The sequence below is a fragment of the Myotis nattereri genome (assembly GCF_964212035.1).
Source record: "Myotis nattereri genome assembly, chromosome: 16".
Lineage (NCBI taxonomy): Eukaryota > Metazoa > Chordata > Mammalia > Chiroptera > Vespertilionidae > Myotis > Myotis nattereri.
In genome coordinates, this window is record NC_138091.1 from 40,161,855 (window position 1) to 40,304,764 (window position 142,910).

Genomic DNA, 142,910 nt, shown 5'->3' on the forward strand with positions numbered 1-142,910 from the left:
TCGACCGCCAAAGGGGTCCCAACCCACAGGTTGAGAACCGCTGGGACTTTGCCTTGAGCAAATTCATTTGGAGAGGGCCACTTGCAGCAATGGGGTGGGCTGGGGGGTGTGGGGGGCATCGGGGGCTCAGTTTTGTGAAGTTTGAGGAGCTCCTTGGACATCCAAGTGGAGATGTCAGTTGACAGGGGAAAATGCCTGGAGTTCCAGAGAGAGGTCACAACACACGGGCAACCGCTGACATTCAGGTGGTACTCGGGGCTGGACGAGAGAGGGGGACCAACATGGATGGTGGAACGAAGGAAGGGAGTAGCAGAGGCAGAGGCGCAGGGAGGAGGGAAACCGGGCAAGGGGCAGAAGAAGATGCTTGCAGGTGGCAGAGGGTAGTCGCAATGCCCCCGGTGTTGTCCACCACGAGAAACGTGCACCGAGAGCTGGGCCTGCTCCTCCCAGAGGAGCCTTTGTGTAGGGCAAGCATGTCAAACCCAAAGGCTAACTCAGGCCAAATAAACGAGGCATGTGGCCTGCGGGCCCTGAGTTTGACAGGCTTGGTGTAGGGGGATAATGAAGATGCTTAGCAACTGATGAGACTGGCCAATCAGAGCAGACACGGGCCTTCGCACCAGATGCCAGGTCCCTGAGACCCTCGGCTGGGCCAGACATGCACTCTTCGGTGTCTGAACTGTGAAAACGTCCAGGAGGTCCTGGGAAAGGGCAGGCCGTCGGGCAGCAGACGGCACGCGGGGGCTAGAGGCTGTGGCTGAGGCCCCAGCAGCTCACTATTGTCACCGCCGGTCCTAGCACAACCCGCCAGACCACAGCCCTGCCTCTGCTGTTCGCCGTGATCAGCTGCTTCCAGGACCGTGTTGTGAAGAGCCTGTCCTTGAGCACCTGCCTTAGAACAGCCTCTGGGATCTTTTTAAAAACCCAGGGCAGTGAATCCCACCGAGACCGTGCAAATAAGACGTGGTGGCAAAGAACCCAGAATCTGCCTCTGACAGGCTCTCCAGGTGCGAGCGCACCTGAGACTCTGAGACCCCCACGTAGGAGGAAAATCCTATGGGATCGAAGGACTTTTCGGAATTTGATGGTGGGCGCACTCCCAGTGTCTGGCTGGGCACCCCCGTCTGTGGGATGGGGATAAGAGGGTAGGAGACTGGTGTTTGGGTTCACTTACCAGTGGTTCTCAACCTTCTGGTCCTTTAAATACAGTTCCTCATGTTGTGACCCAACCATAAAATTATTTTCGTTGCTACTTCATAATTGTAGTGTTGCTACTGTTACGAATCATAATGTAAATATCTGATATGCAGGATGGTCTTAGGCGGCCCCTGTGAAAGGGTCGTTCGACCGCCAAAGAGGTCGCGACCCACAGGTTGAGAACCACTGACTTAGACTGAATCAGAACTTCACATTTTCAACGCGTCTTCCATCCAAACAGACGGTCTCAGGTTCACTAATCCCCTTGACCGCGTGGGTTTTAGCTGGATCTGCACTTCTTTATCAGTTCGCCAGACATTTTCATCTCGTGCGGAGGTCCTCCTGCAGTCCTACTTCAAAGTGGCCCAGCCAAGGAGGCCGGAGAGAGTTTCAGGGAGTGTTTACAGATGCCTTATCTCGGACGGAGAGGGAAGGGAGCGTGGGGGCGGGGTGGGAGGGTGTCGGGTGAAGGAGCATGCTCCTCCGAAGCAGTTCAGAGCCAGCCTAATCTGCAGAGGCGATCAAACAGTAAGTAGCTTAAAAGATCTCTCCTACAAAGAGGGAAATGAAGTTTTCTGGCGTGTCAGTCACCTAGGATCTAGTCTGGTGTTTCCTAATACATAGAACCATCCTTCCCGGGATGCTAATTACAGGATTCAGGAACCAGATGTGCGAGGGGGTGCAAACACACACACACACACACACACACACACACATCGTCCGTGTGTGTGAGTGTTCATGTAGGTGAGAATGAAATAACACACACACATACACACATACACACATGCACACACACACATTGTCCCATGTGTGTGGGTGTTCATGTAGGTGAGAATGAAATAACACACACACATACACACATACACACATGCACACACACACATTGTCCCATGTGTGTGGGTGTTCATGTAGGTGAGAATGAAATAACACAGACACACACATGCACACACACACATCGTCCCGTGTGTGGGTGTTCATGTAGGTGAGAATGAAATAACACACACACACACACACACACACACACATCGTCCCATGTGTGTGGGTGTTCATGTAGGTGAGAATGAAATAACACACACACACACACACACACACATGCACACGTGCACATTGTCCTATGTGTGTGGGTCTTCATGTAGGTGAGAATGAAATAACACACACACACATGCACACATGCACACACGCACATTGTCCCATGTGTGTGTGTGTTCATGTAGGTGAGAATGAAGTAACACACACACACACATCGTCCTGTGTATGTGGGTGTTCATGTAGGTGAGAATGAAGTAACACACACACGCACGCACGCACACACACATCGTCCCATGGGTGGGTGTTCATGTAGGTGAGAATAAAATGCCTTCCCACCGACGGCACTGGAGGGGACATGGTCACCTTGGAAGCCATTCCCTCTCTCTCTGAGTTGGACTGGGGTTGGGACATGGGGCAGGGGACTGGCTTTTACCAAGTCCCCCTCTAAGACTTAGTCCTTGGATGGCCTGACATGAGGGAGGACAAACATCTCCTCCTCATTCACCTGGGGAAGATGCTGTTCTTCCCCACGCTTCTCCTCAGAGGGGAACCTTGAATGTGTCTGAGACCCAGAAAGGCCAGCCGGAAGTCCAGCAGGTCAGAGTCAGCAGGTCAGAGGTCAGCTTAGAGGCACAGAGAAGACCCCGCGAGGCGTGTTCAGTGTCGGTCCCCGTCACCCCCAGCGGTGAGCGTGGCTCGGGACGCAGCCTTCACATCTGGTCTTCTCCTTGGCCGACGTGAGGCCCAGGATGCTGCAAGAAACCCGGCTTGGAACTTGGCCTAATGGGCTTGGTCCTGGTTCAGAGCACAGTGGGCCACACAAACCACCGCCACTGCGCTGGGGCGGGGAGGGGGCCGTGTTTGGCTGAAGCGTGGGCTGCTTCCTCCGCAGGGAGCGCAGCTAATCGTGGTTAAGTATAGGCTTGCTGTGCTGGGGGGACCGTCCCTGCCACCCTTGATTTCCCACACCAGGGCTTGGCTTTCCCACGTCGGCCACTAAGCACCAGGGGGTTCCCTCCCAGGCCCGAGGGGGTCCTCCTTCCCAGGGAAGCCAGGCTGCAGCCCACATGGGGGCGGGTGGGGGTGGGTTCTCCTCGCTGCTCACCGAATTCTGTGGGTCTAAACCTAGTGCACGGTCCGGTGTCCCAGAGTCCCCAGCCTTTTCTTCTTGGTGCTTGTTTCCTGGTGGATGTGCTTTTGGAGGATGAATCGCCCCAGGGTCTCTGGGTTCAGAGAAGGCTTGGGCTGCGGTCAAGTGCTGTTGGGAGCTGGGGCCTTGGAGGGTCTGTGAGCTCCTAGCACCTTGGGAGCTTCCTGAGAGGCAGGTTAGGGGGGGGCAAGCAGCAGGGACCCCCACAGGCAGCAGCCAGCATGGGCTGGGTGCTGGCTGGGCCCCCGTCTCTCCCCAAACTCCTTTCTCTCTCTCCCTTCCTCTTCTCTTCTCTTCTCTTCTCTTCTCTTCTCTTCTCTTCTCTTCTCTTCTCTTCCCTTCCCTTCCCTCCCCTCCCCTCCCCTCCCCTCCCCTCCCCTCCCCTCCCCTTCCCTTCCCTTCCCTTCCCTTCTCTTCCTTCCCTTCCCTCCCCTCCCCTTCCCTTCCCCTCCCTTCCCTTCCCTTCCATTCCCTTCCCCTCCCCTCCCCTCCCCTCCCCTCTCCTTCCCTTCCCTTCCCTTCCCTTCCCTTCCCTTCTCTTCCTTCCCTTCCCTTCCCTCCCCTCCCCTCCCCTCCCCTCCCCTCCCCTTCCCTTCTCTTCTCTCTCTTTCTCTCTCTCTCCCCTGGAAGTTGCCTAGCCATGTTGGGCCTGAGTTTCCCCTGTGTGAAGTGGGGGTGTGATAGCGCCTACCTCAGAGGCTGTCTGAGGATGAGACCGGAGCTGACGTGTGTATGTGTGGAGGGCTTAGAAGGGTGCCCGGCACGCGGTAAGTTCTACACGACTGTCAGCTGTCATTTTCTGCCCCTGGGACCGTGGGCCTGTGTGAGGGGTTTCATCACCTTCCACACCGGCTCAGGGGCCCGAGTCAGGGCTGATCAGGGCCGTCTCACTCTGAGACGGGCACCTTTGAGGGTTTGTCTGTCCAGAGGTCCTTGACTCTGGGGTCCATGCTGACCCCTCTGGACGCGCCTGTAACGGCCTTATCATCAGGTTACATGCAGGTAGGATGCGTCCCATCCCCGCTGGCTTTGCAGGGTCTGCCCATCCTCTGCGCCAGCCGCCTCCGGCGTCGCCAAAGCGGCAGCACCGGGCTGGGCGTTCCCCGGTTAATCTCCCAGAAGCCGGCGGCTCCAGAATCTCCTCCCAGCACAGGTGACCTGGCCTCCTCCCTGTTACTCCTGACAGGTCTCCCGGCTTCCACACACCCCCCGCACCCCCACCCCCCACCCCCACCAGCAGCCAGAGCACCTGCTGAGAGCATTCAGAGGAGCCCTCCCAAGTCACCTCATCCGAAGGGCCCTCCCCTGCCACATCCTCCTCTCTTTACTCTGAATTCAACACCCTCTGCACCGACCTCATCTACACGGTAAACGCCTCCTCACCTGACACGCCCCGTGTCCCCAGGGCCCAGGACAGGACAGGCACGTGCTGGCATATGTACATGTATTTCATTTTGTTCTGTTTTGGTTAATCCTCACCTGAGGATATTTTTCCATTGATTTTTAGAGAGAGTGGAAGGGAGGGGGAGAGACACAGAGAAAGAAACATCCATGTGAGAGAGACATCGATTGGTTGCCTCCCACAAGCACCCCGACCAGGGCCCGGGATCAAGCCCGCAACCCAGGTACATGCCCTTGACCAGAACGGAACCTGGGACCCGTCATCCTCGGGCCAACGCTCTATCTACCGAGCCAAACCAGCTAGGGCTGTACATGTACATCATTTAATCGTGGGATAAAACGCTGGCCCTGGAGCTCCCGCGATGGGATGGGGCACCAGCCTGTCTCAGGTGGTTTGAGGCAGGAGGTCTGGAAGCACTGGGCCTCGGGCCCGCGCTCAGTACGTGGTAACTGCTCGGTGGTCCCAATCGCTGTCGTTTTCAAGGGGGTAGGGAGGCAGATGGTCCGAACACATACCTTCAACCCCCTCCCCCCACAAATGCCAGTGATCATTCCCCTAGCCCAGCCGTGGGCAAACTACGGCCCGCGGGCCGGATCCGACCCGTTTGAAATGAATGAAACTATTGAAAAAAAGACCGTACCCTTTTATGTAATGATGTTTACTTTGAATTTATATTAGTTCACACAAACACTCCATCCATGCTTTTGTTCCGGCCCTCCGGTCCAGTTTAAGAACCCATTGTGGCCCTCGAGTCAACAAGTTTGCCCACCCCTGCCCTAGCCTCTACAGACCTTCACAAGGTCTGAATTAACCCTTTGTGTGCCATAAGCATCTGGAGGCATAAGCAGCGGACCTTCCCCACACGCCACGCGTGTCTATAACAAAAAGCGTTTTTCCCTAAGTGGCAGCCCCGACCAACTTTAAAATAATTTTTTGTGAGAATTTTCAGCTGAAAATATTCAACAACACCCGAACTGTGAGTAATATATTTATTTTTATAATATTCATTGAAAATTGATTTTTTAAAAATTAAATTCAAAATATCGTGGTGTGTGGGCATGGGTGGTTCCCGTTTTGGACGTGTGGCAGTTACCTGGTTAAACAGAAACATTGTCCTGGAAGGGGTAGCGCCTGTTTGCTCACATCCACCTCCATCGGAGGGAGTTTGCAGGGCAAGTGCACACAAGCTTGTTGAAGAGTGAGAGAGGGACAGGACGTCCACCTCACAGATGGACCAGCTCACAAGGTCAGACACCTGCACTCCCCAGGGACATCCGAGGAAGCCCAGGTCCCTTGGTGGGCAGGTGGCAGGGCGAGACTCGAACCTGGGCCTCTGGCGCACAGCCCGGTGCCTCCTGCTGCAGGGCCTGGGCAGTTGGAGAGCAACAGGAGGAGACTGGGGACAGGGCAGGGCCAGAGGGGCCAGGCCAGAGGCTGTGCGGGCAGTGGAGCAGAGTTCAAGATGGAGAGCATCCATGTTCCAGTCTTGACCGTGGCCCACAGCTATCGCTGCCCCTGGCCGGAGAGACCCCGCTGCCCCGGTGGGCCCCCTTGGTCCACTCCCAGGGCCCGGCCTCCCAGGTGCACCTGTGGGGCCACCAAGGTCAGCCCCCGTCGCAGGTTAAATGGCCCGGCTTGGCTGGGAGTGGCTCCCGGCTCCCGGCTCCCGGCTCCCAGGCTAATCATTTTCATCACCTGCCGCCCATGTGATCTCCAGGATTAAAGAGCTCAGTGTGAAACCGCTTTGAACTGTGTGGAGGAGAGGGTTCCAGGACAGGACGAGAGGTGGGAACAATCAGAACGATGGCCGATGGCCCGAAGGGATAAAGCGCCACTTCTGGGTGCTTCTCTGGACGCCCATCCCCTACATTCCGCCCAGGCCGCTCTGCACTCAGCCCGAAGCTCTCCCCTCCCCTCCGCAGACATACAGACTGAGCGGTGTGGCCCCTCCACGGCCCCCATCACACGGGAATTCCTTTGGACTAAGCAGGTCGGGTTCCGTCGCCTTGTCTGTGACTTGGGGGCAGTCAGAGAACCCCCCTACTGCTCACTGAGCGAGCGCAGAGGGCCGGGGGCTCCGCTGTAAGAGGAAGCAGACAAATAAGACGGCCCCGAGCCTTTGCTACGGAGAGGCAGGTATGGTCCATTCCACTGGGCGGACGCGGCCCTGGGTTCTTTCCACTGGTCGTGAACCAGCCGGGAAGGCACTGGGGTGTTTGCCCTGCGGTCTGCAGACCGAGGCTCCCAGGAGAGAAGAGCCGCTAACAACATGGCCAGACCGGAACGAACGACTCTTCTTAGACACTTGTTTCTCTGTCTTGTCCTCTCGGTGCCTTAGGAATAGGAGGGGACAGTGAAGGGAAAGTCCGGAGCACCTGCTTGAGTTTTCTTCAAATCAGTTACAGGTTGGCACTCAACAGTCTCCTCTGGGTGATAGTAAGATGAGAGAGAGAGAGAGAGAGAGAGAGAGAGAGAGAGAGAGAGAGATAGAGAGAGAGAGAGAGAGAAGGGGGGGCAGGAAGGGAGGGAGGGAAAGAGAAAAAGGAAGAGAGAGAGAGAGAGAGAGAGAGAGAGAGAGAGAGAGAGAGAGAGACTGGGCTGGAGGAGCATTCCGGCCAAGCAGGCGGTGGAGTGTCGGTGGGACGGGCTTATTCCCGATTCTGGAAAGTGTGATGACTCCTGCTGGAACTCTCTCTTCAGAAGTCCAAAGTGGTTGGATTGCAAATGACAAGAAGTCGGGGCTGGGAGAGAGGTGTTGAGGTGTTTCTCCGGTGGATTCATAAAAGCCTCCAAAAGAAAATGCTTCAAAGCTTAAGGGCTCGCTGATGACTCAGATGGATTTTTATACCTACACCAAAGCCAGAGGCAAAAGCAGACCATGCCTCGTTACCCGAAAACACGTCTTCCCCAGAATTCCTCCAAAACGCCGTCGTCTTTTAGCATTCCAGTGGGGGTGGGCGTTCTGGAGAGAGCGCACAGGAGACAGGCAGCAAGAAGAGGGAGCATCGAAGGAGAAGAAAATCATTTTTTAAAATTCCCTTTTCAAGGGGCATCCCTTGTCATTAAAACTGTGAGGCAACTTTACTGGGACATCCAAGTCCTTTAACCTTCCAAGCAGGAGATTGTCATCGTACCTCTGTCCCTGTTCTCGCTCCCATAAATTCATATATATAAATGTCTAGACAGTTTTTCCTTCCCACTCCTGGGCCATTTGGGAATAGGCTGCAGACGTCATCATGCTGTTCCTTCTAGCATGCATGTCCCAGGAACAAGGACATTCTCTTACAGAACCACAGTAAATGGATCAAATTTAGGAACTCTCCACTAAGTGCATGCTTCTCTCTAATCTACGGCCCATATGCCAATTTCATCAATGATCCCCATAACAACGTCTTTTCTTCTGGTTCACTATCCACCAGCGGTTCTCAACCTGTGGGTCGCGACCCCTTTGGCGGTCGAAGGACCCTTTCACAGGGGTCGCCTAAGACCATCCTGCATATCAGATATTTACATTATGATTCATAACAGTAGCAACATGACAGTTATGAAGTAGCCACGAAAATAATTTTATGGTTGGGTCACAACATGAGGAACTGTATTTAAAGGGCCAGAACGTTGAAAACCACTGCCCTAGAATCACTGAAAGCAAGCATGGCTCTTAGGTCTTAATTGAACCCCATCAATGTCCATACTGTTTTGTGTGTATATTTCCCACTTGCTTTCAGAAAGGATTTTGAGCCGCATATATAAAAATAAAAGCACAGATATTTAGTAAGATGACACTGAAATTTAAAATACCAGGTGAGAGAAGTGAAACAGAGGGAACAGGAGAGAAGGGAAGGGAACTAAAGCCAGGGACGAGATTGCTTCCCAGCAGACATCCCACGAAGTCCTTCACGCTTGTTGCTAGAGGTGACCCTGCTTTTGCCTTGAGCTTCCTCGTGGCCAAAGCAAAAAAGGAAACAAGATCAAATCCGCATGCCAGCAGCATGGTCCCAGGTGGGGGTTTCTGTCTTCTAAGGTAGCTTTTCTTGCTTGTTTTTTCACGTTAATGTCCATAGTTCATGACAGTGGTACATACTCCCTAGCCAGCTTCTTCTCCAAACTCACGCCTCTCTGCGCTCTGGGGTGAAGGGCGGCAGAAGCTGGGAGAAGCCTTGGCGACCCTAGTGACCCTCCCCGTGTCGCTCCTGCGGTACCCTAGTTCCTGCTTTCATGGCACCGTCACCATGGGTCGTTTTCTGTGAATCGGTTGAAATGAACAGTGGTTCACGTACTCTGTGCGCGGATTGCACGCTTGCTTCTCTCCTGCTGGAGCCTAAGCTCCTGGAGGGCAGGGGACCCCTCTCTTCTGGGCCCCGGGTGTGCCTGTGAGGCCTAGGACAATCCCCAGCAGCCAGGCGTGCCCCAAAGCCTTCGTGGGATAAATGAGTGTCCCCGGGCCCTGCCTTTCCCCCTCCACCCCGTGGCATGCCCCTCCTTTCTCCCCTGTGAACTCTGCAAATTCTGAAGGAGCCAGAACCGTTTCTCTGCTTGCACGGGGCATCCAAACTCTCCGAGGACAGCCAGGCAGCTGGTGGACACTCGATCGCACTTGCTGACAGATGGACATTGGGACAGGCCAAGCTGGGGCTGGGATGGAGGCCGGCGTTGGCTGGGGAGGTGAGGACACTCGCCTCCCCCTCTGTTCGCTGCAGCTGCACAAAAGAGCCATCTGGGCCCCACCCGGCGGGAGGGGGGCCCGGCGGCGCCAGCGTTCCCTGTGAACCAGCGCTGGGCAGCCTCTGCCGCTGCCTCCCTCCTCCCCCGCGGAGCTCAGAGCCTCGGCAGGCGGGCGCCACGTGGCATTAGGGCTCCGGCCCCCACCAGATGCCGGGCTCCCGAGGGCACGCCGCCACCCACACCGCCCTCTGGCACCATAGGGGTCCTTGGGGAGCAGCTGGCTTGGCCGCGGGTGCCTGCTCTCTGTCTGCGGCCACCTCCCCTCGTCCCGGCCTCCTCACACCTCCATCTCCCTTCCCCCCACCCCGCACATGAGGCAGGCCCTGGTTCCTCGCTCGGGATTCAGTCAGAGCCTCCCACACATCTTTTATTAATATTAATTCTTTAAAAAAAATATTTTTTTCAGTGCTATTTACCATCTGTTTTTTCCCTTGGCTGAAAATAATTGGAGACGAAACTCCTGCCGCTCAGGGTCCCCCGCGTCGTCGTCTCAGAAGGAACAATGGGGACAGACAATGACTGCGTTTTTCCCCAGCAAACAGGCTGCAGTGCACTCGCCTCGCCGGTTGCAGACGCTGCACGGAGTCAGATGGGTCCCGCATCCCAGTGTTGCTCGTCCTCTGCCTGCTCAGGGCCCCGTGCCTCTTGGGTGCAGAGCACCTCTTCCAGGGGGTCCTTTGGTTTCTCTCAGCCCGGGTCACTGACTTCCCTCCGTCCTAACAGCCTCTGGCATGTGTGATGTCCCACTCAAGTTTGCACCATCTGCAAATATAAATAGCCTGGTCTTGCTTCCATTAGAGGCCCGTGAATGGAATATTCCGAACCGACGGCCATGAGGCCTGGGCCACCAGGATGGGCTCCTGCTCAGAGAAAGGAAGGGATGGCTGTGTGGTTTCCGTCGTCTGCGGAGCCAGAGCGTTGGGCTCCCTGGCAGATGGGCCCTGGGCCTCCGTAGACCCCTGCAGAATCACGAGCTCATATGTCACCGTTGAAGGGACCTCACAGAGGGCCACTTAGCAGATAAAACGCTGAACACAAATGGGTCAACCTCACTGAAGCAGGAGACCTGAGGGCTGATTCCCCTCAGCGAGCACACTTTCTAGGTGGGGGGAGGCGTCCTGGGGCGTCCCCTCCCCCGGGACAGCAGCCCAGGGATGGGAGTTCCCCAGGGAGTACGGGGAGTTCTGCTGATGTGTTAGTGTGCCCTCATCCTAGTCTAGGTCCTCTGCCCTTGTGCCCACCTGTCAGCACAAAGGGTGCAAAGTTGGCAGCAGAGCGACCCACCATCACCCCAGGGCCAGCATGGGTGGCAGCTGGGTTCCATTTCTTTGTTGTTGTTGTTGTTAATTTTCATGTGAGGACATTTTCCCATTGACTTTTAGAGAGAGAGAAAGGGAGAGGGAGAGACAGAAAGAGAGAAACATCGATGCCTGCAATCCTGCCGACTGAAGGCCGATGCTCTATCCCCTGAGCCAGACTGGCTAGGGCGGGGCTCCGTTCCTTGCAGGCACTCGCTGACTTCCCCTTCTTCCCACCAGAGCCTTTTGGCCTCCTGCTCTAGTCTTTGGAGGTGCCTGTCTTTTCAGGTCCTGAGCTTACCCTTCAGCTCTCTCTCCCAGTCCCTCTCCCACATGAAGACGCCGAGAGAAGACAGCTATCTATGCACCAGGAAGCAGGCCTGGCCAGATCCACCGTGCCCTCCCAGCCAAGCGTGCTATTTGCCCCTGTCCACCAGCATCCTACAGAGGGACCTTAAAATAAAGCAGACAGAAAGCACTTGGTACCCACAGCATGTGCTGCAGCGGGCGGCCAGCATGTCGTGTGGAGACCATGCCCTCAGTGGGCAAAAATTGGAAGACTGAGCTGCTCCTGCCCAGGAACCAGGAACAAGCCCCCCAGCCCCTTCCCGCTCGCTTCCCCATCCAAAAACCAGCTCCCTCCCAGGAAAGCCAGATCCTGGCTATCTTTGGGTGCCCCAGGAGCCCCCAGCACCGTGGGCTGCTCGCTCCTGCAAGCCCCATCTCCCACATGGGCCTGGGGAGCCTGAGCTGGAACTCAACCCTCTATTTCTATTTATCCAGGGGGACTGGTTCCCTGCACTTAAGTGGAGGCTTAATTCCGAAAGCCTGACGACACCCCACATTCTCCCTGGCAGGACGCTAGCCAGCGTGCTCTTCTTTGATCTGCAAGGACGTCACTCAAGTTCACGATGGGCTGGATTTGTGTTCCATGCTCCGATGCATCCGTGATCCCTCGGAGGAGCCAGGTGAGCTCTGCACACTTGCATTTTAAGAGCACCTTCCAGGCCCTCCCGCCCCGTTTGTTTTGTAGTCAACATGGCCATCCTGTCCCACGTGGAACTTGGCTATTAAAAGTCTCTGCGAATCCATAATGTGTTTGCTCAGAGTTCTGGAGGCTAGAAGTCAAGATGGAGGTGGTGGCAGGGTTGATTTCTTCTGAGGCCGCCAGTAAATGGTCATCTCCCTGGGCCCTCACATGGTTTTCCTTCTGCCAGTGTCTGTCCTGATCTCCCTCTTCTATGGGTGCCAGGCATGTTGGATTAGGGCCCACCCTAAGGACCTCATTTTACCTTCATTACCTCTTTTTTTTTTCAGACCCTATCTCCAAATGCAGTCACAATCTGAGGTCCTGGGGTTTAGGACTTGCCCATATGAATTTGGAGGGGACACAATTCAGTCTGTAATACCAGCTGCAGTCAACAGGGCCATCCTGTCCCACGTGTAACTTGGCTATTAAAACTCTTCGAAAATCCATAATATGGGGCAGAAAGACATGCTTATTGAGATATGGCACCAAAACTCAGCTTGTGCCCTAGCTGGTTTGGCCCAGTGGATAGAGCGTCAGCCTGTGGACTGAAGGGCCCTAGGTTTGATTCTAGTCAAGGGCACATGCCCCCGTTGTGGGCTCGATCCCCAGTAGGGGGCATGCAGGAGGCAGCTGATCAATGATTCTCTCATCGCTGATGTTTCTATTTCTCTCTCTCCCTTCCTTTCTGAAATCAATGAACTATATGCATATATGAAACACATCTTGTATCGGTCAAGGTCTGACCTCCAGGTGAGCGTTAGGGGGATGCGGTTGTCACACTGTATGAGAGGTGTTGTTGAATCTGAACCTGGAGACAGCTCGGTACCTTCAGTCAATCACCCACAAGTTTCATGCTGTGCAGCGTGAGATGAGGGTGCTCTTGTGAAGGGCACTGGAAAGAACAGGGGCTGTTGGAAACCATCTGAAACAGCATTCGGCCCGCTGCCTGAGTTCGAATCCCACGTCCACCGCTCACTGGTGCAATGAACTCAGGTGAGTTAGGTGGCGTCTCTGCTGGGCCTCGTCTGAAGGCGTGGACCATCGCAGGACAGTATGGCGATGGAGTGAGATAACCATGCGAAGCTCTTACCAGAAATTCTGGAGCCTAATAGGTGCGCATCCCTCTGAGCTGTTGGCCGTACTTCCGGTTGTCCTTCCAGATGAAAGCTGTGGACGGAACCAAAGTCAGGGCCAGCGTGGGTCTCTGTGGCTCATTTCTGGAGTTGGCTTTTTCCGACTCTCCCCAGCTTCCTCCAGGCGAAATAGCTCCAATTCCTTTAACCTTGCTTCCCAGAGCCTGGTTTCCACGGCTTTGATCACGTCTGTGGCTCCTGCCTGGACACCCTCCAGCCTCTCCGCGCCCTTTCGGGAGGGTGACACCGGCTGGACTCCGCAGCCTAATGAGGCGCTGACTAACGCGGGACCGAGAGGGGGCATGGCTGGGGGCCGGGGCATGTCCCGGGCCTTTTATGTGTGTGGAATCCAGTCGGCTTTGAAGATGGCAAGGCGCTCTGTTGACTTGGACCAGATGCCCTGGACGGGCTTGTGAGAGATGGTTCAGATTTCAAATATTCTATTTGATTGTCCCCATAAACCAGTAAAATGTCCCAGCCGTTCTAACGTTTCTGCTTCCCCACTGCAGCCCCCGAGAGCCCCTCAGCCATGGATGACACCAAAATGCAACACCCCACCCCCACCCCCGCCCCCTCTCCACCCCACCCCCCCCCGGCAGGGAACAGATGACGTCCTGATGTGGCGAGGTCATAGGATGGCAGCCCTAGAGTGGGAAGGTTGTCCCGATTTCACATGCCCTTCCCTTCTGTGAGCCAGGCGTTGTACGTCATGCCAGACCACTCTGTTAGGCCTTCGCATTCAGAAAATAACGATCACGCGGACAATCTCGCTCGTTTGTTCTCGGCCTGTGGACAGCGATCAACACTTGGTCTTTCCCCCCTGAACCTGTGTCTGGTCTCAAACCTTAGCTCAGGGTCAAGCACCCGGTAGGGACTCACCCGTAGTGGGTGACCCAGTGGAAGCTGGTCCTGTCTTCCTCCTAAACAGATGGCGGCTGCTTTTCGCCCTAAATATATCACCTTCTAATTGTACTATTGAATTTCACCCGGTTTTTGTAGGGCCATGTTTTCGATTTGTCACGGTTGTTTTGAATTTTATTCTTGGCTTTCTGAGTGTGAGCCACCCCACCAAACTGAGAGTCGTGTGAGGATTTGAGGAGCCCAACCTCCATCCTTTTGTTTAAGTCATTGGCAAGGGTCAGCCCCGCAGTTCATCCGCAGAGGAGGGGAAAGGAGGGGGTCTTTCCAGGACCCGCCATAGCACTGACTCTGTGATCGGGAATGGCTCTTTTTGTGGCCGGAGAAATGTGTTCACTGCAGAACATTTACGAAGTGCAGATAAGCACAAGAAGGAAATAAAAATGACTCGCAACCCCACCAGGCACATGTAAGTGCTGTCATTCGATGTGGATTCTTCATGTTAAATATATAGACATTCATTGATGTGGGCTAAGTGGCATGCGTTGGACGGTGATGGGCTTATTGATGGGGTGGATCGTGTAGCATGCCCAGAGAGCTAGTTATTCACACTCCATTACTACACAGACACTCCCAAATATAAAGTTTTATATATAATGTACACACACACACACACACACACGCACACACGCATAACCCAAGCTCTAGTCCACAAATAGTAGCTCTGTGAGATGGTCCAAGAAACAAGACTAGTACTGTGAGCTCTTTTGAGAAACGCTCCTCACTGCGTTGGCCTTGAAAAGATTAACGATGTGCGTCCACACATTAAAGGCTCTGAGAAATCCTACAGTAAAAAAAAATAAAAAAAAATCCTATGTAATTTTTTCTAACTTGACATCCCCCTAATTTTTAAAAAAAATCCTCACCCAAGGATATGTTTTTAGAGAGAGAAGAAGAGAAAGAGAGGGAGAAACATCAATCAGTTGCCTCCCATACATGCCCTGACCAGGGATTGAACCCGCAGCCTCAGTATGTACCCTGACCAGGAATCGAACCTGCAACCTTTTGGTGTATGGGATGATGTTCCAACCAACTGAGCCACCCAGTCAGGGCTTCCTCAAATTTAATTCTCTATAAGATTCTGTTTTTAGAAGCACCTATTACTATTCCTCTGAGAAACATTTGTAGAAATGCTGTTATGGGTTACATCTTAACATTAGGATAAAGAGAAATAACAATTTTTAAAAGCACTTGACTTGAAGTTAGCAGATCAGATCTCTTCTTTGCCTTTAATGAGTGTAAGACCTTGGATAAGTCCTTTCATCTGAGCCTTGATTTAGCAAAATGATCATATTCCCCGTGTAACCTCAACCTGCCATGTTTTTCCCTTACAGTGACGATGAATTAAAATTAAATTGGTCTAGGGCCATGGTCGGCAAACTGCGGCTCGTGAGCCACATGCGGCTCTTTGGCCCCTTGAGTGTGGCTCTTCCACAAAATACCACATGCGGGCACACACATACAGTGCAATTGAAACTTCGTGGCCCATGCACAGAAGTCAGTATTTTGTGGAAGAGCCACACTCAAGGGGCCAAGGAGCCGCATGTGGCTCACGAGCCGCGGTTTGCCGAGCCGCAGTTTGCTGACTGCTGGTCTAGGATAATGTGTCCTTCACAACATTATTTGGTGGTTTCCTCCTGTCTCACAGTAATAGCCATCATATACATTTTTAATATATTTTTTATTGATTTCAGAGAGGAAGGCAGAGAAAGAGATAGAAACGTCAATGATGAGAGAGAATCATTGAGTGGCTGCCCCCTGCACACCCCACACTGGGGATCAAGCCCACAACCCAGGCATGTGCCCTGACTGGGAATCGAACCGTGACCTCCAGGTTCATAGGTCGGCACAACCACTGAGCCACACCGGCCGGGCGCCATCATATATTTAGCATGTTACACAGGTTAACTCACTGGATCCTTGCAGCATCCTCATGGTGGGTAGCAGGAACTGAAGGGGTTAAATTCACTTGCTCTACAGTCTCATAGCCAGTGAGAGAGTTGGGATTCGAACCCCAGGACCCCTGCTCTTAGTCACTAAGCTGCACCCGCCCCCCGCCCCCCGTGTGCCCCCAGATGGTTCTAGCATCTTCCCAGGAAAGGTTCGGCTGCTGGTCCCTGGCTCCAGGACTCATTCGCTCTCTTTTTCTTCTTCAGAAGTGAGCAGTCACTCACCAGTTCCCACCCTCAGCTCCCTGGTCCTGTGAGACCAGTCTCACAGTTCCACCTGCCCCACCCAGATGAAGGAATGAACCTTCCTTCATCCCGGTGGGATCCACTCCCTGTACGGCCGAAGGGAAGGGGGCATTCCTGCCCACCGCCCCATTTGACTGGCTTCCTCCTCCTGCCTTTAATGGGAGTGGGGCGGGGGGTAGGTGGTGGAGGGGCCATTCAGGTGTGCAGCAGCCGCTCCTGCCTGCCTGCTCTTCTTAGAGAGAAATGGCCAAGATGCAATGAGTGCTTACTCCGTGGCAGGCACAGTTCATGTGGGCAGTCATCTCAACAACCCCACAAGGCATGAGATCCTTCATTTACAGATGAATCCTTGGAGACACAGAGAGGTTGAGTTCTTTGCCAAAAGCCTCACAGCTTGTAAGAGTCAGAGCTGGGATGCAAACCCAGACCCAGTCCTTTCCCATGGGGCTGTGCACTTCCTCCTCTGGAGTACTGCCTCCTCCCTCCCGCAGGGCCCCTTTCCCTCCCGCACCCCCCCTGCCCCCCCACCTTCCTTGTGCTGAGGGTACAAGATGCACCCCAAGCTCCTCCTCCACTCTGCACACACCTGCTCTCGCTCTCCAGCCTCTCTGTCCTTCGCTTTCTCTTCCCTCCCAGATTGCTCTCAGACCCTACAATGCCCCTCCTGCCTCCTCCCAAGAAGTCAGAGCCTGGGCAACCCCAGAGCATCCCTGGGCCAGGTGGGTGATGCAACCTGGGCAGAGAAGGGGGGAGCGGGGAGGCCTTTCCTGCCGCTGGTTTCTGGTGCTGCAAGCAGCCAGGGGGATGCGAACCGTGTGTAGCAGAGACACCTACTGGCTGCTCGGAGCACAAGGCCCGGGGAAACCCTGGCTCCTCCCTGGAGGGCCAGGTGGACAGGGCATGTGGCAGGGTTTCCCGTCTGTGCTCCCGCTCGGGCCAGGCAGGACTGGTTTTTGAGAGGACCTGGGAGGACTCTTGTCACTCTCTCTCGTCCTGCTCGGAGGGTAAAAGTCAAAGAGGAGGGACAACTTTTATTGCAAAGCATCAGCCCCTTCGTGTGGCTGCTCCCAGCGTGGCGTGGCTCTCAGGAAGGTGACGGGCAGAGCCATTTATAGGCAAATGAACAGCGGGTGGCTTTTCTGTGCACACGGACGGAAAGTGACAGCTCCCGCAGGTGGATGGGATGCGAGCGTGTTATTCAGACAGGGTCACCCCTTGGCAGGCTGTCCTCCCTTTGAGTCGGGGTTTACAACCCCTTCTCCCCGCTCGGCACCATTTGATGCAAGAAATGGAGCCACCATTCCGGTTAATTGCCATCATTTGCCAGTTCAAATATTGACCTGTAAGGTGGCTGGAGAAGACAGGATCGCCACAGCCCAGGCAAGCACCAACCTAAAAGGACGCCCTCAGACCTTCTGCCAAAGAAAGGGCTGCCCTGCCAGCAGCGCCCTCCTCACCCTCGTCCCCCTCAGAGGACAGCAGAGCTGGGCGGATTCCACACAGATACGGGGACAGTTGTGCGAGGTGTACCCAGATATCTCCAAGGTTTTATCCTGCCTGACCGCCCTCCCCCCCACCATTTGATTTGTTCTTCTGAATGGGGTCCTCATTCCCCACTGAATCAATTCACAAACGTTTATGAATACCCAGAGTGCTTTGTGCCAGTGTCGGGGTTTTAGGAATAGCAAGAGGCTTAAATATGATCAGCCTCTATCTTCACTGTGAGAGGGCGAGCCCTTATTTTAAAATAACGTTCTAGCTGTTCTGCTGAGTATATTCATATCAGGCAAGACCCGGGAATTTACAGACTCTGTGAGCAGAGACCTCAGCACATGAGAAGCCGAGGAGTGATACGGTCAGCTGAGAGCAGTCCGACACCCAAGTCTCCTCCAGACAAGCAGGTGATGGCTCCCGATTACTCGGTGCAGACAAGTTCTGATGATCAGAAAGTGACCGTGGAGAGTGTAAGCTCGGAAGGCTTCTCTGAGGAGGAGGAGGAAGGATTTAAAAGGGTCTTAAAGGGTGAAATAAGGAGGGGAGATTGCCAAGGACAGGGGCCATGCACAGGAATAGTTGGTTGGAACAGGAAGGAAATCCTGTGACAACAAGGCCCCCCAAAGTGGATTGTGCTAGTTTGCAACGGGCTTCAAAGACCCAACTCAGGCATCTGGGCTTCCTCTGGTGGTCATGATGCAGATATTTAACGTCCCTAAATGGGCATCAAGAGGATCCGAGCAGTGCATTTGGAAGGCTGCAGAAGGAAGAGATGAGAGTCGGGAATGAGGGCTAAGAAACTGATGGAAAGGGCCCAGGTATCACAAACGGACGAACCACGTGACTGCTTGGCACAAAATGCAGGTGCCCATGAGGCGAGGGGGCCCCTTGTGACCCACTGGTATAGACGAGCGGGCTCATTTTGTCTTTCCTGGACCCTCTGAGAGGGTGAAGTTTCAAGCATGGGGTGCTTTTAAAGGGGATGGACCCGAGGGTGGTTTGGGTACTTGGACACAGGAATGGGGTCGGGGTAAGACAGACACCTAGCACACTAACTTCACCATGTCGCCTAAAGGGCTGGATGCAAGCAGGGACAAGCTAACCCAGCGCTGTCCTCTGAAAATATAATTCAAGATGCATATATGATCCTAAGTTTTTGAGCAATCATGTTGAAAAAAAGTTAAAAGAAGCAGGTGAAACTGGTGTTCTATTTGCACTGGTCCCATCTATCTAGAATATTACCATTCTGACGTGTAATCAATGTTTTAAAATTGTCACCGAGATACTTTATCTTCTTGTGTTGTGTTTGGACTAACGCTTGGAAACCTGGTGTGTACCTGACACTCAGAGCGCCTCTCAGCTTGGACCAGTCTCCTTCCAAGTGCTCAAGAGCCACGGGTGGCTAACTGTACTAGACAGCGCTGTACCGAGTTCTAGACAATCGCTCCTCAACCGAGGGTGATTTTTGTTCCCCAGGGACATCTGGGAACATTTGGGGGCAATTTGGGTTGTTACAACTAGAGGTAGAGACCAGGATGCGGCTAAACATTCTAGAACGCACAGTTCAGCCCCCACAACAAAGAATGATCTGGCCCCATGTATTGAGAGAAGCGAGACAGAGCTCCACCCGACGCTGGGAGCAGATGGGCACTCCGTGCCACCCTGTCCCGGTGATGCCACTGCAGACACTCCCGCTGGAACTCGGGCCTCGCCTCAGACAGGGCGGACTTCCAGGCGCCAGTGTCTGAACTTCCTGGTGCTTTGTGATACGGCCTTGGACTACACCCTGAGCCACTCAGATAAGCCAGATTCCGTTTGTCATGATTACAGTCTTGCAATTACCCTCACTCCACCCCACCCAAAGCTCACATTGCGGTTGCTATATCGTGCGCCCGCTCAGGACAACGGTGCAATGGACAGTCATGTAAACAGCAGCCCCTACAGGTGTGCAGTGCACAACCTATGCAATTGTGCCCGGCAGCTCCGCTCCCAGAGGCCACGGGACCGCGGCTCATCATCACAGCAGCCTCTGATGGTTCTCTTTTGGGCCGTTCCCCTGTTTAGAAGCTACAAAGAAGTAGAGCAATCGGTGATCATCCACATAATAGAGAAGACTCTCAATGCGGGGGTCAGAACCAGGAATTGAAAGTGGCACTGAACTTCCATCCAGGGTTCCTGCTCTTGAGACAGGTCTTTTTATAAGGACAGCCTTTCCCTGCTCTTCTCCTTCCTTCCCTTCCTATAAATATTTACTGTTGTGCCAAGTTGTGCGTTCATGAGGGTGTTGGACTCGGTCTTGAGCAGATAAGGGCAACAGCTAGTTGCACCACAGCTCTGCAGGAAATCAAGATAAACTCAGAGCAGACTGTTTTCAGTAGAACCAGCTCAGTTGATATTAACAGGTGATATGTTAATAAGGGCAATTAACATATCATCAAAAAAGAAAGGCAATCCTGAGTTAAAGCAAGAGTACCCATTGCATTCTGGTTCTGAGTACACGCTCTGGAGCCAGGCTTCTCTGCTTGCTCACTGTGCCTTAGACAAGTTGCTGAAGTGCTCTGTGCCTCAGTTTCCCTGTTTGTCAAATGGCATAATAACAATACCTACCTCAGAGGGTTGGAGTGGGATTTTATCAAGTTAATATATGTAAAATAGCTTAGAACCATGTTTACCCTAGAGCAGTGATGGCGAACCTATGACACGCACGTCAGTGGTGACACGAGAACTCATTTTTTTGGTTGATTTTTCTTTGTTAAATGGCATTTAAATATATAAAATAAATATCAAAAATATAAGTCTTTGTTTTACTATGGTTGCAAATATCAAAAAATTTCTATATGTGACACGGCACCAGAGTTAAGTTAGGGTTTTTCAAAATGCTGACATGCCGAGCTCAAAAGGTTCGCCATCACTGCCCTAGAGTAAGTGTTCAATAAACATTAGCTTATAAGGTACACAGGGGTTTTTTTTCATTGCAGACTATTTCAAGTCTTTGACACACTTATGAGTGCCGTGACTCTTGAAAGGGGGAACAGGTAAAGATTATTTCCTAATCTTCTTTGACCCCCTGTTTTCAACTGGGCCCTCTATTTCTTTTTTTTTCTTCTACTTTTTTTAAAAGAATGGATTATTATTATAATTATTTTAAATATTTTTAATTGATTTTTAAAGAAGGAGAGAGAGGGAGAGGGAGAGGAAGAGGGAGAGGGAGAGGGAGAGGGAGAGGGAGAGGGAGAGAGAAACATCAATGTGAGAGTGAAACTTCAATCAGCTGCCTCCCACACACCCTCCACCAGGAATCAAACTGCAACCCAGACATGTGCCCTGACCGGGAATAGAACGAGCAACCCTTTGGTGCACAGTGCACAGGACAACACCCAACCAACAGAGCCACACAGGCCACGGCTCAGCTGGGCCCTCTACAAAGCAAAGTCTGAAACAAAGATGAAAGTGCCGACTTTCTTTGCGAGGGGCAAGCCCAGGACAGTGAGGATGAAGGAAGGGGAGAGAGACCAGTAAAGCAGCCTGCAGCAGCCACACCATTCTGGCCACTGCTTTACCATGAGGTTGCTCAGCAGGGCTGCTTGCTGCACACACAGGATTTCTCCAGAATGGCCGCAAAGGAGGAAGTGCACACCAGAGTAGTCCCCCAAAGACAGAAAGAGGGAGAATTTATCTGCCCAGTTCCCTCCAAGTCCCATTGGTCAAACTTCCCTCCAAGAGCACCTGATTTCACCAGTAGTGTCATGTGGCCCCTCGGCATCTACTCCAGATTCCATACCTGGTGGCATGAGTTTCCATCCAAGTCTAGAGGAGGAGTGTCTCAGCAACGGTGGGACACCAACCCAAAAGGGGGAAGAAGGAGATGGTCAAGGGGATCTCAGAAGACACACAGTTCATGGCAGGTACATGGAGCCCATTCAGGGGAAACCTTCTTGTGGTAGATTAGATGTCCTGGGAAAGAAGCTCAGACCTGCCTGGAATTGCTCAGAGAGCCAGGCTCCCAAATCCTTGTCCCCCAAGACCCTGCCGTTGGGGTGTTGGGAGGTGGTGGGGAGTAAACAGAAAATGGCTACAATATGAGAAAAAGGTGATGTGTTTTGGGAAGACCTGATGAGGCTTGGCGAGGTCAGAAAGTGATCTGTGATACAGTGATGCTAAAGCAGTGGTCTCAACCCTCCTAATGCCGCAACCCTTTACTACAGTTCCTCATGTTGTGGTGACCCCCAATTTCATTGTTACAAATTGAACATAATTAAAGCATCGTGATTAATCACAAAAACAATATGTGTTTTCCGATGGTCTTAGGTGACCCCTGTGAAAGGGTCATTCAACCCCCAAAGGGGTCGCGACCCACAAGTTGAGAACCGCTGCGCTAAAGGGTCAGTAGGAGGTGGGTGGTCAACAACAGATGGAGCACACCTGGGATAAGGGAGTGGAGAGGCAATGTCCATGACAGGGGAATTGTGTTCCTTAGGGCCACCATAGCAAAGACCCTAAACTGGCAGCTTAAAACAACAGGAATTTACTCTCTCGCAATTCTGGAGGCGGGAGGTCCAAAACCAAGGTGTCGGCAGAGCTGTGCTCCAGAGGAGACTTCCTTGCCTTCTCCTAATTTTTCATGGTGGAGGAGATCCTTGGTGTCTCTTGGTTTGTATCTGCGTCATTCCAAACGCTGCCTCTGTCTTGGCCTCCTCCGATGGGGGTTTCTTCTTAGAAGGACACTAGTTACATTGGACCAAGGGCACATCCTACTCCAATATGGCCTCATCTTAACAACAACCCTGTTTCCAAATGAAGTCACATCTGAGGTTCTGGGAAAGATAGGAGTTTTGGGGAAACACCATCAACCCAGTCCATGGGGAAACAGCATGGCCTGAGAAAAGGAAGAAAAGGCCAGGCCAAAAAATGTGGCCAGAGATGCTGGAGTGACCGCAGTGGTTCTTGAGGTCAGGAGCAGTGAATGGGGGGCCAGAGACACAGCAAGGCAGGACCCCAAGAGCTTCGAAAGCCACCGGCTTATCCTGCGTGTTCTCATCAGAACTGTGCTCTAGAGAGACCCTCAGCCCCCCTGCGTGGAGTGCGGTTGGCAGGGGTCTGAGTTGGATGAGTTAACCTGGGAAGGCGTCAGGATGGATTTGAGATCTGAGCTAGGTCTTGACCAGGCAGTGGATTGGCAGGGAAGGTGGGATGGACAGTCCAGGTGGGCACAAAGGCCTAGAGCCAGGGCCAAGTTGAACATTTCGGGGTGAACTCAGGGATCCAGGGTATGGGCGTCCCATTGTCTGAGCACAGACCCACCCACAGTGGGGAGGTGACTCTGCTGGCCCATACAGTGAACCAATTGCCTCTGAACTTGGACTAGCACGTGCTATGCCACAATCCTCTGGCTTGACTCCAGACATCCCTTAAAGGACTCAGCCCCTCCCAGCGGCTTCTGGAGCTTTTCCTAGAGATGGGTTCTGAGACTAATCTGCTGTTCCCCGTCTTCAGTGGGTGGGGGAAGTCTTTGGTCCCTCCCGCCCTCCACCAACGCACTACTAACCAACTAACCGCAGAGGTGGGGACGCGGCCTCGAGCTGGGCTGGAGAATGCCGGCGTCGGGAACTCTGGAAAAGAATGGCAGCTATGAGAGTGTTCTGCGGACACAATTTAAGATGTGGGTGGCTGGAAGCTGCAGGGGATTTTAGATGAAAAGAGTCTCTGAAGACACGTCTTTGTCAGTGACAGGAGGGTCTCATGCCTCCTGCCAAGAATTCCAGAGGCCAGGACCCTCTTCTGGGATCTGAAGTTGGAGAGTTTCCCATGGAGCCCCCTGATGAGGGAAAATTTCATCTTTACCCATATTTTGTTCCTCAAGAATCCAAAGTTGAGGCAGACCCCAGCTTGGGGCAGTGGAAAACAGGCAGACGCTGAGACTGGCAGACAAGGGTTTGAATTCCATCTCCCTTCTCATGAACTGTGTGGTCTTAGACAACTGACAAGTTCTCCGAGCCTGTTTCTTCACCGATAAAAATAGGTGTATATGAATTGAGGCACTGTGTACAGTGCCTGGCACATGTGGTAGAAGCTCACTGTCATTTTCCTCTTCAAAAGATAGCTAATGGGGCAGGGTTATTTACATGGACCACACTACTAACTGGGACTGACGAGTCAGATTTCCTTCATTCATACATGCATATCACAAATAGTTGTCTGCTGGCCACTGTCATGGATGCTGGGCATCAACAATGAGCAAAATAACGTCCAAGAAGCTTGTGCTCTGGTGGAGGGAGACAGAAGTAAAAAATCAGATAAACAAATATATATATCAATTAATGGTACATGCTGTGGAAAAATAAAGAGGCTAGAAATGCTAGAAAGGGGGACAAATGCGAGCACCAGGGTGGAATTTTGTTTATTTTTTAATGGTGTGGCATTTTAATAGGGACATCAGGGAAGGCCTCAAATCCTATGACCTTTACAGAGAGACCAGAAGCAAGCCAGGCAGAAAGAGCTACCAATGCAAAGACCCTGGGGAGACCCAAGCAACAGCCAAGATTTCAGGGCAGCTGAAACGCAGAGAGCAGAGAGCAAGGGGTTGGAGGTGAGATCCGAAAGAACTGTGCCCATACCATGGAAGGTCTTGTCAAGCTCAGCAAGGACTTGGGGTTCGATTCACCGTGAGTTGGAAGCCTTCTTATCAACCATATTTTTTCATAGCTAATATTAATAGGGCTCTTAACTACGCCAGGCACGGAGCTAAGCACTTTACAGACATTTAACTCTTCTAAGAGCCTCACAAGGTGTGCACCTTCACGACCCCCTTTTGACAGATGAGTGAACTCAGGAGCGAAAAGCCTCAGTTGACTTCCCAGGACTCAGCCTAGAAGTCCCGGACTCTCAATCCGCCTTTCACCGTGGGCGACCTCTCCCACAGCACCTACAAGTCTCAGCTTGTCTCACTGTTATCACAAGAAGCAGCGCACATCATGACCCATGTGAAGACAGACGCACAGAAGGAGGTGATGTGTCTCTGCCTCAATGAATGCCAAGCATTGCCAGCAACCACCAGGGCCTTGGAGAGAGACATGGAACAGATTTTCCCTCTGAGCCTCCAAAGGAACCTGCGCTGCCAACACTTTGATTTTGGTCTTCTGGCCTCCGGAGCCATAGGAAGAATAAATTCCTGTTTTTCATTAGCCACTGAGTTTCTGGTAATTTGTTATGGCGGCCCTAGGGAACTAATACAGATTTGCAGAGTAGTGGAATGAGCTCTGAATTGGAATCAATCAGACAACCTGAATCAGAGCCCTAACTCTTCCTCTTCTAGACATATAACCTCTCACTTCTTTGCTTTCACCCAGGCCTCGGTGGCTTCCTCTGTAGAATGGGTACATGGCAGCCTGGCTTCCAGGGTTATAGTGGGAATAAATGAGACCTGAAACTATGCAGGTAAAGAAAGCATCTGGCAGAGTTGGTGGAGGTCCTACATCATAGGGGGGGTGGGCTTGGATGGATGAGATGATGAGCTGGAATCCTAGGGCTCAGGATAGCACTCAAAGCAGCTTAGAAGCAGAAACTGCTGGACATTTGCTTCCAAATGCTCCAAAGTGTTGTTGGCAAACTGGCTTCTCCCTGACATCACCTCCTGGAGTCCAGGTCCTGGGCCAGACCGAAGTAACCATTTGGAGAATGAGTCAAGCAGCCCTGGCACTAGGATATTCAGTCATTACTTCCTGCCAGGAGTCTGGGTGTGTGTGTGGGAGGGAGCCCTGTGTCAAGGGGAGTCTTAGGGCTTCAAAGCCAAAGAAAAGGCAATTAAGTTTATGGTGGAATTAGTCAGGAAACTGTAAACCTAGGGCATTGCCACTGTACAGTAGGTCCTTTTAGCACCATCTCACAACCTACTGAGCAGTCTGGGCTCTGGTTCTAACAAAGTTGTCTCTTAAAAATAAATTTAGAGTCTAGACGAGGTTACCATGACCTCCTTGCCGCCTGTAGGTCTTCATATGTCACCAGGGTGGGAAACGTGCCAAGTGATAAACCAAGATATTCTAAGTCCCAGAGCCCCAACCCTAACCCTACCCCACTCTGGATCTGGCTTCCGTGAAGCCCGTTCCATTGGAGAAACACGGGAAGGGAACTAGAGGTGCTGCATTGCACAGACCATCACGCTGGGCCGGGCAGGAGAGTGAGTTGGCCTCCCTGGAAGGATTGGACTCCTCCCAGTCCTCACAGTCTTAATTGGTAAAAGCAAGTTTAAGCAACCAAAGTGTTGCCTTCTGGCCATGAACCACAAATAAACAATATCATTTCGTGATGATGAAGAGATCATTTAATCAAGAGGACATAACAATCCTGAACATTTATGCTCCTAATAACCGAGCTTCAAAATACATAAAGCAAAATCGGAAGGAATGTCAAGGAGAAAATTACAAATTGACAAATTATAGTGATGGTTGCAGATCCTAATATTCTTCTCTCTATAATAAATCATGTAAACAGAAAATCAGCAAAGATATAGTAGACTTGGGCAACACTAGCCACCAACTTGACCTAATTAACTGGAAATAACCCAAATGCACCTCAACAGAGAATGAATAAACAGATTGTGATAAATGCATACAGGGAAATACTATCTGCAACAAAAAAGAATGACTCACTTAATGACATAGACAAATCTCAAAATAATTATGCATAGTAAAAGAAGTGAGCCAAAAAAGGAGTGTCTATGACAGCAGTTCTCAACCTGTGGGCCGCGACCCCTTTGGTGGTCGAACGACCCTTTCACAGGGGTCGCCTAAGACCATCCTGCATATCAGATATTTACATTACGATTCATAACAGTAGCAACATTACAGTTATGAAGTAGCATCGAAAATAATTTTATGGTTGGGTCACAACATGAGGAACTGTATTTAAAGGGCCAGAAGGTTGAGAACCACTGGTCTATGATATGAATCCATTTATATAAAACTCTAGAAAAGGCAAACTAATCTAAAATGACAGAAAGCAGATAAGTGGTCACTCAGGGAGAAGTGGGGAGGAGGGGGAGGGAGTGATTAACAAGAAACATGAGAAAACATTAGGAGAGTTATGTTCCCTCTCTTGGTTGTAGTGATGGGTTCGTGGGCTTATACATATGTCAAAATTCACCAACTTATACACTTTATGTGTAGCTTATTATATGCCAATTAAACCTTAATAACGTGTGTGTCTTTTAATGTCTTAAGGCTCTCCAGAAGGCAGAGGAGAAAGTCTCCACTTAGAAATCTTGTTTTCGAAGTTGCATCCTTTGCCTGGTACCCAGGTTCACATGCTCTGCTAATCCTAGATATTGACCAAAGGCATCTGACACACGGCTCAACATTCTGGTTGGGAGAGAGCATCTGGAAGACCCCAAGTGTCCCAGGTAAAATCCCCTCTAAGAAGGGAAAATGAGCATTGGTACTTGGGAAGCAACCGGAAAGATGTCACTGTGGTAGAGTGACATAGAGTTCTTGTTTGGGCCAGCGCTGGGCTTCAGGTACTCCTCGCATCTGGAGTTGCAACATCCAATTCCCCACCTTTCTCTCTCTTTCCGGGTCTTCAGAGGGACTGGGCACCTCCTGGGGAGCACTTCTTGTTCACAATCGTCATGTAGTCACAGCAGACATATCGGGCAAATGTTGGGTGGTGGTGCCGGCAAGGACTTTGGTCATTCCATAGAGAATCAGTCGTGTTGGGAGGAGTTGGGCCAGAGGGTGTCAGACTCAGCCACAGGACCTGAAGGCCAGGGCTGGCGGTAGTTCTGGCCAGAGCATGGCAGCTGGATCTTGGCCCTGTTGCACGGGTGAGCCCTGGGGAAGAGAGCAGGTTTTTTTATGTGAAATGAATCATCCCATTGACACCGAAGCCTGTGCTCTTAATAATATACCCCATTGAGCCGCAGACCAGGGTTCTACAAACCACTGGCCACAGACCAAATCTAACCTACCATCTGTTTTTATAAATAAAGTTTTATTGGAACACAAACACCCCCATTCGTTTACGTTTGGTCCATGGCAGCCATAGGACTAACATCCGAGTTGAGTGGTGTGATTGTGACAGAGACCCTGTAGCCCAAAAAGCCTGAAATATTTACTATCTGGCCAGTCAGGAAACCTTTGCCAACCCGGGCCCTGCATGTCAGGCCTTATGAGGCTGTGAATGATCTGTTTGACTAGTAGGTAATTTCAGACATTTTATTCAAAAGAAATAGAGATAGATGAATGGATAAATGAGATATAATATATACATTTCATCAAATAAACATAATGGAATATTATTCAGCCTTAATAATCCAGCCTTCATACGCATCCCGACTTAATTGAGAATCCGAGGAGAAGACTTAACCCAGGCAAAAGCACGCGATGATGGTTGGATATGTCCTCGACCTCCAAGGGGTCACGTCTGTTTTCACAGGTGCTGCAGTGGGTCAAGCACAGGCTACGTCATTGCTCAGAGAGCTTCTGACCTTTGTGACCTTTGGCAAAACGCTTCATTGATCCGAGCTTGTTGCGTGGTGTGTAAACGGGCTACTGATACCTGCAGGGGCACCATGACAGCTGAGTGAAGGAGGTACAAGGCACCTGGGTGCTCTCCCGGGCTAGACCCTAGGTCACGGTCATCCAGAGTCGGCTCCCCTCCGCATGTCTCAGCCAACCTGCGGGCTCTAGGCAGGAAGTGGCTCCCCCAGGGCTTCTCCAAAGACTGACCACCCACACCTCAGAAGGGAGGGGGTTCTCTACGGTGAGGGTGGTCCGAGGGAGGTTATCACGCACCTGCTCGGGACACCGGAGAGGCCAGCCTCTGTGTCAGCCCGCTGCATCCTGTGCCCACGGGCCTGTCGAGTGTTGAATGAAGCTCTCGCAAGAAATCCCACTGTTCGGCCGACTTATAAGTACCACGGAGCTGGGCGGGCGCAGCAGGGGCAGCACTGATTATTGTGACAAGCCCATCGGAGGGCTGAGTCGTGGAGTCTTTTGTCAAGACGGGGAGGAGGAATAACAGAGCTACAGAACCAGGGGAGAGCGTGACCCACAAACAGGACTTCTGAGGCAAGAGACACCCTCCTGTGGCCCCACACGGGACTGCGCCTGTCACAGCTTCTCCGGGGCTCCCTGTCTGGGGGTGTTTGGAAAGGGACACTCACCATTGTGGGGGGTCAGCCCTAGAAAGAGCACAGTCAGCCAGATTCTTGTAGGGGTCACGTGATGTTGCCCTCAGACAGAATCTAGACCTGGGGGCGTGGCTGTGATCAGATTTCCTTCCTTTGGAGCTGGGAACAGGGTGTGTGGTGGGTGAGAGATGGAGGAAAGATGACTTGGCCGATGCTTTTGTGATCAGAAACGCAGACACCTGGGTCTTCTTAGGAAAGCACATGCTGACCCGCTTAACCAAAACAGAAGCTGAAACCCCGAAATGAAAACAATAATGTTTCTTTGGGGATTTTTGAAATTAATAGACGGTAAAAGCAAAAGATAAAATAAAGCAGACGGCCCTGGGTTAAGTCTTCTCCTCTGATTCTCAATCAAGTCAGGACACGTATGAAAGAACAGCCACTGTTCTCCTCTTTCTGAATGCGGTTGAATCATCAAATGACACTTTGTTGAAAATATTAAAACCTAGAGGTCAGGCCAACCCCAGCTTGAAGGCGAGGAGACATTCTTTGGTCTCCGCACAAGGGCATATTTGGAATTGCAAATGCAAATTCTTTGGAGACCGACTTGCCTTCCTGGCCGGCGAGTACAGACAGTACATTTGAAAGCGGGTCTCGCTTTAATTTTTGACAAGTGTTCGGAAGAGACACTCTTCGCAGCTTGAGAGAGAAGGAGAATGAAAACCAGCTTGCAGGTCAGAGTGTGCGGAGGGAGGGCGAAGGCGGGTGGCTCCGGAAGGGACCATCTGACTCAGTTTCTGCCTCTGCTGAAGGCTCTGTCTGATGTTGGGGGGGGGGGGAGGGGGCGGGGGGAGGCAGGGGGTTCCAGGGGAAGCCCAGTGCCATCATGGCAGCCAGTGCCATGGTACAGGTACCTCGGAACCTGGCAAGCAGGCTGACGTTTTCCAGGGGAGGAGAGGAAGCAGCAGAGGCTTGGGTTCCTGGAGACTCGTCGTATTTACCTGGTTTCCAGCGCTTTGTCGGTTTGGGAAATTCACCCAGCCCTGAGCCTCATGGTCCAGCTGAATTCTTGTAGGGCTTGGGGGAAGTTACCCTCAGACAAAACCTAGACCTGAGGGACTTGGCTGTGAGCAGATTCCCTTCCTGTTAGAGCTTGGGTGAGGGCACCTGGGGTGCAGTCCGCCTCTTCACCCAGCCTTCCTCTACCCACGCGCTCTCTCGAGGATAAACACTGGGCTCACACCGCCCTGGGGAAGTCAGGAGAAGGAAAGGCAAGGCGGGAACATTGACTGGGTATCACCAGGGGCCTGGACTTGGCATTGAGGCTTCCCAGCAACCTGGAGACGAGGAATGACCTTGGCACATTTATCTAAAATCAACTACTAATACACATCAGTGACGTGTGTGGGTTTATTTCTGGACTCTTGGTTCTATTCCACGGGCCCCTCGGTTTATCCTTAGGCCTGGATCACGCCATCTTGGCTTCGCAGTACATTTTGAAATCAAAAGGGTGTGAGTCCTCCAACTTCGTTCTCCTTTCTCAAGATGGTGTTGGCTATTCCAGGCCCCTTGTATTTTCCTATGAACTTTAGGTTCAGCTTGTCAATTCCTGCAAGAAAGGCCAGATGGAATTTTGGCCCCATGGCCTTGTATCTCTGAAAAGGGAAAGGAAGAAAAGCTGAGGGCAGGGAAGGGAACCTTCTTCGCACAGTGATGCTGGGAACAGACATTGTCCATCCACCAGACTTACCCGCCAGACTAATGGTCTTACACAGGCCAATAGAACTGATAACGCTGGGACTGATGGTGACGGCTGGATGACCCAGGGTTTCTTTCCAAGCCATCCCAGTGGGGAAGCGTTTTGCTTATCCATTTGCCTATCCAGTATTCCATGGTCACTCACAAATGAACTGACTTCCCTCAAATGTAAGCTACCACACAAAGATTGGCAAAATACACGATTTCAATTTGGGGTTTAGCATCCCACCTTGAAATTAAATGGTATATCTCCTAAGAGTTTTAACCAAAGTCACTGAAATTTGGCCAAGGCTATAGAGGCTTTGCTTGTGTCAGATTAGATCACTATTAATGACTTAAAGCAACAGTTCATTATATGTGACACTCACTGGTGTGGGCCTCCGTCTCCTCATCTGTAAACAGACATTTCCTCAGCGCTGTTCCCTGCCCCCAGCTTCTTTGAAAGACCCCAGTTCCCTGGCTGCTGGTAACACAGTCTCATAATAGAGGCCCACCCCTTGGTAACGACTGAGGCCCAGAGATGCCGGCTGGCCGCCATGCTCTCTGCCCGAGAGAGAGGAGCAGCCCCCACAGGGAAGAGCAGGGCGGGGAGGCAGCGTGAGAGTCTGTGAGCAAAGCCCTTGGGCCGCTCACCTGAGGTCCTCAGAGCTGCCCAAGGTCTTTCAAATCATTACAGTGAGGGGAGGATGGGTATCCAGACTCCTCGCTGTTGGACATCCCCAGGGTGCACCGTGGCTACACCTGCAGGCTCCCAGGGCTGGGCACCAACAGCGTCCAACCCCTGACCTCACGGCCACCTTTACCATGTGGGGTGGGAAACCAGGGCCCACATCCTCAGCCCCACCCTCAAACCAAATCTTATCCCATGTTGCCTTGACAACGCTGCAATCGTCATGACACCAAAGGGGTGGCCGCCAAATCTAGAAGCCTCTGGATCATGAATCCTTCCAGGCTTTAAATTTGTCTTCATCTCTCCTTTTATTTTTTAATGTAAAAAATGAATGCCAAAATGCAGGCATCTTGTATCTCATGTGTAACCTGTATCTTTAGTGCAGGAAGTGGGCCTCCGATCCCTTCCTTGCTCTGTCTCCCCTCCTGTCTTTCCCACTCCTTTCTCCTTTGAGCCAGGTGGGGTCAGCCTGGCCCAGGCCCCTCCTCTGCGGCCTCTGGCTCAAGGCAACCTGCAGAGCAGCGAGGGCCGGACTCCATTCCCCGCCACCCCCTGGGCAGTGCCTTGGCAGAGATTTGAAACGTTTCTATTTAAATGACATTTGAACAAATGAGAAGGGGCTCGGTTGTACGTCAATCACATTGCCTGGGACCCAGTTGGGAGCCGGGTCCCCGTGGACAGTACGCAGTGGAGTTCTCTCTGTTTTCGGATTCGAATTGCTTTGTTCTCGGTCCAGGAAGGGGGAGGGAGGGGGATGCATTTGGCCTAAAATGAAACATTTCCCTTTTAAGTCAAAAACTCGAACATGGCTTGAAGGAGAGAGTTTAAGCTCCATAATCCCCGGTCCTGAGCAGAGCAGTAACAAGCCTGCAATTTCCTTTTTGGAGGAGAGAAGTCAGAGAAAGCTACTGGGCAGAGCAGGCTGGCGCCCTCAGGGCCACGGCTCAGAGGTCACCTGCAAGGCAGCGGGTCTGCCTCCTTTCTGGGTCCATGCAGATATACTCTGTGGTTCCATTGGCCGGGTTGGGGAGGGCGGGGGGAGTGGGGGAAGCTCCCAGGGGCAGCCTTTCTGTGGCTCCCAAATCTTTTTCCACTTTCCGTGTCTGTGTGGGTCCCACTCACTGTGCCCATCACCACGCCAGCTGCGTCTGGTTCCACACTGGCCCACCTGCTGCCCCATCGCTTGCATGTTCTGCCCGCCATCTCTCTTCTCTCCTCACCCACCAGCCAACCAGCCATCCTCAAATGATGAAGTCACAGGGGAGTGAGGTGGGATTCAGGTCTTTGCACAAATCGCTCACGTTCCCCAAGTTTGGGTTTTCTTATCCCAGACATGAAAAAAACTGTACCATTTCACACTCTACGTTATCATCCATTTTGAAAATTGTTTGAATCATCGTCAAGTAATAGCACTTAGGGACCCAGTACCTAAGCTAGAGTTTCCATTTTCCTGATGAGAAAACAGGGCCTCTGGCTGAGCCCCAGCCTCCAGGCATGGAAATGTCTTGCTAATTTGACCTTGACCGAGTGCTTCCAGCCCTCACTCTCAAAAGGCCTTGTGCCAGTTATTTAAACTCAGTCTATACTTGTTTAACTAATGGGCAAACAGAGAGATGGGTAAGTGCATAGATGAATGAATGGATGAAACTCTCTCAGACTAACAAAAGTTTTCTATCCTGCCCAGGATTTGATATCACAGTGAAAATTGCACCAGCAACCGGTGTCAGAAGCACAGCAGAGCCAACCCAGCGTGTCCTATCTTTCAAGTCTTGGCCATCGCCCGTTTCTTTCGGGCCCAGACTTGCCTCTGATTTGTCTACTCTGGAGACGGAGGAGCCGCTTTACGGGGTGAGTTCACATCCTTGGAGCCTTGAATCCTTTCTCCAAGGAGAACATTGCAAACTTCAGATTCCGTGTATCCATGTTAATATTTATGTAGGAAGCTCACTGGGTTCATCAGGACATTTTTTGGCTGCAAGTGCCAGAAACTCAACTCAACCTGGCTGAACCCCAGAGGAAATGGGTTGGTGTCTCATCAACAAAACCTCCAGAGGTGCATTTGTCTCTGCGTGTCACTGAGGCCAGGTGTGCGAACCTTCTTCTCTCTTCGTCTTTCAGCTTGACTTTCCTCAGTTTTGGCTTCATTCTTAGGCAGGTCTTAGACATGGAGCCTTAAAAAATATGCTACACCCAAGGAGCTCCACGCTTGCACTGACACTCCCGTCCTTGGAGCCAGTGATCAGTGTAAAAAGTAGGACTCCCCAGTCGTTCTAGCTAAGGTCCCATGGCTGACTCTGATAGGCCGGGCTTAGGTCAGGTGACCATTCCTAAACCAATCACTGTGACCAGAAAAGTAGAATAAATATTCTCATTGGTCAAGCCAGGATTATAGTGGTGGCTGACTGAGAGTGGGGAAAATGAAGAGGGGAGGTTCTGTATTCAGACGGAGAGATATGGAGGACACACAAAAAATGCCCCCTGGCCACTCCACTGACTTGCCTGTTCTGCCTCAGGCTGCAGCTCTAGTTTCTCCACTTTTCTATAGGACACATTTATCTTCATAAGAGCATGGGACTTGTGAAGGGTTCTGGGGACCACGGTGAAGGACTGTGGGGGATTGCATCTTCCAAAGATGGCTGCAATAACACCATCTTTCCCACATGCTCCTCTAACCCGGGCACCCCCCCTCCCCTTGAACCTGGGGCCTGGTGGCTGCCTGTCCAACAGAGTATGTCAGGGGTGACGCTATGTGACATCTAAGGTTAAGTCACAACAATGGCATGTATTTCTGCCTTGTACTTTAGGGATGTTCATGCTTAGAATGCGACCACCATACCGTGAGGAAGCCCAAGCAGCCCGTGGAAAGGCCCTTATGGGCAGAAACTGAGGCCTGCAGATTCAACTGAGGCTTAGCCCCCAGACAAGAGCCAAAGGGGTGAGCCATTTTGAAAGGGAGCCCCTTCAGCCCCCAGTTGTGTGACCCCAGCTGAGGCCACATGGAGCAGATGAGCTGTCCCCACCAAGCCCTGCCCAAATTGCAGGTTCATGAGCAAAGTAGATGATTCCATTGTTTTAAGGCGCTAAGTCCTGGCATGGCTTGATCGACAGCAGTAGCTGACCTATAGGAAGCCAACTCTTCTGGGAAGAAGTGTCACATGGATAACCATAGTGTAATATGAACTAGGTGTGGCCACCAGGGAGGAACCTAGCAAGGCCCTGTGACCAAAGTCCTCTCCCTGCCCCACACCAGGGCCCAGCAAACATTTGTTTACTAAACCTTTTCATCTCCCTGTGAAGTGTCTTACTTCCCTTTGAGGTCCCAGATCCCTGCCTTCTCCTCCTCATCCCATATGACGTACATCCCTCATTTTGCCTCACTGTCTTTGGAATTCTCATGCTTATGTAAATTGCCCAAATCTGTCCTATGTCATTTTAATTATATGACCAACCATAAGAACCAAGAGGGGGAGGGGGAAATTTTCTCCTCCCCCGCAGAGCCCTCGCATGTTCCTGCTTTTCCAAAAATAACTTATCATAAGTCCAGTCCTTCTTATACCCTCCTGGCTACTCGGGAGGGGGGGGGGGGGGTGGGTGGAATCTTGAAGGCACCTGGATAGCTGTAATGTTTTGTTTTCTCAGTGTTGTTCCCTGCCCCCAACTTCTTTAAGACCCCAGTTCCCTGGCTGCTGATAACACAGTCTAATCATAGAAGCCCACCCCATGGTGAGGACTGTGGCCCAGAGCTCCTGGCAACCATGCTCTCTGCCCGAGAAGGGGGTGCTGCCCCCCAGGGAGGAGAGGAGATGGGAGGCAGAGCGAGAGTCTGTGAGCAAAGTCCTTGGCCTCTGATCTGAGGTCCTCAAAGCTGCCCAGGGTCTTTCAAATCAAGGCCCACCACACACCCTCCAAAATAGAAACTCCAGGCCCTGGCAGTGAGGGAGAGCCCTCTCTGGGTGGGGATGTACTTGGTGCAACCACTTTGTCGCTACAAAGCAGAGCCTACAGATACTCTACGACTGAGCAATCCCGTGCCTACTAGTGGGTATAAGCCCCGGAGAAATGCATACATGTGTTCACCAAGCAGCATGGAAAATATCAGAACACCCAATGCCCATCAGCTGTATATACTGACATGTGCTAAATACAGTCATCCCATGGATACTGCACATTGATGAGCACGAACAAACTTCGTGTAAACATCATGGATAAATCCTATAAGTGCACCGTGTGATCCATTTGTATAAGGTTCAGAAAGTTCCATCTTCATCACGTTCAAAAACAGGAAAACTAGACTCGGGTGGGGGAAGTCAGGGCGGTGGGTGTTGGTGTTATGAAGGGAGAATAACCAGAAGGGGGCACGAGGGGGCACTTCTCCCCGAAGTGGGGAGCAGGCTCCCTGGGCGCACTGTGATCTCTGTGTGAAAATCCGCCACGCCGCCCCCGTTCGCCGCGTGAGCCGATCTATTTATGTCAAACTTCAACAAAAATGTGCCTTTAAAAAACTGCCTCGTTCAGAAATTACACTGAGCAGATCCACGTTGGCGGGATCCACGTGGCTTTGTCTTTTAATAACAGCTCGATTCTTTCAGAAATGAATCTTTTGTTGTTGCATCAATAATAGTTCGTCACGGCCATTTTCCCTTCACCCCGTACGGACAGCTGTGCCTTCAGGCCCCTGCTGGCCAGCCCTTTGTGGGGACGCTTCTGCTTCTTGGCAAAGCCAGCTCTGCTCAGCACCTGTGCTCGCTTAGAATCGCACATCCGCCCCATCAGGTGCTCTGGCTAATTTTGTGTTTAGCAGAAAAGGTTCCCCTGACAGACGAGGGAGAGATGGAAAGGGCACAGGGCGTGGCGTCACATGGAACTGGGCCATCAACACATTTCTGCCACCAGAGCTCAGATACTTAACTTCCCTGAGCCTCAACTTCCTTATCTGTCAAATGGGATCGGGGCAGTGCCTACCCCAGAGGGCAGCTGGGAGGAGTGCGTGGGATAGTATGAAGCGGCCAGCCCAGTGTCCGGCATATTGAACTTCCTTAGTAAACAAATGTAAGCCACTACTGTTGTTGGAGAAGGAAAAGAAACAACCTTTGGGGGGTTTTAATTGCAAAATTAGTGAGTGTTCTATTGCAAAAAAACATGCGAAGCGCAGGAAAGCATCCAGAAGGGAATAGAACTCACTGGGCGATAACCGGCCTCCGTTCCAGGCGGGCAGGAAATGGGCCTTTACTTCTTCCTGCTCAGCTTGCTTTCTGTTGTGAGCCCGCATCCACTGCAGCAGGCACTCCATCTCGTCTCAGCAGTTGAGTCCCGCCTTTTTCTGGGGTTGGGGGAGAGGGAGAAATAGGGGGAGGACAGAAGGATGGGGAAGAAGGATGTGGGGAAGGGTGGGGAGAAGGGGGAGGAGGGGAGGAGGAGGACAAGGGGACCTGGGCCATGGATCTGGGCATCTTCTAAATGGTTTGCTGCCCATTGCCTCTCCCTCCCATCTGCAGGCCCTTTGTTCAGTGCCCCTGCCTTGTGGGCCCCCTGAGCATGGGGGCAAGCCAGGGTGTGCCCCCAGATCCCCCCATCACAGGATCCTCCCCACACAGCAACCCCCCCCCCCAACCCCGCGCGCACACACTCACACACAGCATCTGGGGTCAAAGGCTCCTCAGGAACTGGCCTCACTTCCCTGGGCTCTGGGAGCCTCTGAAGCATCCGCCATGTCCGCACAGCCCTGGGCAGCCTTAGCCCAGTGACGGGCAGACTCAGGGGGTTTTCTCTCCAGCATCTAAGCTCTCAGCCTTGTCCCTCTCCCCACCTTTCCAACACACCACCGCCCCTCCGCCTGCCCTGTCCACCCCAGAGGATCGTTTTCTGGGGCGGGGCTGGGGGGAAGTGTACCCCCCAGCCTTTTGTTGTCTCAGCCCCGAGACCTTTCTGCTTCTTAAGCCCCAAACCACGACGCCTTTCCTCTCCCAGTGCTTCCTGGCCCGTCCCTTCCCGGAGGCAACAAGCTCCAAAGAGCAGAACTTGAGTACAGAGCTCGCGGGTCAGGAGGAGGCTCCGCAAAGGCTAAAAGGAAATGCGGATACAAACATGTCCCTTGATAGTTTAAAGATACTGTCTCCGCATGCACACACTCACCCCCCAACCAACACGCTACAGCTTCGGGGCCCAATTCTTCCTCTTAGAGATGCATTATGGGCCCCTCCCGTATCATTACATCTTTTTTGACCACATGCCATGTCATTGGATGGAGGTTCTGGCATTGACCTTGTGTACCCGGTGTTGGAGAAATAGGTTATTTCCAAGTCCTTAATATTGTAAATAATATTACAATGAACCTCCCACAGGCGTGCCACTCTCTAGCTGTGGGTTCAAAGACAAGGGCAAAAACGTCTCCAAGCCTCACTTTCTTGGCTTGCCTAGAAACGTTGGCAATACCTCCCAGAATCATTGAAGGAATTAAATGAGACAATACTTGCAAAGTGCTCAGCAAATGCCTGCTCAGGAAAGGATGCTAAAGATGATTGTCATGGTGATAATCACCACACGACTTCTTACAAATCCATGTTTTCCCCACAATAAACACCTAAAAGCGAAACTGCTGGGTTAAATGATACGTATATGTTCTAAAGTCTTTGATAAATGATTTGATTTACCCTCCACCTCCCTGCCAGAGCCCCCTCCCCGGGCTGCGGCGTCTGTCTCCCACCTGTTGTGCCTGCAAAGGGCGCTCAGCTGCACCGCTAGTTGGAGAATTGTCCTTGGTCGGTGGGAGCCACCCTCCTGGGAAATGCCTAGAACAGTGGTCGGCAAACTGCAGCTGACGAGCCACATGCAGCTCTGTGGCCCCTTGAGTGTGGCTCTTCCACAAAATACCACGTGTGGGTGCGCATGTACAGTGCGATTGAAACTTCGTGGCCCATGCACAGAAGTCAGTATTTTTTGGAAGAGCCACGCTCAAGGGGCCAAAGAGCCGCATGTGTCTCACGAGCCGCAGTTTGCCGACCACTGGCCTAGAATGTGAGCTTGTCCCTCAGGGCAGCCACAGCCAATGGCTGACAGACACGGGGCATAAAGGTGCGACCACCCGCGGTGTCACTCAGGCTCCATGGCTGTCCTTGGGATCGGGCTGAGAGCAGACCTCAGCTGAGCCACACCTTGACTGGGCTTCTTCCCCTCTCCCTTCACTTCCTCGAAGGTTTTCTCCTAAGAGCCTCCCTCAGTAAGTAAGTCACTTGCAGGAGAATCCATCCCAGTAACAGTGTGTGGGAGTGGCCAGGTGGGCGGTCTCAGGTGCTTTATGCCATGTGGCTCTTTAAAACTACCCAACAACAGAGTTTGGCAGGATGGGGATGTGTGCTGGTGGAATGGGGTTCCCCATCCTGGAACACCCCTGCTCCAAATGGTTGTGTTTCCCCAAACACGTGCACAAGGCGCCCTCAGCCAGCAAAGCCAGCAGAGTCTCAGAGGCAAAGTAGGAGCAGACAAGCCAGGCAATGACACACAAGGCAGGCAATGACACACAAGGCAGGCAATGACACACAAGCCAGGCAATGACACACAAGCCAGCGTTAGGAGAGGAAGATGCACTGCTTTACTGCCCTTCACGAAGACAGGCCGGGGAAGCCAGAAAACGGGACCAGAGGACCAGGAGTGTGAGAGGGGCAGGCAGGCTGGGAGTGAACACGAAGGTGGTTGAGACAAAGTTCAGAATGGGCCAAGGCGAAAGGTGAACCGTCTGACCCAGTTCACGTACATCCGTTTAACAAGGGCATTCATTGATAAGCAAACAGTCTGTAGTAGAAAAAAATGATAATAAACCTGGTACTGTCTTTAGGTTAATAAGCCAATATCTTTCATCTCTCTCTCTCTCTCTCTCTCTCTCTCTCTCTCTCTCTCTCTCTCCTTCTCCCTCTCCTTCTCTCTCTCCCTCTCTCTCTGACTGAAGTGCCCATTCTGGGCAGCCTTCTGCTCCATCCACACTGGTAATAGTGACAAGACTTTGATGTCCTCCTCATTCAACAGAATGTTGTTTAGTTCAAAGTGAAGAACAGAAGCCATTCTTTGCTTTTAAATTATGAGCTCCCTAAGTCTTCTGTAATGATATAGTTTGACTGAAGTGTGCAGTTTATTAACTACATAAAGACGACATTATCAGAGCGGAGAAAGGGCGCTGCGAGTTCTGCCTTTCAGCCTAGCAGCAGGGTTCTCGAGACTTTGATCTCAATCAATGTTAAATGTCTTTGTGAGAGCGAGAGACAGCTGAAATTATCTTTGGCGTGGCGGCAGCATCAATTATTCAAGCCCTTTTCCTTATGAATTAAAGTGTTCTTCAACTTCTACCCCACTTGTGGGTCTGGGTGTGTTCTTTTTTTTTTTTCCTTTTATTGTGTTTTTCCAGTTATTCCAGGAAAGGCACTTGGAAGGAATCTCCCAGCCTTCGCTCATCGTACTCCAGCTGACCTTTGAAAATCTACATCCACTCTTCCTCCTCCTCCTCCTTCCTAATTGCTCTCCCCACCCTCCCTCCCAGCCCTGGCCTTCTCGGAGGCGACCCCAAGGACTATGCAGAGAAAAGGGGGACATTGTTCCTATTTGGCTTCATGCCAGGGTGGTCAGCAGAGGCCAGTGAAGTGGCCCTTTGACAAGAAGTGTTGGTCTGAAACGTGATGACATGGAGGCGTCCGCGGGCTGTTAGAACCCCTCCCTGCTGACCTCAGCTGCTCCCCGTGCCTCCCAAGGAAGAGCTCCACTATCCAGCTGCCCTTGTGACCAAGACCCAGTTCTCCTTAATACACACGCACACTTTCCAGGACCGGGATTTTCAAACTGCAGGCTGAGACCCGCGAGTGGGTCATCAAGCCAACGTCATGGATCATGTCCAGCAGAGAGAAGAGAAAAGAAAATGTCAGAATGTGTTTGGTAGATCAAGTATTCTTTCTTGAAACTTTTGTTTCAGATACGAGTGCAGAGTCACTAGATGTTATCACGAGTCTCTGCCCCAAAAGAGACCCTGAGACAAGGATGTGGGGGTAAGTAGCTTATTTAAGGGGTCGTTCTAGAAAGAACTGTGAAGTAGTGGGGGGCATGAGATAGGAAGGGAGGAAAGCCAATGGAGTATGGTAATGGCTACGATGAGCCACCGCAGCTCAGCCCCTCGGGGACACTCCGAGAAACCCTGTGGAACGTACTTCAGAGTTCCCCACCAACCGTGAAGGAGCTGGAACGTTGGTCCACAAATTCCCAACCTCCATTAGTCGGGGTCTCACCTGGCATTAGGTCCCTGGCACTGCTAGGATGCCCTGCACATAGACCAAGTATACCCCCATGGCCAGAGCGGAGGCAGTAGGCTCTGCCAAGAGATGACCATGATTAGACAGTCATGGCAGTGGGGGTTGAAGAACATGTACTTTTTACATCGTTATACCCATTGCAGGTGAGACAGGTGCTCACATATCCTGCTGAGAGCGTTCTTCTGACAGACAAATGATCAACAGGCATTAGGAGCCTTAACATGTCTCCTCCCATTGACCACACAACCCTAGGTCTAGGAACTCTTTGTAAGAAGCACCTAGAAAAGTGAAAAATTAGAAATAGCCCATATATCCAACAAAAGGGGATGAAATAAATTATGCTGTGGCCCTACAATTGAATATGATCCCAGTATTTTAAATGATGTTGAATATTTATTGTTATGAAAAAATTGACAAGACCAATTAAGTAGGAAGAGGGGGGAAGGCAATTATTAAACTGGATGAAGGGTATATGGGAACACTGTACTATGTGGGAAACTTGTCTATTAATCTAAAACTCAAATTTAAAAAAAGTTTACCTAAATATCTTGAAAAGCAAATATTTAGAGTACTATCTAATTTCTATTGGACACACACATCTAGAAGAATATGCCTGAAGGTGACTCACAGTGGTTGTCTCTGTGTGGGGGGATTAGAGCGCTTTTATCTTCTACTTCTTACTTATCTGTATTTTCTATTTTTCTACAATGAATATGCATTACTTTTGTAATAAAAAATAGATAAAATTTATCTTAAATCATCTTAAATGTACCGTAAATATTCTTTTAAGACAAGCTTAGCAAAGAGGGAAAGAAGAGAGACTAGAGGCTAGAAGAAAATAGTGTCAAGGGGTGGTTTAACATTTTATTTTCATCTGATCCTGGTTATAAAATAATATTCTGGTTATGTAGAAAATCTGAACATTATAAAAATGTATAAAACGTATAATAATCACACATAATCTTGCTTCTCAGAGATGACCACTTCGTAGCAGACACTGGTTCCATGGAACCATTTCACCACTTCTGGAGTTCCGCCTCTGGGTTCAGTGTGGTTTTGCTTCTAACCCTCAGCAGAAGGTCTACTCTCAGGTAACTGGAGCTGTTTTGCTCAAATGTGCAGGGAGGCGGACATGGCTGGGCAGATTATATGTGAAGGAGTACATGGTGCTGTGAGATGTGACTTGCATTCCAGAGTTCCCCTGTAAGAGGAGACTGAAGCTACTCTCCATTATACTGAGGGCACATCCCTAAATGGCCTTTTCCCTTTTCCCTGCCCTGCTTCCCCCAATTCCTGAGCTGGGTTCTCTTGGAAGCACTGTCATAATAAATCACTTGCACGTGAATCCTCATCTCAGGGTCTGCTTTTAGGATACCCTCCTACAGTGCTGCTGTTGATGCTTTAATGTATCTCCTTCCATTCTTTTTTCTATACATTTGTTGTATGACTCTAACACATTGTACTTGATGAAATATCTGGCTCTGTTATTCCCAGAAGCCAGTGTTGAGAGAACCATGATTGGCCACATGACTCATGGCGTCCATGGGTTAAAAAAATATTATGGCTGGAGAGAAGCAGAGGTATTTTCTGGCATTGAGTGCAGAGGAAAATCTCTCCTCTGGATTAGAAGAGAACCACCCCCTCAACAACTTCCTACAATGATCATAGTTAACAAATTCCACAAGCTGATGGCAAAGAACCAAAGTAGTGTGGTTGAGAGAAAGGGCTCTCTGATGCTTTGATAAAATCCAAGGATTAAATTCAATGTGTGTAATCAGGGATTGCACAAGAACAGGCCTACAGGGACAGGGTGAGTAATATAAAGAAGGTACCATGTAAAAAAAAAGGTACTGAATTTTGAGTTACTGTCTTTTACCTAACCCTCTTACTAAATTCTTAATTAATTTAAATAATTGTAGGTGATTCTTTTGAGTTTTTCATATTCACAATCCTATTAGCTACAAATGATATTTTTCTCCTTTTCCAATTTCTATCTCAACTCTTGCTCCATTGTTTAAAAAAGCGTAAAATTATAAAGAGAATAGTAAAAAATAGTTATAATAAATATAAAACATCATGATATTGATATAGAGACCACAGAAAGATCTAGTAAATTTTTTGAGAAAGTGTTACATATGCAACAAATATAACTTAAGGGAAATATAATTCTATATATCTTTATTATAATAGATGTGTTGACATTTATTTATTTGCATGTCTGTCTTCCTATGGAGACACTCCATTCTTCAACAGAGGAGGTAGTTTCTTATATATCTGGTGTTCAATCACTGTTATGATATTTGGATAAATGAGCTTATGCCCTGGCTAAAAAATTTCCCTGAAATGTATAATGTATATTCTTTTTCATACAACAAATAGCTTTCTGCTCCCCAAATAGTTTTCTCTCTCTCTTTCTCTCATTCTCTCTCTTTCTGTCTTTCTTTTCTGCTCCTTTGGAATCCTTATGACCTACTTTGTTACATTCCAGACCAAGCACTATTTTCTCATCCTTGACCTTCACTCTCTTGCACTCAAATGGTTCCCCAAGTCCTGTTGATTTTACCACCTACACATCCCTCAAATCTCTCTGTTCCTCTCCTTCGTCATCACCACCTCCTTGGTTCATCTAACCCACTTTCCACATTGCTACTAAAGAGAACATTCAACCATACAAATTGTATTATGTCCTTCCTGATTTGAAATCTTTTTATGGCTTCCCGCTATTTTTGTAGAAAAATCTCATCTTTAGAATGGTGCTCATAATCTGCCTCACCCCTCTAGCTTTATCCCTGGTCTTTCCATCCCTCACACCAGTGTCCGGCCATATGAATGTCTTGCAGCATCCTGAAAAGATCAGAAGAGCTGCACTAGCCAGTTTTGCTCAGTGGATAGAGCATTGGATCAAAGAGTCCCAGGTTCGATTCCAGTCAAGGACATGTACCTCACATGCAGGAGGCAACCAATCAGTGTGTTTCTCTCACATTGATATTTCTCTCTGTCTTTCCTCTCTCTTCTACTCTCTCTGAAAATCAATGGAAAAATATCCTCGGGTGAGGATTTAAAAAAAAAAAAAAAAAGAAAGATCAGAAGAGCTAAAGATCAAAAGTGCTGATTGTGAGTTACTTAATTTTTAATTAACGAAATGGGAAAACATCTGAACAGTAAATAAACTCCCTTTCTTAATTCCTTTTACACTTGGAATATGTGGATGCAATGGAAGAATAAAAGAGCCTTTAGTGGAACAACAAAGTTTATGAACCAATGAGATACAAAGGAAACATATATGATCACAAATATGTATGAGGGAAGGGAAAATAATATTATTACTTGTGTGCCCCTGATCACACACAATGGATGGAGGGGGTAGAGCGACATGTGGAAGAAAAAATTGTGTAACGATAAAGCCTACTTTTCTGCATACAACATAGGAATAACATGACCAAGGAATTTCAACTCTGTCTTGGAAAAAAAGGAGAATGGGTTGAAACTCACCAAAAGTGAGACTTATGAGGTCAAATAATGTAGCGTAAGCCTATCGGGCGAATGCACTGAAGGACATGTAAGTTAGGAGCGGGGCTGAGGCATTTCCCCATGAAAACTGTGACATGGAGCGGCCACACAGCTGACCACCTCCCTGGGTGCCCTCAACAGAAACTCATGTTCTCCAGCCACCGGTGGGTCCTCAACGCTGCTGGGCATCCCTCGGCATTCCTCCGGCCACGGTCACTTCCTCTCTCCCCCAGAACTCGCTTTTCTACCCTCTTGCCCTCTCTCTTCTTTCCCTCTGCTCAGTCCCTCACTACCTTCAGCTATTCCCAGGCCATCACTATCTCCATTACGTCTCTGAGGGTGTCCACAAACACTACGTCACCACTCCTGTCTCCTCTCCCAGGGACCCATTCAGCATCGTCAAACTCAGCATCCTGCGTTTATCTCGCCCGAGCCTTCCCCCACCTGGTTTCCGGCCCCATCAAATGGCGGCTCCTTTCCCCTGACGTCACGGCCTATGTCTGTTCAACCCCTCTGGCTGTTTTGTTCTTTCCTCTCCAGTCTCATTGCCAGCACCCCAGTGCGGTCCCCTTACCGGTCCGTCCTATGAAGATTTCACAAACTTACTGTTGCTTCGCTGCCCAGTCCATCCCAAACTCTGCCCCCAGGTTTATTTTTCTCAAGTGTGACTTCGATCCGCTAGTGCCAGGCTCGAAACCCTCCCTGGCTCCCCACTGCCTATCACACTAAGTCTGTTCTCCTCAGCTCAGCTCTGGGGTCAACCTGTCAAGGACTTTATTTCCTACTATCCCTTTAATAAACTGGACTTCTCGTGGTTCTTGGCTGCAACCCTCTCTTTCCTGTCTGTCCTCTGTCTCCATCCGTTGTCCTGTGGTTTCCTCCAACTGGGGTGCTTCCTGTTTCCCCTCCGTCATGTAAGGTTCAACCTGAACTCATCTGTGAAACCCCGATGGCGCCAGTGGGGTGATTCTTCCCCCCTCGGAAACGCTACTCTCTTGCTGACATTCCGTTTCGTGTCATTTTAATGCTTTAGAGCCCTGAAAACTCAGAAAGTCCTTGAGGGCAGGGGCCATGCAACCCGTTCTGGCATCCCCGGCACCAGCCACACAGTCAGTCCTCAGAATGAGTGTTAAAAAAAATCCTTACATTATTAACGTTGCGGAGACTCGCTGAGCCAGGCCACCTCTATTGACAAACCGCTCTCTTCCTTCGCTCTGCTACTATCACACACAAACCCACTCACCTGCTCTTTCCTCTTAAGTCAAGCAGAGCAGATGCAGCCCTCATTACAGACCCCGCTGACGGCTCTTTCTCCAGACCCAGGTCTCTTGCCCTGAGGGTGCCAAGCCAACTCCCCCAGACGAGGATCTCAGTCTCAGGGCTTAGCCGACTTCTGAGGGCCTCCTTCTCTGTCTTCCTGTCATCAACTTTCCACTTCTGGTTCAATCCCCAGGCCCGGGAGCAAAGCCAAAGCTTGACCCCAAGGCAGTGGCCCCTCAGAACCAGCTCAAGAGCAAAAGAAACCCTGACTTCCCCGAGATCAAAGCTCTGTGCAGCCGGATCACCCGTGGCCTAATGCCACGCTGCTATGGCAACATGAATTTTAAGCAGACATCTGCAGAACCTGCCTCCTCTGTGCCGGCAACCCCGGAGCCAGCCTCTCTGGGGTGGGAAACCCCACAGTGAGGATCCAGGATGCGCCTGAGGGACCTGAGTTGTTTTCTGGGGTCACCCTGTAGCTGACTGACATCCTGAGACCTGATACGGGGAAGCGGGGGAATGGATCACACTCTGTTCCCAGAGAGAGAAGGCATTGCCGGGGAAGACGTGTGGGCACCAGCAGCCTCAAGGGCAGAATCCAACAAGAAAGCTGAAAACGGTTCCTCATTTCTCTCCCCTGCAGAACCCAGGCTCTTCTGTATCTTTTGCATCCATGCAAAGATGATTGACGTAGTACCCAATCCTAGGGATGTCATCATCTCTTGGGGGGATAAATCGTACATTGAAACAACACAAATTAGTGTATTGAATTGTGTTGTGTTGTAACTGAGATCGTAATGAAGTTTCCCTCCCTTCCTGTGAAGCTGTGCACCAGGACCACTGCTGATGGCGGCACCAAACAAACACCCAAAGCCCAGCCGGGGCTGGGATGCCCCACAGGAGACAGGCAGGGAGGCACATGGCCCAGGGTCTCTGTGATCGTCCCCCCTGTCCTGTCCTCCCAGGCTTAGGACTGTGCAAGGGGACAGGAGCCCTGGCATACCTGGCCTCATGCCCATGGACTCTAGAAGAAGGTGCTTGACTCCAGGTGGTCTCACTGAGTAAATATCAGTACGGACTGTGTGACATTGTCAGTATCGGTTCTGGGTGTGTGTAAGGAGAGGTTGCCCTCATACAGTTTCATTGTCAGAAACCTAGACTTCTCACAAGGCAATTGGGCAGGTGGACTGGTCTATAAAGTGTGCACACTTTTTAACCCAGCAATCCCTCTTTTTTGTTTCTGTCCCAGGAGGTACTTGTAGAGATGCACACAGAATATACCAGGGTGTTCAATACAACATTGTTTGTTTTCATAAAAAATTGGAAACAACTTAATATTCAAAGCATGATACAAGCGTAATGTATGAGTTTCCTGTGGCTGCCATAACAAAGTGCCACACACTAAAACAATAGAAATGTATTCTCTCGCTGTACCAGGGGCCAGAAGTCCAAAATCAAGGTGTCAGTAAGGCCACGCTCCCTCTGAAAGTTCTAGGGGAGGCTCCTTCCTTGCCTCTTTTAGCTCCTGGTAGCCCCGGCAATTCCCAGCATTCCTTGGCTTGTAGCAGCATCGCTCCAGTCTCTGTCCTCATCATCATATGGTCTTCTTTCCTCGGTGTACTTCTTTCTTTCTTTTTTTTAATCCTCACCAGGGATATTTTTCCATTAATTTTGTTAGAAGGAGTGGAAGAGAGATTGGTTGCCTCCTGCATGAGCCCCAACCAGGGCCCAGTCTGGGGAGAAGCCTGCAAGCCAGGTACGTGCCCTTGACTGGAATCGAACCCAGGACCCTTCAGTCCTCAGGCCGACACTCGATCTGCTGAGCCAAACCAGCTAGGGCTCCTCTCTGTGTTTCTGTGTGTTCTCTCCTCCTAGAGGATTTTCGTCACTAGATTTAGGGACCATCCTAATCTGTTACAACTAGTATTTCAGAAAAAAAAAAAATACTAGAAAGAATTTTTTTAACGACGCTAGAAATTTCAGATCAATAACTACTCTGAAGTCATTGACTTTTCACCCTATTTCAAAAAAAAAAATAACACGAGAGATTCATGAGAGATATAAAAGTGAAATAATGAAAGGGCCACCAGTGCAAAACATCAACCTCAATTTACAAAGTGATGTTGCTGTATCATCAGGAGATTTTTATCTTCATAGACGTTGCATCTTCAAAACCCCAGACCCCAAGCTGGGTGTGGTGCTTATCTGAGGTTCTGTACAAAGATGAGGCTGCAGACAGGCCTCCGCCCTTTAGAACTTCCCATCGTGGAAAATTATTGAGATGAGAGTAATACGCCCCCAAATAAAATTCAATAAGCGTGACACAGTGACAGGGGCCTGCACTCCGGCCGTCCAGAAACTTGGCTGAAAATCCCCGGAGTGCCATGTTGCTTCGATGCTTCAATGTCTCTTTGCCTTGAGGCCAAAGGAGAATGCGGGGACATGGAGGAGTCGCACAGAGAAGGACCGGGGCTGGGGACTCTGCCAGGAAAGCCGAGAACGCTGTACTCTGGGTCTCCCTGACACCCGATGAACAGCACCCACAGCAGGAGCCAAGGACGTGTCCAGGCACTTGGGCCCTCCTGGGAGCGAGCCTCGCTGTGCTCTCAAAATGGGCAGCCCTGCTTCCCTGCTGGCTGAGATACGTTTGCTTTGTCCTTGTCCCCTGGGCCTCCAGGAACTGAATCCCAGATGTTTGCTGTCGGCTCCGTACAGAGGTGGACGTCGTCTTCACGCTGTGCCTTCTGGATAGTACCTCGCCCTGTTCTTTTGCATGTCATGGAAGGTACGTGTGCTGAGATTAATTTCATAGGGTTCTGGCCTCCCTACCACACACTCCTCAGCACACACAGCCACAATCTGGGACCAGCAAGACTTTCTCAGACCCCCCAGACACATACTCCATGCACACACATGTCAGGATTATAACGTGTGGCCCTGGGTGCCTGCATATACACGTGTGCACACACGCAGGCATGCTCACACACCTCCATGCACGTGGGCAGACTCCCTCCCCTCGTTGGACATGGCAGATGCTGACACACCAGCACCTAAACCCAACCCAGCTGCCCCTGATATACGCCTCCCCCTCACAGGGGCCTTTGAGCACCCTCTTGCTACTTCCTGAGAAGAGAATGAGCTGCCCCTCCCTCGGTCCGTCATAGGGCCATACACAGGTCCCTCCCATCAGCAGAAAAGCTTGTTTCCTGACCCCATTTGTTACCCTTATATGTCACCCCACTGTGGGCCCTCTGGGTGCCCCAGCCCCCCAGCTTCTCCAGCTCAACAAGGAGCTGGCACATCCCTCAGGCCAAGGAGTGAAGGATGAAGTTTATGGGTTTCCAGTCCTAGGAGTTAGAGCTTGACCCAAAGAGAGGACCCAAAAGGGAGGAATTCTATTGGCTGTGGTATGCAGGGGAAGGAGGAGTTTTCTTTCCGAGGGAGTTTTTCTGCAAAGTCCCACCCTCGCCCTCAGCCATCAGGAACAGAGAGCATCGGCCCCTCGGCCCCATGGGGCTCAGCAGCCAGGAGGACCCTGCCGGGGCCCCGCAGCCAAGGTCATTGCCAGGAGCCCGAGGCCCAGCGAGAGGCTCCTCTCTCCCAAGATCCCCACCTCGCCCAGCTTCAGGGGCTCTGGGGCTGAGGACAGGGGACAACGCTCACAGTCCCTCCCACGGCTGCCACTGCCCCCTGACCCCCCCAACACAGAGGAGAGCACCTGTCTCTAAGTCCCTCTTCCTTCTTCTCCGGCACAGGCTCTGCATCTTTAAGGGGAAATCCCAGCCACCTCCCTTTGGGGATGCGTGAGCCTCGGACTCCCTCTTCTGGTGAAGCACAAGGAGGAGCCGGTGCCCAGAGCGGAGGGCCGGGTCTCGGAGGCCGAGGTGAGCAGAAGTCCCATGTCCCCTCCCTGTCCCAGCTCACCTGGGCACCCAGGGACCTCGGAGTACTTGGCCAGTACAGACTCTAAAAATCCTTCTTCTCTTTCCTGGCAACTGACCCAGGGACAGCACGGTCTCCTCTCGGGCTCAACAACGTCACAGCCTCACGAGGACCACCCAGGGTCCCCTCCCACAGCCGCCTTAGGACTCCCGGAGACACTGCTCTGCTGGTAGGTTTTCACCGGGAGGAACGTGAGCACATCCCTGACACTGACCAGCGTGATGGGCTCTGAAAACAGGCTGTGTTCTGTCTCCATTTCCGCGGTGGCCCCAAAGGCTGAGAATACAACAGTAGCGACAAGCGCTTGCCGAGGTTCCAATGACGTGCTCACCACGTGGGCGGGAGTAGCCCAGGCCGTGGGAAAGGCTGCAAAAAAAATAAATAAATCCTGGTCCTCTGTCCACCTCCTGAGACTCTGACATGACTGGCCTGGGTGTGTCCTGGACTCGGGGCCTTTCCAGGTTCCCCAAAGGAGAATCATCAGACTAGTGACTAGGGGGCTTCCTCAGACACTCCACACACATGCTCCATGCACACACATGCCAGGGTGTAATGTGGGGCCCTGGGTGCCTGCATATACACATGTGGAGAAACGAGATTAAAATATACCAGTCCTACCCTAGCCAGTTTGGCTCAGTGGATAGCGTGTCGGCCTAGGACCTGAGGGTCCCAGGTTCGATTCCAATCAAGGGCAGGTACCTTGGCTGCAGGCTCCTCCCCGGCCTGCGCCCTGGTCGGGGCTCGTACAGGAGGCAACCAATCAATGTGTTTCTCATACATCGATGTTTCTCTCTGTCTTTCCCTCTCTCTTCCACTCTCTCTTAAAAAAAAAAAAAATCAATGGAAAAATATGCTCGGGTGAGGATTAGCAACAACAACAAAAGAAACTGGGCCCTGGATTCCCTCCCCTCCCCGGAATCCACTCGCCCCGATGCTCCTGGCCTTTGGACAATGAGGTAACAGAGGCAGAAACTCCTTCGTGTTGGAACTTCCTTCCCTCTGGGGTCTCTTTGTCACTGCACTTTAGCCTGGGCCTCAGCTGGCCCAACCAGTGACTCCTTCAGGCTCTGGCCATTGCTACTGAGACCCACATGGGCCCGGCTTCTCTTTAGGATCCTGCAGCGTAGGAGCAGAGCCCTGCCACCCTCTGTGCAGGTTCGGGGCTGAGCTCCTCCTTCTTCCCGGACACTGTTGCTGGTCGACGAAGGGTATGGATTGCTTTCCTTCCATCTCATTTCAGAGCAGCTTCGCAAAAAGGCATCACGTTCACTGGCCCCCGCGCCTTCCAAGAAGGACCCGGCCTATGTCACTTATTCTGGGAGAAAAGTTCCTGACACCAAGGTGAGTGGCCTTTTGTGAGCCCACGGGAGTGGGTTCTGTAGAATCTAAACCTCCAAGCCTGTGTTTCCTGCAGGGTCGGCGAGCCCAGGCTTTGGCCAGGCACCGACCCGCCACTCATACTTAGAAGGGCGCCAACAGGTGGCTCAGTGGCCCCAGTATTTATGGGCTAAAGGAGGTCAGTTGTCGAGGTTAAAAGCAAATGTGGGGCCCTTATCTGCTAATTGAATTCCGATGAGGTGGAGGATGAAGGGGGGGGAGGGGCATAATGAGTGGTTGGGCAAACCCCTTGAACTTCTTTTTCTCAGGATGACGTCCCATGCGTCCTTCAGGAAACGTTTTACTCGCCCTGCAACCCTTCATCTCAACCCACTGTCCAGTCCAAACCGGATCCCAGCAGGACCCCTCGGGCAATGCCGCAGGGCTGTGGCCAGAAACAGGTGACACCAGGCACCTGCTCAGCATCGCAGGGCAGGGCGTGGCCTATCGTTTATCTCAGGGTTCTGGGCAGGGGCCCCCGATATCAGACCAGGTAACCTTTTGTCGTGGAGGGATAGGGGCCGTCCTGCGCACGCTAGGGTGTTCACAGCATCCCTGGCCGCTACCCACTCGATGCAGGTAGCTCCCCAGCCAGTCCTGACAACAGAGGCTGTCTCCAGGCACGGCTCAGTGTCCCCCAGAGGCAATGTTGTCCCCCGGCGGAGAACCACTGCTCTAGATGAGTTCCATGCAGCAACAGTCTCTGCTGCATCCCCGGGGCCTAGCACAGTGCCTGCCACACAGCAGGGGCTTGATGAAGACTTGTGGCGTGAATGTCTGGAGGAGAGCTGGGAGGGGCACACGAGGCCCGGCCCTGCAGGGGGCCCACTGGATGGGTACAGCAGGCACGAGTGCGCGCTCAGACCTGCTGCTCAGGGCCGGGCTTCCCACAGGTGCTCCCAGCCAATGGCCTTGCCTGGTGAGGGCGCTAACGCAGAGGACAAGACACAGGACACCTCCGACAGTGGCTCTGGCTGAGGGACACCCCAACAGCCTGGCCAAAACCTCCTTGGAACCGGGCTTCCATCAGAGACTCTCCCCGCCCACTTCTCCCGCCCCAGAGGTCAGCCCAGCGTCACGGTCCGAAGGCCCTCGCTGCTTCGCCAGCTCCTACTCCTATTCTTCCCAGGTGTTTCCCCAACAGAGCCCTTGCCCACCTAACCCCGCCTTGGCATCTGCTTCTTGGTGGGTCTGGGCAGCACACCTGGCATTCTAGAAGGCCGCCTTTCCCCAGCCCCCTTCCTGGGGGGTGCCACACTCTAGGGCCTCTCCCTGGCAAGCTCCATGGCTAAAGCATCACGCACAAGCCACTTGATAGCTCATAAATAACCAAGAAAACCTGACACACACTAACGTTTCACTCCCAGAGACTCTTACACGTTAACCTTTTATCGGTTTTAAGGCAGCAAGTAAAGTCGTTTTATCCACATGCCAAAGGGGGGAAGGTCAGAGGGTGGGAGGGAATTGGCCACTGGAGCCCAGACAAAGCACGCTTCCCCCAAGTCCACGCCGTCTCGTCTCTCGGCCCCCAAGTATGATCTAATGCACTGAGGTTCGAGAGCGTGTCCGCTTGCCTCACCCAGCAGAGCCTGCCGGGAGCACCTGCCGGCCCAGGCCCCTGGCTCGGCCAGCTCTGCCCTAGGCCAGGCTCTCCCAGGGGCAGATGACCTCCTTCTTGATGGCCTGGTCGCCCGAGGCTCCGGGCCCCGCGTCCTCCGCGCCCATCAGGTAGGTGCCACGCTCCACAGGCACATCCATTTTGATCTGGAAAAAGCTACAGACACAAGAGGAAAGCAAGTATGGGGAGTGCAGGGGGAACACCAAATGGAAAGAATCAGTAGACATGCACACCCAGAGACATATGTGTATACACACACACATGCACACACAGAGACATATGCACATATACTAGTATACACACATGCACACACCCAGAGATATGTACACACATATGCACACACAGCCATATGCACATATATGCACACACCCACATATATGTGTGCATATCCACACGCCCACAGGCATGTGTGCACACATACACACATGCACATACCCACAGGCATATGCACACATACACACATGCACACACCCAGAGATATGTACACACATATGCACACACAGCCATATGCACACACCCACATATACGTGTGCATATCCACATGCCCACAGGCATGTGTGCACACATACACACATGCACATACCCACAGGCATATGCACACATGCACGTATGTGCACACCCACAGACATATGCACGCCATACACACATGCACATGCCCACAGACACATGCACACAAATGCACATGTGTACCAACAGACATGTGCTCACATACCCACACACGTGCATACACACGCATAGCACCCCCCCCACTGGTTCTCACTTTGTCACTCTCCTGGATTTCAGCCGTGGCAGCTGCTGACCCACATCCCCTAGGGGCTGCACCTTCCCATGGGACACAGGGGGGCACTTGGGCGAGAGCCTGGCAAAGACGGGGGAGGCCAGACAGCCTCGTCTCAGAAAACTGCTGAAGGACACAGCCATGCGGGCCTTGAGAGGGGCCCTGGGCGGGGGCCGGGGCCAGGGGCAGTCGGCGGAGGCCTCGCTGGTGTCTGCATTGGAGGGTCCTGGGCCGGCACTGGACCCACCGGCCTCGCCCTTCTGCTCCGAGCCTTCCACGGCTACCGTGATGGGCGAGGGGCAGACGGTGCTGCTGGGCCTCCGCATGAAGCGGCCTGGCGAGGGGAAGGGCTTCCTGGGGGAGCGGCAGGAGGAGGCGAAGGGGCTGGAAGGAGAGGGGGGCACGCAAGTCCCCGTGTACACGGCCAGGTGGGGGCTGGGAGCAGTGTGCTGGCCAGGCTGCAGGGAAGGAAAGAGAGCTCAGAGTGAGTTGGGTGGCTGGTCGATGGGCACAGGGGCTGCCCCCTGCTCACTCAGCCCCTGCCCCTGCCCAAAGCACAGGTCTGGAGTGGCTTCACCTGGGAAGTTGGGAAGGGCCCCCAAAGCCACCTGTGATGCTGGCACAGACACAGGCCCTCTGCCAAGCCCTGTCCCAAGCCCTGGCCATGGTCCCCAGACGTGGGCACTGCATCCCAAGGCACAGACTGGTCATCCTCCAGGCCTGGGATGCTGGGTGTGGCCGGGTGAATTTCCAACCCCCCCTCAGGCCCAGTCCCCCAGTGAGCAATGCTTACTTAGTACCTGCCACACGCCGTCATCCCTTCTCTATCCTTGGTTCCCACCCTCAGGGCTGGAGGCATCGGAAACATTTTACTAGAGTGACAGAGGGGGCAGGAGAAGCCCCAGCTGGTGCCTGGCTGACTCTTCCAGGCCTGAGACCACCCACGCTGACCTGAACCCCTACCTGTGTCCACAGACACACCTGGGGGATGGATGGCCTGGACCCAGCACCTCCCCGTGCCTCCTGCGGGCAGAGCAGGTGGTTGGGGGGAAAGGCTGTGTGTGGGACCTGGACAAGCCGGGAGGAGGAGGCAGGCAATACGGGGCGGGGAGGCTACTCATTGGAGAAGTGCCTCAACCTCCCTGGTAGCACGGGGGGGGGGGGGGGGGGGGGGTCAGGCGTGCTTCAGCCAAAGGAGCCTGAGAGAGTCTGAGCTGGAAAATTAAAATCGGAAAGTCCAGGGAGGCTCCCCTCTGTCCCCTCTTCCCTTCCCAGCGTCATGGCGGGGTTTGCTGTGTCCCCTCCTGAAAGGACCTGAGGAGGCGCTGATGCATGTCGCATGTCGCCGTCCCGTTGCCTGTGGGGTTTGGAGAGGACATGGGGTCCTGGAGAGTGAACTAAAACACCAAACCCACGAAGTAAGCCTCGTTAGGAGAAATGAAGACATCAAAGTGCTCTTCCGCTCTCAACTAACTGACTGAGGACACCCCACCTGGTCCATTCACTTGAACCCTACTTACTCAGAATTAGTGATAACCTCCTGTTATAATCCCCACTTTACAGGTAAAAATACTGAGGCTGGTGGAGATGATGCAACTTGACCAAGATCACACAGCTTATGATAGGAGGAGCCCCTCCCTAAACTCCCCCCCCCATTCTGTGCCCTCTCCCCCACCTCACTCCTTCCCCAGCTCCTCCTCTTTTCCAGGATGAAGGACAGTACAGGTAAGGAAGGTGGCCACTGTCCTGCTTCACTTCCTGGCCTGAGAAGGTCCTTCCTTCTGGGCCAATAGCCATTCGCCCAAATGGCCCTGGACACTCTAAGCAGGATGCCTTTCCTACCCCCACCTCCATGGCCTTGGCCACTCCTCCCCCAGAGGCCTGGGGCTTGCACTTGGAGACCCAGCCCTTCCAGCCCACGCCACGCCCTCCATTGGTGTGAAGCAGCAAAGCAGTGGCATGCAAGGCACATGGCGAAGAAATGAGACACGACAGAGACGCAGTGAAGGTGAGCTTGGCTTGGTTTGGTTTTGTGCTGCTGTTTTATTATGCAAGGGAACCCAGAGAAGTGGGGGAAGGAGCATGAAATGGGCAGGTGCGTTGGCATGAGGACACAATCACAGGATCGAAATGAAAGGCAAAGCAGATGGTGCAAGAGGAGCGATTCATTTTCCATCCAGAAACTGGGTGAGAATTCCAATGAGACCTGTGCCACCTGAACTCCTACTTCCTGGGAGCAGGCAGGTGAGGAGAGGGCTGCATTCAGGTTGAGCACGCAGTGTGCACCATCACCCCCTCCAGTCCCTTCTCACTCGCCCTTTCCTCACTGTCCCCAAAAGCCAATGCATAACGTTGGCCCCAGGAAGGAAAAGCCACATGGGTGAGCACCTCCTCTCATCCTCAGCCCAGCACATTCCTTCGCATTTGGACCTTTACTTCGCCATGGAGCTCAGGGCCAAAGGACTGACTGACCAGTCACTATACGATTGCTAGCCAGTCCTCTCACAGGAGCTACAGGCAGAGGACAGGACACCAACACCCTAATCCCCTCCCCTTAAATACGTCCTCATGGTCCCTAGAGAGCTGGGAGGCCTACCCCGCAAGACTTTGAGAAGAAAAGTAAGATGGTTTGGGTATCCCTCAGGAAATGCCCTACATATTAAAAAATAACAAATCGCTGTATTGGACAACACTGGCAGGTATAAGAACGCACATGCTTACTCTAAGACCATGAAGATACTAGGGATGGTGAGGAGGATGGTGATGATGATGATGAGGTGATGATAGTGATGGTGAGGATGATCATGATGGGACTGCTGCTGCTGCTGGTGATGATGAGGATGCTGGTGATGATGATGCAGGTGATGGTGAGGATGCTGGTGATGGTAGTAGGGATGATAGTAAGGATGGTGATGATGGTGGCGATGCTGATGGTTATAATTGTTGTGCTGATAACATCAGCAGCTAGCATTTATTGAGCACTTATTACATGCCAGGCATTGTCCTAAGCACCCTACTGATATTTTCTTGTCTCTGGCCCACCCACCCTCAGTAATTGTAAGAACTAGCTCAACAGACATGTCTTAGCAGGGCCTTTCCAGGCAGGTGTAACAGAGGTGTGCAGTGACAAGCATCTATAGGAAAACCCTACCACTGGTCTCTTGGCAGGATCTCCAACTGCTTTAGAAGCGACGTCTAAATTGGAGAGATAAGATGGGATGGGGCGCTTCGCTAAGCTATTTGAAACAAATGTGCCTGAAAGAGCTCTGCCTGGGCTGAGTAGGGGACGGAGAGGCCTTCTCTTTAATTTTTCAAAGCAAATGGTGGAACACAAATCAGCCTGTATTCTCTATGGTTCTCACTACCAGGACCGCCTATGGTGAGATAGGTGGTCACACAGCAACTGAGTCAGGTGACCTCCCCCCCCCCCCCCGACTGCCCCTTGGTTGTCGGGGTGAGAGAGCTAAGCTCGCGTTGCCGTGGTACTGGGAAGCCCACCATGAAGGAGATCAGAGAAATATGGGCTGGACCTGTGTACCCCACGGCCCCACTGATCGGGGATAAACTCTTCTAGACTCTGACCCTGCCTTCGCTTGCCTCTCCCACGCGCCTGCCCCCGCCACCCCCAGCAATGGCAGGTTTATTTAGGAGGCAGCTCTCTTTTGAGTTGGCTCCTACGGTCCAGCTTGCTCAGGACCTGGGTGATGTCCACCGTGTTGGCTGCTTCCCGAGCTTTGGCTTCCTCCTCCAGCTGCCTCAGGATGACGGGGCTCGGGCTGGAGCGCAGGTGACGCCGCATAAATGGGAGGCTGGAGCTGGAAGGAGGGACAGCGCTGGTGGTTAGCAGAAAGCCACAGGCTTGCCCAACAATGGCCTCTCCACGCCTGGCCTGGAGGTGGGGCTGGGAGGCCAGAACTGGACTTGTTCCTCATGCTCCTGGAGAACTTCAGGTGGGGCTCTCAGAGGTGTGTCCGACCTCAGCTCTTTTCCCTTAGAGCCTGGGACCAGAATGGGTCCCAACTGCCATCCAATTTTAGGCTAGGCACAAGAGAGCCTGCCTTGATGGTGACAATTAGACACACCTACAATCTTTAGAAATCAACCTGTCATCTTAACTTCCGTCAGGCTCTTCCTGAAGGAGGGAGCGAGGAGGGTTTGGGTTCTTGCCTCAAGGGAGAGTTGGAGCATTTGTTTTCAAAAGCCAAGGCTCTGGGAAGGAGAAGAGCTGGGCTGGTTAAGAGGTCAGTGGGCCGAGAAAGGGGAGAGGGGCCTGAAGAGGGCTGGGGAGCTGTTGGCCTCATGCACGTGCACCCAGGGAGTCAGAACCTCCCACAGAGGTTAAACGTGGGTTCCTGGGACCAAACTCTCTTGACCATGGCCTTGGAAGAAGCCAGGACAACGCTCTGACTCATACGGAGGAGAGAGAGCAGCTAAGCCACCCACAGGCTCGGAAACAAGCATTTAGCCTCAAGGGTAGACTGAAAACCTAGGACGTCCCCAAATCTCTGGACTACAGGAGCCTGTAGAACTCTATCTGCCCTAGGGAGAAAGAGGGCTCCGCAACAGGAAGGCATGCCTGATAGTGAATCTCCCACCAGCCCTGCCAAGGGAAAGCTCGATGTAACTTGCTCTAGAAAAATTAAGTTTTACACATCGTCTTATTCCTGCAAATCATGGAACGAACTCACACCCGCCATAATCCCACACAGTCACAGGCGGAGCTTCAATGTCACCAAAGCATTCCCATGCGTGTTCCCACCCACAGCAGCAGTAACAGCATCGCCCGGCTCCAACACAGCACCTCGCGCTGTCCCTGGGGCCTGATGCCAACGCAGCCCTCCTGGCACCCGGCACCCAGGAGATCCCGCTGACTTCTCAGCCTGCCCCAGCTCACAGAGCCTCTGGAGAGAGCCCTGCGAGACTGCCCTCCTTCCCCACTACTTCCTGCAGGACTTGCGGAGCGATTATGGTCCTTTCTTGTGGCTTAACGGAGAAGCTTTCAAATCCCCAGGGACCCTGAACTCCCTTCCTTCCCTGGGAAACCGAGAAGAATGGCACCACAGAGACCTCCTTTCTCTCCTTTTCATAACAGCGCCATTATCCTCAAGAATGAAACCGGGTTGGGCTTTTTTTTAAAGCTCCTTTGATAAAGGCTCCGGTCCAACCACCGTTCTTTTGAATTGACTGGAGATGCTGGATAGGAGCCCAGCGTGGGCTGAGCTGGCAAGCGGGAACATTTACTAATGCGGCGGGGACAGGTCATGCATCGGCGCTAGAAACACCTCCGCCAAAGTCCTGCGTCTTTGGTTACTCTTTAGAATCTTCCATCCCCATCGATCGGAGATTTTCAACAGGTGAGCTGCAAGAATGTTTAAAACATGCAATGCTGGACTATCTAGTCAGGGGCACTGACCTCTTTTCCCTAAGGTTGTCAAGTAAAAAAATAACAATAGCCAACACAGCAATAGCTGTCCGGTGTGAATGCCCTGTCTTGAGCCATAAATATATAGGTCATATAACAGAGTTGCAATATATATATATATATACACACACACACATACATATATGTATGTATGTATGTATGTATGTATTTCAGAGAGGAATGGAGTGGGAGAAAGAGAGAGAAACCTCAATGATGAGAGAGAGTCATTGATTGGCTGCCTCCTGCACGCCCCAAACCAGGGATCGAGCCCACAGCCTGGGTATGTGCCCTGACCGGGAATCCAACTGTGACCTCCTGGCTCATAGGTCGATGCTCAACCACTGAGCCATGCTGGCCAAGCACAGAGCTGCATCTTATTGGTCATGTTGCATAATCAAGTTGTATCTGACTGGTTAATTCTTGGTACCACAAATCCTTATATACAAGTAGAGGCACCTGATCACCTGATTTTTTTAAGTAATTTTGGAGCAAAAAGGGTAGGTGATTACTATTATTATTTTTTTGTAAGTCAATCAAAATAATAACTTTTTTGTCAAGTCAATAAAAAATATATTTTTGGTGTGCTGCAGAAATTTAGTAATTAGTTTATGTGTGCCATGAGATGACAAAGGTCAAAAATTGCTGCCATAGAGGTTCCTTTTTGCCAAAAGGAGAGCTCAAACTGCCCCCTCAGAACATGATTTCGTGCTTCGTGCCAGGGCTCTGCCAGCTGAGATGATCTGCATCTCCAGTGAGGAAGGGGTGGGGGAAGGTGCTGACTGACAGACACTGAAAGGGTCCCCAAGAATACTTGGAACGTCACTGTTCATCTCCCCTAACCAACCATTTCTCTTGTGGTATATTCTGCTGTTCTCTATAAGGTCTTAGGACATTACAAGGATACAAAGATGTGGCTAAATGAATCCCCATACATTAGGAAGGTGGAGAAGTGTCGCAACTAAAAAACTGGCCCTTGCCAGTTTGACTCAGTGGATAGAGCATCAGCCTGCAGACTGAAGGGTCCCAGGTTCATTTCCGGTCATGGGCACATGCCCAGGTTGTGGGGCATACAAGAGGCAGCCAATCAATGATTCTCTCACATCATGTATGTTTCTATCTCTCTCTCCTTCTCCCTTCCTCTCTGAAATCAATTATATATATTAAAAAACCAATGAGTTACAAAAAATAAAAACAAAATTGTTTTAGTTTAAAAAACACCAATGAGTTGCTTCTATCCTATATAATAAAAGCCTAATATGCAAAGTGTCCCCTCAGGCGGCTGTTCGATTGGGAGTTCGACCACTCGCTATGACATACGCTGACCACCAGGGGGCGGTACAAAACATGGCAGGTGTCAGCAACGCAGCACTGGCAGTGGGCCGATGGGCCCTGATGTGAGCAGGACCATGGCAGGATGGTGGAGCAGGTGAGTGGGAGGTGCCAGGCTAAGGCAGGGTGTCAGGTGGGGCTGCTGGCTGCAAGGCTCAGGGCGCGAGCTGGGGCTGCGAGGCTGGGGGCATGAGCTGGGGCCCGATCTCCTTAGGCCACCCCAAGGAACCCCACCCATGCACGAATTCGTGCACCGGCCCTCTAGTTTGTGATAAGTATAACTATAAGTCTGATAAGATTCTTTCAAACCAGCACAAGGGGAAGAAAACTCATTGGCAGTAATGACGAAGGAAATCTTGCTAGGATGATTTCAGGGCATTCTGAGGGCAATGAGGCAATCATACCTGGATACATACTTCCCAGTCCCCAATATTTCCATCAAACGAACATCTCTCAACCATGGCCACTGGGCTGGAAGAGACCCTCGATTCTCTGTCAACAAGAACAGCAGGCAACCGGCAACCACAGGCCATTCCACTTGCCTTCTCTTGGTGGTTTCCTGAGGTTCAATAGCTTTGGCCAGCATTTCCTTATAGATGGGAGATTTCAAATAGCGAGCATAAGAATCCTAGAGGGAACGAGAGAAAAACAGTAGTTACGAAAGGGAACGTGTCAAATCAAATGAACACGCTTGCCATTTTCAAGCCCTCCCTCGGCAATTAGATGGCGCGGTTAAGAGCATGTGTCTCCTTGTGTGAAAGGCATTTATGTCCGTGTGTGTCCAAAGCAACGGATCTCAAGTGTGGTCCCGACCAGCAGCCCCCGTGTTCACCTGGCAACGTGCTAGACATGCACCTTTCCAGGCCCACCCCAGACCTACTGAACCAGAAGCTCTGGGGGTGGGATGACCTGAGTCTTCACAAGCCTCCAGCTGATTCGTCTGCACTTGAGGTTAGGTCATCGGAGTCTGTAGCCCCCTCCCAAAACCCACGTCCAGGCTCTTCAGCGAAGCAAGCTTGAGACAAGAGGACCCTGCAGCCAGCCTGCGCCACCCAATACCTTCTTCCGATGGAGATGAGCAGCATGAGCATGGAGCCCACGCCAAAGCCACCAACCTCCCCTTTCTGCCCTGAGTGTGGGTATGAGGGCAAGAGAAAACCAAAGACCCAGGCTCAGACTCCTCCCGTGTGGCTAGTTCCTGGGACCCTTACAGGTTCAGAGCCGTCGCGTCATGAATGCTGGCTACTTCCAAGCACACTCCAAGCCAGTCTAGTCACAGCAAATACGGGGCAAAGCCCACAGCGACCACCAGGGATCGCGGATTCTCGCTATTTGTTGAAGGAGCGCCATTTCAAGGACTGAGTGGTGGCTCCCGGTTGTTCGTATGGAAAACAACATGCAGGTTATGATTATTGCAATCGCTTTATTATCTCTGTGTTTCAAGTACTCACAACTGTAATCTACACTTGCCCACCCCTGTATATATCCTTATGAAGTTACCCAGGACTCTGTTTTGTTCTGGCTAGTAGCTGGCCTCTCTGGCTGTCTCCCTAAATTTTTTTTTAAGAATCAAAATGTATTTTAAGAATCAAAATGTGCTTTTTTAAGAATCAAAATGTATTTTAAATTACACCAAGGAAGACCATCATTAAAGAAATCCCGCTGTAAGTCCTCTCATAAGGGAAGCACAGAAAAACCCGCTAATGAAAAAATGAATGGTGAAAAATGGCTAATCTGGCTTGGTAGAATATTTAAATTGTTCCATATTTTCAAAGCGAAGTAAAACCATTTCTTTCCAATGCAATAAAACAAAGGGCAAAGTAAAAGAAATATAATAAGGGAAACTAATAGAAAAATGATACTCACACAAACCTACATCATGTAACAGAGTTTCTAGAGATACTTTGCCATCGAAGGAATAATTGCTGTATGAGAAGCTGAAGCTACAGAAGGAAGTCTCGTTGGGCGTGGCACCAGGTGGCAACCATACAAAACAACTCCTCAAAGGCTAAGCCTGAGCCCCAAATTCTAATTTCTTAAGAAAGTGATCGAAATAACATTGCAATAACTATGTGTGGTGCCAGGTGGGCACTGGAAATAATGGGGGACACTGTGTAAAGTTCATTATTATCTAACCATTACACTGTGCACCTGAAACCAATACAAAATAATATTGAATATAAACTATAATTGAAAAATAAAATTTAAAAGAACAAAAATACTAAATTTTAATTTTTTAAAAAAATAAAACAGTAATAGATACTATGTAAGTTGCATATCGAAGAAAGGAAAGGAAAAAGGAAATTTTGAAGTGATTGATTTTCTCTCAGGTGCCCATTTCTTTTTTAAACAACGTCCTGCAAACTCCCATGTTCACTTTTTATTAATAACCCAGAAGGCTGTCTGAATTCTCCCGAGGTTTTACCACCATCACACACACGAAACCCGCCCTGTGGTGCATCTGCTCAGGCAGGGCCACCAGGACTGCCGCCACCCACGGGAGGGAGGAAGGGCTCAGCCTTGGGCTCCGAGGGTCGCAGCTTGAATCGGGGCTCCACCTCTGGGGGACCCGAGCAAACTGCTAGGCTCTGGAGAAGCCGTCCCACCTCATGGGTTGTCTTTGATGCAAAGTTCCTTGCTTTGCTGAGCGGACTGCGACTTGTAAGCCCTCAGGCATCTATGGGGGTCCTCCCAGCCAGCGAGCTTCGGGGCTGAAGGGGGTTCCAGCCCAGGGCACAGATGGAAGAGACAGCTTTTAGGGAGACAACGCCCGCAAAGCGGTAGACACATGCCATGTCTCTTGCCCCCCATATCTAAAGAACTCTCCAGGCACCTGGGAAGGAAGGGCTCCCTGCCCCATCCCCACACCCAGCATCATCGGCAAAGACCGACCTTCTTCATGAGCATGTAAATGTGGGTCTGCGCAGCGTCCAGCACGTAGCGGTGGGGGTGCCGCAGCCCCTTGACCGTGATGTCCATGGTTTTGCCATCGATGTTGATCCACCGCCTCGCACCTGGGGCCAGGAATAGCCTGGAGCGAGGAGGGAAATGTTAGCAAAAAGTAGCTAAACCAAGTCAGTTAATAAAAAGTTCACAGCTGCCTGGCCGTGTGGCTCGGTGGTTGAGCGTCGACCTATGAACCAGGAAGGTCACAGTTCGATTCCCAGTCAGGGCACATGCCTGGATTGCGGGCTAAATCCCCAGGGTGGGGCGTGCAGGAGGCAACTGATCAATAATTCTCTCTCATCATTGATGTTTCTATCTCTCTCCCTCTCCCTTCCTCTCTGAAATCAATATATATATGTATTGATTTTTTTTTTCAAATTCACAGCTGCTTGAGCGGGAGGGACGGACGTGACTCAGGTGTCCCGGGTTGGAAGGGGTCCCTTTTTAGGAGACAGGAAGCGTTTGAACAGGTTGCCAAGCAACATTTCCAGAAGCAAGACAACAGCCATGCCAGTATTGGGAACGTGACTGATGACCGTGGTGTCCCAGCGTCTAGGAGAGCGCAGAAGTGGATGGAGCAACCCTAGCCATGAGAGCGAAGAGCCCAGCCTCCAACCTCACGCCTCTGCCTCCTTGTCCCCCAGATTCGGCGGAGCACCTCCCCGCGGTGCCCCAGCGCCTCCGCTCCCCCACGGCCCCATCTACACCTGCCTGGAGCTGGATCCAAATGCTGGGCCAGGAGGCAGCCCGGGTATCCAGCACCCCGGGGTTTGAAGACCTGCACATCCTTGCCAGTGGCCCCGTGAGAACTACATTCGGCCGCACATCCTGAGACCTGCATCCACTGGGATCTGGGAGCTCTCCCGTACCCCCATTCTGACGTGTTGAGGGTTAGGAATACTCATGTGGATACGCTGCACAGGGAAATTTTGGAATTCGGATTGAGATGACGTAAGTGGGGAGCCGGGGAGGAAGGAGGCTGATGTGAAGGGGAGGCAGCCGGCTCCCTTGCAGATTTTTGGAATTAGGAGTGTGCGTGGGTCATAGTGCGCGAGGCAGTCACACACCATTGTCCTGGGGAAGGATGTCACCGGACCTTCCTGCACCGACAGTCCACCCCCCCCCCACCCACCCCCCATCTCTCTTGGGTGCAGGGTGCCTCCCTGTGGGAGGAGGTGGGCAAACATCTGAGGAAGTAGAGGAGCCTCTCTGTAGGAGGCCTCAGCTCCCTCTTCACTGTCCTTCGCGCCTCTGAAAACTGGGATGGTCTGTTCTGCGTCCTTTCGAAGGAAGGTCACAGAGTCTGGAGGGAGACGCGCTCAGAGGCGAAGGCCATCTGGCCTGCCCCCTCGCGGCCGCAGACGGCTGGTTCCAGCCCAGCGCGGTGGCTTTGCTTTGGCAACCACAGCTGAGCTGAGCGTGTGAATAGGAACAAAATGCCCTGGGCCCTCAGAGCCCAAGACAGGTGTCCGCTAAGGCCAGTGCAGGGGGGACTGGCCAGGATGTGACCACAGCGAGACACCAGCACCCAGGCCGGAGGAGGAGGGAGGGTGCAGATGTCGGCAGCTGTGCCCCGTGGCCGTGCTGGTGGTCTCACCGCCCCCTTCCCTCTCCACCTGAAGGGACGCCCTTAGCCGCTGGGGAATTTGGAGGGGAATTCGGAGGAGAGGCAGGCCGGTGGAGGGACAGACTTATCGCTACACTCAGCAAGTGAGGGGAGAGCCGGTAACTGCAACATAAGCATTGTGCCACAGCTGTATCCCAGGCTGGGCTCACCGTCCTGGACACTCGGGGGACCTCCCTTCCCTAAGATGGCCTGAGGAATAGGTTTTCCCACCTCACCTATCTCTCTCTCTCTCTCTCTCTCTCTCTCTCTCTCTCTGGCACGCCTGCGCACACCTGTCTCTCAGGAGCCCTAAGGGGGTTTAGACAAAGCGCTGTAATTGAGCGTGGCTTGCCTCTTTAACTCCTAAGTAAGCACCTTCCCCCAGGATCAGGGGGATCCTGCCACAGTGGCAGTGAGCTATGTATAGCACGGCAGGTGCAGGACTGAGCTGCTGACACCAGGGGTGTGCGATGGGGGAGGGGGGGGGTCCTCCTCAAGGTGGCTAATCCTCACTTGTAAATCTCCTCCGCTTTCTCCTTGACCTTGGACTGATCTCCGTACTTCAGATCCTCGCAGGCTTCCCAGAATCCCAGATTCTCTCCTGCACAGGGAGACAAAAGCCAGACAGGAAACCAGCGGGGAGAAGAAAAGAGAAGAAACGGGTCAGCCAGGATAGATTCGGCTCCCGGCGGTGAACATCTTCCTTCCGCACAAGCCCGGGCGCCTGTGGGGCTGGACAACACAATGAGCAGCCACGCCGACCCCAGGGCCCGGGACCTCCTTAGCCTATGGCTGCTGCGCACGTGTCTTTGACAGGAGCCTGATGGGCGTTGCTATGCTCACAGCTGTGCGTGTCTGCTGTGATCACTGTTCTGTCCCCAAGGACACAAGCTCAGCTCACGCCAGCCCCCAGAGGCTGCCGTGTCCTCTGCCCTGGAAGTTAGTGGCAGCAAATATGCTTGAACAAGGCCACACGTGACTGGGCTGTAAACATGCATTGCTACGTGATAGGGCCCTGTCTACAAAATGTGGTATATCCACGCAATGAAATATTATTCATTCGTGAAAAGGAATGAGGCACTGGAATGTGCTATAACATGGGTGAAGCTTGAAAACACTGTGCTGAGTGAAAGAAGACAAAAGGGCATGTGCTTTATGATTCCGTTTATATGAAATGTCCAAAATAGGCAAATCCAAGATGATAGAAAGCAGGTGAGTGGTTGCCTAGGGCTGGGGGCAGGGAGGACGTGCGGAGCGGAGGAAGGGAGAAGAACAGGACATTTCTAACGGTTTCTCTTAGAGGTGGTGGAAGTGTTCTAGGATTATACACTGGTAATGGGGGCACAACTTGGTGAGTAAACTAAAACCACTGAATTGTACTCTTTAAAAGGCTATGTGGACTATGGCATGTGAGTTATATGCCATGTGAATTTGTGGTATGTGAATTAGATCTCAATTTTATGATTTTTCAATTAAATGAGAAAACTGATGATTCATTTTTGAGGCATGCCATGAGGAGATCACCAGTAGTGCTATTTTGATAATGCAGGGAAATCTTTTCCACAGATTTTTGTTACTAAGTAATGCATGGGCAGGGGAGGCTCGGGGTGTGGTTTGTAACTTTGCCACTAGATGGCACCCTACCCACTCACTGGACAGTTGCTTCTGTGTGGCGCTGAAAGCACTCCTCGTCCCCACACATCTACAGTGGGTTTTCTTATATCATGGCAATTAGGCTGGATCCGAGAGAGGATTTTCAAGAATCCATATGATAATGTAATGTGTTGCATCGAACAGGCTAATGGCATGTCCCTCGAGGTTACAGACAGGTGGGCCTTGGGGAATAAGCTGCTGAATGTTGAGGCTAAAATGTGGTGTTCCCCAGAGCTGGGGACTTTGTAAGGAAGTAAATGAACCCCATACAAATAAATATTTCAGCCCTGGCGGCGTGGCTCAGTTGGTTGGGCATCCTCCCATGAGAAAGGTTGCTGGTTCGATTCCTGGTCAGGGCATATCCACAGGCACATCCCCTGCAGGAGGCATTGGATCAATGTTTCACTCTCCTCTCTCTCTCTCTCTCTCTCTCTCTCTCTCTCTCTCTCTCTCTCTCTCTCTCTCTTCCCCCTCTAAAAAAAAATCAATGAAAGTATTTTTTATAAAAGTAAATGTTTCCGTATAACTGTGGGAGTCAACGGAATGCTCAGCCTGGTGAAATCGGTCCTGACCTGACCTATGACTCCCCAGAGCTTTCTCTGCGCTGTATATTTAAGAAGTTGCAAGTGTCTACCTTGTGAGACATCCAGAGATGGGATCGATCTAGAATGTGGCCGCACCCGTGCCATTAAAATCCGCACCCTCCTGAGCCCCTGATGGAAGCAGCTCTGGAGAGCGGCTATCCATTATGGCCACATATTAGGATCACCTGGGGAGTTTTCAAACCTTGGGAAACTCCACCCCAAATCAATTAAAAAGGAACCTCTGGATGGGACCCAGGCGAGCCGTCTAAACTATCCCCAGGTGACTCGAATGTGCCGCCAGGGTCGAGAAGCGCTGAGCTGAAGGACATCAGGCTGGGAAACAACAAGGGAAAGCTTGCTGTAGGCCTCCCTCCTCGTCCACCTTCCCCAGGAGCTGCACGGAGCGCCAGGCCCACGGGAGCTGGTGACCCCAGGATCAGGGTAAGGAATGGGGCGGCCAGCAGGGAGGGGGAGCTTGAAAATGTGAATAACATTCATGTGAACGAATGAAACTCCCCCCGCCCCCCCCCCCCCAACCGTGAGGCCACTTGGGATCCCTGTGCTAGACCCGACAGGAGTGCTTCTAAACGTTAAATCTTTTTTTTTTTTAATCAAAGACCCACCACTGAATTCTTTCTTGAGAAAGTACTGGAAGCTCTGGCGCCCCTTGGGGTCTCGAATCAATTCACTGAAGTTGATGGCCCACCGTTCCACACGCATCTTGGTTGGGATTTCCACCCTGCAGGGAGGACACGGTATAAATGCCCCGGACATGCCGTGGGAGGGGGGCTGTGCCAGGCGGCGGCCTGGACTGGGGTGAGGGCTTTAGCTCCCTCCATCCGTCCCCGGCCCGGAGCTCCACGCGGTCCCCCCACCCTCACTTCTGCACAAATGTACAACCCAAGCAATCACTTGTTAGGGAAAAGCATCCTCAGACAGGGCCCCTGGCCTCCTAGCAGGACCTGGCAGCCCAGAGGGGAGAAGGACCACCACAGCTCTTAGCCTTCGCGGGAAAGAACAGGAAGGCCTGCGCCAGGGCCTGTGGAGATCGGCCCGCAGGAGGCCGGGCTGCACGCCGGGCCAGGGGGAATTCCCGAACAGCACTGCAAAGGGTGCCATGGCCACTGCCACCCCCTCGATGGCTGTCACCCACCGCACAGCTGGCCCTTTACCATGCTCCTCCTGCCTCAGGCCACACGCCCCCAGTGGACCCCGGTGCCGTCTCCGCACCTCTCCCGGGCTTCCTCTAAGATGCAGGTCCCATTCCGCTCGGTGTTTTAAAAGGTCTCCTTCCCTTCCCTCTCAGGACAACGCTTTTCCTGGCTGGGTGGCCTTGCCCTCTCCTCCCTGGAGAGCCGAATGCCACCCATCCTTGTCCACAAGGAGATGCAGGCCGCCTCTCCTGTCTGATAACTGGGAGACAGGCACAGACTCCAGAAAACCATCCTAATGACCAGAGCCCCCAGTGGGGGAGGGAAGACTCCCCCAGGAGGTGATTCTAGAGTCTTCTCCTCTGCAACTGACACCCCAAACTCAGATGAGTGCCCCCCTTAGCTATCAGCTGCCCAGGGCAGGCTACCTGGGCCAGGTGAAAGGCTCTCCAGCTGTGCCTGCTTACCTGGCTGCATCCAGGCTACCTGTGTCCTCCCCATGCAGGTGTGATGGCCTTGGCATTGGCGTAAGCTTGGTCTTATACTCCTACCAGCCCCCCCTCCCCACTCCTCCACCTCCGCCTTCCCCTCTGACTTGACACTTACGCCCCTGTCTTCTTCCTCTGCTGGCTTACCCTCTCCCCTGCATTACTGCCTTTGCCCCTCTTCCAACAACCAGATCACGCAGGCACAGTGAGCAGCAACAACCATGCAAAATGCACAGCCAGCCCGGCTGGTGTGGCTCAGTGGTTGAGCGTCGACCTATGAACCAGGAAGTCACTGTTTAATTCTCGGTCAAGGCACATGTCCGGGTTGTCGGCTCAATCCCCAGTGGAGGGTGTGTAGGAGGCAGCCAATCCATGATTCGCTTTCATCAATGTTTCTCTCTCTCTCTCCCTCCCCCTCTCTCTCTCTCTCTCTCTCTCCCTCTCCCCCCCCCTTCCTCTCTGATATCAATAAAAATATTTTTTAAATAATAAATTTTAAAAATGAAATGCACAGGCAGAGCTAAGGAGTGGGCAGCATAATCACCCGGGCAGCGTTAGGGCCCTGCCCTCCAGGAACTTAGCCTGACACTAACTAGACACCCAAGACACAAAGCCATAAAGATAATTGTCTTCTTTTCAAAAACAATATGTTGTTCATCGCAGTTCCCATTTGACCAGCAGCTCCACTCCTAGGTATGCATCCACGAGACACGAAAACAGGTTCACACAAAAATCTGAACAGGGATGATCACAGCGGCATTACTCACAATAGCGAAAAGGCGGAGGCAGCCCAAACGTCCATCCACTGCTGAATGGAAAACCAAAACGTGGTCTAGCCTTAGAGTGAATATTATTCAGCCGTAGAAAGGGGCTGAGTACTAATGCGTGCAGGATGCCATCACATCCTGCTAATCACAAAAGACCACATGGAATAGGGTCCCGCGTATGCGAAGTGTCCAGAATCAGCAAACCCACAGAGACAGGAAGCTGTTTAGTGGCTGCCGGGAGCTGGAGGAATATTGGTTGGGGGTGGGGAGAGGAAATAGCCAAAGGGTATGAGAGTGGGGGCTTCTGTTTTGGGTGATGAAAGTGGTTTAAAATTGCTTGTAGTGATGGCTGTACAACTCCATGAATATAGTGAAAGAAAAGGTTGAATTGTACACTTCAAATGGGTGGATGAATTGAATACGTCAAAAAGCTACGTTTAAAAAAACCAACATATCCAATACATACAATTTGGCATTTAAATCCCAGAACTGGGTGTCATCTGTTATCCAAGGATTGCTAGGGAGGCAGCCTGACATGATGGCGTCATTGGACGAAAACTGCTCGCTGTATTTGACGATCCTGCAAAGCAAATGGAAAAGGTTTCCTAGGAGTTCAACACCCAGGAGACTAAATCCATGCTCGGGGTGCCTGGCCAGCCTGGCCTCTTTTTCTTATCGATTTGGTTGCCTACTTATTACTGTCTTCTCGGGGAAACGCTCTAACAGCACTCAGATTAGCAGGCATTTGACGAAAATCTGTCCCCATTCTACTTGTGAAATGAGGTGCTGTCTCCCAACCCAGCCCCTTTTTAATTTCTCTGTAAACAGATTTAATAAAAAAATGCAGGCTCATGACATTGCATCTTGACACGAAACCCTTTGTGTGTCTCAGATAATGTCCTACGAGGGACTGGGTCAGGGTAGCCTGAACGTTCAACAAACCAAACCTAAATTTCCAATGTGTCCTGATTGGATTTTAGATCCGAGGTGAACCATGGACATTTAATAGGACACGGACTCAGTGAGCACAGCCCACCTTTCCCTAGTTAGTTTGAAAGGGTGATGCTAGGAACGCAGGCTATCATGGATCCCGCAGGGTCCAGTCCATGAGCTCTCCCCACCTTCCCACCCACAAAAGAGATGACAGGCTTGTACAGAACCTCACCCACCCTGATTTTGCCGAACCCAAGACGAGACCTGGACACTTGCACCAAGTGGACCACCAGTAACTTAACCCCCCAGAGAGCGCTCTTGTCCTGCAGAGTTCATTAGGATCTTAAGTCAGTCTATGACCTCTCCAGTTTGCCTTAAAGCAAAAGTTCTCTTCTTGCCTATCTGCGGTTCAAACCTCAGCAAGACCAACAAAATAGGAACATACCCTCCAAGGGACACCGAAGACTTCACTGTGGACCTCATTAAGGCCTGTTGGTAATACATGATCTGGAAGAGACACGGTCATTAGAAGATGTCCAACTGCCCCACCCTTGGGTGTCACTACACTAATATTCACAGAGGACCTCCAGAACTAGACACCCTATACCCATCACGGCATCCCATTCCACCCCTCAAGCCAGACACCTCAGTACCCACAGGGTTCAGGCCCACAGTAGATGGGTGATCCCAAACTTCAAATTAGGGGCCTCCTTTACCCATCATGTGTTGGTCTTGGAAGAGGCATCAACTGGGGGGTGTGTGTGGGGGGGGGGAAGTTCTAAGAAGCATTAAGCCAAGCTATGGGGACAGATGGTTAACCAAGCGGCTCTAACCTCAATGGCCAACTATTACCAGGGTTCTGTCTTGGGCCCTGGATACAAAATATGTCAAAATAGGCAATGAGCCACCCTGGGCAAATTCTGAACAGCCTTGTAATCATAGGACCAGGGGCCAGGGTGGGGATGCAGGCCCTTCAGCATTTGATAGGTGCCTCGGACAGTGTCTCCGAACCCAAGTCCAGCATCAGCCCCATTCAGATCTCACAGAAGATGCTTTGCCATTCTGTGCTGTCCATTCATTTGTAAACAGTCCTCTGAACGTTACACGTGGCTTTCATTTCATTGCCAAGTGCAGAGCCTCAAGCCCAAGTACGTGTAATGCGTTGGAGGATTTAAGATCAAACATCCCTGGAACTGGGAGGCGAATTACCTCTTTTTTGACAGCAGTGATTGTTTGTTTCTGTAAAACAAAGAAGCCAGAGCCATTAAACAGATGCCATGAAATCATCACAGTTCAAAGGCCCATTTGGAAAATAAAAACACACTCCCCATGAGAAAACTGTCCTTCTTCTCTTAGAAGACAGAATATCCCCCTCACCACCACCTCCACCCTATGCTAGGCAACTCCTGGAGAATTGGATCAACTAAGAGGCTTGGTGAAGGGAGGGGTAGGATTTACCACTGTGACTTGACCCTGCTCTTGACCCTAAAGCCAAGATGCAGGAAAGACTGAGTTTGGGATTGGTCCCCATCTACTGTCGGGCCTACCCAACCACCTGAAATGGAATGGGGAACCGGTTTAAGCGGCTGTTTCTCCTCTCACAGGACAGAGAGAGCTGAATGAATGGTGAGGCTCGCTCCTGATGCCTTCATAACAGCTTCACCAATGCCACAGTGGGGGACAGGGATCACACTGGGGCCCTGCCGGTGAGGCTCAGTGGTTGAGCGTTAACCTATGAACTAGAAGAACAGGGTTCAATTCCTGGTCAGGGCACATACCTGGGTTGTGGGCTTGATCCCCAGTGTGGGACGTGCAGGAGGCATCCAATCATTCTCACTCATCATGGATGTTTCTATCTCTCTCTCCCTCTCCCTTCCTCTCTGAAATATATATATATATATGTTAAATGGCCAAGGAGGATACTATTTTCCTCAGCCAGTTAATAATAAAATAACCAATGGCCCATGAGCCCACTGACAACGGCTTATGGGCCAGGAGGTTCCCATCTAGGATGGGAACGTCTCTCCTTTCCAATCCTTGCCAGGTTTTATTTTGCTTCATCAGATTGCTTTTATGTACTTGCTTTTCACAGGAAATCCTTTTCCCGGGTGGGGAAGTGGGGCGAGGTATCTCAGGAGGGTAAAGCTCAGGTAGGTCCCTTGTTGGGGCCTCCCACACACCCTGACTTCCTCTTCATAGCCTTTATCACAACTCATGATGTATGTCTGTGTGTGACTCTCTAATATACATATCATCCACTAGGCACCATTAGAAGCAGGACGGCCCTGCCAGTCTTCCCTAGCGTAATATCTGGTGCAGAGTAGATGCTCAATCGATATTAAATATATGATGGCTGCCGTGTGCTGAGGCCTGAAATAAAAATGGAGATGTATTCTAAGCTTGAGAGAACATTTCTCCACTTAAAAAGTTGATCCAAATATTTTGGCAACCACACTGATTCTTTGTTCCCCGTCTGTCTCCACATTAGGCCCTGTTTTAGAAGACACACACTTCAGGGAGGAAAGGACCCTGGGGCCATGGCAGATTTGCATGCAAACCTAATGTAATCAGATTCTCTGTCCGAGTCTGCTGAAATGGATTCAAAATAGTACGGACTGGCCTCTGGCCTCTGCTCAAAGGGGAAGCTGGACTGGTGCCTAACCACCACCACCTAGCAACTAGTGCAAAGCCATTTGCACCTCGTGGAGCCCTGACACCTGTGTAAGGGAGCGAGGTTTTATTATTCCGATATTCAGCTCTGAGACTGGAATAGGTTACACGCAACTTTGTCCACAACTCCTGGTCAGTAAGTGGCCGAGCCAAGATTCGAACCCAGCTCTGCCTTTTGCGAAGCTGAGGAGGAACCCATGAGAAACAGAAAATAGCCTGCTCCTCACTCCGGTCTTCTCCTTGCCCTGACGCTGAGGACGATGCCAAATAGAATGACTCTGTCCAGCCATTTCAAGTAAAATTAAAACAAAGAAGAGAGCTGGAGCCCCAACACCGAGATGGAACACAAACACAGGAAACGCTCTTTCATTCACGCTCGTGGAGGTAAAACAAACTCCTGGCGCTGAGATAAATAAGATCTGGGCACCCGGTGCACAGCATGGTGACGGTAATTAGCGATACTGCAGTCCAGGCCTGGAAGCTGTTGAGAGAGTAGCTCTTAAATGCTATCAACACACACACACAGACAAAATTGTAATTATGCGAGGGGGTAAAGGTAGGTGTTCACGAACCTTATTGTGGTCATGTTTTGCAATATAGACATGTCTCTAATCATCACTTCAACTGACATATGTTACATGTCAATATCTCAGTAGAGCTGGGAGCAGGGGAGATAGTAATGATGGTAAAGGCCTGCGCTCAGCAGCCAGCATCCTAAACACCCTCCTTCAAAGTGCCTGGGACCCAAGATCAAACTTCCTGTCGGCCACCGTGCTGCGGCCACAGGGCTCCTGCGTGGACCATCACAGACAAGTCTGCCTGCTGTTCTCCAGGCTCCACCGGGCCTGTCCTTTCGGGCATGTCTACTCTACCTAGCATTGTCTGACTTTGGCCTCAAATGCTTGTTTCTGGGGCCATTATCTCAGCCTTCAGGGCTCAACATGTTCCATAGGCTAATGCACTTCATTGGCTTTTATTACCCTTTTAGGGCCCTGCCTCGGTGGTGTGGTTCGCTGCCGGGTTTCGGATTCCCGGAATGACCAGCTACCTTCTGGGAATCAGACTGCAGCGAGCTCTCTAATCATAAGATACAGCTGCATCTGGGGCCTCCCCACCTCCACTTGGAGTGGCCACGTGGATTTTAGCATTTATTTCTAGCTTTAAAGACAGCTGCCCATAGGCTCGGCTGCCTCTAGATCAGCGGTTCTCAACCTGTGGGGGTCGCCACCCCTTTGGCGGTGGAACGACCCTTTCACAGGGGTCACCTAAGACCATCCTGCATATCAGATATTTACATGACGATTCATAACAGTAGCAACATGACAGTTATGAAGTAGCAACGAAAATAATTTTATGGTTGGGTCACAACATGAGGAACTATATTTAAAGGGCCAGAAGGTTGAGAACCACTGGTCTAGATTGACACAGGGCATCTCTGTCCTTCTAGGGGTGTGAGGGTGTATGGGGGTGAACGTTCTGGACGCCCCTAAAAGACCAAGAGAAAATCTGATGGGAAGGCGGGTAGGAGAAAGACTGTGGCTGTGGGGCTCAAACCAAGGCCAAAATCCTGGTCCTGCGGTTTATTGGCTACGTGACTCTGGATGCGTTTTTCAGCATTTCAAAGCCTCTGTCATCTCCTTGGCACAAGGAGATAGAAAAGGAAGGGATTAAGTCAGACAACAGACAGGCGACTGTGGCCAGTGACTTAGGGCTCACAGGCTGCTGCTGAGAACACGCGTGCCATGGCTTTGGCCCTACTTACAAGATAAAATACAGGATGCCCTGCAATATTTGGTACACACTACAAAAGTTATTTGTTGTTTACCTGGAATTCAAAAGTAACTGGCCATCCTGCATTTTTATTTGCCAAACCTCATAAACCTATCAAAATTATTACTTAGCCAAAGGCCATAAGAAACATTCATTTTAAATAAAATGAAGTTATTTAAAAATACGCACACACATACTTGTAAGCAATTCGAGGTAAACCACCTCCTGATAAAATAATAACATTTTTGACTCTGGAATTCACGCACAGATCCCCTGCCTTCCCGGAGTCGGCCCTCCGGGGCGGGGGTCATTTCTCTATTCCTCACCCGGGCGACACACTCTGCACGGGGAGATACGCTGTCTAAGGAATCTCCAAATGCCCTGCATTCTTGGGATTCTCGCTTATTATTTTCCGCTTGCGGATTTGCCCAAATAGGGACAGGGCCAGAGCTTATGTACACAGCTCCGCGGCCCACGCCTTGGCCTTGAGCGCCGGATGCGGGATGAGGGCTGCAGACAATAATCCCAGGGCAGCAGGGGTCAGGGCCCTGACCTGCGAGGCCCTCGGGCCACTGTGCCCAGAAGTGCAGGAGCCCAGAACAGGGACAAGCCAGGACCCCGGGATCAGGCAGCCAGGCAGGGATCTGCCAAAACAAGAGGTGAGGGGCGGGCCAGCACAGAGCAAAACACAAGACGGGGAGAGGCCTGCGGAATCAGGGTAGGCAAGCTTTGAGAGCAGGGAATGGAAAGTCAGGAACCAGGAAATTCAGAACTGTGGCGGTGAATGCAAAGCAGAAGAGAGGAGACAGGAGGCAGGCAGCTAGCTATCCTGGGAGACACTCCCCACTCCCACCACCCCCTCCCTCAGGGCAGGTAAACCCCCGAAAACAGGGAACATGGAGTCAAACTGGGGAAATGTTGCAGACAGATAAAACCCAGCAGCAGCCTCTATTTCCCCAACTGCGGATCGGGCACCCGCTGGGGCTGGCTGAGGGGACAGGCAGGAGGGCTCCCGCCTACGTGAGAATTCTTAATTCTTCTTAATTCTCCACAAAGGCCAGAGTGCAGACAGGAGAAAGGGAGCTGGTGCAAGAGAGAGAGAGAGAAAGACAGAGAAGGCGATGGTAAACAAAAGTAAAAGCTGCCCCGTGTCAAACATCAGCAGGCAGACACAGCCCTTTGCCCCGTACGCTCTGACCCAGGCGGCCGGAAATGCCAGCATCCGGCAAGAAATGGGCTTTGAAAGCGGAGAGCGCCCTCTCCTCCGAGCCTGGCCAGGGCGCTGTGCTGTCCACCTCTGCCCTCCCCACCTCCACCACAAGGTTTCCACAGCTGCCAGCTACCCGTAAAATATAAAAACACAAAAAGCACATCTTCCAGCCAGGTTCAGTATTTGCCTTGATGATTCTGTTTCCGTGGCAACCAAGCGACAAGGCCTCAGCAATTATCTGTCATCTGCGAGGGGAACGTGGAAAAGGCCGCCGAAGGCTGACAGTGCCATACATGTACCAAAGGAAGGGTCACTCTGAGTTGTGGACAAGGGACTTAGCCACCCCGCCCAACCCAGTGATACCCTCTGGGGACACGGAGTCTCTCTCCAGATGGACTCCATCCCTGTGCGTCTGCCTAACGCACTGGTTGGAGGTCCCCATGGCCATTGTGAGTTCTGGGTCCCAGCGGGCAAAGGTATACATGTCGCAGCTGCCTCGTGACCTCCTGGTTGCTGCTTCTCTTTCTTTCCCCACTGACTTTCTTCTCTCTCCTGGCTCCCCCGCAGGCCTTAAGGCAATACCAAAGCTTAGAGATGACACACTAGCTAAAGCGGTCACTGACCCCTTGCTGCCCAAAGACCACGTTAGACAGAAATCAAAGAAACCATCTCAAACTAGTTGCACTGGGGTTTAGGCTGGTTTACTGGGATCAGTGGTTCTCATCCACGATAATTTTGTCCCCCAGGGTGCATGGGACAATGTCTGGAAACATCCATGATGGTCAGGCCTGGGAGGTGGGCAGAGAAAGGCACAATGCTCATGGCATCCAGTGGGTAAAGGCCAGGATATGCTAAACATCCTACACTGCACAGGACAGCTCAAAACAGTAGTGCCATGGTTGAGAAACCCTGCCCAGAATGCTCAGTTTCAACAGCTTACGAATTGCATTTCTTTAAATAAGAAACCATCATAGGAAATTGGCCATCCATCATAAATAGTAGTTGTATTGGGAAAAGAGTCCTTTTAAAACAAAAGCTTAGGAGAATCTTTGCAAAGATCCCACCCTATTGAGATGCAAAAAAAAAAAAAAAAGTGTGACATTCCAGGTTCTGTCCAGGATGAGGGTTTAAACCCAAAGTTGACTCAAGGGTTTTAAGCCTGGGGTCTATAAGCCCCAGGGAGTCCGGGAACTGGCTGAAATTGTATGCAAATGTCTGTCTAGGAGTCTTTAGGCAGAATGCTTTCATAACTTTCATCAGATTTTCAAAGGAAGAAGTGATTCCGAAATATCTGTAAGCCAGCCGTCTGGATCCCATTGGCTCCAACCTGCACTCTAGATCTCTTGTCTTTCTTTATGCAGGGCCCTCCCCATGGCCTCCCCGCCCCCAACACTGATGTCACAGAGCCCACCCATAGTCCTCCTCTCTTAGGCACTCTCAAAGGGGAGATATCACTGCCCCAACAGACACAGCTAGACAATAGACAGATGGACATCTTCCCACACTAAGACCCTGACCTAGGCCCTGCCCACCCTACCAGCAGTATGCAGCAGAGACCTACCTGGTTTACCTGAACTTCATTCGGATTGGTCACTCGGTCCAGGCCATAGTCCAGCACGTTGTTCATTCCTGGCTGAATGGAATAAAAATAACATAAGGACCACTGCTGGGAGAGTCTCCAGTTTCTAATTAACTTTGGGTCTTGGCCAAGCTGCCAATTGTGACAGTGAGCTGCGAAGGGCTTGCAGCCTAGCCCACAGGGAGCTACGAGGGTGTGTAAGAAGAGCTTCATAAGTTGTTCCACCACCACAGCATCCCCAGAACCTAACACAGTGGGATGGGGAGATACATGCGTGCACTGATGGATGGGTGGGTGGGTAAGTGGGTGATGGGTAGATGAATGGGTGGGTGGATGGATGGATGGATGGGTAGATAGGTAGGTAGGTGCATGGATGTATGGAGGGAGGGATGGGTCAGTAGGTGGGTAATGGTAGATAGATGTGTGGATGGATGCTCTGGTGAGTATGTGGGTAGATGGGTGGTTGCATGGATGGATGAATAAATGGGTAGGTAGATGGGTGATGGATGGGTGGGTGGGTGGATGGATGAATTGATGTTCAAATAACACTCAACTTCAGCAAGAGCTCACTGAGATTAGCACATGGGACTCCCGACTCCGCTCCAGTGCTCCTTCCCTACCCACAATGCAGAGCTTTAGAGAGTCCAGGCTTCAGCCGGGCACCTCTGGGATCAAATCCTAGTCCTGCCACTTCCTCGCTCCGAGGAAGGTCTTGGAAAGTACTGTCCACACACGCTTCCTTTCTGAGAAATGGAAATGCTCCTCCTTCCTGCCAGGTTCTTGTGAGGACTTAACAAGGTGGAGTGTGAAGCTCTCTCAGCAGAGGGCCGCTATTACTGAGCAAGGGATCGTGTTCCTTCCAAGACTGTGTGTGTAACTAGAGGCCTGGCCCAGAGCTGGGTCTCAATCTTGGTCAGTTCCCTTCTCGATCAGGCCACCCGCTCTCCAGCCAATCTTGCCTGGTCTCTCTCGATTCTCTGAGGCCAGCAGTTCGGGCCTTGCACTCTCCTCTGTGCTGCTTTGGCGCCAGGCACCCATCAAGTTCTCTTGTGATTAACGAGGCTGACTTCACTGGAGCAGAGACGGGAAGCAACTGGGCTTTCTCCCCATCAGATTCAGCCTCATCAACAGGATCAGTCACATTTTTAGCTCAGAAGTATGGTGGCCAAATAAACTTTAGGACGCCCCGTTCAGTTTGCATTTCAGATAAATAGCAAATAGTCTCACTATATCATTTTGCATAAAAATATATTCCATATGTGTTTAGTAGAAGCATACAATAAGTGTCAAAATATTGGGACATACATCATTTGCTGTTTATCTGAAATTCAAGTTTAACTGGGCATAATGGATTTTATTTGCTAAATCTGGCAACTTAGCTCAGCAGGCTACCATGCGGGCAGATGCTGGGCATACCACCTAGGCAGGGAAGAGAAAGAAGTAGGAAGTGGGCGGGAGGAGGACAAGGAAAGGGATGGCCTTCCTCACCCTAGTTGTTGTTACATGTGGACCTCAGTCAACAAATTTAGCAGCTACTTCCTGTGGCTGGCATTGTGCTCAGTCCTGGGGAGCCATGGTGCATGCAACAGGGACCCCTGCCTCCAACATTCCCAGCAGGTCTCAGGAAGAGGCAGCCACTCAGCAATTATTCACACAAATGATGAACTATAGTTATAACAAGTGCTACGAAGGGACAGTACAGAAGTCCAAGCCAGCCTTCAATGGGCCCTAACCCAGCATAGGGGTGTGGGGGGCCTTCAGAATCATAGGGGTGTAGTGCCTTTGCCTACAGTGGGTTCCAGGAATTGCCCCCTCCGTCTGATATAAGAAACCCCAAGCTTAACTGAAGACTTCACACACACACACACACACACACACACTCACACACTCAAACACACACGTATTCTCACACCACTTTACATCTCACACAAATACATCCACTATCACAAGCAGTCGCATTTATACACTCACACATACTCTCTCACACTCAGACCCACTCTGAGGGCACACACCCTCACACTTCCACAGCGCCAGTGCAGTCATCTTGAGTCTTGAATTAGTTCCCCAACTCTTTCCCTTGAACTTGACTCATGCTTTTATATAAAGGTGGCTGCCCGAGGGTTCACTGGTGCACCTGCATAACCATCATCAGCACAGGGCTGCCCAGGCCAGACAGCCTTGGACTCAGAGCTGGAGCCACCCGCGGAGCTCTATTTTTCTGCCAGCCTGTCCAGTGCCAGCCCCTCCTGGCTCTCTTCAGCTCTACAGAAGGGCTGCCCCACTGCCCAGAACCTGCCTCCTCTCAGCCTTTGCATAAGTCTCAGCTGTGCCTATAGAGCTGTGGTCCCATCCCAGCACCCTGCCTTCAAAACTTCCCAGGGGGACTGTCTTTCTGCTTCTGCCAGTTGGGGAAAACCCCAGGCTTCATTCATTCATTCATTCATTCATCAGGTAGCATAAGTTTTTGTTCCCACAATAGTCACCAGAGCCACAGCTGATGTGGTGTCTGGCACGCAAGGAGATGCTTGAACGGAGATAACCTGGAGCTGCCTGTCAGTGCCCAGGAAACAAGGGCAACGGCATCCTGTGGTGACTACCAACTGACACTCCACTAAGCCCCTCCTGTCCCTTCTCTTGCTCTCCTCACTTTCTCTCATCACCACTCTCTTCTCTAACATATCAGTTCAGACCCTTTGGTGCATGGGATGGAAAACAAAGATATATATATATATGCCCAGTGACTGTTACAGCAGAACAACCAGAACGACCGGTCACTATGATGCACACTGACCAACAGGGGGCAGACGCTCAATGCAGGAGCTTCCCCCTGGTGGTCAGTGCACTCCCACAGCGGGAGCACTGCTCAGCCAGAAGCTGGGCTCACAGCTGACGAGTGCAGCCACGGTGGCGGGAGCTTCTCTCGCCTCTGCAGCAGCGCTAAGGAGTGGCAAGCCAAGCAGTAAGGAGCAAGCAGTCAGGTTGTTAGGAGCAAGGGGCCCCGGATTGCAAGAGGGATGTCCGACTGCCGGTTTAGTCCCAGTCCCCCAAGGGGTCCCAGATTGCAAGAGGGTGCAGGCCAGGCTGAGGGACCCCACCAGCACATGAATCCGTGCACCGAGCCTCTTGTAATATATAAAATCCCAAATAGTTTCATAAGCAAAATAAAACCAGGGAAAGAGGCTGAAGCAGGGAGACGAGTTTGGGTGGACAGGCCGGAGACGTCTGCTCAAAACAGATCTTGGCTTGAATGTCACTTCCACCAAGAGGTGTTCCGGGATCCCCGATCTGACTCAGGACCCCGCCTCCCCCAGCTAGCTGCCCAGGCGTTCTGTGCAGGACAGATTCACCCGTGCAAGCTCCCGAACCTCCCTGAGCCTTGCTCTCCCCATCTGGATAATGGGGATGATGCTACTCCCTACTTCGTAGCATCATCCCCGGGCAAATGGGACCATCTGTGCCAAAAGCTTAACACAGGCATGCAGTAGGCATTCGACAACCTCTAGCTCGAGTTGTTTTATGCCCAGGACCTTCATGCTTAGCTGGCACAGAGTCGGGGCCTCATGAAGGTTCCACCGATTAGTGGACAGACCAGTGAACAGGGGAATGAACCGATTCGGTAACTGCAGGCCGTGTCCCACCCACAACAATGGGTCCCCCGTCCGTTCACATGCAGGCTGTTCCACACGCCACCGAGCCAAGTGCTTTGTCTGCCTGGCTGGCTGTTTTCCCAGTGAACTGAGAGTCTGTTTGGGTCTCTGGGAGACAGTCTGACGGAGCTGAGCTCCCGGGCTTCCTGGTTTTGCTCAACTTGAAGGCTGAGACAGACTTCAAACTGGACACGCTCCAAGCAGAACATGGCCCTAACCCCAGTGCTCTTGGGCCCCAAGAGGCTGTGAGTGTCTTAAGAAAGTGGAGGGAGCAGGACCCACAGGCCCTCTGGCCTCATCTTTGACGATCCGGTTTCGACTTCAGGGAGCAGTAAGAGAGAGATTGGGTGTAAAGAGTTTTGTGTCCAGGGAATTCTTTTACAACTGCTCCGCGTGCGTCAAAGCCTTGTTCTGAACTTGGCTCCCGGGACTATCACGGAGGGACCAGGCTCCTGTGAGCCCTGGCAGCCTGGTTGTTAGAGCAGCAGTGCCTGATGCCACGCTCTCATGACCAAGGGGGTTGCAAAAAGGTCTTACATGCACTAAGACATCACGTGACATGGCCCTGGGAGAGCAGAGGATAGGGACTAAGAGAGAAAGGCCGGCAGTCTGTGGGTTCAGATGCTACGGCACGCACTAGCTGTGTGACTCTGGCCGATAAGCAACATCCCTGAGCCTCAGCTTCCTTATTGGCAACAGGGGACTAATAACATTGCTTCCCACACCGGACTGCGAAAATGAAATAAGGCAGCGATTGTAGACTGATGCGTAGGGCAGTGTCCGGCACACTGAAAGTTCTCGACTCAGATCGGTGGTGGTGGTGGTGATAGCGACCATGTCAATCATGGTGATGGTGGTGATGGAGATGGAGACAGTGGGGGCGAGGAGGGAGGTGGTGGAGGTGCGCGAGGTGATGGTGAGAGCAGTCGTCACAGAGACACAGAGGTACCTAAATTTAGGGACCTCTGAATCATACAGTGGAGAGCCACTCAGCCAGCTGCCTGGTGTGGGGCTGAGTGCTACCCCAAGAGAACTGGAAAGAACTTGGATAACCTGTTTTCCATTTTGTTCCCCATAGGCCTCCGGAGCTCAGGGACAGAGCAGAGGAGAGGGACTGGGGCAGATCATGTGCAGGGCCAGCCTGGGTCACTTTGCAAGGGATGCAGTCACATGGGCATCCCCCCCACCACGGAGTCCCGCATGTAATATGGAAGCCATCCCCACCCTGCAGGGACCAGGATCCTCTCGGTCATGGGTGCCACCGGGCACCAGGGCATCTTGCCAAATGCGTGGCTTATCTGCCACTTGCCCTTGTCCTCCCCAAGGCCCCCCCTTTAGGAACAGACGTCTGCATGCAGGCTGGACAACGCTTGGTTCCCTTCTCAGACAGAGAGCTCACTCCTGCGCTTCAGTGCCCTGGGCTCGGTCATCCACCGTCACCCAGCCCCCGGCACCCGTGGTGGGCGGTGGCCAACTGGTTTACCCAGAGGAGGGGTGCTGAAACCAAGCAAAACCAAGCAAGCTTCTTGGAGATCAACCCCAGGGCCTTAACCTGGGCAGCAAGTCATCGGAACCAATGCCCCCAAGATGGGACCCCTGTGGGGTATTTGAGTGTAGAAAGAAAATAAGCCAAACAGCCGAAATCTGATAGGCCTGACGCTCAACAAGGCGGGAGCTTCGGCACCTGGGCTGACCCGGTTTGCTTCCGGGTTCTGGGAATCTGGTTGCCTGGCGAGCAAGAGAACTGAAGGAGGAAGAGGAAGAGCGTTTGTGTGAACTCTCTTCACTTTTCAGAACGCCTTTCCCATCTCCCACCTCCCATGATCCATGCGCAGCACATGGGTCTGACACAGGCGTGAACCGAGGCAGCAGAGCTAGCCCCAGGGGTGATGGTGACAGCCCGCCTCTTTGTGCTGGCGGAGGAGGCCACCATTCCCCAGGGGTGAGCCCTGACAAGTCCCGTCACTTATGCACAGCTTGTCTCTCCGGGGGCCCTTCAAAGCCCCACCGCCAGAGCTGCAATGTGCTCTAAGCAAGGAGGCTCCGCACACTCTTCCTCCGGCCTCCTCCCACCCCAGCCGCGGCAGAGTGTCGGTCCTCCTCAGCATTTTACTTTCATGCTTTGGAGCCTATGTCCTAGTTTCTGCCTCTTAGACTTCTTTCCCAAGGTATCCTGGCCAAAAAAAAGGCCTCATCCCCTTAAAAGACAAACTCATTCTAGTTTAATGAGGTTTAATGGCTTAAGGAATTTCACGTGGTTCAACCACCACCAGATGGGCCACAAGCGGAGCCCATCCAGGTGTGCGTTTCCTCCTCCAGCCACGAGGCACTGGACGCTAACTCAACATTGGGCAGCCCCTGCCGTGCCTCCAGTGCTCCAGCTCCAGAGGGTCCTGGGCTGGCATCAGGGGCGGTGAGTGCAGGGTAGGGATGGGAGGCATCAGGGGCGGTGAGTGCAGGGTGGGGGTAGGAGGCATCAGGGGTGGTGAGTGCAGGGTAGGGATGGGAGGCATCAGGGGCGGTGAGTGCAGGGTGGGGGTGGGAGGCATCAGGGGCGGTGAGTGCAGGGTGGGGGTGGGAGGCATCAGGGGCGGTGAGTGCAGGGTGGGGGTGGGAGGCATCAGGGGCGGTGAGTGCAGGGTGGGGGTGGGAGGCATCAGGGGCGGTGAGTGCAGGGTGGGGGTGGGAGGCATCAGGGGCGGTGAGTGCAGGGTGGGGGTGGGAGGCATCAGGGGCGGTGAGTGCAGGGTGGGGGTGGGAGGCATCAGGGGCGGTGAGTGCAGGGTGGGGGTGGGAGGCATCAGGGGCGGTGAGTGCAGGGTGGGGGTGGGAGGCATCAGGGGTGGTGAGTGCAGGGTGGGGGTGGGAGGCATCAGGGGCGGTGAGTGCAGGGTGGGGGTGGGAGGCATCAGGGGCGGTGAGTACAGGGTGGGGGTGGGAGGCATCAGGGGTGGTGAGTGCAGGGTGGGGGTGGGAGGCATCAGGGGTGGTGAGTGCAGGGTGGGGGTGGGAGGCATCAGGGGTGGTGAGTGCAGGGTGGGGGTGGGAGGCATCAGGGGCGGTGAGTGCAGGGTGGGGGTGGGAGGCATCAGGGGCGGTGAGTACAGGGTGGGGGTGGGAGGCATCAGGGGTGGTGAGTGCAGGGTGGGGGTGGGAGGCATCAGGGGCGGTGAGTACAGGGTGGGGGTGGGAGGCATCAGGGGTGGTGAGTGCAGGGTGGGGGTGGGAGGCATCAGGGGCGGTGAGTGCAGGGTGGGGGTGGGAGGCATCAGGGGTGGTGAGTGCAGGGTGGGGGTGGGAGGCATCAGGGGTGGTGAGTGCAGGGTAGGGGTGGGAGGCAGGGGAAAGATGGTGAAACCAGAGGGGAAATACTCACAGGGCTTCGGTGGACCAGCCAGTACGCCTTCTCCTGGCAGTCCAGGGCATACCTGTCTGCTTTATTCCTTTCCTTCCCGGTCCTGAAAAGCCAAAAGCCATGTTTTTCTCATGTGTGTTTTTCAGGTTATTAATAGTTAAGGTTTTCTTTTGATTACAGTTTGCAGGCGATATGGTTTTGTATTCATTTCAGGTGTACAGCATGGTGGTTAGACAATCATAGACTTTACAAAGTGTTCCCCCTGATATTTCCAGTATCCACCTGGCAACATACATAATTATTATAATACTAGAGGCCTGGTGCACAAAATTCATGCACATTTAGGGTCCCTAGACCTGGCCAGCGATCAGGGCCAATCTGCAGGGCAACTGGCAGTGCAATCAGGGCGTCCCCACCCCCACACTGGCACCTGCCTTGGCTGGCCTGGCGCCACCCACTCGCAGGTTGGGTCCTGTGTGCTGGGGCAGCTCCTGTGTTGAGCGTATGCCCCCTGGTGGTCAGTGCACATCATAGCGACTGGTCATTCCACCAGGTGTTCCGCTGTTCATTCGATTTGCATGTTAGGCTTTTATTATATAGGATTATAGACCGTATTCTCTGTGCTGTACTTTACATCCCCATGACTGTTCTGTTACTACCAATCTGTACTTCTGAATCCCTTCACCTTTTTCCACCCAGTCCCCCTCCCTTCGCCCTGCTGGCAACCACCCATCTGTTCTCTGTATCTATGAGTCTGTTTCTCTTTTGTTTGTTCTTTAGATGCTAACTAGACACTAACTCAGCGTAGCATCCTACCCTCTCTGCCCATCCGTGCTGTCGCAAAGGGTAAGAGTTCATTCTTTCCGAAGCCATGTTGAAGGCCAGGAAGATTCTGTATCTTTTGCTCAGTGACGGACCCCATTCCTGATGAGCCACAGCACTCGCCCAATCTGCCCAGCTAATCCGTGTGCCGTAATGATAATGAAAAACAGCAAATGCTCACGCAACACTGGGCGCTGGGTGCCCTGCTCAATGCTTTCCCCTATCTAGTCACTTAATCCTCCCAGTGACCTTTTCATGGGAGGTTGAATGCCCCACTGGGGGTCCCCCCATCAGCAAGTGGGAGGGGTGGGACTTGAACTGGGATTCAGGTCCCAGACAGAGTCCAGCTCTGCCTGAGATGGTGGTGCTGGGGTGCAATCACCCCCAGGGGCAGATGCAGAGTCCAATCAACTCCACCTTCACCTCTGGGCCAACGTGGGTGGCGCTCGGGGCTGCCATCTGACCGCCTGCCTTCTTCATTTCCCTGCTCTGGTAAACGACGTACGTGGCATCTGGACACGCAGGCAGCCAGCAATGCCAGAGCCCGCCAGGGGGAAATCGCTGGCCTCGGGGCATGTTCGTACCTCCCTGCCTGTCAGTTCCACTCTGTCGCATCAAAGACTGTGTGCCAAGCCAGGGTTTTTCTGAGCCCAACTTATTATTCCAACAGGCTTTTTATTTCCCTCTTATCTCTCGGTCTCCCCTTCCCTTTATGGAGAGGAAATGAGACCGCGCTTTGCTCCTGTAGGAGCCGGCAACGCTCATTATCGCGCCCTGGGCCCCACTCAGCACCATTTCCACGGCGACCTGCGCTCACACTGGGTGACGCTTGTTTTCCCAGGCAGCCTGGGATGACGCACATGCCTTCGACCAGACAGAGTCGGCAGATCTATTTGCCAGCTGACGTCTTGTGAATCACATAACATCCAGACACCCAGATGGGTGGGGAGGGCCGTTCCAGTGGGGTGCTGTGCCAACCTCCTGGGGAAATTACATATAAACAGCGTCGCTCCCACTCTCCCTTGCCAAGCTAACTCGATTTCCTACCAGGTTAATTCCCCCCGCCCCCCATGTCCTCCGGAGCCTGGGCACTGTGACGTGTCCATCATGCTGGTCGGCCTTGTGAACAGTCCATCGCTAATTTACTCCCATGTCCTTTCCGGCTTCGCTCTGCTGCTCTTCTCACAGCAGTTATGGGAAGAGAGACGTAACAAATGGAGCCCAAGGGAGTCCGTAAACGAGGAAGTATTGTAGTTTGTCATATTATGAATGTTTTTCATATTAAGATTTTTCAGCAACAGAATCACATTCATTTATTCATTCATGTAGGTATTGACCTCCCACTATGTTCCAAGCACTGGGAGTACAGTGGTGAACCAAACAGACTGCTATGGCCCTAGCTGGTTTGGCTCAGTGGATAGAGCATCCGCCTGCAGACCGAAGGGTCCCGGGTTCGATTCCGATCGAGGGCACGTGCCTCCGTTGCAGGCTCCTCCCTGGCCCAGGCCCTGGTTGGGGCGTGTGCAGGAGGCAACCAATGGATGTGTTTCTCTCTTCCATGCTCTCTAAAAAAATCAATGGAAAAATATCCTCAGGTGAGGATTAAAAAAAAAAAAAAAGACTGCTATGGACTGAATGTCTGTGTCCCACCCCAGCTCGTGCCAGGCACTTACTTACACTATCCACTCTCCAGGGCTTCCAGCTTCCCGGCTGCAGATTTTGGGACTTAACCCTCCATAACTGTAATTCCTGATCATAAATCTGTGTATTTATACACGATTGGCTCTCTTTTCTTAGAGAACCCTGACTAACCCACCACTACTCTGGTTCCAGGCTGCTTCATGAGAATGGGGTCCCCATCATCCGGCCCCGCCATGCGTCAGCCAGCCTAGAGCTGCCAGGATCTGGACCCAGCCAGGTGAGTGAAGGTGGGCCACCTGGGCTTAATCCACTGGCGTCAGTCCCCCGATATTCCTGATCCCACTCCCACACACAGTAATAGTGTACATCCCCACGGCCCTGACTGGGTAGCTCAGTTGGTTAGAGCATCTTCCCAGTATGCCAAGGTTGGGGGTTCAATCCCTGGTCAGGGCACATACAAGGATCAACTGATGAATGCATAAATGGGAGGAATTACAAGTCAATTTCTCTCTCTCTCTCTCTCTCTCTCTCTCTCTCTCTCTCTCTCTCTCAGAAAAGAAAATATTGTACATCCCCACCCATCCTCCCTTGAAATTGGGCATAACCATGTGACCTGCTTTGGCTAATGAATCGTGAGCAGAAGTGACATGCAGCACCTGTGATCCTCCCAGCCCCTCCCCCCCACTGCTCTGGAAACAGACAAAGCCGGGGCGGGGCTGCTCCTTTAGCATAGGTCCTGGTGGGCACAAAGCATGTAGGGCCCCGGTGACCCACAGAGGTCCTGGGACACAAGCAAGAAGTAAGCCCCGTGGTTTCATGCCCCTGAGATGTGGGGACTGCTTGTTACAATAGCCTAACCTCATCCTGACTGATACACCCTCCCCAGCGTTTACATCTGGCTCTTGTGGACAAGAAGGGCTCTTCAGGACAGCCAGTGTGGCTCAGTGGTTGAGTGTCAACCTATGAACCAGGAGGTTAGGTTCGATTCCTAGTCAGGGCACATGCCCAGGTTGCGGGCTCAGTCTCCGGAAAGAGGTGGGGGGGGAGGAGGGTGCAGTGCAGGAGGCAGCTGAACAGTGATTCTCTCTCATCATTGATGTTTCTATCTCTCTCTCCCTCTTCCTTCCTCTCTGAAATCAATAAAAATATTTTTTTTAAATAAAAATAAGAGAGAGCCCTCCAGAAGGATGTTAGCTCCATTTCTGATGTGAACAGCAGGCAAATGAGAGCAGCAGTGGTGGTGCTAACATGTGAATCTGATTACATACCTCCCCTGCTTCAAAATATTTCCCTGTGGCCCTTTTCGCCATCCTCACTTCTGCCAGTTCCAAGCTTCGCACTCTCCACTTCTGCTATGAGAAACTGTGTCAAGCAGGCATCCCCTGCCTCCAGACTCTGGTCCTGTCTGCCTAGAACACGACGTCTCCCACCTCGCCACTCCATGCAGCATCACCATCCTTCACCTGGATGCCTCCTACCCAGCCTCCAAGTTCAATGTGGTTTCCACAGCTCCTTCTGCAAAGTCCTGCCTGTGGCTCTCGTCCCACTGCAGCATCACAATCTTCCGCCTGGCCCGCCAGACCGTGTCCCTATATCCCCTATGCCTAGCCCAGTGCTTGAACCATAAACGCCCACTAAAGGGTTATTTTACCAAAAGGACACAAGGGAGGGAGGGAGGGAGGGAGGAAGAACAGCCAGGGGGTCACCAGGACCTTTCACTCACCTGTACTGCTCTTTGGCCTGCATAATGACAAAGTCCCACTTGTAGTTGATTTTTTTGTTCAAGAAATCGTAGTTTTCCTAGGGAAGGAAAACACAGTGAGGACACCGGGGCCCGAGACATCTGCCACGTGCAGTGGGCAGAAAGCCCTACGTCGGCGAGGGCACGCCCCTGGCTTGGCAACAACGAGGCCCAGTCAACGGGCCTTCGCCCGGCCTTGCAAGCTGCTCATTCAAGGTGTAGCACCAAATTCTCAAAAAGCCTTTTTAAAAAATATATGTATCTCAAATCTGATCAGGAAGAAGGGAATACAGTGTGGGGAGGAGCATGGAAACTCAGTACTCAACAACAGAGCATCACAAATCCACAAAGATAAGACCTAACATTGGTATGATGCTGGCTCTTCTAAAAAACACGTTTGTAATGCATAAAACACAGCAGCATTGTTGCCGTCTGCCCAGAAATCAAGCCTTTAGAGAAATATGACTCCTCAAGCCTAAAACAAAAGTTTATGCTATTGCTTTCCCATCACAAACGCAAATTCAAACCTGTTCACCAATTAATATGCATTATCATACATATTAATTCATATCATTGTGGGATAGCAAAGGCTTAAATTATAGCGTGAGAAACTGAAGTTCAACATAGGGAGGCATTCACTTCAGGGAGCTGCTTCTAAATATCCTGATGGATAATGGTCAGATGATGGGTAGATGGATGGAAGGATGGATGGAGGGATGGATAGATGAACAATGGCTAGATGGATGATAGATAAATGGATAAAGGATGGATGGATGGATGGGTGGATGATGGCTGTATGGATGATAGATGGATGAATGGATAAAGGATGGATGGATGGATGGATGGATGGATGGATGGATGGATAGATGATGGACAAATGATGGACAAATGATGGATGGATGGATGGATGGATGGATGGATGGATGGATGGATGGATAGATGATGGACAAATGATGGACAAATGATGGATGGATGGATGGATGATGAATGGATGATAGATTGAACGGACGATAGATGGATAGACGATGGATGACGAATGGATGAACGGATGGATGGATGAGGACACATATGAACGTAGCAATGAGGGAAATGGGGGGAAAGAACAACTCAAGACTATATTCCACTCGAGTGTAATAACCTTGACTTGAACGTATCTCTGTACCTTTTCGTGTTCTTCTAAAACCCCTTTCTTCTTGATATTTCGCTTGGTCAGATAGATGGCTGGGGAAGGAAACAATGACATTTCCATCATCCGGTTTCAGAACCACATCTGCAGGCTCTCTGGGCATGAGGCTGCTGTGCTCGGCCCGGTGGAGAGAACACAGCAGACCCACTCTCTTCCTGCAGGAACACTCCCAATACAGGGGTGTACGGATAGAAAGGTCCCGATGACAGCAAGACAAATGCCACCAAAATGCAGCAAGTAAACAAGCAACACGTTAAGCACTAACAAAGGCATGAGGAGAGGCAGTTACCATAGTCTGTATCTTCAGCTGGCCACTGCTGGGTCGGCCAGAAATACGGCGTCTACGAAAGAAACCAAGAAACCTCGCTTAGACAGTGGGCTCCGACCCAGGAAGGCCCCAGCCATGCGGTTTAACAGATAAAACGTCCTTAGCCCCCTCCACTTATTTCCGAAGTCCTGATCTGTGAGGATGTGAAGCCAAGCAGCTATCTCTTCAGATAAGATTAACCCCACATTAATAGCCACGGTCGGGCCAAGACTCACCTGGAATCGGTAGAGGCTGCCATCGGGCTTGAGAATGAGATTCTTGGGGTCCTGCAGGGGGTAAATGTAGCCATACTTGACGATGAAGTTGCCCAAGTTCTGCGCCTCTGGGGAGAAGCAGCAGAAGCATGGAAGTTAAGAGCAGGGGCCAAAGGCAGAAGCTCACTACCCGGCCCCCACACACAGCACCCCAAACTCCAAAGAAGATGCCTCCGTCCCACCAGCACGTCAATCAAAGAGGGAGGACAGCGTTTCCTGGACTTGGCCGTGGGTGAGTATCAGCTGGGGAACGCGCTAATAGGAGGACCCCCCAGCCAATATTTTGTATGAAACAATTCTGTCCCCCAATTGGATTCTGGTTGTTTTATGCATGAAGGCCTTGTCTGTTCAATTAAAATGTCGATTTCTCAGAGCCCCGGGCTAAGCCTCCACGCAGTCTCTGCCCTGCGGAGATTCTCGCGGGCTGCACGCACAGCAAGCCTCGGTCACCCAGGGCCAGACGAGCTCTCACCCAGACTGGAGATCCAGAGCCGCTGGACGAGCCACTGCAGAACATCACTTCCTGCAAAACAGAAATGTCAGGCCGTCATCAGAGCCTCCTCACACGCCCGCTGGCCTCCTCCCTGCTCAGCTGTGATCACATCCCTCTTCTGCTCAAAACTTTCAGGGACTCCCTTCCTCCACCCACCCACCCACCCCCACTGTGTGCAGTCCAGACCCTGCAGCCCGTAATTCAGGGCCATCCATGATCTGGCTCTGGCCTGGTTTCCCGCTTACCCTCCCCTACACACTCTCCATCTTTACCTCTCTTGTGGTCCTTCTTTTCTTACCTCACAATGATTTGTGCATAGACTCAAGTAGAAAGTAAACAGACGAGGTCTTAACACTGAAAATAATCAGACCCAAGGCAAGCTGTCCATGGCGCTCTAGGTGGAGCCTGGACACATGGGCTAAATCAGAGCCAGGGATGGGAAGAAAAATAGGAGTGGGCTGAGCTAGGGGGCTGGTTCTCCTATGCCTCCCAGTTCCCGGGGGGAAACTCTGAGAGAGCCAGAGACTTCGAACCCTCGTGAAGGTACTTTTATCAAAGCAGGAGGATGGGACAGATTTTAGTAACTCTTTGTAGGGTGAGTTACTGCTTTGGACAGTAGAATGTGGGCTCCATTGTTACTCTTGCCCTGAGTCCTGGGAACAGTGCAGAGTGGAGGCTGGTGTGAAAAAACTAGGGGAGGGAGAGAGAGACAGAGTCGCGGGAGAACATGCACCCCTCCCACCCAGCCCCCCAGGATGCAGATGTATCTAAGGGCCGAAGCAAGCCAAGCTCCACCAACAAGTCCAGAACTGCTGCAGGGCCTCAGGGAAGCTGTGTGCCTCCTACTCAACCTGGACTCTTGCCCCATGCACAGCTCATGCTCCTTTTAGGAGGAGGGCAGCACCATCGCAGAAGAAAGACAAGCGGTCCTGGTACCGAACACCCCAATGCAGACGCCATCTTGCAAACATCATAGACCACCCATCCAGCAACCCCAGCCGCTTTATAAAGGCCACGCTGGTCCCCGGCCTGCATGGCAGCCGGCCCGCAAAAGAGGCCACGAAGGAGCATCAGGGTCGGAGACCCCGCTGCCTGTGTCCTGGTGGCTGGACTGTTGCAAAGGAGGCTTCCCTCCTCGGAGATGGCGAAGGGGCACTTCCTTTGGCGCCTCCAGGAAGGGCCCTTATGCTCCACTCCCACACTCTCTGGGCTTAATTGCCTGCCCACAGCATGGCTGAGGCTGGGCCACCTGTAACTCTTCCCTCCCCATCCACACCCTGGGGCACAATAGCCAGCCTTTACCTCTGTCGGTGCCCACGTGCCCACCATTATTGCTTTCACTGGATTCTCCTCTGTTACTCTTAGCTTTATTCGCCCCTGGTTGGCTGGGCAAAAGCAAACTTCATTTAAAATCCGAGGGCTGGCTGTTTTTATTTTATATTTTTAGTGATTTCAGAGAGGAAAGGAGAGGGAGAGAGGGAGAGAGATAGAAACATCAATGGTGAGAGAGAATCATTGAGCAGGTGCCTCTTGCACACCCCCTACTAGAGATCGAGCCTGCAACCCAGGCATGTGCCCTCGACTAGAATCAAACCCGGGACCCTTCAGTCCGCAGGCTAATGCTTTATCCACTGAGCCAAACTGGCTAGGGCAGTGATGGCGAACCTTTTGAGCTCGGCGTGTCAGCGTTTTGAAAAACCCTAACTTAACTCGGGTGCCGTGTCACATATAGAAATTTTTTGATATTTGCAACCATAGTAAAACAAAGACTTATATTTTTTATGTTTATTTGATATATTTAAATGCCATTTAACAAAGAAAAATCAACCAAAAAAATGAGTTCGCGTGTCACCTCTGACACGCGTGTCATAGGTTCGCCATCACTGGGCTAGGGCAAGGGGAGGACTGGCTGTTTTAAACTTTCCACCCCAAGTCTCATTGAATGCTACACAGTTTATGCAGAGCGAGAGAGAAAGACCCAAATAGACAGCAGACAGATTAGTGCTCTCCACCAAGGAGCCAAGGGTTGTCTCATCCACTTGACTGCTTCCTAAAATAAATCAAATGAGATTACAGGCCACTGGCATCTGTACCACGTGGTCTGTGTGGGCTTCTACATCAGCCATCTTCATCCCCAGAAGTCCTGGGTCACCTGCCATCCGAGGAGATGGATGCCAATTACTCAATTAGCGTGATTAGTGCTGATCTGCAGCTGCAAGACAAGGTCTTCCCTGTGTCCTGTTCCAACAGCCGCTGGGGTTCACCAGCAGGAGGAGCAAGGGGAAGCATGGCAGGGGGGCACCTCATCCGGGAACCGGGTGCACCCCGTGTGCGAGGGAGGGGAGCAGTGAGTGCACACTGAGAGGAATAAGAGTGTGGACACTGGAGTCACATCACTGGGCTCAAGTCCAAGCTCGGCCAACGTAGGAGTCGAGTGACATGGGGACCAGTTGCTGGACCTCTTTGCGTCTCCAGGGCCCCCTCTGCGACATGGGGATGATTGCGTCTTTCCCTAAGTGTACAGTGTATATCAACTGACACAGTGTGGGAAACTGTGAGCCATTGCCACTCCTCCAGCGTCCGCTGTGTGCTGGCCACAGGCACGGTACTATCTCCTTTACTAGTAATTCCTGCACTCATTCTCTGAGACAGGAATTGCCACGCCTGCTTCTAGAATGAGACCATTGAGGTTCGGCTACATCGCTAGAAAAGGCACCCAGCGGATTCAATCCCGGGGAGCCTGACTCAATGTCAAGTGCTAGACCAGGGCTGGTTCACTCATTCAATGGGCTTGTATTAGATCTCTCCCCTGCCCCACAGCTCTGCTAAGCACTGGGGTTACCCAGATGAGCAAGAGGAGATTCTGCCCCTTGAGGGCTTCCGAATCCAGTGGAGAATTCAGGCCAAAACCAGTGACAACCAGGGTGGGAGAACTGCCACGGCTGCATCTTAACCGCTGCGGGAGGCCAGAGGCACCCTGGAAAGTCTGCCCTTTGATCCCTGCTGTTTGGGTGCCCAGGCTGCCCGGGTTCCTAGCCTTTCCCGAGTCTGGCTCATCTGTTTCCCTGTCTTAGGTGAGCTGCCCTGTCACATTCCAATCAATTCCTCGTTTGCTCCAACTAGCCAGGGTGGGTCTTCTGTTGCTGGCACTCAGGGAACCCTGAGTGGCACATGGCTGGTGGGGGGAACCCGTCTTCCAGGCCGTCAGACAGGGAATCAGGAGGCTGGTAGCCAGCTTGCCTCTGCAAAGGCGAGGGCACTTGATGAGAAATTAATAGTCAGGTCGTGGGTGGGGCTCGGGGGGCGAGTGAGGGCTCATGGGGAGCTCAGCACAGGGCGAGGCCCCAGCTGGTGCTGCGAGAAGCTGTCTGCTTCTGCAGCCAATATGCCTCCGTAGGAAACATGCCCTCCACTGCAACCCAAAGCATAAAGCATATGCCACACATGTATCAAAATGCATTCTTACTTTGGGGTTCAGCTCTTTCTGTCCATATCCTCAAAGGATGCTCTGCACCCCTTTGTCCCACACCCAGAGAAAGGACACAGGGGCGCCGTCCCCACAGGGTAGTTAGGAAGGGTCTGAATACAAATTAGAAGGTAGGGGAGGGTAGAACAAAGGCCAGTTTTTTTACTGCCAAATAGTTATTTTCTGCTACCTGATTTCATTAGAGCAAACAAGGCAAACAAACAGTCACAGTAAACGTGTGTTTTTTGAAATGACCCCCTGGTGGAATGGCTTCACAAAGCAACCTTTTGAGTCCTTTTCTCCTCCCTTCCGACCCCCTCTGCAGAAGGGGCCTGGGGCCCAGCAGTCAGCGAACGTATTCTGGAAAGGGCTAGAGGGTAAATACTTTCCATTTTGCGGGCTGTGATACCGTCTCTCTGCACAGCTATTTACATGGTCGTATAAAAACAGCCAACGACAATACATAAGTGGGAATGTGGCCGTGTTCCAATAAAACTTTATTCACAAATATAGGCCGCGGGCCAAATGTGACCACGGGCTGTAGTTCACCAGCGCCCCCCCCCACCCCCCCACCCAACCCCCCCACCCCCCCCCACCCCCGGTGTGGTCTGTTCCAGGACAAGACTACATCACAGGACGGGTTACCTGTCATGGCGTGAGGGATGCTGGTGACCAGGATCTTCTGGTTCTGCATTCGGACCCCCGTCTCCGGGCTCTGCATGTCCTTCACTAGCGCTTCAATCTGCAAGGCAGAAGCAAAGAGTGTGGCTAAGGGGAACCGTGTCAGAGGCTGAGTCGGGCTTTCTGCACGGCACGGAGGGGTCAGGGGACACAAAGATGGGCACACGGAGCGAACCACGTGGGTGGCCCTGAGTAAGGCCACCAGAACTACAGGAGCAGCGTGCTCCCGGCACCGTGCCCGCGCTGTGGGCGTGCCCGGGAGACTCGGCCTGACGTGGAGATGCTGCAGAGACTTTCAGGAGAAGACGGGACTTGACAACAAAGGCTTTTCCTGGACAGCAAGCGGGAGGATGAGCACAGGCTCGGGAGGGTGTGAGAGGGACAGAAAGCAGGGGGAGACGAGGCCGGAGGGTCAGGTGGAGGCCCGGTCCCGGGACCTCGAATGCCACGCCCAGCGTGCGGATTTTGTTCTGAGGGGTGGCATGACCCGGCCTGCGTTTTGGAAACGTGGTCTACGGCAGAGGGAGGACACTGGAGCCTGAAGAAGGCTGCCCCCGTGGAGAAAAGCGGGCGATGTCGTCAAAGCTGTCGCTGTAGTCGGGGCAGGACGTGATGGGGCTTCACCGTGACACGTCCACCCCTCGGTCTATTCTCAACTGAGCCGTCAGAGTGAGTCCTTTCATCATTTTAGAACATGTCACCCCTGTGCTCCAAACCCTGCCAGGGCCATGTCACCCAGAGCCAATGGCCAAGATTCCCTCTCCGAAGTCGGGGCAGCTGTGCTCAGCTGGACCTGTCCTTGTGGAGGGTCGCACCTGAACACCAACCTGTCCGCTCCCCGCACTAAAAGAGCTCAGTGGTCTACCTCTTCCCCTCGATTTAACCAACCTGGTGACATCACCCTTATTCTCCTGCTTTTCATAAAATACACTCTCCAGGCATCTGAACACAGCCCTACATTACAAAGTATGGTTTTGTAATCTCTTAGAATCTAATTAATTGTGTGAAAATGCTTTATAAGGCATGATATGTTATACTGCATAAAGATAAATAAGGACAAAGTCATATAAGCATAAAGATAGATGCTTTATAAGGAGACATATGTTGGTGGTTATTGATGGAATCATTTGTAGCGTTTGTACAATTCATGCATCTTTGAAACTTTGCATGCAGGGCTGTGTTCAGATGCCTGGGAGTAAAAGCCTAGCTCTACTCACCAGTTAAACATATTTATTGATTAAGCACATGTTTATTGAGCATGTATTGCATGCCCAGCACTGTGGAGGATACAACAAAGTAAAAGAGATAGTCCCCATCCTCGGAGAGCTGGGAAGACATCTGTAGGAAAATAGAAATTTAAGATAAACACTAGGGACCTGGGTGACTAAAACGCTCTGTTCAAACCCCTGCTCCAAAGTATACGCTGGATAAATTGCTACATCTCACTGAGACTCATTGCTCTGTCAAACAGAGATTGCAAGTGCCTCGCCATCAGAGGAATGACGTGAAGATTAAATGAGATTGATCACGTAAAGCACTTAGCATTGAGCCATGCACAAAGTCAGCATGTGTTACACGGCAAAGGCAGGCTGAATTTTGCATCAAAAAAATAAGGAGGACACTGACTGGAATAAGAACCAGGAAGAAGAGGAGGCTGAGATGATGAAAAAGCAGTGTGCATGGAGAGAGTAGGGTTTCCCTAGACGGGGAGGGAGGCTGTGCTCCAAGAGGCGGGAGGGAGAGGGGAATGACAAGGCCCTGGCTTCTCCACGCAGGAAAGCGAGGACATTGAACTGGGAACCTTTGCAGTCCACTGTTGATGCGAATGCAAAATGAAAACAGTATGGCGGTTCCTCCAGAAATTACCCGGAATTGCCATACCACCCAGCAACCCCGCCTCTGGGTATTTATCAGGAAGAACTGACCTCAGGATCTCGCAGAGCTATGAGCACTCCCATGTTCACTGCAGCATAACTCACTGCGGCCAAGATGCGAAAACAACCTGTGTCCCCTGATGGATGGGCAGATACAGAAAACGTGGCACGTGCACACCATGGAATACTTCTCAGCCTTTTGAAAAAACAGGAATTCTGCCACATGCGACAACCCGGACGAACCTGGGGGACATTTTGCTGAGTGACATAAGCCAGTCACAGAAAGCCTGCATGCTTCCTCTTATGTGAAGTGTCTAACACGCAAAATAAAAGCATGGAGGGAGGGGATTAGGGAGTGGCTAGGAAAAGGGCATAAAGTTTCAGTTAAGCAACCTGGATAGAGTCTAGGGATCTGCTCTACAGTATCGTAAAGGTAACCATACTGTTCGTGCACTAAAAGTTCCCGTATGAAGGGTTCCACCACAATGAAATAAATGTTAAAAACAGCATGAGCGCCCTGCCTGGCTGCTCAGTGGTTAGAGCATCGGCCACTTGGGAATTCAATTCCTTGTCAAGGTACCTCGGACCTCCATTGCAGGTTGAGTCCCCGGCCCTAGTCCAGGTGCATGCGGGAAGCAACCCAACCATGTGTCTCTCTCGGGGCAATGTTTCTCTCTCTCTCTCTCTCCCCCTCCTCCCTTCCTTCTATTCTCTCTAAAAATCAATGGGAAAAAATATCCTCAGGTGAGGATTAAAAAAAGATATAGCATTAGAGCAGTGGTTCTCAACTTTCTGGCCCTTTAAACACAGTTCCTCATGTTGTGACTCAACTATAAAATTCTTTTCGTTGCTACTTCATAACTGTAATGTTGCTACTGTTATGAATTGTCATGTCAATATCTGATATGCAGGATGGTCTTAGGCGACCCCTGTGAAAGGGTCGTTCGACCACCAAAGGGGTCGCGACTCACAGGTTGAGAACCGCTGCATTAAAGAGAGATGAACCCAGCTGCACTGGAGGGGGGAATCGTGCCGAGGAACCCCGATTTGGACAGATTAGACCTGCCCCCTGCCCCTCGGCCAGCCACTCCTGCAGCTGGAAGGCTCCCACCTCCCCAAGGAGGGAAGGGCGTGGGACGAGGTCCTGAGTCACTGCTGAGGGCTGAGCGTCCACTTTCAATCTGTTGCTAAACCAGCATCTTGAGAAACAACCAGGATCAAGGGCATGGTCAAGGTCGCTCTGGGCACAGTGCCAGAGGCTCAGCCAGCGAGCAAGACTGGCCGGGCCCCAGGGGGTGCCTGGGGCTCCTCGTGCAAGACTGACTGTGGGCTGGCTTCCTCGGGAGGACGCTTTCCTGACTCACAGGCTTGTTCTGGGATGGAAACTTCATTTCCGCTCCATCGGAGCCTCGGCCCTTGGTCTGCAATGTCTAGGCCTGGCAGTATCTCAGGCCACTGGGTCAGCAGAGCGGCCACAGCAGGGAGGGGAGCTAAGAGGCGCCCCAGGAAGGTGTGGGGGGCTGGGAGGTGGCCTCACTCCCCCTGGACATGGCCAGGGGACCCAGGAGCCACAGGTTGCAGGAGCCACTCCTTCCAAGTTCTCAACTAACCATGAGCTGTGGGGTCAAATGCCACTTCGAGACGTGCCTGACTCTGTGGCATGAGGGCCTGCCAGGTGAGATCCCACATTTATTTTAAAATGGGTTTTAGATGAAACAGCAGCATTTCGAGGGAACAGAGGGCCCCGATATTGGAGAAGAAGTAGAAACCCGCCCTACAAGTTGGAAACCGGAGTTTCCCTGAGAGAGAAAGTCAGGGAATCTGATCCCTTCTCTTCGCATTAAAAAAAAGTAATAATAAATTAAAACCTAGTTATAAAGAGCTTGAAAATAACCTTCAGAGGAGGAATAATGAGAGCTATTTTTACAGCACAATGCGGGAGTCAGGTTTCTCTCTGGCAGGTGCATCACCCTCCCCAGAAGGGAGGGGGCACACAGGGACCCCGAGAACGTTCTGAGGGTCTCCCAGCCACTCAGCGAGGAAAGGCTAGGACTCCGGCCGGTGGCACCGCCTCTGAGAAACCCTGTTAGGGGTGAACCGCGCCCCCTCCAAACGCATATGTTGAATCCTCACCCCCAGGACCTCGGAATGTGACTCCATTTGGACAGAGGGTCTTTAAGAAGGTGACGGAACCCGGCCGGCGTGGCTCCGTGGTTGAGTGTTGACCTATGAACCAGGAGGTCATGGTTCGGTTCCCGGTCAGGGCACATGCCCGGGTGGCGGGCTCAATCCCAGTGTGGGGCGTGCAGGAAGCAGCCAGTCAACGATTCTCTCTCATCATTGCCATTTCTCTCTCTCCCTCTCCCTTCCTCTCTGAAATCAATAAAAATATATTTTTTAAATAAACGCAGTAACGGAGCTCAAATGAGGCCGTTACTGGGGCTCCAACTCCGTTACGACCGGTGTCCTTTCCAGAAGAGGAAGTTAGGACACAGACGCCCGCAGAGGGAAGACCACGCGAGGACACGGGAGAAAGCAGCCGATGGCGGCCCAGGACAGCGGCCGCACACGAAGCCAACCCCGCCAGCACCACGATCTCCAGCCCTGTGAGCACAAGGTGCCCCTGGTTCCGGCCACCCAGCCGGTGGCACTTGGCCACGGCAGCCCACGCAGGCGAAGGTTTGCTTTGGTCTCTGTGTTGCCAACTTCCGTCCGGCGGGCGGTCCTCTAGGAATGAGGGAGAGGATGGCCATCCCACCCCCAATGTCAGTGCCCACTCCGAACCAGACTCAGCTCCCGGCGCCTCCCGGGAGCCACGCCGCCTTCCCAGGCAACGCGGAAATGCCACAGAACCAGAACCAGGCTGAGCTGGGCCCCGCCTGACCCCATGTTGGGGGCCGGGGTGGAGGGGTGTCGGGCCCACGTTGCTTCTCTCAGATGCCAACGTGCTGTGGTGTGACTGGCGGCGTGACAGGGAACCCCCACATCACGAAGGAGCAGAAATGATGGCTTTGACGGCCGCCGCATCCCACCCTCCACACCCACGCCCGAGCCTCGCATTAAGGACCTGTCACTCATGCGCAAGATCTGTGGGGCTGGAATTTTCCTTTCAGCCAAGGAAGGCTCCCAGGGGGATGATAATCATCAGTACTTTCCTGTACACAGATGGGGACAGCGACCCAGGACCAGGAGGTGATTTTGCAACAAAGCGGAAGGGGCTCCTGCTAATGCGTCTGACCACACGGAGGCCCGCTGACCTCCCGGCCATCTGACCGCCACGTCCGGAAGACCCTCGAAAGCGCCATCCCCGCATCGGGGCTCACAGTCTTTCCCCCAAACCTGCTCTTTACACCCTGGTCAAAAGCCCAAGGCGCGTCCTAGGTGGCCCCGGCCAGTAGTGGCCAACTTCTGTTGACTCTGCTTTTGTGTCTGACGTGTCTCCTCTCTGGCCCCCATCCTGGCTCTCAGGCTCTGCCCACCTGGCATCTGCACTTTGAAATGTATCCTCCAGCTGAGGTGCCACCGACACCTGGGAAGATCACTCTGGGCTGTGGGGCTGGCTGCCTTTGCAGGAATCCTGCCTGTGCCCACAAGATGCCCATAGCATCCCCCTCCCCAGCGGTGACACCCTAAAATGTCTCCAGAGTTCTCAAATGTCCCGGGGGCTTTCACCTTAGCTGTGCGTTCAAATCACTTGAGAAGCTCTATTGAAAAGACCTATGTTGCCCGGCTGGTGTGGCTCAGTTGGTTAGAGCATCATGCCAACATGCCAAGATGGCGGGTTTGATCCCCAGTCAGGGCATATACAAGAATCAACCAATGATTGCATAAACAAGTGGAACAAGTTGATGTTTCTCCCTCTCAAAAAAAAAAAAAAAATCAATTAGCCCAGCTGGGGTGGCTCAGTGGTTGAGGTTTGACCTATGAACCAGGAGGTCATGGTTTGATTCCCAGGTTTCAGGCTTGATCCCTAGTAGGGGGCATGCAGAAGGCAGCCAATCAATGATTCTCTCTCATCATTGATGTTTCTATCCCTCTCCCTCCTTCTCCTTTCCTCTCTGAAATCAATAAAAATACGTTTTTTTAAAAAAGCAATTTAAAAAGCCAATGCTTGGGCTCTACCCGACTTAATTACTTAATTACCTCTTAAGTGAACAGAAACTCTAAGGATGGTAACTTGAGAGCAATATTTCTCCAAGTGCAGCCAGGGTAGAGAAGAACTCATACCCTCTCATCAGAATCATCTTCCTAACCTGTAAACCAACTCATTTTATTCATCTCTGATTTTAACACATCAAACAGCTTCTCCCTGAACACAGAGAGCATCTGACTCCTCAGCACAACATTCGAAGCCCCCAGTTCTGGGCCCTTCTCTCCAGCCTTCCTGTCCGTCAGCCTCCTGCTCACGACGGACCATCCCAACCCCTGGTGAGTCTGCAAACCATCATGCTATTTCACATGTCCATGTTTAATAATGCCACTGTGTTCAGGAATAAATGAGATGGTGTATGTAAGGCCCCCGTTGGGGAATACAACATACTTCATGAACATTCCTTGACTGTTTCTCTGAGAAGTTGATGACAGTTACACACAGGTCCACATGCCTTTAGCCTGGGTCCTTCAGAGGGCTGGACATCTAGTTCAGCAGGTTCATAGCTAGGGATCCCCTGGCACGGGCTCTTGAGACCTGCTCTGCACACCTTGATTCTATCCTTCCTCCTGCTCTCGGGAGCTATGTGACCTGGTGAGGACCTCAGTAACAAGGTGGAGGAGGGTGAGGCTGGGGTGGAGGAAGGGGAGGCTGGGGTGGAGGAGGGTGAGGCTGGGGTGGAGGAAGGGGAGGCTGGGGTGGAGGAGGGTGAGGCTGGGGTGGAGGAAGGGGAGGCTGGGGTGGAGGAGGGTGAGGCTGGGGTGGAAGTGGTGGAGAGTGGGGGGGTGAAGGGGGAGGCTGGGGTGGAAGAGATGAGAGTGCAATGGTTAGGGGAGAGGCTGGCAACCAGACTCCAGTCAGAAGGCCAAGGTAAAGAGCGGAGGCTCTGCTAGACAGCAGCCATGATGGCAAGAACGTCTGAGATTCAGAAGACACGGAGAGCATCTCCAGACCATTCCTCCCCGAGCCTCTGAGCCTGCCTGTCTGGGGGCGGAAGAGGGCAGTCTTGGGGAACCCTGGAGGATGACCATGGCTTTCAGATAGGGGGTTTTGGTGGTCTCCTCTGCTTTCAGGAACAGGTGTCTGCCATATCGGCTCTCGGGGTCCTTTCTGACAACCTTCCACCTATTTTGTGGATGAGCCTCACACCTCCACTACCTGGATACAAGCACAAGCTCCTAGAAGTGGGCGGAGGGGTGTGACCAGCGGTCCAGCACGCCCGGCACTGTCCAGGTTACAGCATTGATCGTCCCAGGCAAATCAGGACAGTTGGGCACTGACTACACCCACGTACTCAGCTCCAGGGGCTCAGGGCTCCACTTGTCACCGAGCATTCGGCTAATTCCACTCAACAAGATAAGCCTCAGATGGTGGACACGGTGCCGTGGAAAGCGGCTGTGGATGGAAGGAAGGGTGGACAAGTGACCTAGGGCCTCAGCCCCTGACGATCGCTTCAGACACTGGTTATCTGAAGAGTTCACAACAAAATGAGCCACTGTTTCCAAACACATCGCCCCAGCAAGACGCATTTTACCTCCCCCACAACCACACAACAGCCTGTGTCTGGCCACCTGGTCTGAGAAAGTCTGTGGCCGAAGAGAAAAGGTTCTGACTTCTGCTGCCAGCACAGAGACCGGAGATAAGCAGATACACATGTTCCAATGGGGGGGTCTGGGGGTGCTGGGAGTGGGGTGTCCTTTATCCTACAAATATATCATTGCGTGATCGATGCGTACACAGTCACCCCCCCCCACACACACACACACACACACACACACACTCACTCACTCACACACTTTACAATACTGTAGTTGGGGATCCGAAAAATAGCCCCCAAAATGTTGATTTAATATCTGGGTGCCTTATAACAAGATCCAGAGATGGCCTTGCAGGTGACAGCCTGGGCTGAACTGCCTCGGGCAGGGCACCCTCCTCTCCTGAGTAACAGGTAGTTCTGAGCCTGCAGCAGACCATCGCCCCTGGCTCCTGGTCTCCACTACAGACAGGTTACATGGAAACCTAATGATGATAGTGTTTAACACACACACACACACACACACACACACACACACACACTGCAAAGAAGTCCTTTCATAGCAGCAGCAGCATTAACGGACCACAAGGGATGCCCTCCGCTTCTGCCCACACGCGCTGAGCCGGTCCAGCATCTCCGGGGACACTTCTCAGAGTTGGGTCCCCGCGCACCCCCCAGGCCCAGGTGGCAGACCAGCTTACCTTCTGGAGAAATGCCATCCTCGGCCTGTACTGCTGGCCTTGGTGCCGGATTGTCATCCTGGACCCTGGATGAATTCAGAACCAGAACACCACAGGGAGAGAAGAGGAGAGGCCCGCAAGTGAAAGGGCCAGCGTGCCTCGCACACACCCTGAAGCCCAAGAGGAGGTGGGGGGAGCCGGAGAGCGCGGGGCGGGGCGGCTGCTGCCTGCAGCGCCCCTTTACTCGCGCTGAGCTCCCGCCCCTGGGGAGCAGCTGGAATCCGCGCCAGCCAATCAGCGAGCCGCGCCGCGGGCTCATTAGCATGCGCTGCGCTAGCGTTCACCTGCCGCCAGGGGGCGGTGTGTGGCTCTGCCGGAACCCAGCAGAGCCTCAGGTGAGACCCGAGTGGGAGGGTCTGTCACGAGAAGGGGCCTTTCAACTCCGCTCCATTCGGAACAGAGTTATGTGCAGAAGTGAGACACGCCAACCTCACTAATAAGCGCGGTGGGAAACACAGTTCCTCTCCCAGCTCTGCCGTAGCCAGCTGGGCAACCTTGGGCAAGTTCCTTAAAGTCTCTAGGTCTCAATTTCCTTATCTGAAAAGTAAAAAAGTGAGATCATATCCAGCAGAATGATTGGGTATATCATCGAATGGGGAAGTGTGTAATACAGTGCTTGGCCCTCAAGGAATGTTTAAAAGTGTTTGGCGGCGGGGGGGGGGGGGGGGGGGAGGGGTGTTGCAAAATGATCAGTGGAATTGGCGAGATGTTGGTTAATAAAAGAAAGGAAGTGAAGAAGAAAGAGAAGTCCATTGTAGTCCCTGCTACTGGGCCAGCTGCCTGGTCTAAGCAAGTTCTATGTCACTGCTCTGGTCCTTGGTGTTTCCATAGCTAGAAAATGAATGGGTGACCCTCCTACGCCATCATCAGAACCCTTCGTGGCTTGTCATACAAAGCGCCTTTTCTGTGTGCACAAGTTGGATGGCTATTGATTGTAGCGGATAAAATGTTCAAGTTGGAAAAGAACAGAGGGATTTGCCTCAGGAAGGCACGGTCACCATGTCCCTGTGCAGTGGTTCTTACCTATATTTTTGGAGGTGCATCCCTGTAAGAATCTGCTATGGACTCTCTCTCAGGCAACATGGCTGTGTGTGCCTCTTTACAAATCCTCACACATATCTTGAGTCTTTGTTTCTTGTAACCAAAAGGGTCAAACATGTAGTGTGATGTTAAAAGTTAATGACTGTGTTCTGGAGGAAAAAATTATTTATTTACTTCACCTATTCATTTAAACAACGAATGTATTATATGTCAGGCATTGTGCTAGAGTCAGGAATTCACAGCAGTATATGATCCAATTCCTGTCTCGAGGAGCTCACAGGTGAATGAGGCAAATTATAAACAGAATCTATTTATAATGGCGATGCAGTCAACACAATGCTGGACTTTGTTGCAGGGCACCTTTCCCAGCCAGAGTGGAAGAGAAGATCAGGAAGACTTCCTGGAGGAGGAGTCTTTAAGGAAGATGGAGAGTTAACCAGGTGAAAAGGGATAAATGCAGGTACATCACAGAGAACAGCACAGAATGGGCATGGAGGCAAGATCAGCATGATCAGAAATTCCTTGGACACAACATCCTGTGAGGTTGGGAAGATGGAGATAGGGATCAGACAGTGGTTGGCTTTGATAGGGGTGGGGAGGTGGAGAGTTTCGGTCAGGGATTACATGGACATATGGAACTGTCTGAAGTGACGAAGGTTGTATATCTTGATGGGAGTGGTGGTTACAGAGGTAAGTTTGTCAGAACTCATCCAACTGTCTTCTTAAAAAATCTGGGAGCATAACATTGCATGTAAACTACCCTTCAGGGAAAGGATCAGCCCCAAAAGCAAATACTATCTTGCAACATGACAGAGGGACATAGTGCTAAAAGGAAATCCTCCTGTGACTCCGTCAGGTAAATGGACTCCCCATCATCATCACCATCGTCACTCTACTCCTCCGCGTCCTCCTCATCAGCAGAAGGGTGTGACTCAGGACCTGGATTGGGGTCATGCTGCCCTGGACACACTGTACAATGTGACCAACATGGACCTTGCCCCCTGTAGGATAAACGTCATCCTGGCACAATTGTGTGGCCATCCACCCAGGTCTAAAGTCACCCCCGGTCAGCTCAGCCACTGACTTCAGTTCCCTGTGCTGAGTGCTGAGGGGATACGGCCTGAAAAGACTCGGGAGGATAAACACCCCAACTCTCTCTCTCCTCCTGCTGCCTCCCATTGTCCAGTCCAGACCGGAAGCCTGGGTGATGCAGTCTGTCAGGGGCAGCCTCCTGGGACACAGAGTGGGGCAGAGGAGGGCGAAGGATCCGGGTGGAGGGGACTCGGCACGGCCCGCGGCAAACCCTGCCGGAGCAGCACAGCAGCTTAAATGCCTCTGGCGGTGCGGACTCCCAGGGTAGAGTCCTCAGGGTTGACCCTGTGTCCCCAGGCACCTCGGGCAGCTCGGTAACCGCACCTCCTGCCCCTGGACAGGCATCTCCCAGACTCGGAAAGAAATCATGTTGCATTCGTCTGTCTCCCAGAGCCACTGCCCCTACTCCACCCCCACTGCCGTTTGCATTTCACATCATTCTCTCTCGTCTGAATTTGTTACACTTGTGTATTACATTTGCTGTTCTAAAACAATCATACAGAGGGAAAATAAGGGAAAATAACCGCTTAGATGCATGCACGTTTCTTCCTAACTCCTGCTAGAGAGGCAAGAGCTCAGGGAAGCATACTCCGGCAGGAAAACCAGGGGCCCTGTTGGCTACCCAGCCAGCATGCGGGGCCCACTGGACAGAATCCCTCTGCGGCCCGCTGGTCAGCGCCAGGTCAGCAGCAACGCAAGGAGGGCGGAGCACAGCCAGCCGTGACCCTGTACTTTCACCTTCTGCACAAAGAAGCTATTTTAGGCCTCCGGAAGCTGGCCACGCTTGGTGTGATCAGGGGGAGGGAGAGAGAAAAAGAGAGAGAAGAGAGAGAGAGAGAGAGAGAGAGAGAGAGAGAGAGAGAGAGAGGAGAGTTGGAACTTTTCTGGAAGTTTTCCTGCCTCTTTCTCATCCAGGAATTGTTCATAAACTGTTTTAGCCCATGGTGGCCACCAACTGCATCACAAAGGACAGTCCTGTAAAAACCGCGTCCCTGTCTCTTTTACCCTCAATGGAAGTCTTTGGACCCATCCGAGATGATCTTTTCCACAAGCATTGCCAGGGATAAACACAGGTAAACAGAGCAAAGTCACACCGCGCTCTGCCCCCATACCTCTCCCAGGTGCGTGGGGTTCTTTCCTGTCTCCCTGTGTCTGCTATTTTCTTGTGAAGGATGTTCTTTAAAACTCACCGAGGACATGTTTTTATTGATTTTTAGAGAGAGAGGAAGGGCCAGAGCCATCGCTGCATTTGACCGGGGATCAAATCCACAATCTAGGTATGTGCCCCGATCGAGACTTGAACCCGCAACCCTTTGGTGCACAGGGCGGTGCTGCAACCAACGGAGCCACCCGGCCAGGGCTTGTGAAGGGTGTTCTTATTTTTCAGTAGAAATTTTCGAACAGTGGAGTTTTTGTAAATGACATTATGGGAAAAGGTTTCTTCACACCTCAAAGGCTGGGAGAAGGGGAGGTGCGAAAGCCTCAAGGCACAAGATGTGCGTTCCCTCCCTGCTCTGCCTCCGACTGGAGGTGTGACTTTTTGAGCAGCTCTGCTGAGGTGTAACTGACACCCACTCCGCCGCGCGTACTGTACACCGTGAAACGACACCCATGATCACGACGGGGAGTGTAGCCTGTCCCCCAAGAGCCTCCTGTGCCTTTGTGACCCCCCCTTGCTGGCCCCAGACAGCCACGGACCTGCTTTCTGTCACTATGAATGAGCTGGATGGGTGACTTTGGTCAAGGTGCCTCGTCTCTGATTCTCTAGTTTCCTACTACTAATAAAAAAGTATCAGACTTGACGAATTCAAAAGTCTCCTCCCATTTTACACATCATATGACGTTAGTATTCTAAGCAGAGTGAAAAGCTCAGTCCGCCAACGGCTGGAGGAGTGGGGCTCAGTGCTCCTGACAAAGCGCGGCCCCTCTGGACTGGGACCCCCCACCCCCAACCCCCACAAACACACACACACACACACACACACACACACACACACACACACACGGGATTCCAGGTGACAGACATTCAAAAAAGCATGGCTCAGTGGTGAAGCATCAACCAGGAAGCAAGAGGTCAGGGGCATTTGCCTGTCAGGGCATGTGCCCGGGTTGCGGGCTGATCCCCAGTAGGGGCCATGCAAGAGGCAGCAGATGAATGATGTTCCTCTCTCTATATGCTCCCTTCCTCTCTCTCTAAAAATCAATTTAAAAAAAAAAAACATTTAAAAAAATAAAAGAGCTGAACACTTCCATTGACATACCCCAACCAGTCCTGCCACAAGTGATCAGAGGGGGTGGGGGTAAAGGGCAAGCAGACCCCCCTTGGGGAGAAGCCCCCCCAGGAAAATGGACTACTTGGTGCACCCCACCTGTGCACCCAGAGGCTTGCTGAAGTCTCTTCTTTTGTCAAACATGCTTGAAGGATGGTTACACTGAGTGCACTCCAGCTGAGGGCCCTGTACCATCGCTCAGATGCTCCCACTGCCTCGTGGGGTGGTTCAGGCCCCTCCTCCCTCTTCCAGAGCCATCACCGCATTTGCGAGGGGCCCAGAGGGCAGCAGAGAGCGAGTGTCTTTCTTCAGGGATTTTCCAAAGTTCTGGCCCTTCTGCCTTTTCCTTTGGTTTTCCCAGGAATGGCCACGTCTGGAAGAATACCGGAAGATGGCCCATACAGGAGGTGCAAAGAAAATAAGAACATTAACCCCTGCAAGAATTTCTTTACACATCCGTAACTTCCACTCTACTTAGATCAGTGGTTCTCAACTTTCTGGCCCTTTAAATACAGTTCCCCATGTTGTGACCCAACCATAAAATTATTTTCGTTGCTACTTCATAACTGTAATGTTGCTACTGTTATGAATCATCATGTAAATATCTGATATGCAGGATGGTCTTAGGCGACCCCTGTGAAAGGGTCGTTCGACCGCCAAAGGGGTCGTGACCCACAGGTTGAGAACTGCTGATTTAGATGCTGTATTTGAAGATCTGCTCTGCCCATACTCATTTCTCTTTGCTCCATGTGTGGATCTAGTATCTTTCTCTCTCTTCTCTCTCTTTGATAGATAGATAGATAGATAGATAGATAGATAGATAGATAGATATCTGGTTATATCCCCTGAACCTCGGAAAAGCTAGTTCTGCCCCTTCCTTGCTCTCTTTATCTTCGGTAGACATCCCTTCTGAGTTCAAAATTCAAGCCACTTTACAGACACCAAATTTAGTGTTTTGTAAAAAGTCCACACCTTTAGGGTCGGAAGGAATAGGGAGTGACTGCTAATGAGTGTGGAATTTCTTCTTGGAGTAAGGAAAATGTTCTGAAATTAGATAGTGGTTGTGGTGCTCAACCTTGTGAATATACTAAAACCACTGAATTGTACACAATAAAAGGGTGAACATTATGATATGTGAATATCTCTCTAGTTTTCTGAGTGCAAATTCAGAGGTTTAATCTTCCCAAGATATTGCTATTATAAACCCCTCCCTTTCCCCAAAATCTTCAGTGGCTCCCAGCTTCTCTAAGGCAACAGGCATTTCTCCTGCCAACCCCCCAGCGAAGAGGTGGCTTCTCAGGCAGAAAAAGGAAGCGGTCATTCAGAACGTCCCCTTCGGTGCCAGTCTGTTGCTGGAACTCACCTGCTCACGGTATGAGAGCAAGTCCAGGACTGGGAAGAAACGGACGGAGTGTGTAATCCTCAGGAATCCAGCCATGTTTTGGCAGGAACATGGTTCTAGCTTCCTGTGGTTCTTTTTCCTGTTGTTTATCCTCTAGGACCTATTACATGTTCATTCATTGTTCCAACTTTCTCTGCTCTGTGTTTGGAAGCACTGAGTGTTGTCCAACAAGCCTTGACTGAGCGCCATTTCCGGGGTGGGAACTGTATTCAGCTCCCACGGGTATAAAGGTAAATAAGACCTGGCCTCCTTCAGGGATGTTCGCAACTGGTCTCGGCCTATTAATAACCCATGTTGTAGCTGGGCCAGCCTTTGGATCTTATGATCGCAAGATGCCCTTCAGCAATAACCATCAGGAAACTGAAAAGATACAGGTTAATTACTTGCAGGAAATTCCACAGCGCAATGAGCTACACAGCAAAGTTTACAAGGAGGGGGTGGGGGAGAGAAGGAGAGAGAAAGAAAGATAGAAAGGGCCTGGGGTTCTGTTTTTATTGGGGTTGACAGTGGGGGGCCGAGGGTTTCTCCTGGCTCACTCTTTATTGGTGACTTTATTTATTTTTAATTTATTTTGTTGTTGTTGACAGTATTACAAATGTCTCCTATTTCCCTCCTACCACCCAGCCCCCACCCCACCCCAGGCCTTCCACCCCACTATTGTCTGTGTCCATGGGCTATGCATATACTGTGTTCATGTAAGTTCTTTGGTTAATCTTTTCCCATTCCCCACCCCATCCCCCACCCCACCCCCCACCCCCGCTTCCCCTCTGAGACCTGTCAGTCTGTTCCAGGCATCCATGCCTCTGGACCTATTTTGTTCATCAGTTTATTTTGTTCATTAGTGACTTTAAAACATAAGAGCCGGAATTTAAAGCACAGGAAGAGAAAAACAAACAAGTAGCCCAATTGGTCAGCTATTGAAATCAGCCAAGATCTTCCAAACAAAGGAGCCTCAGTTTGGAGGCGGCCTGGCTCCTCATCCAGGGTCACGTGGCTGACAAAGTGTTTACTGGGACAGCTGTCTTTGAAGTGGACTCCTTGGCAATCAAAGCTTAAATCAGGCAGTTGCATTATAAAAAGAAGTGGGGTTGGATGGGGGGGGCGGGGGGGGGGCGCGGCAGGGCTTACACTACAAGGGCATTCCCAGTAGGGAAGAAAAATATAAAATATAATTCTGGGAGTAATGCAAGGCGATGATACTGGAGTATGTGGAAGGCAAAAAAAAAAAAAAAAGTGAAGAAAGGAAAGGTGGTAAGAGCCTGTTCAGAGGCACGGAGGCAGGAAATAATGATAATACACACCTACCAGGAGGTGTTAGGATACCTGCTCCGTTCATTTAGTTCTCGCTATAACCCTATGAGGAAGATGTCTATTATTAATATACCCATTCAACAAATGCGTAAATTGAGACTCAGAGCAGATAAGTAGCAAGTGGAAGTTCATGCACTTAGGATGCAGCAGAGCCAGGATTGGGACCAGGCAGACTCAGACATCATACCTTCCTCCAAGCCATACCGGGATATATATATATATATATATATATACCCTCACCTGAGGATATTTTTCCATTGCTTTTATTTATTTATTTTTAATATATTTTTATTCATTTCAGAGAGGAAGGGAGAGGGAGAGAGATAGAAACATCAATGATGAGAATCATTGATCAGCTGCCTCCTGCACACCCTCCTCCTCCTCCTCCTCCTCCTCCTCCTCCTCGCGCTCCCCCCCCCCCCCCACCGCCTCCCACTCAGGGACCCGGGTATCCAGCCTGCAACCCAGGCATGTGCCCTGACGGGGAATGGAACCCTGAACTCCTGGTTCATAGGTCCATGCTCAACCACTGAGCCACGCCCAGCCCGGCACCCATTGCTTTTAGATAGAGTGGAAGGGAGGTGGATGGAGAGAGAGAGGGAGAGAAACATTGATGTGAGAGAGACACATCCACTGGTTGCTACCCCTACTGGGCTGGGGATCGAGCCTGCAACTAAGGTATGTGCCCTTGACGGAGAATCAAACCCGAGACCCTTTGGTGCCGGGGCCAACTCTCTAACCACTGAGCAAACTGGCCAGGGCTATGCTGAAATGTTCTGATGGGCCAGGCCTGAGTCAAGTATTCACCTCCAAAGTGAATTGAGAGCTAGCTGGCTTCCTACCAAAAAAAAAAAAAAAAAAAAAAAAAAAATCAGGGTTAAAATTAAATAAAAAACCTGGAAGTTGGACAAGCAAAATCAGCAGTTGTCCACTGTAGAAGCACTTCAGAAATGTAGCTTGTCCTTTCTTTTGGATTGTCTGCTGGGATACGTTTTCCACAGATGGTCTCTCATGGGTCAGAGCCCAAACATAGTCGATGGTTTTTGAACTAATGTCCAGTCGTTTTTCAACGGGATTTCATAGTTACATTGTTTGCCCAGAATGAACTAATTTTGCCACACCCTTATGTGTGTTGGAGGCCATTACGTTTTTTAAACCTAGACCATTCTAATTTTACTAGGTTCTGTATTTATATTTGCATAATTTTCTTTCTCTTTTTAGAGTAGAAAATTCAAATAAGAGAGTATTTAAAAGCTGGTTAACTTGAACCTGGGGATCAACAGAGAAGCCACTTGGGGCCTGGCGGGTGAGGGGAGGCCAGGTGCGCCATTCATCACTGCAGAGTTGTGTCTCAAGACACAAGGGCAGCAGGACGGCCCCAGCCTGGGGTTCAAGTTCAAAAGGTACTTCAAATGTAAAACTTTTTAAAAAACGGAGTCACTTTAGCAGCGTTATTGCATGAAAGTTAGACCTCATGTCAATAAAAAGGAGTGCATGTGCGCAAGCCAAAAACTGCTGAGGAGTTTTGGGGTGCCCTATCGCGTTCCTGCACCTCCGTTTTTTAAAATCTCCATACGAGCAATTGCCGACTCTGCCAGTAGCGCCGCCGGGGTGCACTCGGTACGAAAGCGTGAGCTAGAGTCCCGAAGGCCTGTGTCCGCGCTCCACCGCGCAGGCGCAGGGCCCCTCCCACCAGCCACTGCGCCGCGCCAGGGCTAGAGCATAGAGGTGCGGATCCCTCCACACGCCTAGAGAGGAAACGCAGGTTCCCTGGGGGCCGACTTCCGGCGGCGGCCCACTTCCGGCCCCGCCCCGCCCGCCCAGCCCGCGGAGTTCACAGGTATCCAGAGGCGTCAGGCTGGCTTCCTTCTACAACCTGTTCCTGGCCAGCGCGGGGGGGGTGGGCGGTGGGGCGTGGACCGCAGAAGTCGAGCTTGGAGCCCTGCGAGGCGCCTGCTCCGCGGACCCACGTGCGGCGGCTTTGAGGGGCGGGAAGGGAGGAATCATGGAGCTGCCACTTTGCAGCCCAAGTGATGCCTCGGGGTCGGCCCCTCGAATACCCCGCGCCGCGGACGTATTCCTTATAACCACTCGAGGCCATCTGGCTCGTAGAAAATAATGGTGATGCTCCAATATCAAAACAGGTGATTTTAGGGCATGTTTCGAGTGTCTGAGAGAACGACCCATTTGCCCATTTTTAAAAATCAGGTAACTAAAAAAAAATGCATGTTAGTATTGAATTGTGGCCAGATAGGGGAGAGAGGAGTTAAGTTAAACGATGAGGAACTGTGGCCCTGGAAGAAGAATGGGGCACATGGGGAACACGCAGAGTGCCATTTGGAAGGATGGAGGTACTGGGGTGCTGGGGGTCGGAATGTACCCAGGAGAAATGGGACTCGCGCGCTTTTAGATTATTTGCAGAATGTGTACTGGGCTGGGTTCTTTTCCAGGGTAGCCACTGGCCATAGGCGCCAACTGCCTGAACTTCCTGAACTGGAGTTTCCTCAACATTGAAGTGAGGGGACCCGTCCTGGCCGCGTTGGCTTAGCGGGTAGAGAGAGAGCCTCGGCCTGCGGACAGAAGGGTCCCAGGTTCGATTCCGGGTCAGGGCACATGCGCGGGTTGTGGGCTCGATCCCCAGTGTGGAGCGTGCAGGAGGCAGCTGATCAATGATTCTCTGGCATCATTGATGTTTCTATCTCCCTCTCCCTTCCTCTCTGAAATCAATGAATATATATATTGAAAAAAAGAAGAAATGAGGATACCCGCCATCCTGACCCACCCTGTGTGGTTGTGCAGTGGGATGTGTCCTTTCACAAATCGAATTTACTCTCTCGGACACTATTTTAAAGATTGTGTTGGGGGAATATTTCATTTAAAGAAGCTTTTCCCATCATGTGTTCCTGAAGGGGAAATAAACGGTGGACAAATGAGTTTGGGATTTGAACTCCGGTCTCTGAGCACAGTGAATAATCGATTATGGATCTGTTCTGGGGAGCCCTGCAGTAGTGGAACTCTTCTGACTCTGATTGGCCTGGTGTTTCTCAAGTGTTGTGACTGGGGAAACTTGAGTAACGCCCTATTAATGTCTCTCTCCGAGGGGTATTTCCCAAAACCTATTTTGGGAAATGCTGACATAAAGAAATCCCTTACCTGGGTGGGCTCAGATCTGCTCAGAAGGCACTCTCACTTCTCAAAAGACATTTCAGAACTCCTCTTTAAAAGTCATCTGATTGGATTTCACTAAGGGTAGTTTCCATTTTACAAACATTGCAGAAAGTGGTCTGTAATTAATGAAGTACTACAAGTCCTATAGCAGTTGGAAAAGGAAGTGAACCCTTCTTGTTCCTCCTACATGCATCATGCACAGTGTGTGATGTCTCAATATCATTGAGCAAATATTACCAACATATAATTACTAACACAATGGAAGTAATTATTTTAAAAATATATATACATATATATAAATTGTTCCAAGTGGTAATTCTACAATTCAGGGTTTCTTAAACAGACTTCTTAGGAAATTTGTTCATGGATTCCTAGAAGAGCCCAATTTAGTAAGATACAATTAGCATTTTCTCCTATAAAGAGAATGTCATTTAAAACCACTTAAGTGTGTCCAGCTGGCGTGGCTCAGTGGTTGAGCATCAATCTGTGAACCAGGAGGTGGCTGTTTAATTCCTAGTCAGGGCACACCTGGGTTGTGGGCTCGATCCCCAGTGTGGGGGGTGCAGGAGGCAACTGATCAATGATTCTCTCTCATCATTGATGTTTCTATCTCTCCCTTTCCCTTCCTCCCAGAAATGTATATATACACATATACATTTAAGTGTGTTGTATGTATACATTAAGGGACATTGATGGGAAACTTGCCCTAACAGTTTAGAATAAAATTTAATACAAGCATCATCTTGAACTTCATTCAAAATCAAAGTAACAAGAAAAGCTCTTAATGAGGTAGTTTCACATGTCTGGCACAAGTGTCTGTCAAAGAGAGCTTCTTAGTATGTTAGAAACTTGCTGTCTGGCCATGCCAGCGGCCCCGGCGGATCTTTCTCTCGCTGTTCCTCCCGACCCCTCCACCCATCCTCCCTCCCCCTGCCTTCGGGCCAGGTAAAAAAAAAAAAAAAAAAAAAAAAAGAAACTTGCAATTTCAAGCAAGACCTGCCTAAGGACAACAGTAACAATACGCTGGAGTGTCCTGTTCCAGTGCCTGGTCTTCCATTCCGTAGGGCCAGAGACCTAATGGCATTAGCTCACAGAGATAAGCAGGCTTCAGAGGACATAATGAGTTTGCTAACCAAACTCAAAAGGGACTGATGTATAAAACTCACATGTGAGCTCATTCCTTTCTAGTGAAAAATATAAAAATATAATTACCAGTGTTGGATAATTGTATTTGCCAACAGTGTGTTCCTTCTTGAAGGAAAGTTACATGGGAGTCCAGATTCTTACACTACAGTGTAGATTACAGCCGTGGGCAAACTACGGCCCGTTGGAAATGAATAAAACTAAAAAAAAAAAAAAAAGACCGTACCCTTTTATGTAATGATGTTTACTTTGAATTTATATTAGTTCACACAAACACTCCATCCATGCTTTTGTTCTGGCCCTCCGGTCCAGTTTAAGAACCCATTGTGGCCCTCGAGTCAAAAAGTTTGCCCACCCCTGGTATAGAATCAAAGCAATGAAAATGATGTCCCCGTTTAATGGCATCAGGTGTCTTCACTCTACAGACACACCTGTCAGATGGGCCAGACATCATTTCCATGGGTGAAAAGTACTCTCTTCCGTGGTGCTAGGGGCAAAATAAGTCATTTTGCCTTCATCCCTTTCAGAGATGCTCTCCCGCCCCCGCCCCCCTCTCTTTTTAAAAAATTTTTCTTCTTAGTGAGAGTGGAAGGGAGTGAGAAGACAGACAGAAACATCGATGTGAGAGAGGGACGTCGATTGGTTGCCTCCTGTATGCACCCTAACCAGGGCAGGGGATCAAGCCTGCAACCTTGGTAGGTGCCCTTGACCGGAATCAAACCTGGGACCCTTCAGTCCAAGGGCTGACACTCTATCCACTGAGCCAAATTGGCTAGGGCTCCTCATATTCTTTCTCAAGCTGGACTACAATGCTTGAGACATGGTTTAAGCTTTTCAGTGTACAGTCCTTATCCAGGTCTACCTCCCTGAAGTTGCACCCAAGTCACCCAGTTTGGATTTGGGGTCTTCACAAAATCCCTTGGGTCCTTTCTATTGACGACTGATTTAATTCTATATAAGTTTAAGTGTCTGTTGCCCACCCTTATTGGTTCGAAACCTTAGAAGCTTCCTGGGTGAAATCTGAAAGTGTTCCCATACAGCGAAGGCAAGGAGAGGGAAGAAAATGGCAGTCCACTCCAGTTTGCAGGCGGTGTTACCACCCTAAAGGGTTTGCTTGCCTGCATGCATCCAAGCCCACTTAAATACCAACAGGAGTTTGTAGCCAAGAAAATGAAGGTTTATTTTATTATTCTTTTCAATCCTCACCTGAGGATATTTTTTCCATTGCTTTATAGAGAGAGGGGAGAGAGAGAAAAATATCGACGTGAAAGAGACACATCAATTGGCTGCCTCCTAAACGAGTCCTGACCAGGGGCCAGGGATCAAACCTGCAGCCCACTTATGTGCCCTTCAGTGGGAATCAACCCTCAACCCTTCGGTGCCAACTCTCTAACCACTGAGCACACCAGCCAGGGCAAAGTTTAATTTTTAAGGAAATGGCACCACACCCAGAGTCACAGGTGAGAGGGAAGAAAATGGCTCTCTGATGGCTTCCAGGGGGTGGGTTACATAGAGGGAGAATCATTAATCATGGTGACTAAGGGGGTTAGGGTCATGATCTCCACTGATTGTGCTGGTGCCAGGGTAGGGGACAGGTGATCGTTGCTTCTGGTCCTGATTTCGCTTCAGCTAGTTTCACAGGGATGTGGTCGGTGGAGTTGGTTCACTTTTCCGAGTCTGGAGCTGAAACACAACGGAGGCCTAGATGTTATCTTTGACTAAAACTGTCTCTGTGGTCAGTAGGCCTGAGGCTTTGTTCCTGGAATTGCTGAATGCTGACCAGCAACCAGGGCCTCATTATCCTGAGGGCTTAAAGATAAAGGGTGTGGACGTGCAAGGGAGAAGAAGGCAGGTAAGCCAGCGTGCTGGACTAGGCCAGTTTGTTTCATTTTTTAACTAATTTTATTTATCTTAATTTTTATTGAGTTTATTGGGGTGACATCTATAAGAATAAAAGGGTAATATGCTAATTAGACTGAACAGCCAAATGACCTTCCGGATGAAGCCGGGGCTGCAAGGACCGAGCCCCTTGCGCGAATTTCGTGCATCGGCCTCTAGTTAGTTAATAAAATTATATAGGTTTCAAGAGTCCAATTCTGTAATCATCTGTATATTGCATTGTGTTCACGACCCAAAGTCAAGTCTCCTTTCATCACCATTTATCCCCCTTTTACCCTCTTCTACCTCCCCTACCCCCTTTTCCTCTGGTAATCAACATACTGTTGTCTGTGTGTATGAGGGTTATTGTTTTTTCTTAATCCCTTCACCCTTTTCACCCAACCCCCCCTCCTTCTGACAACTGTCAGCCTGTTCTCTGTATCTATGACTCTGTTTTTGTTTTGTTCACTAGATTCCACATATAAGTGAATCCTATGGTATCTGTCTTTCTCTGACTGGCTTATTTCACTTAGCATAATATTCTTCAGGTCCATCCATACTGTTGTCTAGGTAAGATTTCATTCTTTTTTACGGCCGAGTAGTATTTCATTGTATAAATGTACCATACATTTTTTTTATCCACTCATCTACTGATGGGCACTTGGCTGCTTCTAGATCTTAGCTATACTATATAATAAAAGGCTAATATGCAAATTGTCCCCTCCACGGGGAGTTCGACCAGGAGTTCAACCAGCAGGTGGGGGATCAGGGTGGGCCAGCTGGATCTTGCCTGTGCACGAATTCATGCACCGGGCCTCTAGTTGTAAATAATGCTGCAGTGAACAGAGGGGTGCATCTGTTCTTTTGAATTGATGTTTCAGGTTTCTTTGGATATATTATCAAAGCGGAATTGCTGGGTCATAAGGCAATTACATTTTTAATTTTTTAAAGTAACTGCATACTGCTTTCCACAGTGGCTGCACCAGTCTGCATTCCCACCAACAGTGAACAAGGGTTCCCTTTTCTCCACATCCCGACCAACACTTGTTATTTGTTGATTTATTGATGGTAGCCATTCTGACAGATGTGAGGTGACATCTCACTGTGGTTTTAATTTTCATTTCTCTGATGAGTAGTGACCTCGAGCATCTTTTTACATGTCTATTGGCCATCTGTATGTCCTATTTCTTTCTTTTTCTAAAATATATTTTTATTGATTTCAGAGAGGAAGGGAGGGGGAGAAATAGAAACATCAATGATGAGAGAGAATCATCAATCAGCTGTCTCCTGCACGCTCCACACAGGGGATCAAGCCCGAAACCCAGGCATGTGTCCTAACTGGGAATCGAATTGTGGCCTCCTAGTTCATAGGTCGATGCTCAACCATTGAGCAATCCAGGCTAGGTGAGCTGTATGATTTATAAATTTTGGACATTAACCCCTTACCAGATATATTATTGGCAAATATGTTCTCCCATTCATTGGGTTGTCTTTTCATTTTATTAATGTTTCCTTTTGTGCAAAGACTTTTTAGTTTGATGTAGTTCCATTTGTTTATTTTTTTCTTTTGTTTCCCTTGCTCTAGGGGATATAGCCAAAAAAAATATTGCTATGAGAAATGTCCAAGATTTTACTGCCTATGTTTTCTTCTATGATTTTTATGGTTTAATACATTTAAGTCTTACATTTAAGTCTTTAATCCATTTTGAGTTTATTCTTGTGTATGTATAGCATAAGAAGGTGGTCTCAATTCATTTTTCTGTGCATATCTGTCCAGTTTTCCTAACACCATTTATTGTATAGACTGTCTTTACCCCATTGTATGTTCTTGCCTGGATGAGGCTAGTTTGAATCAAAAAGGGGGAAAGGAGAAAAGGTCATATTAAAGAAGTAATGTTTCTGCATGGCTCTAGTGGCAGGGCTAATAAGCCAAGGAGCTTACAAACGAGACTTACCTTGGGCCTCTGCCCAGTGCGACACCAGATAGGCCCATCAGCCGCACTGCCCTGCCTCTGATTTCTGTTGCAAGGCCTGGTGACTGGCACCCCACTGGGGAGGGGTTCTGGGCTTGTTTAAGATGTGGTGGAAAGAGATGGCGCATCCACAGTCCAGGAGCTTTGCCGGAGGGAGCCAGCTGATGACACACCGTGGGGCCAAGAGCATGACTAGGTAGCCTGCCACATGCGGCCTCAGCATCCACAGGCTCTGTTCCAGTTCCTGCCTGTCATCTCCTCTGTCCTTCCTGGCAGCCCTGACCTGTAGGGGGAAGAAGGAGAGGGGGAGAGAAAGATCCTCCAGCTCTCAAGAATGCTTTCCTCTTCTCCTTAGGGAGCGAGTTGGGCTTCGGCAAGGCCTACAAAGAGTAGGGATCTTAACGAGGCTTAGGCGGATTTAGAATTGCTTGTGTCATTTATACATTCCTCCATTTAACAAACATTTATTGAGCTCCTACTATGTGTCAGACATTCATAGACGCTGGGATAGCAAAGACATTTAAGACAAGTGGCTTCCAGCCAAGTAGTAGGAGACAGCCACATACACCAACGCAATGGCACATCAGAGGTGCCACGACAGACAGCTGGAGGGTAGTGGAAGCGTCTAAGTGCAGGCATTTACTGTCTCCTGGGCAGGACATCACAGAGGGATTCTGGAAGATTTGGTGGTGGTTTACCTGCATCTTGAAGAATGTAAGGAGGTTCTTGAGGCAGATGGCAGAGGAGACGGCCAATCAATGTTTCTCTCTCATCGATGTCTCAGTGTTTCTATCTCTCTCCCTCTCTCTAAAATCAATAAAAAAACGTATTTTTTTTTTTAAAAAAGAAGACACCCCAACTAGTCCTCTGGCTCACATCAGAGTAGTCTGTTGAACTTGAATCTGTCTACATCACTCACCTGCTCCAAATTCCTGAATGGCTTCCTTTGGGGAACATTGGACCACCTTTGAAAGGCATAGGAGATCTTCATGATCCACCTTTGTTCAGCACCTGCGAACAGCTTGCTTCGAACACACCAGACTGGCACACACCTCTGCTCTGGCACACCCTCTGCCCCCACTGCGGGGCCTTCCTTCCTGCCCGTTCTCCACAGAAGCCCCAGCATCCTTCAGTCTCAGCTTGGAGGTTCTCTCCCCCTACTCCTCACATGGAATCAGTCCTAGAAGCTCCCTCCCACTGCGCTCTGTACTTTATGTTTCTCCCATTGTAGTGAGACCAGCGTCACTGTATCACAACATTCCAGGGTTGCTCCTTCTCTGCTTCCTTACCCGTAAAATGGGATCATAACCTCTTAGTGTGGGTGGGAGGATTGATCCTGACAAGTGGCAGCAGCGGTTTGGAAAAGTGAGTCAGAGAAAGGAGGGCGGCCCAGGGTGCATTCTGTGGGCCACCGAGTCCTAGGCAACAGGCGCCTCTGGAGAAACAGCCGCCCCAGAGGAGAGGGAGCTCCCGGAACAGGCTCTCCACCTCCAGTATTCTGGCCAGGCAGTGCCGATGCTTCAAGACCTACAGGCAGCGTAGAAACCTAGGCAGATACTGTTGTCATTACACTACATATCTGTCATCCAAGACCACAAGGGATGCTCTTCCCGCTCTGCCTCCAGCATCTCCGCGGACACTTCTCAGAGTTGGGTCCCGGCGCACCCCCCAGGCCCAGGTGGCAGACCAGCTTACCTTCTGGAGAAATGCCATCCTCGGCCTGTACTGCTGGCCTTGGTGCCGGATTGTCATCCTGGACCCTGGATGAATTCAGAACCAGAACACCACAGGGAGAGAAGAGGAGAGGCCCGCAAGTGAAAAGGGCCAGCGTGCCTCGCACGCCCTTAACTCCAAGGGGTGTTTGGGGGACCCGGAGGGCGTGGGCAGGGGCGTCCCTTTACTAGCGCTGGGCTCCTGCCCCTGGGAAAGTAGCTGGATCCGCGCCAGCCAATCAGCGAGCCGCGCCGCGAGCTTGTCAGCATGTGCGGTGCTTGCGCCCACCTTCCGCCAGGGGGCGGTGTGTGGCTCCGCTGTGACGCGGCAGAGCCTCAGGTGAGACCCGCCGGTGGGAGGATCTGTTGCAGAGAGCGAGCCTCGGCCCACAGCACTAAAGCCTGGACAAGTGCAAATAGTTCATACGGGCTTTGGGGCCCTGGCTGACCTGCCACCAGGTCACCGGATGGCCGTTAGCACGTTACTTAAGCATCACAAGCAGGTCAGTTTCCTCATCTAACCAGAGAAAAGCAAGTGAGTGGGTGGGAAATGGCACCTGCCTGTCCGGTGGTGAGGACGGAATGAATAACCGAGTCAATTGGCAGCGGAGCGTAGTTGGCTGAGATGAATGCTCACCTGCCCGATGGGCTGACTCTGAACGCTGGATTTGCCACTTAGCTGTTGGATCTCAGTGGAGATAGGAAAACTCTGTGGCCTTCATTTTCCCATTTGATCAGTGAGGATACTGCACCCTCTTCCTGTGTGTTTTGATTGGGGTTGGGTGTTTTTTTGGGGGGAGGGAAGAGGGGTGGTTTTGGTTTTGAGATTACTGAGCTAATGCTTGTAAAAGCACTTGTAACCGGGACAGACATGTGCTGAATGTTGGATAAACCATAGCTTCTCTTATGTCTTTTGAGACTCTAAGGATCACCATGCCTGGTTGCTCTGTTATAGACATCATCGGAGTGATCTGTCATGTCATGTCCGAATAATAAGAGAACTGTTGGAGTAGTAAGTGGAGCTGAGAATACAGGCTCTGCATGCAAGCGGATTACTTGGCGTCAGATCCCAACTCCTACTTACTAACTAGCTGTGTGTTTTGGGGCAAGTTACTTACCCTCTCTGTGCTTCTGTTTCTGTAAAGTGGGGATGATACAATGATTGCCTACCTCATAGAGTTGTTAAGGGGAGATGGAGTAAACAAATAAGTAGATATCAGTTGTTATTAATATTAGTATTATTAAAGATAGTGGAATAGAGCTCACAACTTGAAATGAAAATAGTCTCAACTTGACAGTTACCTCCCACTCCTTACTCTCCATTTCTTCATCTATAAAAGGAGGGGTGAGCTCTGGCCAGTGTGGCTCAGTTGTTGAGTGTCGTCCTGTGCACCAAAAGATTGCTGGTTCGATTCCTGTCAGGGTACATACCGAGGTTGTGGGTTTGATCCCTGGTGCAGGAGGCAGCTGATCGATGTTTCTCTCTCCCTTCCTCTCTCTCTAAAATAAATTAAAACTTTTTTAAAAGGGGGGCGGGGGTGATGAGATGACAAGATGGGACCTCTGAGGTCTAATACTCAGGATTCTCAGGATCGGAGACATGCTTGCTTTTCATTTCTAGAGCTGGGCTACTGGCGGGCAGCAGATAAAGCAGATGTCAGAAAAGGGTGGGTGGACATTGCCATAAGCGGTGCATTATGCGAACAACTCTCCAGATAATCTGGTTCCCACCCGGGCGGAAGAGCCCAGTTCCTGCCAAGCTACCCAGACATCTTAGCTCAGAATTAAAGCCCTGGAATAGCAGTTTCAGAAACCAAACCCTGAAGTCGGGTTGACTCACAGGGAAATGACTTGGCAAAAAGCCATGACATGCAGCCTGCAGCTCCAGCTGGGCCTGTGCAGTGGTGTGTGGAAGGGGGAAGCCATGCGCTTCATCCAGGTGATCAAACGCTTTGGAAACAGTTAGGCAAAGTCATTTCAGAATTGCTTTAAATGTGTGTGTATCTGCGACCCTTTCCCCATTCTCATGTTTTGTTGATTTGGGCTTTCTCCCTTTTTTCCTTAATCAGGTTAGATCGTGATTTATCTGCTAAGATGAGATAGTGTGACTGTGTGTGTATGTGACTGTGTGTGTGGTTACTTGAGAGCGAGATTTTATTGAATAGTTAGCACTTTCAGATCATCTAGTCATTGGCTACTTGTGCTGTTTAAATTAGTTGACAGACGTGAGAGGGCTCTGTAAAGCAGAAAAAAACCCAGGTATACAGAGTGACCACCTGGGGCTCTCTGCATCTCTTGTGCTCAGTAGTTCATGGTATCCTCTTGCACTCTCCAGAGCGACTATGGATGATAAATCCCGATCATGCTGATCACATGTCCTGACAATGATCTCATCGAGCCTCCTCGTTTCCTAGAGGAGGAGACATCACGGGGTGCTGGGAAGAGAATGTGACTAGGACTCAGGACACCCGGGTTCTGATTCCAGATCTATTCCTGACCCATTGGGGGATGCAGGCGAGTCACACCACCTCTTGAAGGCCCAATCCCTGCGAATCATTCAGCACTTCCCAAGGTTGGCAGTACAGGTCGTGCTTTTCAAACAGAGGCACACGCTGGAGAACTTGTGAAAATGAGGTTCTGATCCAGTAGATCCAAGTGAGGCTAAGGTTCTGCATTTCCAACAGGCTCCCAGGCAATGCCCATGCTGACCTCAATATGAGTAGCAAAGGTCTAAAAGGACTTGTTCCACAGATTATAAATCAATATGGCATTTAACCAAAAAAGTGGGAAGAGGGTTATAGTGCAATACATTCAGAAATCCATATGCCTAATACATGTAAAAGGGTTGCTATGCAGGGCTTCCCAAAACCTGACACACTTCCAAGGAGAATGACTTGAACAACTCAGAAAAAAAAGATTTTCAGGAAGACAAAGGTCTTTATTTTGCAAACCAATGGCAGCAGAGGCAAAAAGGCAGCTGGTTTGCTATGCCCAAGCTCAACCCCCCACCAGGACAAAGACACGAAGTCCTTGATTGCTTGCCAGACTTAAACCTCTTTGCGAGGAAAATATTTTCACCCACAGCTCCTTCCATATCCCCTCCCCACCCACTGGCTCATACTTTGGACCATGGGATTTAACACCTGGCAAACTGGACCAGGATCACTGGAGGACCTGCCCCAGGCCACCACTCCATAAACAGGCTGATTGTGACATGGCCTGATATACAATGATGCCCCGGAGCAGCCAGACTGTCACTCTTGGAAATAGCCACTCGAGCTGGCTAGGAGAGGTGGCCAAATCTGGAGAAAAAAATGTTAAAAAAGCCCCACAGTGGAATCAGCCCCACGATGAAGCAAAGCCGGGGGTGAGCTCAAGTTATGAATGAGGGAGACAGACTCTGAGCAGGCAGTGAAGCCTGGGGGAGACACAAGAATGGAGCTAAGATGCCCCAAGAGCTCTTACGAATGGAACTGAAGGCCGCTGGAGGCTCTTGTTAGGTCACAAGGAGCAAAAGGTATCATCTTTAGTTAGCTTTCCCCAGAGGGAATGGGCTACAGATTAGGGAATGATGGAGACAGCATAGTGGTGTTCCAGCAAGATGCCTAAGGACCAAAGGGGAAAAGTGAGCGTTGTCCCTCCCGCCCAGGGAGCCCAAAGCAAATCAGCAGCCCATTTGTAGCAACATCTTCAATCTGTCCAGCCTCACCCTCCTCTCACCCTGGTCCTGATGCCATATTGAATGTGTTGTCTTGTCCTGATTTTCCATTTGCACTTCACTACTTTATATTATGCATGTCCTGTATGCCTCATTGACTCCATCCTAAACAGAGGCATGGTATAAGTAAGTAGATCAGATGAGAACTAATTTAAGTGGAATCAAGTCTGGATGACCATATCCCCCAAAACCCTCCCTAACCAGTGTGGGTTAGACCATAGAGAGAGGTCTGTAGTTGCACATCACAAGATTCACCCTAAATTGCATCCTGTTAAAAATCATAATGATGCCCTAACCGGTGTGGCTCAGTGGATAGAGCGTCGGCCTGCGGACTGAAGGGTCCCAGGTTCAATTCCGGTCAAGGGCACATGCCAGGGTTGCGAGCTCGATCCCCAGTGTGGGGTGATCAATGATTCTTTCTCATCACTGATGTTTCTATCTCTCCCTCCATCTCCCTTCCTCTCTGAAATCAATAAAAAATATATATATTTTTTAAAATCATAATGATTTGGATGGCAACATTGATGACACGTGTTTATATGTTCAAACAAAGACACAAAATAAAAGAAGAGCCAATACGTTAGGAACAGCACCCGGTTCCAAAAGTTCTTGCCAGCGAGAGTCAGTGTGCTTTGATCAAGACCTGATCAACTGCCCACAGTGACTCAGCATCTCTGGGCTAAAGTGCAGTGCTAGGATTTCTAATTGTTATCAGAAGTCACTGTGGGGATGAGTCATGCGAATCCTTTATGAACAAATTCTGATCCGAGCCAAAACTGTTGTCAGGATTTCCAGCCTATCTCTCTGCCGTCTACCGTAGGAGACGTTTCTTTCCAAGTTTAGTACCAAGGAAAACTCAGTTTTCTTTGAAACCACCCACAAGGTGTCCCTTTCCCCGATCAAGAGAGAGTTGTTTCCTGTTCCATCTCCACCAGCAGAACACTTCGAGTATATATGGCAGTAGGCTCCCTTGGAACAACTGAAATGAGTATTTGGTTTTTAATTTTCTTCTCCAACCTGTTTTCCTATTTGAGTTCATATACCATGGGTTTTATAGTCTGGGCTTTTTTCTTTGAAGCCACAACAAATTTTTGGAATGACTCTGGATATAAATATGCTAAATAAATGATATGTGAATAGTGAGTGGGAGATGGCTTGATGAATTTGGACAAGATGGGGAAGAAAGGGAAAAAATGAGCCATCTCAACAGCCTTCAAGATAAACAACTCTATTTACCCAAATGATTTTTTGGAACTGCCTTGTTTTATTTTAGTCCAAGAAGCCTGCTGGAGAAAGAACAGTGTGGTGAAAATATATTCGAGTTTGATAAACATCTTGCTCTTCTGACAAGACAATTGATTAGAGCTCGTCTGTTCATCTAAATTGATCAGCTCAGCTCAGAAGTAAAAGGATGTGTCTCATTCCTGCAAGCCTGGACCGCCTCTCTGTCCCCCTGCACCTCCATAATTTCCAGGTGAGGTGGGTAAGTGAGGGAGGGAGGAAGGGGGGAGGAATGCGGACGGGTGCCAGGCCTTCAAGGATGTCACATAGAATGATCTGACCTAAGAAAGACCTCCTAGTCACCCCAATAGGTCCCCCTGTAATAAGAAATATTTCCTCTCCATCCTAGGGAGCGGAGTTCTTACAATGAGTCCAGAGCAGACATTTCCCAGAAACACCTGCTAGAAATTATCAAAGGCAAACATGACGATACCGTCCCATCTTCTCTACCCCCCGAGACGCCACAATACGCCTCCTTTACGCGGAAGTCAGGTGGGTCTGCTTAATAATATTGATGTCTTTGCTTTTATAGGTCTCTTTTTTCCACTATAAATATACATGCTCACTACTGCAAATTTAGAAATAGAGGAAAAGCATTTGTAAAAATTTAATAATATCTAATCTGGGAACAGAAGTTTAAATAACCTGAAATGGAATGTCCGAGGGAAAGGAATGTCCTGGAAGTGAGGAGGTTTGGATTCTGGTCCAACCCTGCTATAACTAGCTGGGGTGACCTCCAGTGAGTGATTTATTCTTGATGAATTTTTTTCTTCACTTGTAAAAGGAAAGGCTGGGCCCGGCACACCCACGCTTATAGCATTCCAGGGTCGCGGGACAGTTAAGCAGGCAGATGCGTTAGCCTCGCTGCCCGGGTCCCGTTCCCAGCACTGCCATTCAGGAGTTGTTGGAGCCTGTTTCATTGCCTGTCCGTGTCCCAGTGTCCCCATCCATCAATGAGGGTGGTCATCTCTCTCACATGCTGATGATTTGGTGAGCGTTGGCCACCATCCTTATCTTAAACGTGGCCCAGCCACATCGCACCCGCACCGACCTCTTTCCTGAGAGCCGCACGTCCAGTGTTGTCTGCGCATCACTGTGACCTCACGTGGCATTTGGGATCTCAGCTTTGTGGTCACAGTCCAAACCTGAGAGCATCCTGCCCAGGCTGCAGCTCTGCCCCCTCACTGTTCCCCAGCTCAGCAAAGAATACCCACACCCGCCCCCCTGCTCCTGCCACTCACCTGGGAGCCGACCAGATACCTGCCCCGTTCTAGCTCCTGCAGGCCCGTTCGACTCGCAAACTAAACTCAGGTCTCCAACTCAGCCTTTATCCGAACTGAAAGTGCTGTCTCCATGCTCAGTCTATCCAACTCAGGCAGAGACCCCACACTCACTCAGGTCTTAAGGGAGCCCTGGGTGGCCTGGGGAGAGGAGTGGGTTTTAGAGCTGGGCCCCTCTGAGTTTAAGCACCCCAACCTGAATTCCCACTGGCAGGCATTCAAGACAGGTACCGCCACCGCCGAGGACACCCAGCCCCTGCCTCCCTTGCCTGTGAGTGAGGAGGGCTGAGTGCTGCTCAAGGATGGGAGGGCGAAAGCACCTCATTCCACGTGGGGGACCCAGGCCTGCTGTACTGCCTCCACCTGTCCTCACGCCTCTGCTCTGTCAGATCTCCTCGGGGCACCACAGGTGATGCTGAAGGAGACAGCCCCCCTTTCCTGGCTGTCTACAGGGTGCTGGGTCCTTGCACCTCTCAGCTCATTCAGTCCTCACATCTCCAGAGAGAAACTGATCCCCATTCATGATCCCCATTTTACAGATGGGGAAACTGAGTCCAAGAGGCTTTAAAAAACCACCCGGGTCATGTAGCCTTGAGTGGTAAGTGACAGAGCTGGGGTTTCACCCCGGGCAAGCTGGTTCTACCGAGTCCACACTCTGCCCTGCTCTGGCCCCGGTGGACACCAGCTGACGACCCTCAGGGACACAGGCCACCATGCTCTCCCCCAGGGTTCTGGTTTCCCTGGTGTTTCTGCGGCAGGCTCAGCCATTCCTTCAGCTTCCAGCAGGCACCTCTTCCCAAGCAAACAGATGGGGAGCAGGACCAAGTGTGTCCGCCCAACCGCGACGTCCCAAAGCGAGGGACTTTCCAAGGCTCCCACCCCGCTTTCTGGCTCTGATTTTCCTGGGAATGCCGCCGACGTCTTCAAGGGTGCAGGAAGGTGACTGATCCAGGAGACGCAGAGGAAATGAAAGCACAGGCACCTGCGAGGATTGTCTAACATCCACACGGTCCCCTTTCTTTATTTAGACACTTTCAGATTCCATCCTCGTCACCCTTACATCTCTGCTCCCGAGTGGGTCTAAATGCTGCCTCCCTTCCCCCTCCTCCCCGGCCCACCCCCTGCCACCTGCTTCTTTAGTCATTTCAGGAGACTCACTTTTTCCTGGGCACGTGACCTCTGCCTGATTCCCTGCCTCCACGTGGGTGACCGTTGCTGCAGGCCTGGGCCCCTTCCGGACCCTAGGCCCCATCAGAGCCCAGCTTCCTTCCTCTTCGTTAGCCCTGGTTCCGTGCCTGCTTGTGACACCCACTGCTCCCAGGGGCTCCCTGTCCCCTCTGGACTGCAGGCACTCCCCAGAGGTACAGCCAGGGGCTTGCCAACCTCCTCATGCTGCCCCCGCCCCCCACTCTGCACTGCACGCTTCTCCACCCAGGAGCCCACCTGAAACTCAGCAGCCCTCCCCCCTGCCCCCGCACCAAAGGTGGCTGTAGCTGACTTCTCCGCTTCCTCCCACACTCTACCACTCAGACACTGAAGGCCAGCCTCCTCTGGGGTGTATAGTACCCCGCTGTGCCTCCTTTCACCCACCGGGTATGGTTCCAGGTTTTTCCCTGTGTCCTCATTGGGAGTGGCTTCAGGGTTCCCCTCGGTGATCATCAGACTTCCGGTTCTCATAGATCCCCCAGGACCTCTGTGGTCCCTTTACTTCACTACCCACCCCGTGTCCAAAGCCACACCCTGCACCTTTCCCCACCCAGAACGATGCCACCCGTACAACTTGGATTTCAGCTCCTGGTCCTGTGAGCAGCTTCCAGTCCCTCCAGCCTTTTCTCCCTCACTCCCCGCTCAATGCCGTCACTGCCAGCGCCCACCCCATCAGGCCCTCCCTGGTCACACATCCCAACCCCACTCAGCCTGGACTCCAGGTCCGTCATGTGAGCTAACTTTTCAGTAGCCTCTTTAAGGGGCCCTCCCACCCCACAGACTCACCCTCAAATCCCCCAGGGCATTGGGGCAATTCCATATGCAAGTGAGTCAGAGAACTGGAGGGAAACCCAACTGTGAAACCCCAGCAACGCAATCCCAAGGTTACTGGCTCCCTCTGCAGCTCTTCCACACATTGGCCCTCCTCTCAAGTCCCCATCAAACCTCCACTCCTCTCCTTCTCCCCATCCATCCATCCATCCGCTCAGCTCAGCCTCGCAGCTGGTGGCCTTGACTCCCGCCTCCCCCTCCACTCATCTTCACTCCTGTCAGAAGTAGGTGTCCCTTCTCCTGGTCAAGGCCACCACCTCCGGCTGTGCGTGCTCTTGAGTCTGATTCCTACTATCTCCTCCTTGGCCTTGCTCCACACCCCCCCCCCCCCCCCCGCCTCTCCCTCTGGGATATGGGCTTTGCCAAGAATAGGCTGGTGAGACTGGTGGGATGGGTTGAATTGTGTCCCCCAAAGCTATGTTCTGACACTCAGTACTTCAGAGTGTGACCTTATTTGGAAATAGGGTCTCCACCGAAAAAAAAAAACAAGTTAAAATGAGGTTGGGGACCCTGGCCGGGTAGCTCAGTTGGTTAATGCATCGTCCCAACATGCCAGAGCCCCCCTCAGAGCTACTCATCCAATGAAGGCATAACTAAGTGGAACAACAAAGCTCTCTCTCTCGCTTGCTCGCTCTCTCAAAAATAAAATGAGGTTAGGTGGGCCCTAATCCAATATGATTAGTATCCATATAAGACGTGAAAATGTGGACAGAGGGACGATGGCCTGAAGACACACAGGGAGCAGATGAGCAGATGGTCCTGCGCGTTCCTAGCCAAGGCTGAGGAGCGTTAGCAAACCCCAGGAGCTGACGAGTTGGCCTAGAGTGTCCCAGAGGATCCTCGCCACAGCTGTCAGAGAGCGGGCCCTGCCCACTCCCGGATTCAGGACTTGCAGCGTCCAGAACCGAGACAATGCCTTTCTGTTGCCTTAAGTTGGGGGGCTTCGTCACGGCAGCCCCAGGAAACTCTGCAGCTGGGGATGTGGACCCTGAGAGGGGCTCCGGCACCTCTTCCTGGGAATACGGAGTCCTTCCTGGCAGTCACCGGTTTAAAATTGTAGCTCAGAAGTGACTCCAGAGGTCTGTGATGAGTGCTAATTTGTAAAGCCGAGGTGCCCCGAGGGTGTATCCTAAGTACATTCGCATCCCAGCTCCCAGCTCTGAGCCGGCCCCCCCGCAGGCTTCCAGCGCTGTGGACTGAGCCGGTGCGGCTGGTCACCAGGGTAGGGGAAATCCAGGGAGGGCCGGGGTTTCCAGGAGTGTCCCCGAGCCTGGCACGGCTTTTGTGCCCGTGCACACAGGCCAGCCTCTGGGACACACTGGCTCTCACGCGTGGTCAGGACAACCCGGGGAGCTTCGAGATGCTCAGTGGAACCTGCTGACAGTTTCCCAAGGGTGACTCAGCGCCGCACCGAGAAGCAGGCTGGGAACGAAGAGCCTGTGCTTTCCTGTCTTTCCTCCTGTCTTTCCAGGAAGCCCTTGGAACAGAGTCCCAAGTGCTCCCTCCAGCCAGCCCGGATCCTGCTTCCCGCTGCTCGAGGACCAGTGCCATCAGATAACATCCAAGTGGCTGTGAGCACCACGCTCCCCTTCGGAGCCTGGAGCCTGCAGTGCCCTCTCCTCCGCTGCCCAGGCCTTTCAAGTGGTCTGAATAGTGCATTCCACTTTCATCCGTCTCCTCTGTCCTGGGAATAATCTTCATAGTCTGCGGTTCCGCTCCTAGGAGGAGCTCAACAAATGTTTAAGAGGATGAATTTTTAAAGCAATTTGAGTCATCATGTCAAGGCTGGCGCAAAATGGCACAAAGAAACCTCACTTGGCGGAGGTTTGTCAGCCACCCGTTCCTATCAGGCTCCTGCCAGCACCCCTGCCAGCGACCCTCTCAAACCAGGACCCACAGGTTTGCCGAATCCACCCCCTCTCCTCCCAGCTCACTCACAGCCCAGGCTCCCAGACCAGGAGGAGCCGGTGTTCAGGTGGAATTAGAATGATTGTGCTTTCAAGTGAAATGGAAGCCAGAGGTTCCTCGGAGTGTCTGATTGATGCATGGAAGGGTCCTCAGGGGGAGCTAAGTACCCTGAGTGGGCAGGTTAGGAGCCTGGAGGACCCAGGAACACGATGCCCACAGGTCCAAGCCCCAGGCACAGTCCTGGCTCACAGTTCTAGCAGCCTGTTTGAACAAGCCAGCTGAGTGAGACTCTTCATGGGTCTAGCAAAAAAATACGTTTCTTCCCCAGCCAGCGTGGCTCAGTGGTTGAAACAGGAGGTCACGGTTCGATTCCCGGTCAGGGCACATGCCCGGGTTGCAGGCTTGGTCCCCAGTGGGAGGCATGCAGGAGGAGCTGATCAATGATTCTCTCTCATCATTAATGTTTCTCTCTCTCTCTCTTTCTCCCCCTTCATCTCTGAAATCAATAAAAATATATATATTTTTTAAAATACGTTTCTTTAGGCAGCGCAATTGTCCATTGTTTCAGCGGCTCTGTAGGACGCGCTTGCGCCTGGAAAAGCTTTACTGCATTTGCATGGGAGTTTGCATGGGATCAGGGCGCCATCGATTGGTGGAATGAGTAGGTGCTGAGCTAAGGAATGCCACAGATCTGCAAGCATTTACGGAGCCCTTTCCTATGAGCACAAGGTGGGAAGCTAAGGCAAAGGACCCAGTCACTGGGGAAAGAGAGTCTGCCTGTGTTGGGGAGCCAAGAGTCCCACAGAACAGCCTGGCCAGCATAGGAAAGCGGGCCCAGGGCGCAGGCCTCGGGCCAGGCTGGGCTCCAATCCCGCTCGGCCACATCCATGCTGCAGGCCCTGGACTGAAGACGTTACTCAACTTCTTTCTGTCTCAACTTCCTTCCCTGTGCCAGTCACAGCCGCTTCTGAGGGTTGGATGGAGTGTGTGTGCAGCACTCAGAACAGTTGCTGGCACGATGTCAGTGTTCGCTGGATTGACTGCACTATTAAGTGAGATACTACGTGTAAAGTGCTAAGCAGTGCCTGGCACTTACCACTCAGTAATGTTAATTATTATTATCGTGTTTATTTTTAAGTTATAAGCAGTAGCGTGGCTCAGTTGGTTGAGTGTTGTCCTGCACACCAAAGGGTTGCCAGTTCGATTCCCGGTCAGGGCACATACCTGTATTTCAGGTTCGATCCCCAGTTGGGGCATATACGGAAGGCAACCGATCGATGTTTCTCTCTTACGTATCTCTCTCCTTTCCTCTCTCTAAGCATGTCCTAGGGTAAGGATTTTTTAAAAAGTTTAGCAGCGTAATACAATGATCAACATTATTGTCTCATATAGTTTGTGTGGATCAGGGATTTGGCAGCAACGTATAGCTGCATGGCTCTAGTCAGGACGCGTGCGTGGGCTGCGGGAGCGTCTTCACAGTGCCGTGGCGGGCTTCTCCGAGGAGTAACCCCGGAGAGCAAGGTGGACGCCGCGTGGCTTTCATTGTGAAACTCTGTGCCACAAGAACCTGTCGGGTACATGGGTCGGCCCTGTTCGTTTTGGGATGAGTTATGCAAGGGTGTGGGTCCCGGTAGGGACTCACCCGGGGCGGTCCTGGAGGCTGGCTGCCACAGTCCTAAACTGTGTGGCTGACTCTGACCTCATAGGATTTCAGTGAGGAAAACTGAAGGCTAGAGGACTCGGGAATGTTTGGTATTATTTTGATTTTTAAGCTAAATCTTAAAGGGTATCTTTTACCATTTCTTTTTCTCATATGCCTTGCTTCCGTAGTACTTGGAAAGAGAGGAGGGTGGGACTTTTCTAATCATCAGGGGGGTAGGGAAGCAGGGGGAATATGAGGAAGAGTTTAAAAGCAGTGAGCAGGACCTATTTGAGGATTAGCAAAGGGGGAACTGACATTGGGAGGGGAAAAAAAGTCTAGACATAGAGACAGCCTAGCCTGGGCCTGTTCAAGGACAGCCCCCAAAGCCAAGGAAAGGCACTTGAACTAGCTGAGCCAGAAGGTAAACGTTAAAGGCATAAGGCTTTGGCCGCACATGTTCTCAAAGGCCTGCTGGCTTCCTTGATGTGGGGAGCTGAGGCTGCATAATGGATTTCTGAAGGTGGAAAGCATTCCCTTCTAAGGGGCACTCACTTCAACGCCAGCCTGCCCCGGCAGGGTCAAGGCAATACCAGGAAACGGACTTGAATAGCTTCCTTTTATCAGGATAGGAAGCTCCAGTTGATAAGAGAGTTGGAATCAAGTGTCGCAGTTGGAGGATGAGCCTCCCAGAGGAAACGTTGGCCTGGGAGATAGTCTGTGTTTACTCAGTGCGCCCACGACGTCTGCCGTTTATACAAACTACATCCTCGGCGCAGCTGAAGGTAGGCCCGCCTGACCTAGGAAGGCCAGTGTCTGACGTCTCACCAGGCCTGGGAGGAAGTGCCTGCCCGGACCCGCCCAGCCAGGGGGCTCGCAGCTGCGTGAACACGCTGGGGGCAGGGGCCACGCTGCACACCGCTGTGCTGGGCAGGGCCATTCCCGTCGCTAAGTATCTCCTCACGTCCTCCATGGAACCATCTGTTTGACGCTTCCAGTTACTCAGGTCAGCAGCAGGAGTACCTCATGACCCTCCTAAGACCTGGCTTGGGTCCACTCATCAAGACATTACCAAAGCCCAACATTTGTAGACCCGTGTGGGGTCCCCACGTGCTCCCACTATGATGCTCAATGATTTGCAGCCCTGGCATGCACTGTGCTGCTGAGGGGTGGCATGAGCCAGGTATTCCTGGATTTGCATCGGCACCTTCCCTTGAGTATGACCTTGGCGAGTGCACTTGACTGCTCAGAGCTTCAGTTTTCCCATCTGGTAAATGGGAAGAAGGCTCATCCACGAGAAGCCCTTGGACAGTGCCTCGCATTTAGGAAGAGCTCATAGACAACGACCACCACCAAGGTCTCATTATTATTCCATGCCTCCTTGTCTTCATCTGGATGTTGTTTCCAGCCCAGAATGCCCTCCCCCCACCCCCCTCTTCCCCTTCTCTTCTTTCAAAGCTCAACTCCAATACCTCCCACCTGCTTTCCATGAGGCCCCCCCACTGAGCCGGGCTGGCGGACCTCTCTGACTCCCAAGGCCCTGGGCCGCTGTCCCTGCGGCCCTCCTGGCGCAGATCACTTAGCACAGTGATGACTGGCTGACCAGGTGGCCTCGCCCACTGTAAACTCCTGGTAAATTCATTCTTTGTGCTCCCCAACGTGGAGCGTAGTGCCCGGCACAAACAGGCACTGCCCACATGCCCAGACCATGCAGTGTTAGGCTCACAGTCCACACTTCAGTCCCTCGCCGCGTGGCAGCAGCCCCAGCAGGCTCACTTTTGAGCTGGATCATCTGCTCGTGAAGACTGCAGATGATAGAGGTCCAGGAGGCAGGGGCGGGCGGGGTGGGGGTGGGGATGAGCTGCTTCCTTTCCCAGAGAGCCTCTCCCTTACAATACAGCAAAACCCTGAATTCACATCAGAAGTAATGCTTTTCCCCAGGGAAGACATTGGGGGCATGACAGCCAGGGAACAGGGGTTGCAGCCCAGACCTTTCTTTTGCCTGCTGAAAAGTCCTGCGTTCGGCCCCAGCCTAGAACCAGCACCTCCAGGAGTTCCCTCGAGCTAAGGAGGGACTTTCACAACCTCAGAGACTCTGGACAAAGTCCAGGATCACCGTGTGAGTCATGGGGTGGAGTGGGTGATATAAATTATACATTTGCTTTTTAAAATCCATAAAACACACAACAGTCTCTGGGGCCTGGCTTCAGCCATGTGTCCTAGGCAAGTCACTTCCTGACCAGCAGAAGCGCCCTGGTTCCTCAAAGCGTTTGGTGTGAACCCAGCCTCCCGCCATCTCTGCCCCTTCCTCGCCCTCCCTCTATAGAGCCTCTTGGTTTCCTTAGCACGATGGAGTCTGCCTCGTAGTGTCTCAGGCTGGTTCCTTTGGCCCTGACACTAGCCAGGAGCTGCCACTGCCCACCTAAATCACCACAGCCACCTCCAAGCTGCTCTTCTCAGCTGCTGTCTCCCTTCTCTCCATCCCCTCCTGGGCCCCAGTGCCAGGTGGATGGTCCTGAAACAGTGCACCTGTCACCCATCACCTGCTTGAAAGTAGGCCAGTGCTACCCTGGCTGGTGTGGCTCAGTTGGTTGAGCGTTGTCCCCTGCACCGAAAGGCTACCTGTTCAATTCCCCATCAGGTGATTCCTGTTTAGGGACAGAATAAAGTCTCCACATCATCACTGGGAATCCAAACCCTTCCCAACCTGACTCCACCAGGCCTCTTCAACCTCACTGGTTGGTTCTAATCAAACCGGCTCCCACGCTGTCCCGAGCACAGGCCAGAAGCATGCCCTCTCAGGCTGTTCCACCTGCCTGGATGCACTTCCTCATTCCTTTCCTTGTGACCAGAGCATTCCAGACTTCTGTCCACTTCCCGTGGATTGGCCCAGGAAAGAGCCGCTAGCTCCAAGCACTTGACATGCGGCTAGTGACCCCGAGGAACTTGGTAATTTTGTATTTTATTTCATTTTAATTAAGTTAAATTTGATGACTTAGTACATTTAGAACAATTCGATTTTGTGATTCTACTTTTTCAACTGTATGTTTTATGAAATCTAAATACAGACCAGATATCTTCAGTGAAAATTTAGCATCCGAATTGAGATTCCTGCAAATGTAAAATGCACACCGAATTTTAACACTCGCTATAAAAGCAAGACTGTGCTATAGCTCTCAATCTTCATATTGATTACATGTTGAAATGACATTGGGTTTGGTAAACTATATTGTTAAAATCAATTTCACTTTTTTCTTTTCACTCTTCTAATGCAGCTACTGGAAAATTTAAAAGTACAAATGTGATTCGCATTATATATTTTTTCTTTTAAATATATTTATTGATTTTATTTTAGAGATAGAGGAAAGGAGAGGAAGAGAGAAAAACATTGATCGGTTGTCTCCCGTACTCTCTCTGACTGGGGACTGAACCTGCAAACCTGGGCATGTGCCCTGACCAGAAATTGAACCAGCGACCTTTTGGTGTAGAAAACGATGCTCAACCAACTGCGCCACACAGCCATGCTCCAGACTCTAGATTCCTGAAGCAGTTATCAGTATAGTTCATTTAAAACTGAGGATATGCAACTTTGCTTTTGTTAATCTTTATTTTTATATAACAAAATCATTAACTGCTCTTAATCACCAATGGTTAGCAGCAGATGCTATAATTATCTGACCTATTTTGGGCCAGGCACTTTGCTAGGCACTTTACATGTTATCACACTTGATCTTCTCAGCAACCAGGAGCTGACATGGGAGTTTCTGACATTACTTGACCCGGGAGCCAGCCTGCCAGGCTGACAAAATCTACATGGACCATGTCCCCGTGCCAGCGGGTGAACCTTTACCGCTTAACGGTGCACTCCCAGCAAACACACCTGGCGTATGGGCTGAGGCAAAGGCTAGGTCTACACACCGTGACATGTGGCACTACCTGGCCAGCTGGCCAGGACTGTGGTTCCTGGAAGCGGCAGGTCCAAGCTTGCTAATCAGCAGAGTGTTCCAAGAGAACGAAAACTCCTGCCACTGGCTTGGAAGCAGAAGATTTTAAGACACAGGAATCAATTTCTGAGATTCTGCAGACTTCAACTTCCCTGGATAAACAGGATCTAAGTTAAAGAACTCTTACTGTTTCCGGCAAGAGGCAGCCCATTTACGGGCAGTACAACATAAAACGTATCCCTCATCTTTAATAGCTGCGAGGGAACATAAAAGAGAGGGACTGAGCAGGATGTTTTGAATTTCTCGGAAAGAATCTCAGATTTACAGGCAAAGCCTTGCACTCAGTGTTATATAAATAGTCTGCCTGTATGCAGGCGATGCAGTAAGCGAGGTGCAAGTGTTCCCGTGCGTGCTGGTGTGTGGCTTTAAGACAGCACCGGCTTCTGGCTGTGGATTAATCAAGTGAGGTCACAGCTGGTCAACAGCAGCTCATGGATCTTTCTCGGAGGCTGAGAAAAATAACCAGTAATTAAAGTCATGTTTTCCATTAATAACAACAACAGAAAACCCTACCAACAATGCGATTCCACATGTCTAGTTTCATGCAAAACTTTCCACATGAGAGGCTTATTCTGGTAAGGGCGCCATCAATATTCATTACAAAAAACACACACACACGAGTGGCCTTTTCATATCTAGCTCACCTGAAGGGGAAGTCGGGGGCTTGTGCACCATGCAAATACTGCCAGAAGCCTGGCTCCTCTTATTTCTACATCAACCACCTGGAACGCTTTACAAACCAGAAGCTGAGCTCAAAGCACGGAACATTTTACCAGAATCAGCCTACGGGCTGGTAAACGTCCAGATGGCAGTCCGCCTAAAGGGGCTGGAAAAACAGACCGACCAACCAACAAAACCACCGGGCTCTTCGGTGCCCCATGGTTAAGGACAGGTCGCTCCCGGTCTCTATAATTGGAACTTCATACCCCTGGGCATTTGGGGCGCTAGGACAATTTGGACATCTCAGAAAGAGCACTGGATTCAGAGTCAAAAGAGGGAGCTTCTAGTCCTGGCTCTGCAACCGGCCAGGCGGAGTGAGGCTTTGAGGGTGTCACTCAAACTTCTGTTCCCCTCAGCCTCCTGTGCGGATGGGAGGAAGGTTAACGCTGGGTTTTCCTAATCAGGCTACGGTGGGCAGAGAATGAGATAAAGTAGGTCAAAGAGCTTTGGGGCATTTAAAACATTACACAAATGCCAGGGATTTGTATTCTGGGGGGGGGGGGGGGGGGTAGGGAATTCTCTTCCTTTTCTGAAGGTGGGGAAAGCCTGTGCTTGTTTTATCTGCAAGAAAGGATTAGAAGCCACCGATTTTACATAGATGATGAGACAGAACACAATTGTGTACCAAGAACCTGCATATGTCATCATTAGAAAACTAGAGGCCCCATGCAAGGAATTCATGCAAGAGGAGGCCTTCCTTCCCTCCGGCTGCCGGCACCGGCTTCCCTCTGGCACTCGGGACCCGGGCTTCCCCCAAGAACGGAAGGCCATCAGGAAGGACGGACATGGGGTCTAATTAGCATATTATGCTTTTATTATTATAGATTAACACAAGGTTTAACCACTAAGTAATGTCACTGATTTTTAAATAAACATATGTCAATGGGTGTGGTCAAATCCTGAGTAGTCAGTAGTCACCTTGGCAAGAGGAACACTTATTTAAATAATCTTTCCAATCATTCAGAAAAACATTTAACTCCTCTTTTGGAATTGTTCCGAGAGCCTTTGGCACATTTGTTGAATATGTCTTAGGGTGACAAAGATTTTGTCCTTTGTGGATAATAATGACTACGTAAATAGCACGAAGCATAAATGTTGGTAAATGAGCTAAGTAATGCCATTTTTTTTATTTACCCTGAAAAAAGTCTGTGACTGTAAGATAGGAAGCCTATCTTTCTTTTAGTTCCAACAGAGCAGTTACAAATAGATGTCAGGAATGGGCAGAATTGTTGCAAAGGCTTGTTGTATCCTAAGGCGATGACATTAGAGGAGAAAAGCCATTTGGATGTATTTCTACATTTGTAGTCACACCTTCATTATTCATCTGGCTAAACTGGCCTCTAGAAAGGGCATTGCAACTAACCAACTGCTCAATCATTATATCACAGCTTCTTGGGGCTTCTGAATCCCTCATTTGCATTTGAATTAACTGCCTAGCAATACAAATGTTTCCAATGAATTAACATCTGGGGCTAGTGGAAATAGACACCCAGCGGATTCAATTCTAATCAATAGATTCTCTACTCCCTTAAAAAGTTTAGATTTTTTTTTTTCAGTTATGAAAAGTATCTGAAAATTAAAGTATCACTAATATCATTAATCTGCTAGAGTAGATTTGCTTCTGATGCAAATAATTTAAATTGCTATTATTATTTTAAAACAAACACCATCACCCTTTTATTCATGAATATTGCACACTGTGGGCACTTCAGTGTTAAATGATGCCAATGACTTTCCTTTCGTGGAAATTATTATTTTACCTACCTCATTTTTTTTATTGTGATAAAATTCACACATCTAATTCATTATTTGGTCATTTTAAAGTGAACAGTTTGTGGTATTTAGTAGTACATTCACAGTGTTCTGCAACCAGCACCCCTATCTAGTTCCTAAACATTTTCATCACCCCAAAAGGAAACCCTGGGCCCTTGAAGCAGCCATTCCCCATTCTCCCCTCCTCGTAGTCCTTGGCAACTACTTATCTGCTGTTCCTATGGGTTCGCCTATTCTGGCCATTTCATATAAACGGAACGTATAATATGTGGCCTTGTATATAGCATCATGCTTCCAGGGTTCATCCATGTTGTAGCATGTCAGTACTTCATTCCTTTTTATGGCTGAATAATTCCACAGCATGGATGTACTACATGTGTCTATCCATTCACCCATTGATGGATATATGGGTTGTTCTCACCTTATGGCTATTCTAAATAATGCTGCCATGAACATGGGCATACGATTTTTTCTTTGAATGCCTGTTTTCCATTCTTTTGGCTATCTACCCAGAAGTGGAATTGCCGGGCCTTATGGCAGTGCTATGTTTAATTTTCTGAGAAAGCACCAAACCTCTAACTCGTTTTTACACTTACAATCTCAAGGTGGCTTAATTACCAGACAGAAGCAGTTCGACTCCTGCAGCCAAACCCAGGCTGGGCTCAAAGAGGTCTCTCTTTCAGAAACACTGAGCCAAGCCTGTTCCAACACAGGTTACAGGCAGGGCTGTGAACAGCTTTCTCTGCTGCTCTACAAGTCACAGCACGAACCGGCTGGGCAGGAATGCCTTCCTGCCTCCTAGGCATCCTTGCTCCCTCCATTATGTTGTGCACACGCTTTTCGAAAAGAAAAAAATAGTTAACTACCTAACTCCCAGGCTTCCCTCCTCCCATTTTTGTAGAATTCAGGCGAGAATCTGAAGTGCACGTAGACACGCTGCTTGGCAGCCAATGAGAGGCCCCTGTCCTGGGCAGCGTTAGTCCTTCCCTGGTTGGAGGACAGAGCCTCCCAAATATCAGTGAGGCAAGAGAAGGGAAGACTTTTTACCACAGCCCAGAGGTTCTGACCCTATCAACCCATAGACACCACGCTGAACCTACCCCACTGTGTATATTGTAGATTGTCTACCCTATGGGCTTGGCCAGGACAATGGGCGATAGTCCTACTCCAGGCATTGTTTACTGCAGCCAGTAGTGTACTGAGTCATGAGGCCATTAAACCAACCTCGACAGTAACTGATTAGCACTGATTTATTTATTTTTTTTTAAATTTAAACCTGTTTCATGAGCTTCTCAGATGGCTGACCTCTTACCTCAACAGCCTAACACATCGGTAGTTTCTGAGCTACAGGAGCTGGAATCAAGGAGCATTATTGGTAGCACTGCCCAAAACAGAGACAGACCAAAACGCCTGTTTCCACTTGAAAGTAAACACTGAGAATAAAGACGTCGGTTTCCGGGGTCCTTGCTAGCAGCCTGCCAGCCCAGCTGTCACTTGCTGCTGGTCTCCTGGCAGCCCCTTCAGGTGTCCTGGCCTGAATCTACTGTTAGGACAGAAAAAAAGTCCCTTGGCTGATCATATCCTCTGTCATCTGGCAGGAAACCTAACGTTTGCCTGCTCCCGTCCCGGGTCTGTTTGCTTATCTGCTTCCTTGTAGGGAAGAGCCTGCATCACAGTGTCCGGTTTAGGGGGATTTTCACTATGACCTCACCCTGCTGCAGCCAGCATTCACTGGTCTCTGCGCCGCAGCTCGCAGCTCGCAGCTCGCAGCTCGGGAGGGAATCCACATTCATGAGGCATTAACCCAGGCCCCCTAGCACATCTCAGATGAACTCCAACTCCAGTTCTTTCTCAATCGGGGAAGGGTGGGAGGGACGGCCTCCCAGGGGTCCGAGAATGCCAAAAAGAGCACGGCTGGCGGCTTGACAAGGTTTGGTTATTGTTCAGGGCTTGGGAAAGCAGGATGCCACGGAACCACCGTAAGAAAGTGCACCAAAACCCACCTAGGCTCGCGCCCCACTGTTTGAATCACATTCCAGCCCAAGGCTTGGCAGTGAGGCGCGCCCCCGGCGGTCACCTGACCACAGCGGGGGCGCGCACGCGAGCCACAGCGTGACTGGCCGGCCCGGGGCGGAGGGCGAGGAGGAGGGCGCTGCGTGCGTGCGTGCGCGTCCCCGGGATCCGGCGTGCGCGTGCGCGTCCGCGCCGCGGGGCCACCGCCCCTCCCGGGCCCGCCCTTCTTCCCTCCCTCCCCTGCTCGCCCGGCCCGCCCTGCCCGGCCCGCCCTGCTCGTCAGTTCGCTCCTTCCCTCCCTCCCCCGGCGCGCTCCGGCCGCCGCAGCGCTCCCCGCCCTCGAGCCGCGGTGCCGGAGTCGCCCGGCGCCCGAAGAAGAGGTGGAGGGAGCCGGAGAGGCCCGCCGAGGCGGCGGCGGCGGCGGCAAGATGGCGGACTTCCTGCCGTCGCGGTCCGTGCTGTCCGTGTGCTTCCCCGGCTGCGTGCTGACGAGCGGCGAGGCCGAGCAGCAGCGCAAGTCCAAGGAGATCGACAAATGTCTGTCCCGGGAGAAGACCTACGTGAAGCGGCTGGTGAAGATCCTGCTGCTGGGCGCGGGCGAGAGCGGCAAGTCCACCTTCCTGAAGCAGATGCGGATCATCCACGGGCAGGACTTCGACGAGCGCGCGCGCGGGGAGTTCCGCCCCACCATCTACAGCAACGTGATCAAAGGTGCGGGGCGGGGGTCGGCGCGGGGGGCCGGGGGCCGGGCCCCGGGGGGAGGGGGGGACGCGCGGGGCGGGCACCGCCCTCGGTCCCGGGCTCGGTCCCGGGCGGGAGGACCGGGCCCAGCGGGCGGGCGGGAAGGGGGCGCGCCCGGGGCACCGCTCCTGCCGCGCGGGGTGCCCCGGTCCCCATGGAGAGAGAATGCCCTCGGGCTCCCCGCTTTCCTTCGCGCTGCCCGGGTTGGGAGGCACGGCTGGTCTCCCACCCCGCCCTCCGCCGGGGAAGCGAGGAGAGCCGGGTGCCCCGATGAGGCAGGAAGACCCGGGAGCCAGCCCCAGACCCTCCACCCCCACCCGGGCCCGGCGCTGCCGGCCCGGCCTCCCCGCCCCTGGTGGGGGACCCGAGTCACATGGGGTCGGCCCGCTCCCGGCTCCCAGCTTCCCGGGCGCCTCCTGAGCTGGGAGCTCTGCGACCGTCGCGATCGGGGAACTTTTTTGCCGAGACGCGTCAAGGGCAAAGGGTGACCGTGCCTGGGTCCTCCTGGACAAGGATATGAAACTTGAGGGTGTCATGTTTGCTGCGCAGGTACCGGGGAGAGCAGACCCGTTATAGTTTAAAAAAATTAGCATCCGTGGTTTCTCGGCCCAGAGTCAGGGCTGGGCAGGATGTTTGCCTGTGATCACTATGCACACGTTCCTCTCCCTCCCTCTCCTCTCTCTCTCTTTTAATAATTTGAGGGGGTGCACACCACAACTTGCTTCAATTATTTAAATGAAATTGTGCATTGGTATAAAGAACCTTTGACCTAAAAAGGATGTGGAGCCTGTACAGGTAGCCCATGAATCAGTGTCAGCTTGGATCGTCGACTCTGCTACTTGACATTACTTTAAAAATTAAAGTTACACGTTGTTCTTCAGTGAAAAACGCACAAGACTTTTACTTCTGGGATTTCAAAGGATTAGAGAAGATGGCTTTCATTTTGCCATTTGAGCGATAAGCAGCACTTGTTTTTCTTAGCACCAGATATTTTTCTGTTTTAGAAGACGTTTTGGCAAACTCGAGATACAGAGTCTGGTCCTTCAGGTGCATCCAGATTCTCTTTATTTCATCCGGGTAGCAGTTATCTAGGAGTTTGCGACAGGTTTCAGGTCTTTCAGCATTTTTTAATGGAATTTGTTTGTTTGTTTGGGAAGTACTTAAGCAGCTCCTTTGGGTCACTTTTTCTCCCAGAACTGAGTAGAGGAAAACTGGGTGTGTGTGTATGTGTGTGTGTGTGTGTGTAGTTGGGGGGGGGGGGTTAATGACTGAGAACAGCACTAGGCGGGGAGCTCCCAGACCACAGTGAGCTCCAGCCCTAGCACCACTGCAGTTAAGCCGTGCAAAACAGCTGTATTTATCCTATCTTAATGTTTAGCACTAAAGTAATTAAGGTCTCTTTCAAGGCCTCAGACTCCACCTTGCCAATTCTTAATTCAAGGTACCTTTGTATCCTGATGTAGCTGAATTCAGGAATTACGTCAATGAATAGAGTTGACATGTTAACTGATTATGAGCCAGGTAAATACCTGGTTCTTACATGTGCCCATTTTGAGCATTGAGTATGAGATGCAGTAAGTCACTAGACATCTACTTTTTTGAGTTGGCATGATCAGAAAATTGACAGCACAACAGTTTTTCAGTTATCCAAACAAATGAGTTCTTGATAGTTATGTGACTGTTTGATGGACCAAAGATGACAGTGTAGTGATAGTGGGCTTGAACTAATCTCTGTGAGTTGAAATCTCTGTTTTTATCTTTTTTTTGCATTTGGTCTTTCTTTTAGGGAACTCTAATGCCATCCTGTGACTTATACTGACGTGAAGCTTGACATGCTTTTTTGAGTTTTGAATGTGTTCCTAAAAGACTCAGTGTTGGATTAAGCAGGATACTTAG

General features: G+C 51.4%; 2 protein-coding genes and 1 long non-coding RNA gene across 4 annotated transcripts in view; 1 reads left to right on the forward strand and 2 right to left on the reverse strand.

Moving 5' to 3' along the window:
* Positions 1-51,846: 51,846 nt before the first annotated feature.
* RGS9 (regulator of G protein signaling 9) lies at positions 51,847-103,115 on the reverse strand. Of its 2 annotated transcripts, none has more exons than XM_081109088.1 (19): positions 102,872-103,115; positions 94,577-94,673; positions 90,445-90,495; positions 89,934-90,040; positions 89,680-89,731; positions 89,367-89,425; positions 88,187-88,263; positions 84,022-84,103; positions 76,981-77,052; positions 70,979-71,008; positions 70,215-70,276; positions 69,303-69,416; positions 67,054-67,169; positions 64,707-64,794; positions 62,534-62,672; positions 60,184-60,269; positions 56,588-56,705; positions 52,873-53,348; positions 51,847-52,268 (listed from the first exon to the last, which is right to left on the reverse strand). In XM_081109088.1, exons 1-19 carry the CDS (start codon positions 102,926-102,928, stop codon positions 52,133-52,135), a joined length of 2,019 nt encoding a protein of 672 aa, XP_080965214.1. In that variant the 5' UTR covers positions 102,929-103,115; the 3' UTR covers positions 51,847-52,132. The 2 variants fall into 2 exon arrangements, with proteins under 2 accessions (XP_080965214.1, XP_080965215.1); XM_081109089.1 differs by having other exon boundaries at positions 76,990-77,052; positions 102,872-103,100.
* Positions 103,116-115,495: 12,380 nt separating this feature from the next.
* On the reverse strand, positions 115,496-120,110 carry LOC308531960. Its single transcript, XR_013996944.1, has 5 exons — positions 119,884-120,110; positions 119,108-119,199; positions 118,887-118,995; positions 118,171-118,471; positions 115,496-116,020 (listed from the first exon to the last, which is right to left on the reverse strand). It is a non-coding gene; the product is annotated as an uncharacterized lncRNA (long non-coding RNA).
* A 20,510-nt stretch (positions 120,111-140,620) lies between these two features.
* The window catches only part of GNA13 (G protein subunit alpha 13), a 26,535-nt gene continuing 24,245 nt past the window's right edge, over positions 140,621-142,910 (forward strand). Inside the window, exon 1 of the mRNA XM_081109910.1 lies at positions 140,621-140,984. Within this exon, the coding sequence (XP_080966036.1) occupies positions 140,702-140,984 (283 nt within the window). The 5' untranslated portion in view covers positions 140,621-140,701. The remainder of the gene's footprint in view (positions 140,985-142,910) is intronic.

Coding starts and splice junctions, on each gene's coding strand:
- RGS9 (XM_081109088.1), bottom strand. CDS start 102,928: ATGACAATCCGGCACCAAGGCCAGCAGTACAGGCCGAGGATGGCATTT. Junction 89,732..89,933: donor GCAGCCTCTACCGATTCCAG/GTGAGTCTTGGC, acceptor TTTCTTTCGTAG/ACGCCGTATTTCTGGCCGAC. Junction 56,706..60,183: donor CAGGAAACCACCAAGAGAAG/GCAAGTGGAATG, acceptor CCCTCCTTCCAG/CTCCAGCCTCCCATTTATGC.